Here is a 141,876-nt window from a genome sequence, read left to right as displayed (position 1 = left end):
AGACTTAAATGTCCCTGTCTGACAGTTTTGAAGAGAGCAGTGGTTCTCCCAGTACGCAGCTGGAGATCTGAGAAGGGGCAGACTGCCTCCTCAAGTGGGTGCCTGACCCCTGACCCCCGAGCAGCCTAACTGGGAGGCACCCCCCAACAGGGGCACACTGACACCTCACACTGCAGGGTACTCCAACAGACCTGCAGCTGAGCGTCCTGTCTGTTAGAAGGAAAACTAACAAACAGAAAGGACATCCACACCAAAAACCCATCTGTACATCACCATCATCAAAGACCAAAAGTAGAGAAAACCACAAAGATGGGGATAAAACAGAACAGAAAAACTGGAAACTCTAAAAAGCAGAGCGCCTCTCCTCCTCCAAAGGAACGCAGTTCCTCACCAGCAATGGAACAAAGCTGGACAGAGAATGACTTTGACGAGCTGAGAGAAGAAGGCTTCAGACGATCAAATTACTCTGAGCTACGGGAGGACATTCAAACCAAAGGCAAAGAAGTTGAAAATTTTGAAAAAAATTTAGAAGAATGTATAACTAGAATAACCAATACAGAGAAGTGCTTAAAGGAGCTGATGGAGCTGAAAACCAAGGCTCGAGAACTACGTGAAGAATGCAGAAGCCTCAGGAGCTGATGCGATCAACTGGAAGAAAGGGTATCAGCAATGGAAGATGAAATGAATGAAATGAAGTGAGAAGGGAAGTTTAGAGAAAAAAGAATAAAAAGAAATGAGCAAAGCCTCCAAGAAATATGGGACTATGTGAAAAGACCAAATCTATGTCTGATTGGTGTACCTGAAAGTGATGGGGAGAATGGAACCAAGTTGGAAAACACTCTGCAGGATATTATCCAGGAGAACTTCCCCAATCTAGCAAGGCAGGCCAACGTTCAGATTCAGGAAATACAGAGAATGCCACAAAGATACTCCTCAAGAAGAGCAACTCCAAGACACATAATTGTCAGATTCACCAAAGTTGAAATGAAGGAAAAAATGTTAAGGGCAGCCAGAGAGAAAGGTCGGGTTACCCTCAAAGGGAAGCCCATCAGACTAACAGCGGATCTCTCGGCAGAAACCCTACAAGCCAGAAGAGAGTGGGGGCCAATATTCAACATTCTTAAAGAAAAGAATTTTCAACCCAGAATTGCATATCCAGCCAAACTAAGCTTCATAAGTGAAGGAGAAATAAAATACTTTACAGACAAGCAAATGCTGAGAGATTTTGGCACCACTAGGCCTGCCTTAAAAGAGCTCCTGAAGGAAGCGCTAAACATGGAAAGGAACAACCGGTACCAGCCACTGCAAAATCATGCCAAAATGTAAAGACCATCGAGACTAGGAAGAAACTGCATCAACTAACGAGCAAAATAACCAGCTAACATCATAATGACAGGATCAAATTCACACATAACAATATTAACTTTAAATGTAAATGGACTAAATGCTCCAATTAAAAGACACAGACTGGCAAATTGGATAAAGAGTCAAGACCCATCAGTGTGCTGTATTCAGGAAACCCATCTCACATGCAGAGACACACATAGGCTCAAAATAAAAGGATGGAGGAAGATCTACCAAGCAAATGGAAAACAAAAACAGGCAGGGGTTGCAATCCTAGTCTCTGATAAAACAGACTTTAAACCAACAAAGATCAAAAGTGACAAAGAAGGCCATTACATAATGGTAAAGGGATCAATTCAACAAGAAGAGCTAACTATCCTAAATATATATGCACCCAACACAGGAGCACCCAGATTCATAAAGCAAGTCCTGAGTGACCTACAAAGAGACTTAGACTCCAACACATTAATTATGGGAGACTTTAACACCCCACTGACAACATTAGACAGATCAACGAGACAGAAAGTCAACAAGGATACCCAGGAATTGAACTCAGCTCTGCAACAAGCAGACCTAATAGACATCTACAGAACTCTCCACCCCAAATCAACAGAATATACATTTTTTTCAGCACCACACCACACCTATTCCAAAATTGACCACATACTTGGAAGTAAAGCTCTCCTCAGCAAATGTAAAAGAACAGAGATTATAACAAACTATCTCTCAGACCACAGTGCAATCAAACTAGAACTCAGGATTAAGAATCTCACTCAAAACCACTCAACTACATGGAAACTGAACAACCTGCTCCTGAATGACTACAGGGTACATAACGAAATGAAGGCAGAAATAAAGATGTTCTTTGAAAACAATGAGAACAAAGACACAACATACCAGAATCTCTGGGACGCATTCAAAGCAGTGTGTAGAGGGAAATTTATAGCACTAAATGCCCACAAGGGAAAGCAGGAAAGATCCAAAATTGACACCCTAACATCACAATTAAAAGAACTAGAAAAGCAAGAGCAAACACATTCAAAAGCTGGCAGAAGGCAAGAAATAACTAAAATCAGAGCAGAACTGAAGGAAATAGAGACACAAAAAACCCTTCAAAAAATTAATGAATCCAGGAGCTGGTTTTTTGAAAGGATCAACAAAATAGATAGACCGCTAGCAAGACTAATAAAGAAAAAAAGAGAGAATAATCAAATAGACGCAATAAAAAATGATAAAGGGGATATCACCACCGATCCCACAGAAATTCAAACTACCATCAGAGAATACTACAAACACCTCTATGCAAATAAACTAGAAAATCTAGAAGAAATGGATAAATTCCTCGACACATACACCCTCCCAAGACTAAACCAGGAAGAAGTTGAATCTCTGAATAGACCAATAACAGGATCTGAAATTGTGGCAATAATCAATAGCTTACCAACCAAAAAGAGTCCAGGACCAGACGGATTCACAGCCGAATTCTACCAGAGGTACAAGGAAGAACTGGTACCATTCCTTCTGAAACTATTCCAATCAATAGAAAAAGAGGGAATCCTCCCTAACTCATTTTTATGAGGCCAGCATCATTCTGATACCAAAGCCGGGCAGAGTCACAACCAAAAAAGAGAATTTTAGACCAATATCCTTGATGAACATTGATGCAAAAATCCTCAATAAAATACTGGCAAAACGAATCCAGCAGCACATCAAAAAGCTTATCCACCATGATCAAGTGGGCTTCATCCCTGGGATGCAAAGCTGGTTCAATATACGCAAATCAATAAATGTAATCCAGCATATAAACAGAGCCAAGGACAAAAACCACATGATTATCTCAATAGATGCAGAAAAGGCCTTTGACAAAATTCAACAACCCTTCATGCTAAAAACTCTCAATAAATTAGGTATTGATGGGACGTATCTCAAAATAATAAGAGCTATCTATGACAAACCCACAGCCAATATCATACTGAATGGGCAAAAACTGGAAGCATTCCCTGTGAAAACTGGCACAAGACAGGGATGCCCTCTCTCACCACTCCTATTCAACATAGTGTTGGAAGTTCTGGCCAGGGCAATTAGGCAGGGGAAGGAAATAAAGGGTAGTCAATTAGGAAAAGAGGAAGTCAAATTGTCCCTGTTTGCAGATGACATGATTGTATATCTAGAAAACCCCACTGTCTCAGCCCAAAATCTCCTTAAGCTGATAAGCAACTTCAGCAAAGTCTCAGGATACAAAATCAATGTACAAAAATCACAAGCATTCTTATACACCAACAACAGACAAACAGAGAGCCAAATCATGAGTGAACTCCCATTCACAATTGCCTCAAAGAGAATAAAATACCTAGGAATCCAACTTACAAGGGATGTGAAGGACCTCTTCAAGGAGAACTACAAACCACTGCTCAAGGAAATAAAAGAGGATACAAACAAATGGAAGAACATTCCATGCTCATGGGTAGGAAGAATCAATATCTTGAAAATGGCCATACTGCCCAAGGTAATTTACAGATTCAATGCCATCCCCATCAAGCTACCAATGCCTTTCTTCACAGAATTGGAAAAAACTACTTTAAAGTTCATATGGAACCAAAAAACAGCCCGCATCGCCAAGTCAATCCTAAGGCAAAAGAACAAAGCTGGAGGCATCACACTACCTGACTTCAAACTATACTACAAGGCTACAGTAACCAAAACAGCATGGTACTGATACCAAAACAGAGATATAGGTCAATGGAACAGAACAGAGCCCTCAGAAATAATGCCGCATATCTACAACTATCTGATCTTTGACAAACCTGACAAAAACAAGCAATGGGGAAAGGATTCCCTATTTAATAAATGGTGCTGGGAAAACTGGCTAGCCATATGTAGAAAGCTGAAACTGGATCCCTTCCTCACACCTTATACAAAAATCAATTCAAGATGGATTAAAGACTTAAACGTTAGACCTAAAACCATAAAAACCCTAGAAGAAAACCTAGGCATTACCATTCAGGACATAGGCATGGGCAAGGACTTCATGTCTAAAACACCAAAAGCAATGGCAACAAAAGACAAAATTGACAAATGGGATCTAATTAAACTAAAGAGCTTCTGCACAGCAAAAGAAACTACCATCAGAGTGAACAGGCAACCTACAAAATGGGAGAAAATTTTCACAACCTATTCATCTGACAAAGGGCTAATATCCAGAATCTACAATGAACTCAAACAAATTTACAAGAAAAAAAACAACCCCATCAAAAAGTGGGTGAAGGACATGAACAGACACTTCTCAAAAGAAGACATTTATGCAGCCAAAAAACACATGAAGAAATGCTCATCATCACTGGCCATCAGAGAAATGCAAATCAAAACCACAATGAGATACCATCTCACACCAGTTAGAATGGCAATCATTAAAAAGTCAGGAAACAACAGGTGCTGGAGAGGATGTGGAGAAATAGGAACACTTTTACACTGTTGGTGGGACTGTAAACTAGTTCAACCATTGTGGAAGTCAGTGTGGCGATTCCTCAGCGATCTAGAACTGGAAATACCATTTGACCCAGCCATCCCATTACTAGGTATATACCCAAAGGACTATAAATCATGCTGCTATAAAGACACATGCACACGTATGTTTATTGTGGCATTATTCACAATAGCAAAGACTTGGAACCAACCCAAATGTCCAACAATGATAGACTGGATTAAGAAAATGTGGCACATATACACCATGGAATACTATGCAGCCATAAAAAATGATGAGTTCATGTCCTTTGTAGGGACATGGATGAAATTGGAAATCATCATTCTCAGTAAACTATCGCAAGAACAAAAAACCAAACACTGTATATTCTCACTCATAGGTGGGAATTGAACAATGAGATCACATGGACACAGGAAGGGGAACATCACACTCTGGGGACTGTCATGGGGTGGGGGGAGCGGGGAGGGATAGCATTGGGAGATATACCTAATGCTAGATGACGAGTTAGTGGTTGCAGCGCACCAGCATGGCACATGTATACATATGTAACTAACCGGCACAATGTGCACATGTACCCTAAAACTTAAAGTATAATAATAAAAGAAAAAAAAACTTAAAAAAAATAAAAAAATAAAAATAAACTAATTTATTTTAAGAGTAATAACTCATCATTATTAAAAATAAGAAATAGGGGAAAATATAAATGAATGTAAAAATTACCTGCAATAATCTCTACCTAGTATTATTCTTAAGCTTCTTTGCATATTATTTTATATTTGCATGTATACTTTGAGATTATATTGATTGTTCAATATTGAATCCTGCTTTTTTTTCACCAAATGACAAACATTTCACCCATCATGATAACAGTATGTATCCACTTGACATTTCATGTGGTTTTTTTGTTGCCTGTTAACTGTATTGCATTCATTTCCTTGCTTATTTACTCTTAAAATATTCTTAGCCACTTACAGTGTACCATACATTGTGCTTATGTGTGTTTTCTTTCCCATATTAAATTACCTTCTGATGAGGAGACATTTTTTCAAAAATATATTCTATATCAGTTTTTACTTTCTCTAGAGAGAGAAATTAATTTAAAAAAAAAACTCCCCAAATCTCTGAATATAATCAAATGAGAAATGTTCAGTAATCAACTGAGCATGTTAAACAGTTGAGAAATGAATTTATGAAAATTTCAGTTATCCTCATCTTTTTGGAAATACTCTTTTATATCAAAGTACACTTGAAGTTGTGTACACTAACTACTGATCACCTTTTACTAGGTATAAAGTCCTTAAAAATTTTGTTTCAACTTTCCCTTTTAAGATTGGAATTTTGACCACAGTGTTCCATGGGAACAAAGTGAATCTGTGGCAAAATATGCTAGTCAAGAAGTGAGTTAGAATCTGTGCCAAGCGTTAAGACCTTGTGCACCCAGGTTCTGGGGCAGAGTGAAGAGGCAGGCTCCAAAGACATAGCTGTGTGTTGGACATGAGAGTGTTTGGAGGAATACAGGTAACAGGTGATGCTGGGAAGTCTTGTGAAATGGAAGGAGAACGAAGATGAGGAATCTGGTGGCAGTAATAACCGGGGAACAGATGAGCTGGAGGGCCTCATCAGGAGGGGTGTCCCTTGGTGGAAGGACACCATTCCTGGCCTTAAAAGGAGAGGCTCCAGCACGGCTGGGGAAGCATGTGGATACCTTGTAATAAATCCACTGTCGTAGCTCATTCTTGATTGTAATTAAAAGAGGAGGACATGCTTTCTGAAGCTGACTCCCTCCAAGATGACCAGTTCCTATTTCTGTCCCCTGCTACAACTGTGGTTTAGAACAAGAGACTCAAAAAAATTTCTTCTGTTGTGAGTGACCTGTACGTTTTCTAGAATGGAATGAGGCTCTTTATTTAGTAGCTCAACTCTGAGAACACTTTTTCTTTGGACAAAATTAAAAAAGGAAAAGGTCAAGTTAATCATTAATCTCTCTCTTATCTACTGATGTCTCCATTTACGCCATATTTTCTATGTCCTACATAGCAGTCATCACAGAGGGCAATAAACACTTCTAATGACCTTGTAATTTATATGGAATGCTAGCATCATGATTATCAGCCTGTAAATTCTGGGTAATTCAATTGTGGACCATGCTGTTAATTAAATGAAAACATCCTGTTATTTTAGGGACCTTCCTTGACAAAGTACTATACAAGCTGAAGAACATCTCGAATACAATTTTGGTTGGAAAGGAGCCAATTGATTTCAACAGAATCAGATCCGAGCTTCATAAAGTCTTTGAAGTGACTTCACAGAGACGCAGACATGTGCACTTGAAGATGCTGCCCCTTCCCCGGTACCTAGCAAAGCTCCTCCCTCTTTGTGTGCGTCACTGTGAAACCCCTACCTTCTGCCTTGTGCTAAACGTACACAGTATCTAGTCAGGGGAAAAGACTGCATTTAGGAGATAGAAAATAGTTTGGATTACTTAAAGGAATAAGGTGTTGCCTGGAATTTCTGGTTTGTAAGGTGGTCATTGTTCTTTTTTAAAATATTTGTAATATGGAATGGGCTCAGTAAGGAGAGCTTGGAAAATGCAGAAAGTTATGAAAAATAAGTCACTTATAATTATGCTACCTACTAATAACCACTCCTAATATTTTGATTTTCTGCCTATCTTCTTTCACACGTGTTTTTTTAATATGTACTTTTTCCCCCTTAGTTTCCTTTTATTTTATAGAGCAGAACCCTAGTCTTTTAAACAGTTTAGAGTGAAATATATGCTATATCAGTTTTTACTTTCTCTAGGGAGAAAAATTAATTTACTAGAAAGGCATGAAATGATCATGAGAAGAGCGGTTAAGACTACTCAAGAGAAATATTTGGAAAATAAGCTTTCAATATTTTCTTTCTTTCTTTCTGTTTGAGACGGATTCTTGCTCTGTCGCCCAGGCTGGAGTGCAGTGGCATGATCTCGGCAACCTCCACCTCCCGGGTTCAGGTGATTCTCCTGCCTCAGCCTCCCGAGTAGCTGGAACTACAGGCACCCGCCATCATGCCCGGCTAACTTTTTTGCATTTTTAGTAGAGATGGGGTTTCACCATATTAGCCAGTATGGTCTCAATCTCCTGACCTCATGATCCGCCCGCGTCAGCCTCCCAAAGTGCTGGGATTACAGGCGTGAGCCACTGTGCCTGGCCAGCTTTGGATATTTTCTAAGCTTTATTTCAAAAGCTCTCTGTGCTGTGTTCTCTATAAAAAACATAATGAAATTTGAAATGATTGTTATTATAAAACTAAGTAGCTTTTTATGAATTCAGAATATATGAACTTTTAAAAGCACTTTTAAAATATTTATCAAAATAATAAACATGTTCTGACATTTTTAAAATAAGTGACCTTGTGTTCTTTAACCAGTCTACATCTTTAGAGATCAAAAATTTATGTTATTATGGGCTATGCGAACGACCTCTAAAAAACATCAGAATATTTCTGGCTATTTAATAATAGCTTTATATATGACTACTGCTCATTTCTGTGTAATTCTGTTTAATAGTTGCTTTAAAGGTGAATTCGGCTACATTTACTTTGAGAACGATATAAAGAGATAGACATGAACTTGAATTTCAGTTTAAAATCATGCAAGATAGGAAAAAAAAACCATAAGAAAAATCAACTGATAAACTGCAAGAAAAAAAACATGCAACTTATACCACAAAGGGTAATTGCTTTATTATTTAGAGAGTACTTAAAAATTCAAAGACCAAACTTCTCTCCACCCCACAAAAATAGATAAAGGACATACAGGTAGGTCACCAAGAAAGAAGGGCAAGTAGCCAGTGAATATATATAGAGATACTCGATAGGACTTTTGCTTAGCTGGATCTTTAGCAAATCTCTTTTATTTCTTGGGATTTTGAAGAAGTAACTTTTAAAAGAGGACTTAAAACTAAATGCTTGGGAATTGGCCTTTTTTAGAATTAAAATTTCCCAACACAAGAAAAAAAATCCTGGGTTCTTTATTTTCCAGAATGGAGTAGGTCACTGAGCAATATGATTAATAAATATGCAATGCCTGTGACTTCTGTTTTGTTTTGTTTTGGAGACAGGGTCTTGCCCTGGGGCTGGAGTGCAGTGGTGCAATCTAGGCTCACTGCAACCTCACCTGTGACTTTTTAATTGCAAGAAAGCCAAAAGGTTTGTTTTCGATTACATCATTTATAATGGGAAATACTGTATATACTATGAGTAAAATACTATATTGCCTAACTTGTATTATTAAACAATTCTGCTGACCTTTGACCTTACATTTACATATGAAAAGCAGTGTGATAGGAGTTATTAAGAAATTATTTTAGGCAGATAGAGACGAAAAGGGGTCCTTGGAACGTTTTTGTTTCTTTTAAAGCAGCTCCAGAAATGTTTCTTGTCTAGCAGGAAGGTCCTGGCTCTTACAGCTGGGCCAGCAACCTTTAATAAGCAAATGCCAGCCATTAGAAACTGGGTCCACCCAACATGGTGATTTCCACCGTTTTCCTCTTGCCTTAGCCCTGACGTGTGCCTGACAACATGGCTGCCCCCACATATCTCACCACGTGTAGAACATCTTGGTGTCCTGCATTTGCATATTAAAAGGCTAGGGTGGGAAGGCCAGTTTTTCAGTCTATGTGAATGACATCCCCGGTCAAACCAATCCCCTGAGCCCTATGCAAATCAGACACCGCCTCCTCCAGCCTCTACATATATTTGGCTATTTTCCATCCCATGTGGGGGGTCTCCTCTCTTGGCTTTGGAGCCCCCCTCCCTCTGTCTCTGTAAAGGGGAGCTTCTTCCTTCTTTCTTGCCTACTAAACTCTCTGCTCCTTAAAACCACCCCATGTGTGTCCGTGTCATTTTTCCCAATTCAATATGAGACGAAGAACCAACAGGTTCCTCTGTTACTGGGGGTCCTTGCTTCCAGAGCTCCCAAGATGGTGGCGAGCTGCTTCCAAAATGGCGGCAAGCTTTGTGTTCTCTGACCTGGGGTTCTTGGCCTCATGGATTCCAATGAATGGAATCTTGGGCCATGCGGTGAGTGTTATAGCTCTATTAGAAGCCGTGGGTCCTGGAAGAGAACCGTGGAACCCAGTGACTATTATTCAGCTCGGTTAGGATGAACCCAGGCACTTAGCCGTGCAGGAACAATGGCAAGCCTTTAGCCCGATTGGAAGTGGCAGTAGGTGCCTCGCTGGATCAGGAGCACAGCGGACACCCTGCCGGATCCAGAGGAATGGAAGTCAGCGGTGGGTCTGCGACGGCAGCAAACAGCAGTGGTGGACGGTGAGCGAAAGCTCAGCTCGAGCCGTAACAAACACAGACCAGAAGAGTGCAGCGGCAAGATTTAATAGAGTGAAATAGAGTGAAAACAGAGCTCCCACACAAAGGGAGGGGACCCAAAGGGGGTTGTCGTTGCCAGCTTGAATGCCTGGGTTTATATCCGATCACTGTCCCTCCCGCTGTGCTCTCAGGCAACAGATGATTGGCTATTTCTTTACCTCCTGTTGTTGCCTAATTAGCATTTTAGTGAGCTCTCCTTACTATCTGATTGGTCAAGCGTGAGCTAAGTTCCAAGCCCGTGTTTAAAGGTGAAAGTGGTCACCTTCCCAGCTAGGCTTAGGTATTCTTAGTTGGCCTAGGAAATCCAGCTAGTCCTGTCTCTCACCTCCACTCCTCAGAGCTGTATCATTTTGGTGCATGGGCCAGCAAAAGAAATTCATTCATCAGACTGGTGAGTATGGAGTGGATCTCAACTTTAAATCTGTCCTTTAATCTCAAGGCTCTCTTCCAGCTACCCTGTCGCCAAACTTTCTCTATCTGCGGTCTCTTACCCTCTCTGTGTGTGTCTAATGTGCAGGAATCTTTACAGTTCAGGGAAACAGTTCTGTTAGAAAAGATCACGAATCATGGCAGGCAGTAATTCAATAAATGTCTCTTACTCTCTACGGTTTCTCTGGCAAGCACATGGTATTTCTAAGCCACCTAGTGGAAATAAAAATCCTCTTCATGAGACACATTGCTGGTTCTCTGTGGTAACTTGCAGCTTCGCAACTTTTTCATTTTGTACTTTTCTACTGATACTTCTGTGGACGGGAAAGCTCTGCTTTTAACAGTTAGGAGTAAGATGTCTTTTGTAGCCAAATTTTAGTCTCGATATTGTCGCACTGGCCGAAAAACGAACATTCAGTTCCTTCGTTTCTTTAAGGCATGTATTCTGTCTCCTATTAAGATGGTACTTAATTAGTGAGGGAATTTTAAGTCCAGAAGTTAAACGGAACCATTTTTCTATGGGTAAATGCTTTAGCACGGGCTATAATAGCAGGATATAGAGTTCAATCTAGCACACCCCCTCCCTTACAGGGACCTTGCCCAATTACGTGATTTTTCTTGAAATCCATTTAGGAAGGAACACAGGCCACACAAGTCTAGAACGTCAAAGGGAAATAAAAGGTAGAGGACTAAGACTGCTTGGGGACGGCGTGCCTGAGGTCCAAAAGTTTAGTTCCTCTAGTGCCATGGCTTGGGGGGTGTCACGCCTGCAGTCATGGGTGGCACATTTAAATGAGTGCTGGGAATCCAGGAACCCCAGAGGGAATATAGTTGGGGGGACGCCCTCTACTGTTTTTCTCTCCATCCTGGATCACATACCGAAAGGAAGGAGACTAAAAGGACGCTTTTATTCTCACTTCTCTTTCTAGTTGGGTAACAAATCATCTTTTAACATGCACTCCCCTGGAGTGTATTTTAAAGCACTGGGACTCTTTCAACCCAGAAACTTTGAAGTAAAAGTGGCCTATTTTCTTTTGCACAAGGGCATGGCCTTTTTACTTCCCCAAAATTAAAGAAGCAAGTTCCAGGGGAACCATCTGAGGATCCCCCTTATTTGGGGGCCCTTCAAGTTCCCTTCTCATTGCAGGGCCTCAGACAAGTAAAAGGAGTCTTAGGCTGATTTTCTGACAACACTGATAGGTAGATAGAAGCTTTCCAAAATTTAACTCAGGTATTTGACCTCTCATGGAGGAATGTTATGCTCCTCCTAAGCCAAACTCTAACTACAGCTAAAACAGGAAGCTCTGCAAGCAGAAGAGAATTTTGGAGATGAGCAATATGTCTCCTGTAGTAGGCCAAAAGGGAAAAGAGAAAACAGGGAAGGCAAAGAAATAAGGGAAACACCATTGGCAACCCTAATCGGAACTCCTTTCTAAAGTGTTTTTACTTCTTTTGTGGTTTAAAATGGATTCTCTCTCTTTTATAATGTTCTTCCAACCTAGGAAAGGTTAATTTTCCAAACCTTAAAATGCTTGGCTTAGAGTTGAGCTAGGGGGAAGGGAACCCAGAAGCCTGATATGTTGGCAAAAGGGTAAAAATTTCTTACTAGTCAGGCTTTTGGCTTCTCTCTCCCTGTGCAAACCAGTAAACGGGATAATAAGGATCATAGTTTATATTCTCTGTAAATTTATAATTAATGAAAAAGGATTTGTGAGGTTGGTCTTAAGCTGTAGACAATCTGATGTGCTTTGCATGTCTTTCTGTATGGTTCTGTCAAAGAAAGGGTACCCTTAGGTTAGGATGCAGGCCCAGGACCCCATAAGCCTGCTGTTCAACCCAGCCCAACAAAACTGTCAGTAACAAACTTGGCTACAGGCCTCCATCTTGTTTCATGTCCTTGGGAGCATAACCTATAACTGCATGGCAATACATTGTTTTAGTTTCTGCCGTTTTACAATGGTGGCTGTCTTCTTGTGCTAAGTCAGTTCCTGGGTGAGGGCCACAAAGTCAGATAAGCCAGTTTGTCAATCTGGATGGTGCCAGCTAATCCATCATGAGCAGGGTTTACAAAATATCTTAAGCACTCATCTTGAGAGGGTCAAAATCTTGTAGCCTCCAGCTGCATGACCCCTAAGCCACGGTTTCTAATCTTATGGCTGGTTTCTTGGTCTGGTCCCCCGGCAAGAGGGAAGTATATCTTAACAAGGGGCGGTTATCATCTTTGTTTTAAACTATACACTGTAAACCAGGCTCCTCACAAAGTTGGTTCAGTCTATGCCCAGGGATGGGCAAGGACAGCTTGGGGGCTGGAAAAAAAAATGGAGTTGCTTGGGTTGGATCTCTTTCACTGTCTCAGTCACAATTTTGCAATGACAGTTTCAAAAGCTGCCTATCTTCCCTTAAATAATACCTTGTACACTTGTGGTTAAATCATAACCTACTTAAGCCTTGTCGGTTTAACCTGTGAGGTGACTTTTTGTAAGGTTAAAAAGCCAAAAATCTTAACTGCTTGGTGTGGCTAAAGTCAAGTAACGAGGAATTTAAAAGAATTTTCTTAAAGAGTGCTCAGCTTAATTAAAAGTGGATATTCAAGTTATAGGTATATTTAAAAGTTTTTCTGGAAAAAGGCTCTTTTCTTCTGTCAGCTGAATTATTTTTCTCCATTTTTTGTCTTACCACTCTTAATGCATGCATGAGAGGCCCTAAGATAACTTCCGGTAGCATGGGACTCCTTGGGAAAACTTCTGATAGCATGAGATTCCTTGGGAAAAACCAAAGGCGCCACTTTGCAAAACAACAAAAAAAAAACAACCTGTTTTCCTCACGAGACCCCAGGAGTTAAAAGAAGATAGATCCCTCTCAAAATCAAAGGCTGTGTTCTGTTTTGCATTGTGTTATCTGATGGTTTTGAGTTTTGGGGTATCAAAAATTACTTCCCATTATGAGAGAGCTTTGGTGTGTAGGAACTAGGTAGGAAATATACTTTAAGGGATGGCTAATAGTAGTTATAAATCAGAGAAGCATGCTCTTGGCCACCTGAAAGATATGGAAACATCCCCACCCCACCCCACCCCCAACTAAGAGATGAGACTCCCATGGGGGATGGGCTAATTACAAAATAAGCCGATTGGCTTTGGGGTGCCTTGCAATAAAATACATGATAGAAGCACTACACTGTCTTCTCCCATAGTATCTATATGGTCTTTTCATAAATTGAGCATTGAAATAGAAGTATAGCAAGGAGGTCTTAAAACACTAATCTGCCCTTTAGTAAAAGGGTTATAAAAGGTTTGTAAAGCTTTTACCTCATGGTCAAATTGGTTAAGATTAGATGGAATAATCTATAAGGTTTCATTTAAACAAATTGGCGTTAACATTAACAAACTAATGCAAGGGTAAAATTTGTGTTTGAACAGGATTTCCATGTCATAGTAAAGGCTAATGAAACGTTTTTGCCTTTTGAGTCATCATTTTGGCAAAATAATTTATGGCAATCTGGAATTCTATTTCATAACATCAAGTGTTCAAAACCTCTAACATTTAACAGTCATCTCAAAATCAAACTTCAAGTTTCAAAATTTTCCTTCCTGAGGGCTGGCTTTTTGGATCGTTCAGAGGGCCCCTGAAACATTCAGAAAAGAGGTAAACATGATTATTTGACAAGTTTAGTCACATGAGATTGCCAAAATGATGTCCAATCTTCTTTTAAGCATATTTTGATGAATAATATATGTTCCAAAATTATATAGGATTTCCAAAATTCTAATGTCTAAGTATATGCTATCAGTCATAATTAAGGGTAAAATTATTGGTAGCCATTGAGATAAATAAACTTCTTTTTCAGTCATGTTTTTAACTGTAACTATCATGGAAATTTTGCCATTCACAGACAATTGTTGTCTTGCTTTATTCCTTCTCAAAAAACGGTTCATAACCAAGCTATATTAAGGACTTTAACAGGTGTTCTCAAATGCAGGTTTCTAATAACCTTTAATAGCTTTGAACACTGTAACACTGGAATAGAGAAAGGACGTATGGGACTCATAAAAAACTGACATATTCGCAGATATCAAGCAAAACAAGAGTTAACTAAAGGGACTGTATTCAGAAAGTTAAAGCAAAATTTTTAACTTTTGCTTGGAATATTGCTGATCCTTGTTTTGTTTTTCAGAGTCAAGGAAACTTATTTTAAGCTATTTATGGCCTTTAATAATTGAGTAAGTTTTACTACTGTGAACAAAATTTGGAGCATGTTTATTTTTCTCTGCCTGGTTCCTCCGGAATTTGGAGACTATCTGTCTGTGAGTACTCTTAACTTATGGCAATATAGTTGTTTGCATCAGTGCAATAAGAATCCTTTTTTTTTGTTTTTTTTTTTTTTTTGGCAACAGGACACAATTGGGAAAACTGGTTATTTTACCAAGGCTTTGACTGAAAGGATGTGTTTCCCTTTAAGGAATCAAGCTTGACATGCAGAGCCAATGAAAGGCCCTTGGGGAGAACTGGCCTCATACCTTGTCTACACACAGTCCCTGCACATGGTTCCTAACCTGTGGTCAGTAAAGAATGTCACTTTCTAACAGGTCTGGGAGCTCTGAGTTTATCTTGGGATCTCAAGAGGTGAGGATCACCCAACTCACAGGTATTTGTGGATACAAACCCATGGTGGACTTGGCTCTGAAAGTCTTATCTGAGTCCTTATGGAACAGAGTTTCATCAAAACCAATCCAAAAGGCCTATGTAGAAATAACCATTCTTGCTGCACTTTATGCAAATAATCAGGCCAAGTATAAGACTAAAGTTTATTCTACGAACAACACACACGGTCCTATCATAATTTGTTTTTACCAAAAATGAGGACTGGAGAGAGAAATTGTGCTCCAAAGCTTATCATACATTTGTCATTAAATCCTAGTTTCATTAATTGTTTTTAAGTTTTTTGCCTACATTTTAAACTAACCCTGCTTATTCCTGTAAATCAAGTGATCTCCTGCAGCTTGGAAGAAACAAAAAAGGATGGGTAATGTAAAAATCTGGATCAATATGCTAGTTCTGGGCAATTATCCTGCAAATTCTGCCAGGTAATGAAAGTGAGTAGGGTGCCCATAAACTGGAGGTTTCCTTTTTTGGGGAAATAAAACCAATGAACTTCATAAATCCCAAAGGGAAATTGTGTATCTTAGAAAGTAAAATTTTAGATGGAAATTATCTACTACACCACACTTGTGGGAATTGCTATACTCACTCTACTGTTTGTGATAGGGTTGTACATGGTAGCACCTTCTAACTGAAATATTGGACAGAAAGTTTCCATTGCTGTATATGTTGCTTAATTATTATCCTTATAGGAGGGATAATAGTTACTGACAAAAAAGAAGCATCAAAGTTTTACTGAGTCTGCTAGGACTTTTTATTGGGATTAGTGATGCACTTTTAAATAAAACATGCTGCTTCTGGATTAACACCTCTACTAAAGTATAGGAAAATCTACAGTTACTTAAAGATCAAATCAAAATCATTAACAAGCTCAGGAAAAATGCAGGCTTTAGCCCTGGGTGGCTACAGTCCCTCTTTAATGAATTCCAGTCTTCTTTATGGAATTGGTTAAACCCTTTATTAAGCCCTCTCTTGCTTATATGTCTTGTATTAATACTTGAACCCTGTATACTCAATACTGTAACTCAAATTGTTTCTTCTCCTCTAGAAGCAACCAAATTCCAAATGGGTGTTATAAACTGGATCACGCGTGGACACGCCCTATTTCCAAAACCCTTAGACAGACCCCAGGAAGAGCCCTAGCTGCTGTTCCCCATTCAACGTCCATTTTCAGCAGGAAGTAGCCAGAAAAAGTCGTCACCCAATAACCCCCTAACGGCAATTAGGTTGTCTCCATGGGGGGCTGGGGGGAATGTGATAGGAGTTACTAAGAAATTATTTTAGGCAGATAGAGAGGAAAAGCGGTCCTTGGAAAGTTTTCATTTCTTTTAAAGCAGCTCCAGAAAAGTTTCTTGTCAAGAAGGAAAGCCCAGGCCCTTAGAGCCAGGCAGGCAACCTTAGGTATGCAGATACCGGCCATTAGAAATTGGGTCCACCCAACATGATGATTCCCATGGTTGTCCTCTTGCCCTTGCGCTGACATGTGCCTGGCAACATGGCCCCACCTATCCCCACACGGGTAGAACATCATAGTGCCCTGCATTTGCATATTAATAGACTAGGGTGGCAAGGCCAGTTTTTTCCCGGGCTATGTGAATGACATGCCTACTGAAACCAATCCGCTGAGCCCTATGCAAATCAGGCACCGCCTCCTCCAGCCTATGTATACCTGGCTGGTTTCTGCCCCACTGAGGTCTCCACTCTCAGCTTTGGAGCTCCCCTCTCTGTCTCTGTACAGGGGAGCTTCTTCCTTCTTTCTTCTCCCTTCTTTTTTGCCTACTAAACTCTCCACTCCTTAAAACCACTCCACGTGTGCCCATCTCGTTTTTTTCCAATTCAATGCGAGATGAAGAACCTGGTCTTCCTTCACACATCTGAGCCCTATCAGCAGGGGCTGGACACCAATTGCTCTCTGAAGCTATTCCTAACATTCTTTGTTTTGTTTGCTGTTTTGGCACACTAAGTGTGTAAAGTTTATGAGGCTTAAATGAAATTTTCTGTCTCTACCATTACAATGAGAAAGGAGTAAAATATTTTTATTTTGCAAATCTACTTATGGAATATAGTTTCTAATATACTTATGTTTTAAAAGCCTTCAAAAGCCAAGAGGAAACAAAATACTATCCATTCCTTCTGAGAAATGCACTTCTTTCTGTACCTGATTGTTCTGATAATCCCTGTGTTGATATGTAATGCCACAAAAATGCTCTTGATAGTAACAGGAAAGAGGATCAGACACAGCTAACCATAAAGGTCGGTTGGCTGGCAGGTGCTTAGTAGATGCAAATAGAGGCCCATTCATGCTACTACACCTGCTCCTGAAAAGCATAATGCAAATACAGTATACTAATTTAGGAGGCAAAGAACCATCTAACATCAAACTTTAAAAGAGTTGGCCACAGTTTAATGACATCCCTGCACACCAGCCTCCACCCACACTGCCCTTCATAAGCCCCTAAAAGGAGATTCCATAGTTCTAAACCTGGTCTACAAACACACATATCCTCATTCTCTCCTTTTCTTCTCTTTGGCAGTTTGGCAAAATCTTTAGGGGGAGTTGGAGGAAACATTAGTGTTTAATCTCCTAAATCCACTTCATTCAAAGCTTTGGCTTCAAGTTCTACCCCTGTTAAGGCCTCAGGAAGTTCACTGTCGACACCCTCCCTTTGAACTCAGTCACTAAAATGATCTCAAGGCTAAAGGATAGACCACAGCTCCACTTCACAAGTAAGCTTGCAACACCTGATTTAGGAAAGTTTGCTGTGCAGACAGTTGTAGCTCATCCCTTTTACAGAGCGATCTTGATTTGTTTCCTAGGGTTAAAATTATTTAAATCAAAATCTCTCAGAACTTTGTGGGCATTTGGTAAATTCATGCTGGAGGAGAACTGGCAGAGACATGTTAAATGCACTTGACCACAAGAACCATTTATTTCATCCAATATTTACCAGTTATTCATTGTACACCTACTATAGATTTTGGCACTGTAGATATGAGAAAATGCTATCCCTGACTCACGAAACTTATCCAAAAAGTAGAGAACAAGGCTCAGCCATTCAAATGAAGCCTCAGTTGAATCAAATAAAAATAAGTTTTAAATATTTAATGTGAAAGTCTTCGAGTATGTTAAGAATGGCTTGATTAACTCAGGGATAGAAATTTTACTGATTGAAAGAAAGTTTCAACAAAATACCAATCTTTGAATCTAATTTGACACCCGAAACTAGGCAGTCAAACATTAGCACTATTTTTTCTTCTATAGTTTATAATAAAATTTCTCATGAGAAAAAAGACATTTTTCTTCCAAGCCTGAAAATGGATGGAGAATTTTTAATATTTATTGTTGCGGAGAACAGTAAATAGACTATCCACTTTCACAAATGAAGGCTGGCTTTGAGCCACAGAACATATCTGTTATATCACTCTTTTGACACCATATATTAACAGAAATAATAATTTCCCCACATTGAGTTTCCTATTTACCATCTCTTTAATTATACCCGCTTTAATTGCTGTCATGGAGTGTTGAATTTTATAATCCAAGATACTAAGATGTTTATCTGATATACCACCTCCACACTTAATGTCTTATAATCTCTGCCAAGAATTTAAAAATTTTTGTTGGTCGGACAGGAAGAGGAAATTCCATGGTTTGGTGAACACAGAAATTCTTCAGCACATCTCGGTTATAAAACTGTGTTAAATACACTTAAACTCTATAATTCTATAAGACCCATTTTAGGTTTATATACTGAGCATCCAGTTCCTCACCGTCCTCTCATAGGTTAACCCTGTGTGATACAAGTTCTGCTCCCATAATTCTATGAACAAAACAGCCCTTGATATATAGGTTTGATTTTTTAAATACATTTTCTGTACTTTATTCTAAATGTAACATAAGGTCAACATAGAAAACTGAAAAGCATAAGGAAAGTGAAATATCTGTAATCTTATCAACCATTGTTAATTTTGCCGTATTCCTAGTTTCTTTTTATACATATCAATATGGTACTTTTGTTTTAATGAAAGGACTGCCAAAAGGCACATGCCAATTTGGACTCTGCTTTTTCCACTTACAATGATATCATAGTTTCTCATATTTGGTATTCTTTTGCAATATTTGCTGCATAGAATTCCATCACACAAAGGTAACTGCCAGAAATTCCTCATTACTTTTGCTAGACACTTAGGGTTTACATTTTTTCAAAAATTAATCACATCAGAGTTATGATCACATCAGAGCTTTGATCACATCAGAGCTTTGATCACAGCTCTGATGATTTCTCTGGGAACTGAGAGCCTAACACAAGTCATGTCCACTTTAAGACTTTTAACATTCTGAAAAGTTATGTTACAGAGTGCTGGTCCCCCTGCAACACGTTCACTCACATTGGCTGACGTTTTAATTCTTTGCCAATCTGAGGGGAAGAAATGTCAACTCTTTGTTTGCTCTTTTAATGTCAGTCATGTCCTTTTCCTTTTACCGGTCATTCCGGTTTACTCACAATCCTACAAATCAATCCTGCTCATTCTTAATTTTCCAGTATTGTTCCTCAGATTGTTTCACCAGAAAAGTTCTCCCCCTTATCCACTCTTCACCTAACAATTTCTACCCATCCAAATCCTCCTGCATTTATTGCTTCCAGGAATTTGGCACTTAGGACACCCTTGTCCTTACATTGTTCATGCATATATATTTCGTCTTCAATAAAACATTTAGTTGCTCAAGGGCAAGGGCCCCATAGAGTCTCAATATTCTAATGGCCTGGTGTTGCTTAATAAATTAGATTCGGAAGGGTCCCCTCCAGGGAGGGGAGCAAAGGGCAAATTACCTTGGGGCTGGGAGTGCAGAAGCCAAACCTTTGAGACTGTGAAAACAAGACGGCCCCGAGACGATCCAGTAGCAGACATTCAAGCAAGAAAAACTCAAATATTGTTCCCAATAATGCCTGACTAATGCCAAATACCAAGTAAGGGCCCAGGCAGTCCTGACAGCCTGCAGTGCCCCAGGATAAAACTAACCCTGAGGGGTGCTAGCCCATGGTGACCCCCTGTCTAGACTCTGGATCTCTATTTTTAGGTCGAAGTGCTTTATTCTTGATTCCCGAATTCCCGGAAACTATTACCAAAGCAGCTTAGTTTTCTTTCCACCCTGCCTGGGTCACAAATATGACGGCGAGCCAGTCCTTTCCCGCAGGACGCCTCAGGCTTCCGGGATGGTAGGCCAAGGGTTTATCAAGAAAAAAGGCGGCCTCCGGGAACCTGTTCTGTTAGGTTCCGCCAGGGCCTCCCCCTGTGCCCTCGAAGGCCAAAGCCTGCCCATGAGCGCCGAGGCTCCGCCCCGCGGCCCGCCGATTGGCCCCAGCCGCCCTGGTGACTCGACGCACTTCCGCCCCGGGCGCGGCTCGGGCCACGCCCACCTGTCCTGCAGCACTGGATGCTTTGTGAGTTGGGGATTGTTGCGTCCCATAGCTGGACCCAGAAGGGACTTCCCTGCTCGGCTGGTTCTCGGTTTCTCTGCTTTCCTCCGGAAAAATAACGGCGTCTTCCGCGCCGCGCATGGAGCCTCCCGGCCGCCGCGAGTGTCCCTTTCCTTCCTGGCGCTTTCCTGGGTTGCTTCTGGCGGCCCTGGTGTTGCTGCTGTCCTCCTTCTCCGGTAGGACCCCGGGGCGGGTTCGCGCGTCCGCGGCGAGACTAGAGCTGTCCTCAGTCGGGCAAGAGTCGCGGGGCGGGGCTCACAGCAGGCCGTGCCTGTTTGGGGACAGGGTTCTCTGAGGGGTGCAGTGCTCAGATCCCGGGGGTATGTGGCGGGGAATGCGAGGACCACGCAGAGCCCGAGGTGAAGCTTGTTTGGTGGCGTCGTGTGCGCGGCCGGCATTTACGCAGGATCTGGCTGCGTCCCTAAAAAAAGCGTGAATCGTGTTTTCGGGATTGAGCCAGTCGGCCAGGGGAGTGCGGACTGGGCGCCCTAGGTGAGGGCTTGCTCTGGAGTGCACAGGTGCGTGGGAGTGTTGCTAGGGCCCGTGCTGTGTCCGTGGTGAGAGTTTGCCCTGTGTTCCCTTGGTGCCTTGGTGAGTGGGGTGTTCATTAGGGCTTGGACAGTACCCGCGGTAAGGGTTGCAGTGCGTCTGCTGTGCCCCATGGGCTGGGCTGGGCGAGCAGGGGCCTGGCCAAGTGTTGCTGGGAGCGTGCTGTGCGCAAGTGGCCTGTGTGCAGAGTTCACTGTGGGCAAGACAGCTCACATGGAGTGAGCGTGGACTCTGGGGCTAGGGAGGGCATGTTGAGTGAGAGCAGGCTCTCAATGGCTGGGGTTAGAGAGGTGGTAAGGGCGCGCCATGCTTTTTGTGCCTTCTGTGAACAGTCTCCGTGTTACCTGAGCTCCTATTAGTTTGTAAATGGCTGCTTTTTTGGGGGGTGGGTGGGCCATCGAGTCTTCTTCCTGTTACCAACCAATATAGATAGTATCTGATTCCATTGCCTAATGGCTTTTTGACATTGTTTTCCTTCTTTTCATTACTTTGAGTCATATTTGAGAGATGTGAAGCAACCTAAAAAACACTGGTAGCCAAACCTAGTGAGAAATTAGTATCCTAACAAAGGAAGGCAGGTAATGTTAATCTCGTTTTCCCCTACAGCTCATAAGCTAAAGCTTAAGGCCTATCCCACTAAATTTATTTTGTATTTCATTGAATGGAATCAATACTTTAAAAAATGCATGCTAGGCCAGGCGCAGTGGCTCACGCCTGTGATCCCAGCACTTTGGGAGGCCCAGGCGGGGTGATTGCCTGTGCCCAGGAGTTCAAGATCAACCTGGGCGACATGGCAAAACCTTGTCTCTACAAAAAATACAAAAATTAGCTGGGCATGGTGGTGTATGCCCGTGGTCCCAGCTACTCTGGGGGCTGAGGTAGGAGATTCACTTGAGCCCAGGAGGTGAAGGCTGCAGTGAGCTGTGATCATGCCACTGCACTCCAGCCTGGATGACAGAGTGAGACCCTGTCAAAACAAAACAAACAAACAAACAAAAAACCCGCTAAGAAATACATGCTTATTGTGCGACACGAACAGAATCAAAAGACAACTATTTTTAATATTTTGGTATATTTGTTTCTGACTTCATGTGCGCGTCATGTGTATCTATGTCCAAATTATATTTAGGATCCAATAACATGTATAGTTTCTACGTTGCATTTTTTTCCTTAGGAGCATTCATTCAACGAATATGGGTCTTGTATGTTTGGTGCTATTACGCTGGTAGGCAATAACAAACCATTCCTATTTTCTTGATCCTTTTTTCACTATTTGTTTACACACACATTCATGCAGGAAGATAAGCAGGGACTTTGTTTTGCTCAATGATAAGTGCTCAGTGCCGGGAACACAGTAGATAACCAATAAATTATTTGCTAAAATGTATTGGGATTGGCAGACATTAAAATCCAAAACATAATAGTGACAAATAAATTATGAACCAAGGGAAGTGCTCTGGAGGCAAGCAGTATAATTTTCAGATATAAATCTGACAGCATTTAACAAATGATTGGAGAGAGGGAAGGCTTCTCTGCTCATCAAACAGACTTTGGGGCATCTGTGCTTGCTGTTCCCTCAGCCCAGGAACATTCTCCTCCTGACCTGCTGCAGAAACAGTCTCGCTCTTCTGCAAACTCAGCTGGAATGTTACACCCTCAGAGACCTTCTCTGATCACCCCACCTCGCGACCCCCCCATCTCAGGTTGAACACATACAACCCAGTTCAAGTCCCTCTTCACTTGTAATCACCCTTTTAAAATGACCTTTTCTGTTCTTTGTCTCACCCTGTCAGAAGGCAGGGATCCTGTCTGTCTTGTCGCACTTGTGGTTCCAAAAGCCCGATTTGTTTACCTCTGTATCTGTTAAATACCAGAAAATTAAATATACTATTTGGCTGGGGCTTAGAGCCTAGGAAAAAGTTCCTCCTGCCTTCAAGAGGAAGGTTCTTTAAAGAGCTATGCTCAGGATGGTCTTTCTGCGGTACCTAAAAAGCTAGGGCAGCGGCAGCTGAGAGCCAGAAAGGATCTGTTTCCCCTATTTGTTGACTCTGCAGGGCTTTCAGTACTTCAATCTTGCATCTCACTGATCATTAAAACGTTCATTTTGAAGGAGGGTAATGGGATTAGGGAGTAGTGGTGATAAGAAGAAAACAAAAGGACTTTTTTTTTTTTCTTTTAAGATTAATGTTTAGAATAGGCTTAGTGCTAGAAGTTCAGCCTGGACAGCATAAGCAGACCTCACCTATACAAAACATGTAAAAAAAAAAAAAATTAGCCAGGTGTGATGTTGCACACCTGTGGTCCTAGCTATTTGGGAGACTGAAGGGGGAGGATCACTGGAGCCCCTCATGGTCAAGGCTGCAGTGAGCCCTGATCATACTCCAGCTTGGATAACAGAGCAAGAGACCCTGTCTCAAAACAAAACAAAACACACACACATATACACACAAACAAACAAAAAAAGAAACAAAATAGGAAGCTGAAGAAGATAATGAAAGCGATTTGAAATAGAGGAACATAGAATTATGAAATGAATAGGGTGCAACATGGAAAATAACAAAACTAAGAATGAAGAGAAGGAAAAACAAAGTTAAGTTTGAGGTTCACAAGGGTAAATCAAGACAGGTATGAAACCTAGAGAAAGTAAAAATGAGAAGTCACGATGCTAGGCAGAGAGAATACATGAATTAAAATAAACATTCAATTTTTGGAGCAACTCACTCTCACAAGGAGAAGGTTTCGTAAGCAGACAGTGCTGTGCATGGGAGACCTGCCCTCTCAAAGGTAGTTGCCAAATGGTTCCAGATAGTTGAAGGAAACATGTATCAAATTTCAGGCCAGTCTCATTCCTCCAGAAGAGGAGCTGCTTTTTTGGACAAAACCTGCAATCTCCTGTTGTGCGTGGTCTCTTCTGCCTATTTTAGGTGTTTTCCTTATTTCCAGTGAAAGAAGCCAAGATCAGTAAGCACTTACACAGTAGCGTCTCAGTTTCCTTACTGGGCATACTACAATGCAAAGAGAGCAGTCCATATCTGGTCACCTGCCAGGATACCAGAAGACTGGGAGATAGGCAGCACAAGAAATGGCTAAATCTTCTTTCTCCATTGTTCTGTAGAATGATTATTTTCAATATGAAATTGATTACAATATATTCTTCACATTGTTTTGTGTTTGACAGCAGTGGACTTTGAATACCAAATTTTTTTTGAATAGCTACTCTGAGTGACATATTGTGCTGGGTGTTGTGGCCACATGGATGAATGGAGTCGGCCTTGTTAACTATTAAACACAAAAGCATGTGATAGTTACCTGAGAGATCCATGCAGGGGAGAGTCCAGGGGAGGATGACTGATCACTGCTTCCCAGGGGGAGGCAGAAAATGCTTCCTGGAGGACATGATGGGTGGATTAAGGAAGATGAGTTGAGCAGGAGTTGTAGCTACCAGCCAGGGAGGAAGGGTATTCAGAGCAGAGGAAGCAAGGTGAGCAAAGGCACCAAGATGTGACACTACTGGACTGCCAAGCTATTCAGTGTGGCAGAGTAGGGCAAAGGAGGCAAGAAAGAAGGAAGAGGATTAAATCACAGGGTGAGTAATTCTGAAAAGCAACAGACTCATCAGGAATAAACACTCACCATCATAAATTCAGACTTTCACGTTATTACCTGTCCTTTTAGGGCAACTTGAGCCTTTTGTTTGACTTAGCACAACATGAATCCAAACTAGGGTTGTTTTGATTTTCCCAGGCACGGTAGCAGACAATTTCTTGAATACTTATTTGCAGATAGAGTTTGTCAGTGTCAGCATTTCTTGAGCACCCACAAGGTGAGTATAGTAGAAAAAGAAGAACATGGTTCTTGACCCCCAGGAACTTGCCTTTTAAGAGAAGACACCCTGAAGTGACAAGCTGTTATAAGTTAGTGTTTTAAACTATGGAAGAACAATCTGAGCAGAGTACTCTATACTGTAGAAGACTTCTTAGAGGAGAAGTTACTTTTGAAATGAATTTAGAAAAATGTGGGGAAAGATGCATCCATATATATTTTAAGATCAAAGACATTAATGCTGTCTCTTCAGTTTATTGTCGAATGTTTATTCCCAAACAAACCAAAAGCTAATAGGATGTTACTTAAAACATGCAAGTCCCATTTCCTCCACTACTATGAGCACTCAGGTAAAAGCATGGAACAGTCATTTAAAATCTTGCCAAGGGCCTTTCTGTTTTTTCTGTACTACCTGCTGCCAGACCACAGTCCGTGGCTGATGAAAGTGATATCAGTACTTCATCTTCATGTTCCTATTCTCTTATCCCTAGATGCCTGTGAGGAGCCACCAACATTTGAAGCTATGGAGCTCATTGGTAAACCAAAACCCTACTATGAGATTGGTGAACGAGTAGATTATAAGTGTAAAAAAGGATACTTCTATATACCTCCTCTTGCCACCCATACTATTTGTGATCGGAATCATACATGGCTACCTGTCTCAGATGACGCCTGTTATAGTAAGTAAACAAACCTCTTTTTTTTTTTTCTGCTTGCTCTAGAGATTTGCATACATTTTGGGGTACATATTCCACTATGGTGATGATGATTTTCTTCTTGTAAAATGAGGTTCAAGATAACAATGCATTTTTGCAAGCTTTGAGAAATCAAAATCTCCAAGAAATCATTTTCCTGGCAATAGATTGCCTGGGTGAATATGAATCTTAAGTTTGCCCTTATAATAAGTAAATAATGAAAATCATATTCCCACCCATTCAAAAGAGCACTGCAGAATTTTGATTTTGATTCAGATCTGTTTTATAACTGGATTGAAAACTCTCAAAATTATTTTCTTTTAGGAGAAACATGTCCATATATACGGGATCCTTTAAATGGCCAAGCAATCATTGCAAATGGGACTTACGAGTTTGGTTATCAGATGCACTTTATTTGTAATGAGGGGTAAGTTGCTCCTTAGAGGAAATAAGGGAAGTGTTAGTAATTTTATTTTTGTTTTGCTTCTCTTCTTAAGCATTCCTGTAAACTTAATTTTGCTTTCTATGTGACAAGTTATACTTCTAGCCAAACAACTCTTGGATGTTTTATGGAGATAGGCAAGATATATAGTAAATAGAAAGTAATTGATATTGAAGGAAAGCAAAACTACTTGCTGTTTCTGACAATAAGTCTGTTGTAAGCATTAAGAATGTAGTAATCATGAGAATTTATCCTTCACAACTGAGTGTCCCCTATTTAAATCTGCCAACTCTTAGAGTTGAAGTAGGGCTCACAAAAATGAGAAATAGAATTGCCAACTAAAGATACACTTGTATCCAGATGACTCTGTAAAGTGTTATCAGACCAGAACTGACCCGGTTAGCCTTTACCATCATGTTGATCAAAATCTCTCAGTTGAAAAACCTTATTTTTGAGACTGCTACAATGTGAAGCATCTCAAGAGCAGGTACTGAGACCTCGGTAATAGCCTTTGTTCTGTAGGGTTTTGAAGTCGTATATTGGAGATACTAGACATTTAAGATAAATGTGCATTTAGAGAGTAAATGTAAGTATTCTGCTATAACAGAATACTTGAGGCTAGGCATTTATAAAGAAAAGAAATGTATTTGGCTCATATTTCTGGAGGCTGGAGAGTTCAAGGGGATGGCAGTAGTGTCTGGCAAGGGCTTTTGTGCTGCATCATAACATGCTGGAAAGTGAAAGGGAAATTTAGCATGTGCAAAAAAGACAAAGCACAAGGGAGGGGGTTCTCGCTTTATAACAACGTGCTCTTATGGTAATGAATCCAAGCCTACAAGAATGAGAACTCATTCCCTCAAGAATTAATGAACACCCTCTAGAAAGGCATTATACCTCTTAATGACCTAATCATTTCTTAAAGGCCCCACCACCTCTCAATGCTGTTACACTGGCAATTAAATTTCAATATGAGTTTTGGTAGAGACAAACCAGATTCAAACAATAGCAGTAACACACCATAATATAGAAAAAGTAAGTGAGTCTTGGAGGAAAAATCAGCTGTGACTATGTAAGGCAACTGACAGTTTTTAAAATTTGGTCAAGTAGAAATATTGGAATATTCAGTTGACACATACTGCTTGCTAGGCACACCGAGGGATACCAAAACTTTAAGACAGCGACCTTCCTAAAAGAAATTCTAACCTTATTGAGAAATAATATATACTGAGAGCAATAAAAGCAAAATACTAAATGAGTAATACCAAATAAGTAGAATTATTCATGATAATTACTCTAAGAGTCCAGAAGGAGGAGAGATTCCTGTGAATTTAAATCAGGGAAGATTTCATTGAGTATAGGGGTATACTTAATGAAAGTGTTCTTATACTCAGCTATTCCTAGAAATACACTCTGTTCTAAATAATATTAATAGAAGCTAAAACTCATGTAGCACTATCTATGTGCCAAATGCTAACTTATCTAATCCCCTAAACAACCCCATGTACTGTTATCCCCTTTTAATCAATTAGGAAGCTGAGTGAAGGAACTTTAAGTGACTTACCCAAGCTCAAGAAACTAGATAAGTTGAGAAGCAGGGACTTGAATCTAGCCATTCCAGCTCTAGGGCCTGTTCTCTCTACACAGTCCTTGTCCTTACTGTGCAAAGTGGTGTGAGAAAAGGCACAGAAATGAATGTGTAATGTGATTGCAGGAGGCAGCAAAGAGGCTGGGTGGAAAGGCACAGCAGATTTATTTAGACATCTTTGCTCTTGGCCAATATATATTCAAATGGAGAAACTCTATTTGATTAAATTGCAGATTTATTTAGCACTTTCATTATATAGTATGTTGTTTAAGAAACCACCCGCTCAAACTACTGTAGTGTAGAAAAGAAACCATATAAAAAATTCCTTCATTATTATGTGTGTCTTATTAATTGCTATACAAAACAGTAACCCTTTCTTTTCTCATTTAGTTATTACTTAATTGGTGAAGAAATTCTGTATTGTGAACTTAAAGGATCAGTAGCAATTTGGAGCGGTAAGCCCCCAATATGTGAAAGTAAGTAAATTCTTTTTTTTTAAATTTAGACCAGTAGTCCTCAAAGATTTTTGCCTCTTTTACACCCTTTACACTTTAAGATTAACAAAGATCCCAAAGAGGTTTCTTTTATGTGGGTTATATCTATTGGTATTTATCATATTGGAATTCAAACGGAGAGGTTTTTAAATAATTATTGATTCTTTTTGGTTTTGTTTATGTTTTTCCTAAGACACGGTCTCAGGCTATTTCCCAGGCTGGGGTGCAGTGGCACAATCTCAGCTCACTGCAGCCTCAGCCTCTCCAGTAGCTGGGGCTTCAGGCATGTGCCACTATGCCTGGCTTTTTGTAATTTTTGAAGAGACGGGGTTTTGCCATGATGCCCAGGCTGGTCTTGAAATCCCATGCTCAAGCAGTCTGCCCCCGTGGGCCTCCCAAAGTGCTGGGATTACAAATGTGAGCCACCCCACCTGGCCTGATTAATTTGTAAGAATAAATGCAATACAAATTAACATATGTAACATAATTTTTATGAAAAATAATACTTTTCCAAATCAAAATAAAATTAGTGAGAATGGTGGCATTGTTCACATTTTTTGCACATCTCTTCAACATCTGGCTTAAAGCAAGATTGTATTTGGCCTGTTATGTTATCACACAATATGTAGCCTTTGGAAAAATATCACTATATTCTTATTAGGATCAGAGTGAAAAAAGACAATAATATTTTGGTGGTATTGTGAATCACCAATTTAGAAAATGGATATATTTATAAATTGCAAAGGATTTCTTAACTAGCACCGAGTTAAGCATATTTTCTCATTAATTGTCAGCATTTCTTGTGATGACTAGAACAGAACTTAGCACGGCCTTGCAAATAAATATAGGCGTATTAGGCCGTTTTCGTATTGCTCTAAAGAAATACCTGAGACTGGGTAATTTATAAAGAAAAGAAGTTTAATTTGCTCATGTTTCTACAAGCTGTACAGGAAGCATGGTGCTGGCATCTGCTGGGGGTTTGGGTAGGCCTCGGGAAACTTAACAATCATTGGGAAAGACAGAAGGAGAGCAAGGTGTCTCACATGGCAGGAGCAGGAGCAAGGTGGGGAGGACGGGAGGTGTTGCACACTTTTAAATAACCAGATCTCCTAAGATCTCAGTATCATGAGAATAGCACCAAGGGGATGGTGGCTAAACCATTCATGAGAAATCTACCCCCATGATTCAAACACCTCCCACCAGGCCCCACCTCCAACATTGTGGACTACAATTTGACATGAGATTTGGTGGGAACACAGATCCAAACCATATCAATAGGTATTTACACTTTAAGAAAATGAGATTTGTTCTGAAAGTTAGTTACTCCATTAATGGTTTGAATTTGGGATGATATATTTGCTCATAGAAACCTTCTTTTAAATCCATATTGAATTCACAACCAGCTTGTAGAAACCCTATAAATTTTACTAATGCTGTCTTAATCTTTTACATTTCCTTTCCTCCTTTTCTTCATTTTTAAGAGGTTTTGTGTACACCACCTCCAAAAATAAAAAATGGAAAACACACCTTTAGTGAAGTAGAAGTATTTGAGTATCTTGATGCAGTAACTTATAGTTGTGATCCTGCACCTGGACCAGATCCATTTTCACTTATTGGAGAGAGCACGATTTATTGTGGTGACAATTCAGTATGGAGTCGTGCTGCTCCAGAGTGTAAAGGTAGTGTTTCAATTTATTTCCTTCTTCATTTGTAAATACTATGGAAACATTTTGTAAATAGTTTTATCTACAAATAAACAAAGCAGGTGTATGTGCTTCCTCCTCCTGTATAATTGGTTTCTAATTTATTTTAATTCAGGTCAATTCAAGTCAAAAAATAGTTCTAGCTAGAGTTCCCTATTTCTCACCCCCACATGTTCTTGGCATTTCATTTTATACAGTGTGAACTACTGTGTATCTGCATGAGTTAGAAGTTTTTGTTTGAAAGAACCAAAAAAAAAAAAAAAATACACACTGGCTTAAAGTTTCATCTTGTATTACAAGAAATCTAAGAGTTCTGGCTATGGTAGTGGTAAACTGTGACAGACTAATCATCTCACAAATAAAAATGATAAACTCTGGATAAAAAAAATTTTTTTTTTAAAGACCAAATGTTTAAGGCACTCTGGAGTGACCGAAAGTATGAAGACCATGTAGGGGACTTGCCCATTTAAAGAAAGAAATCACTGAATAACAGTGATTTAAAAGTATATACTCCCCAAGTACACATGAAACATTCTCCAAAGTAGACCATATTCTAGACAATAAGACAACTTCTAACAAACTTCAAAAAATTGAAATCATTCAACATGCATTATCACAATAGAATGAAAGCAGAAATCAATAACAAAGCCAATCCCCAAAGAATTGGAAAGTGTACAGGACACTTCTAAATAACCCATGCATAAAAGAAGTGGTCAGCAGGGAGATTAGAAAGTGTTTTGAATTGAATAAAAACACAACATCTCAAAATATCCAAATATGTAGGATGCAGCTAAAGCATTGCTTACAGGGGAATGTATAGCATAATATACTTGTGTTAGAAAAAAAGAAAAGTCTCAAATCAATGATCTAATTTTCCACCTTAAGAAACTAAAAAAGAGCAAGTTAAATCCCAAACTAGCAGATGTAAGGAAATGATAAAGATAGAGCCAAAATCAATGAAATTGAGAAGAGAAAAAAAAATGGAGGAAATCAGTGAAACCAACAGTTGCTACTTGGAGATCAATAAAGTGTGTAAACCTGTAGCCAGACTGACAAAAAAAGACGCAAATTAACCAATACTGAGAATGAAAGAAGTGGTGGCCAGGCGTGGCACCACAGCCAGCTTGAAGACCCTGCCCTCCTGCAGCCGGCAGGGGCAGTCACTCCCGGACTTGTCCTTTTAGAAGCTCCAGCTTTACCACTTGCTGGTGGAGCCCAACCACTGCCGCAGGGTCCTCATCGCCAACACGCCTGGCAGATCCAAGAGGAGATGGCCCAGGATGAGACGTGGCACACACAGGCACCCGAGAGTGTGGGATTGGCGTTGTTCCACTGCCTGGTTTCTGCAGAGATCCTGTGCCGGTGGCCTGTGCCCGCCATGTGGAAGCCAGAGGGGGTGTGCCATGCCCCTGCTTTGGACACTGCTGCGTGAAGGGGCCAGTTTTCAGACCTTTGCTCTGTCACCTCAGCACTGGCGCCAGGAGCCCTGAAGAGCAGCATCTGGGAGATGGACAGCCCTGGGGAAAATAGAGGAGGCGTTCAGAAGTAGCTAGATGAGATATTTGAAATACTGAAGACCAAAAACCCCAGTTTGCATGGAAGAACTGGCCTCAGATGTGGTCAGTTCCTATGATGACCTGGACACACGGTGCTGACCCACACGATGGGAGGTGGCCCTGCAAAGCATTCAGAGGCTTGGCCCTGCTGCCGTCCGGCCTCCCACCTCCAGCTGCAATTGCGTTCTGACCTGGGCAAGTAGGAACATGTAGTGGAGATCCTGATGGAGACCTGAGCCAGGCGTCCCGGAGTGCTGGCCAGGCATGGAGTACGGGATCCAGCTAAGGGAGTCTGGCCAGCCTATAGCCCCCCAGCCTTGCTGGCTCCTCTGCTAATTCCAGCAGGGTCTGCAGCCCCAGACCCATCCCCTTCCTTCCCATCTGCAGAGGGCAGGCCAGAGGCTGGTCTCAGTGGGAGCTAGGGCTCTCCTCAAAGGCTTTTTGACCTTGGGCCAGTCTTGACATCCCCACAGCCCTGCGCCCCTCATCACTTTTCGTGTCTCTCGGAGGACGGTGAGCTGCAACTGCAGCAATCTTGTTTAAATTTAGGTAGGTGAATTTCTTAGAATTAAGTTTCATATGTTTTGAGCAATAAATTTTCTTAAGATATATATATTTTAATCTTTTTAGTTTTATCTCTGAATATTTTTAATTTTTTTTCAATGTATTTTTTTTCTGGACACATTCTGTGCTGCTACATTAGAGCCTACACAGTTTAGTTGGTACATTTCACTCTTTTAAGGTTCAAATAAGGGATTTTATTTTCCAGTGAGTTTCCCTGCATTGTTAACAAGTCAACAGCGTTAACGTATGATTTTTTGGGTTTTTTTTTTTTTGTATACTTTAAATTTGTGTGCAACCCTTCTCCTTTATGCCCTGTGTTACAGTGAGAGCTTGGTCAAAGTGGGGAAAACACACACAGCTGCTACACTTTTTTTTTTTTTTTTTGTCATTGGAACATTTGTGCCATGTCTTCCTAGACTTAAGTGTAAATTATGGAGGGTTTTATTTGACAATTTATATGTAAATGTCATTGAAGGCTAAGGTTAAATCTTTGGAAATCACAGACACCAGTTGATCTTTAGAGACCTCAGATCCCCTCAGGTGGCGCCTTGTGATAGGCGGTGTTCTGGGAGGCTTCCTGTCAGGTTCCACAGCACAGGCACCTGCTCTGGGCACGGACTGAGCTCCTGGGGTGTGCACGGAGCTGCGGTGCGCCAGTCACATGCGCTTGGAAACAGCGTGTGCTGCTGGATTGGAAATGCCTATGTTGCTCTGTTAAATTGGTGCTGGAGCAAAAACTTAAGGTTAAATTTAAGTCTAGAATGAAAGAAATCTGAATCCATGTAATTAATGGCCGCTCCATCTTGAGAGTCCTTGACGGCCCTGCCTCAGGAAGTGAGGTGGGGGTGCCTACACCTTTCACTTTCCTTCCTCACGTCCACCCCGTATGTGTTTCTCATCCTTTTTCTGACTTCCCCCCATCCCTTAGCCAAAAAGCTTTATATTCTTTTGTGCATATGGCCTTTCTTTAATATCGGTGATGTAAACTTTACTTGATTACTTTACAAAATTATTCAACAGACAAACAAAAGAATGAAAAAGAGAATATCACTAAATATCCTACAGACATTTAAAGGATGATAAGGGAATATTATAAACAACTTTATGCCTACAAATTTGACAACTGAAATGGACAGATTCCTTGAAAGATACAAAATGTCAAAACTCACTTGAAGATATGGATAACCTGAATACTCCTATATCTACCAAAGAAATAAAATTTGTAGTTAATAACCTACTGAAGGCCCAGATGGCTTCACTGGGGAGTTCTACCAACCATCTAAGGAATAAATCATAGCAATTCTACACAAGCGTTTCAAGAAAGTGCAAGAGGAGGGAACACTTCTCAACCCATTTTATGATGATAGCATTGTCCTGATACGAAAACCAGAAAACAAAAACATTATAAGAAAATTACAAATAATATCCTTGATGAACACAGGACCAAAAATCTTCAACAAAATATTAGCAAACCAAATCCTGTGATACATAAAAAGAAAAGTAAATCATGACCAAGTAGGATTTACCCTATGAATGCAAGATTAGTTCAAATGCAAAAATTAATCAATGTAATTTGCCACATCAGGAGACTATTAAGGAGAAAAAAAATCATGTGATTATCTTATTAGATGCAAAAAACAAAGAAAGTGTTTGACAGAATTCATCATCTTATTTTTTCATGATAAAACTTCTCAGCAAACTAGGAACAGAAGGGTACTATCTATCTTACCCTGATAACAGACATCTACAAAAATCTCACAGCTAACATTACACTTAATGGTTCAAAAAAATAATACTTAGTGGTAAAAAGTAACATTGTACTTAGTGGTTAAAAAAACCTTACTTACATTTCTGTCTAATTAATAAAGACCTAATTCTGGAAGGAAAACAGTGAGGATGTCCACTCTTACCACTCCATCCAGCATTGTATTGGAGATCCCACCCAGTACAGTAAGGCAAGAGAAAGCTATTAGGCACACATGTTGGAAAAGAAGAAATAAAAACTGTCTCTACTCACAATGAGATGCCACTAAATACCTATTGGAAAGGCTGAAATGTAAACACACACACCCCAAACTGACAATACCAGGTATTGACAAGGATATGGAGCAGATGAAACTCTCACATACTGATGGTGACAATCAAAGTGCAATGACCACTTTGGGACATTTTTGGCATTTCTTATAAAGTTAAACATACTCTTATCATACAACTCGGCAACCCAAATAAACTGAAAACATTTTCACACAGAAACTTATATGAGGATGTTCACAGCAGCCTTATTCATAATCACCCCAAACTGCAAATCGCCACATGTTCTTGAGTTGGTGAATGCATGAACCACCTGTGCTACCTCTAAAAGATGGACTCATACTCAGCAATAAAAAGGAATGAACTCCTGATTCATGCAGCAACACAAATGAATTTTGAAAGCATCATGCTTAGTGAAATAAGCCATACTAAGAAGACTAATTTCATTTATGTGACATTCTGAAAAAGTCCCACTGTAGGGATAAAAACAGATCAATGGTTAGCTGGTTGTGGAAGTGGGGATGAGGGGGAAGAGAGGTAACTCACAAAAGAGCATGAGGAAATTCTGGAGAGTAATGGAACTTTTCTGTATCTTTACTATGGTGGTAGTTACATGATTATTTGCATTTGTCAAAACTCATACAGCTGTACACTTGAAAGGGTGAATTTTACCGTATATAAATTATATCCAATAAACTAACCTTTACAAATAACATTAGGTACAATTAGACACAACAAAAGGTCAGTGAACCTGAAGACAGGTGAATAGAAATTGAACCTTATTTAAGAAGAAATGTTGACTAAAGAAAGAGAGAGGCTTACAGACCTGTGGGAGAGTATCAAGCAGTGAAACATACATGTAATTGGAGTTTCAGAAAGACAGGAGAGAGAATGGTGTAAAATATTATTTGAAAAAATATTGGCCAAAAATTATCCAAATTAGATCAAAACAACCTCAGATCCAGGAGATTTCAGTGAACCTTCAGCAGGATGAATAAATTATTAAAATTTACCACCACCACCACCCCCCTGCAGTAGTTTGGTAAAAACTACCAAACAAAAGTTTAAAAAGCAGCCAGTGAGTGGGGAAAACAACAAAAAACCATATTACATTTAGGAGGGCAGGGACAAGTAAGAATGACAGCCAGCCAAGTTTTCTTAAGAAAATGTGGTTACAATATGGTTATGTCTGTTAGCGCTGAAAGAAAAATAAAACACCCTAGAATTCTGTATCAAGGAGAATATATTAGTTAACATTTAAAGTCTTTTAAAAAATGTTTTTAACATCTTGCATTCCATTCCTTGTCTCTATTCACACTGGAAATTACTACTTTGTACTACTTTTTCTGTTAAAGCAGATATCCATTAATTTGGAGGTTTCTCTAATTTTCCAGTGGTCAAATGTCGATTTCCAGTAGTCGAAAATGGAAAACAGATATCAGGATTTGGAAAAAAATTTTACTACAAAGCAACAGTTATGTTTGAATGCGATAAGGGTTTTTACCTCGATGGCAGCGACACAATTGTCTGTGACAGTAACAGTACTTGGGATCCCCCAGTTCCAAAGTGTCTTAAAGGTACAAAGGTTATCTTTTTTCCGTCTTGGTTTGTTATTGTTGTTGCTGTTCATTTTAGACTTTATTTCTTTGATATTAACTATCAGTCATACAGAATAACTGAAAAGAAACAATTTTAGTATTTAACTCTGTCTTGTATTCATTTCTGTGCCAGATGTATGACACGAAATTCACATAAAATTCTGCTGTTGTGATTTTTTGTGCTTTTCCAGGGTTCTTAGCATGTTATGTACATTGCATGGGTATATGCTTTTAATATTTTTATGTATAAAAAGTAAATTACAACAACTTTTTGGAATTGAAACATGTGCATTTTTATCTAAGTAAGTCAGCAATGGCATAATTCATATAAATGAAATGAGAGCAATAACTCCCAAGTGGTCGATCTTCTAACATTATTTTGTTTCCTAGTGCTGCCTCCGTCTAGTACAAAACCTCCCGCTTTGAGTCATTCAGGTTTAGTAGCTTCTTCCTTATATGTCTCAAAAATCTTGTAAATTCCTGGAGAAAATGCCAGCAATAACTCCCAAGTGTTTGGTCCAATCTACATTATTATTTTGTTTTCCAGTGTCGACTTCTTCCACTACAAAATCTCCAGCGTCCACTGCCTCAGGTTTAGTAATTTCCTGCTTATATTTTTTCAAAAATCCTTTAAATTCCTGGTGATTTTTTTAAAAATCCTTCAAATTTCTGGTGATGTTCACTTATTTTTAGTAATGAAAGGAGGGAGGACATTTGTATAGCCATTTTAGTTGTTATACATAGTGATTCTAAAATTATTTGCCATAATCTGATATAAACAGGAATATGACCTTGGGAAAGTTGTATAAATTTTGAATGTGTTTATATATATATGTTTACATTATATATAGAGAAATTGATTTAGTACCTTCCTTATTGGGTATTAGTAAGGTATAAGTGGGATGCATTTAAAGCACTTAGCACAGTGCCTGGTGTAGAGAAAGCTCTTAGAGCTAGCTAATATGACTTATCCTACACTTAAATTAATGTTAGGGAAGGGGAAGGTTCATGTATGTTTGTTAGTATGTGTGTGTGTTAATATGTTAATATGTTTGTTTGTTAATATGTGTGTTTTGTGTCGTCAACTTTGCTATTTTATTCTTTTCAGAAGTGATCTGTTGACACCTTTACTGAGTTTGTTCCTATTGCAGGACTCTTTCATTTTCTGGAATGCAACTAGTTTGAGTCTTCTGATGTAAAACATTTAAACAGGGAAATTTCTGCTGTCCTCAGAACAAGATCTGTATTTCTGCCTCTTCCCTACCCACCCCTCTTCCACACATCATAATGTTATTTATTTTTTTTCTCTTTAGTGGGCAGTTTTATCTGGCAATAGCAACTCAATTTTATAGCAACTGAAAGGCAGGAAAAGTCCTTATTTACTGAAATAAAATAGAAGACTTTTGCAGGGACTCCTGGTCAACCACTGTGCTTATGACTGGAGAGATTATTTTGATATGACGGAAGGAATTATCCTGATTTCAGCACTGCCATCTCTGGTTTCACTTTGCTTCCAGCAGAAGCAAGAGACAATAGTAATTGTGGGTAGCACTTTAGTCTGGGCAGACTGTGCTTAGTTAACATCATTTCTGTGGTCTTCAGTTTCCCTTTAGTATAATGTGAGTGTTGAACTGAAATCTCAATCACTGGCTTCTAATTTGGTTATATATTTCCTATCTCCCTAATATTTTAAAGGATCGAAGAGAATTATGCATGTTAACATAGTAATTAAGATACCTTCTTATAGGCTGGGTGGGGTAGCTCACACCTGTAACACCAGAACTTTGGGAGGCCGAGGTGGGTGGATCACGAGGTCAGAAGTTCAAGACCAGCCTGGCTAACTGGCTAAGTTGGTAAAACCCCATCTCTACTAAAAATACAAAAATTAGCGGGGCACGGTGGCAGGCACTTGTAATCCCAGCTACTCGGGAGGCCGAGGCAGGAGAATCACTTGCACCCAGTGGGCAGAGGTTGCAGTGAGCCAAGATCACGCCACTGCACTCCAGCCTGGGTGACAGAGTGAGACTCTGTCTCAAAAAAAAAAAAAAAAAAAAAAAACCTTCTTATAATTCCTGTAAGAGCTTGGTAACTGGTAGCCTCCTGAGTTGAGTGCTGTAGGGTTTGAGGGGCAGGAAGAGATGAGTTTTTTAGTGGACTGATACATGAGCAAAACAAGATTGCATGTGAAATTTATACTCAGTGAGGCATCCAGGCTTAACTCACATGCTCCTAGTGAGTATATGCACTAATACTACGTTTGTTGATACAGTCTTTTGAAAGAGTTGATGATAAGCATTTCATAAAGTATTTATAAAACACTGGTATAGCTTAGTGTTGGAGAGCAGAAGAGAGAATTGCTTGGGATTGTCAATGATTTCTTATCATCTGCTAGAGGAAGACTAAATAACAACATAATGATGTTAAGGTAGATCTAAATGTGTTAACAAGAAGAAATGTCGAGGAAGTCCTAAGTGGAAAAGAGAAAGATATAAATTATGTAGTATCATACTACTTACAGTTTTTAAAAAGATACATATGTTTACCCCAAGCACATTCCTTTTTTTTTTTTTGAGACAGAGTCTTGCTCTGTCACCCAGGATGGTTGCAGTGGTGTGGTCTTGGCTCACTGCAACCTCCGCCTCCCAGGTTCAAGCGGTTCTCCTGCCACCTCAGACTCCCAAGTAGCTGGTGATTACAGGCACCCACCACTATGCCGGCTAGTTTTTTGTATTTTTAGTAGAGATGGGGTTTCTCCATGATGGCCTGGCTAGTCTCGAACTCCTGACCTCAAGTGATTCACCTGCCTTGGCCTCCCACACTGCTGGGATTACAGGCGTGAGCCACCACGTCCATCCTCACATTACTTTCATGATAGTTATCTTCTAAGATTTCCACTATAAAATAGTGTGGTGAGCATTCTTGTACATACATCTTACATACTTGTGCAAATATATATGTAGGTTAAATTCTAAGATGTGGAATTGCAAAGTTTGTAAAGTATGTGTAGTTTTCATTTGATAAACTTAAAAAATCAATATCAAAATTAAAGTCATAATTTTATATTGATAAGGCCCTGGTGAATTTATAAAATCAAACTTATTTTTCTAGGTCCTAGGCCTACTTACAAGCCTCCAGTCTCAAATTATCCAGGTTGGTTAACTCTTTATCCTACTGATATTGTTAAGAATTTATTTATTTATTTTTATTATACTTTAAGTTCTAGGGTATGTGTGCACAGTGTGCAGGTTTGTTACATAGGTATACGTGTGCCATGTTGGTTTGCTGCACCCATCAACTCATCATTTATATTAGGTATTTCTCCTAATGCTATCCCTCCCCCAGCCCCTAACCCCCGACAGGCCCCGGTGTGTGATGTTCCCCACCCTGTGTCCATGTGTTCTCGTTGTTCAACTCCCACCTATGAGTGAGAACATGCGGTGTTTGGTTTTCTGTCCTTGTGATAGTTTGATTAGAATGATGGTTTCCAGCTTCATCCATGTCCCTGCAAAGGACATGAACTCATCCTTTTTTATGGCTGCATAGTATTCCATGGTGTATATGTGCCACATTTTCTTAATCCAGTCTATCATTGATGGACATTCGGGTTGGTTCCAAGTCTTTGCTATTGTGAATAGTGCCACAATAAACATACGTGTGCATGTGTCTTTATAGTAGCATGATTTATAATCCTTTGGGTATATACCCAGTAAGGGATTACTGGGTCAAATGGTATTTCTAGTTGTAGATCCTTCAGGAATCACCACACTGTCTTCCACAATGGTTGAACTAATTTACAGTCCCACCAACAGTGTAAAAGTGTTCCTGTTTCTCCACATCCTCTCCAGCATCTGTTGTTCCTGACTTTTTAATAATCACCAATCTAACTGGCGTGAGTGGTATCTCATTGTGGTTTTGATTTGCATTTCTCTGATGACCAGTGATGATGAGCATTTTTTCATATGTCTGTTGGCTGTATAAATGTCTTCTTTTGAGAAGTGTCTGTTCATATCCTTTGCCCACTTTTTGATGGTGGTGTTTTTTTCTTGTAAATTTATTTAAGTTCTTTGTAGATTCTGGATATTAGCCCTCTGTCAGATGGGCAGATTGCAAAGATTTTCTCCCATTCTGTACGTTGCCTGTTCACTCTGATGATAGTTTCTTTTGCTGTGCAGAAGCTCTTTAGTTTCATTAGATCCCATTTGTCTATTTTGGCTTTTGTTGCCATTGCTTTTGGTGTTTTAGTTATGAAGTATTTGCCCATGCCTATGTCCTGAATGGTATTGCCTAGGTTTTCTTGTCGGGTTTTTATGGTGTTAGGTCTTACATTTAAGTCTTCAATCCATCTTGAGTTAATTTTTGTATAAGGTGTAAGGAAGGGATCCAGTTTCAGCTTTCTACATATGGCTAGTCAGTTTTCCCAGTACCATTTATTAAATAGGGAATCCCTTCCCCATTTCTTGTTTTTGTCAGGTTTGTCAAAGATCAGATGGTTGTAGATGTGAGGTGTTATTTCTAAGGCCTCTATTCTGTTCCATTGATCTATATATCTGTTTTGGTACCAGTACCATGCTGTTTTGGTCACTGTAGCCTTGTAGTATAGTTTATAGTCAGGTAGCTTGATGCCTCCAGCTTTGTTCTTTTTGCTTAGGATTGTCTTGGCTATATGGACTCTTTTTTGGTTCCATATGAACTTTAAAGTAGCTTTTTCCAATTCTGTGAAGAAAGTCAGTGGTAGCTTGATGTGGATAGCATTGAATCTATAAATTACCTTGGGTAGTATGGCCATTTTCCCAATATTGATTCTTCCTATCCATGAGCATGGAATGTTCTTCCATTTGTTTGTGTACTCTTTTATTTTGTTGAGCAGTGGTTTGTAGTTGTCTTTGAAGATGTTCTTCACATCCCTTGTAAGTTGGATTCCTAGGTATTCTCTTTGTAGCAATTGTGAATGGGAATTCACTCATTATTTGGCTCTCTGTCTATTATTGGTGTATGGGAATGCTTGTGATTTTTGCACACTGATTTTGTATCCTGAGACTTCGCTGAAGTTGTTTATCAGCTTGTGGAGATTTTGGGCTGAGACGATGGGGTTTTCTAAATATACAATCATGTCATCTGCAAACAGAGACAATTTGACTTCCTCTTTTCCTAATTGAATACCCTTTATTTCTTTTTCTTGCCTGATCACCCTGGCCAGAACTTCCAACACTATGTTGAATAGGAGTGGTGAGAGAGGGCATCCTTGTCTTGTGCCGGTTTCCAAAGGGAATGTCCAGTTTTTGCCCATTCGGTATGATATTGACTGTGGGTTTGTCTTAAATAGCTCTTATTATTTTGAGATATATTCCATCAATACCTAGTTTATGGAGAGTTTTTAGCATGAAGGGTTGTTGAATTTTGTCAAAGGCCTTTTCTGCATCTATTGAAATAGTCATGTGGTTTTTGTTGTTGGTTCTGTTTTTGTGATGGATTATATTTATTGATTTGTTAACGTTGAACCAGCCTTGCATCCCAGGGATGAAGCCAACTTGATTGTGGTGGATAAGCTTTTTGATGTGCTGCTGGATTCAGTTTGCCAGTATTTTGTTGAGGATTTTCACATCGATGTTCATCAGGGATATTGGCCTAAAATTCTCTCTTTTTGTTGTGCCTGTACCAGGCTTTGGTATCAGGATGATGCTAGCTTCCTAAAATGAGTTAGGGAGGATTCCCTCTTTTTCTGTTGATTGAAATAGTTTCAAAGGAATGGTACCAGCTCCTCTTTGTACATCTGGTTGAATTCGGCTGTGAATCCATCTGGTCCTGGACTTTTTTTGGTTGGTAGGCTATTAATTATTGCCTCAATTTCAGAACCTGTTATTGGTCTATTCAGAGGTTCAACTTTTCCTGGTTTAGTCTTGGGAGCGTGTATGTGTCCAGGAATTTATCCATTGCTTCTAGATTTTCTAGTTTATTTGCGTAGAGGTGTTTATAGTATTCTCTGATGGTAGTTTGTATTTCTGTGGGATCAGTGGTGATATCCCCTTTATCATTTTTTATTGCATCTATTTGATTATTCTCTCTTTACTTCTTTATTAGTCTTGCTAGCGGTCATTTTTGTTGATGTTTTCAAAGAACCAGCTCCTGGATTCATTGAGTTTTTGAAGGGTTTTTTATATCTTTACCTCCTTCAGTTCTGCTCTGATCTTAGTTATTTCTTGCCTTCTGCTAGCTTTTAAATTTGTTTGCTCTTGCTTCTCTAGTTCTTTTAATGGTGATGTTAGGGTGTTGATTTTACATCTTTCCTGCTTTCTCTTGTGGGCATTTAGTGCTATAAATTTCCCTCTACACACTGCTTTAAATGTGTCCCAGAGATTCTGGTACGTTGTGTCTTTGTTCTCGTTGGTTTCAAAGAACAACTTTATTTCAGCCTTCATTTCATTATTTACCCAGTAGTCATTCAAGAGCAGGTTGTTCAGTTTCCATGTAGTTGTGTGGTTTTGAGTGAATTTATTAATCCTGAGTTCTAATTTGATTGCACTGTGGTCTGAGAGACAGTTTGTTGTGATTTCTGTTCTTTTACATTTGCTGAGGAGTGTTTTCTACCAATTATGTGGTCAATTTTAGAATAAGTGCGATGTGGTGCTGAGAAGAATGTATATTCTGTTCATTTGGGGTGTAGAGTTCTGTAGATGATTAGTAGGTCTGCTTGGTCCAGAGCTAGTTCAAGTCCTGGATATCCTTGTTAACTTCCTGTCTCATTGATCTGTCCAATATTGACAGTGGGGTGTTAAAGGCTGCCATTATTATTGTGTGGGAGTCTATGTCTCTTTGTAGGTCTCTAAGGCCTTGGCTTTATGAATCTGGGTGCTTCTGTATTGGGTGCATATATATTTAGGATAGTTAGCTCTTCTTGGTGAATTGATCCCTTTACCATTATGTAGTGGCCTTCTTTGTCTCTTTTGATCTTTGTTGGTTTAATGTCTGTTTTATCAGAAACTAGAATTGCGACCTTTTTTTTTTTTTTTTTGCTTTCCATTTGCTTGGTAGATCTTCCTCCGTCCCTTTATTTTGAGCCTTTGTGCATCTTTGCATGTGAGATAGGTCTCCTGAATATAGCACACCGATGGGTCTTGACTCTATCCAATTTGCCAGTCTGTGTCTTCTAATTGGGGCATTTAGCCCATTTTCATTTAAGGCTCATAGTGTTATGTTTGAATTTGATCCTGTCATTATGATGTTAGCTGGTTATTTTGCCCGTTAACTGATGCAGTTTCTTCATAGCATCGATGGTCTTTACCATTTGGCATGTTTTTGCAGTGGCTGGTACCGGTTGTTCCTTTCCATGTTTAGTGCTTCCTTCAGGAGCTCTTGTAAGGCAGGCCTGGTGGCGACAAAATCTCTCAGCATTTGCTTGTCTATAAACTATTTTATTTCTCCTTCACTTACGAAGCTTAGTTTGGCTGGATATGAGATTCTGGGTTGAAAATTCTTTTCTTTAAGAATGTTGAATATTGGCCCCCATTCTTTTAAGGCTCGTAGGGTTTCTGCTGAGACATCTGCTGATAGTTGGATGGGCTTCCCTTTGTGGGTAACCTGACCTTTTTCTCTGGCTGCCCTTAACATTTTTTTCCTTCATTTCAACCTTGGTGAATCTGACGATTATGTGTCTTGGGGTTGCACTTTTCAAGGAGTATTTTTGTGGTGTTCTCTGTATTTCCTGAATTTGAATGTTGGCCTGTCTTGCTAGTTTAGGGAAGTCCTCCTGGACAATATCCTGAAGAGTGTTTTCTAACTTGATTCCATTCTCCCCATCACTTTCAGGTACACCAATCAAACGTAGATTTGGTGTTTTCACATAGTCCTATATTTCTTGGAGGCTTTGTTTCTTTTCACTTTTTTCTCTAATCTTGTCTTCTCTTTTTATTTCATTAATCTGATCTTCAATCACTGATATCGTTTCTCTCCACTTGATCGAATCAGCTATTGAAGCTTGTGCATGTGTCACGAAGTTCTTGTGCCGTGGTTTTCAGCTCCATCAGGTCATTTAAGGTCTTCTCTACACTGTTTATTCTAGTTAGCCATTCATCTAATCTTTTTTCAAGGTTTTTACCTTCCTTGAGATGGGTTAGAACATCTTAGCTTGGAGAAGTTTGTTATTAACTGACCTTCTGAAACCTACTTCTGTTAACTCATCAAACTCATTCTCTGTCCAGTTTTGTTCCCTTGCTGGCAAGGAGCTGTGATCCTTTGGAGGAGAAGAGGCAGTCTGTTTTTTGGAATTTTCAGCTTTTCTGCTCTGGTTTCTCCCATCTTTGTGGTTTTATCTACCTTTTGTCTTTGATGTTGGTGACCTACAGATGGGGTTTTGGTGTGGATGTCCTTTTTGTGGATGCTGATGCTATTCCTTTCTGTTTGTGTGTTTTCCTTCCAACAGTCAGACCCCTCAGCTGCAGGTGTGTTGGAGTTTGCTGGAGGTCCACTCCAGACCCTGTTTTCCTGAGTATCACCAGCAGAGGCTGCAGAACCACAAATATTGCTGCCTGATCCTTCCTCTGGAAGCTTCGTCCCAGATGGGGCACCCACCACCTGTTTGAGGTGTTTGTCGGCCGCTACTGGGAGGTCTTTCCCAGTCAGGCTACACGGGGGTCAGGGACCCACTTGAGGAGGCAGTCTGTCCAGTCTCGAAGCTCAAATGCCATGTTCAGAGCACCATTGCTCTCTTCAGAGCTGTCAGACAGGGACGTTTAAGTCTGCAGAAGCTGCTGCCTTTTGTTCTACTATGCCCTGCCCCCAGAGGTGGAATCTATAGAGGCAGTAGGCCTTACTGAGCTGCGGTGGGCTCCTCCAGTTTGTGCTTCCAGGTCTCTTTGTTTACACTGTGAGCTACTCAAGCCTCAGCAATGGCAGACATCCCTCCCCCCATCAGGCTGCAGTGTCGCAGGTCAATCTCAGACTGCTGCGCTAGCAGTGAGCAAGGTTCTGTGAGCGTGGGACCTGCCAAGCCATGCACAGGAGGGTATCTCCTGGTCTGCCGGTTGTTAAGACTGTGGGAAAAGTGCAGTATTTGGTCAGGAGTGTACTGTTTCTCCAGGTACAGTCTGTCATGGCTTCCCTTGGCTAGGAAAGGGAAATCCCCCAAGTCCTTGTGCTTCCCGGGTGAGGCGATGCCCCGCCCTCCGTGGGCTACACTCACTGTCCAACCAGTCCCAGTGAGATGAACCAGGTATCTCAGTTGGAAATGCAGAAATCACCTGTCTTCTGCATCTGTCTCGCTGGAGCTGCACACCAGAGCTGTTCCTATTCAGCCATCTTGGACAAGAATTTTTTTTACTTAAAATTTTTTTAAATTAAAAACTTAAGACATATCTAAAAAAAGTTAAGAATTTTTTAATGATGGGTGAAAAATAACATCTTGTTTTAATTTGCATTTCTTGGTTCTTGGTTTTTAGTTGTTTTTGTTTTTGCTTTTTTGAGACAGGGTCTCACTCTGTTGCCCAGGCTGGAGTGCAGTGGTGCAACCACAGCACACTGCAGCCTCAACCTCCTGGGCTCAGGTGATTCTCCCACCTCAGCCTCCCAGGTAGCTGGAACTACAGGCACCTGCCACCACACCCAGCTATTTTTTTGTGTGTGTATTTTTTGTAGAGACAGGGTTTTGCCATGTTGCCAAGTCTTTTCTCCAACTCCTGGGCTTAAGCGATCCTCCTGCCTCAGCTTCCCAAAGTGCTAGGATTACAGGTGTGACCCACCATGCCCAGCCAATTTGCATTTCTTTAATTATCAGTGAATCTGAACTTTTTTTGATCTACATTTATTTATTCATGTGCTTTGTCTATTTTTCTGTTAGGTTTCTAAAGTATTTTTCTTGGTGATTTCTGAGAGCTCATTATGAATTAAAGCCCTTTTAATATGAAGTGAACAGTTTTTTCCAGGTTCTTTTGTTTTTCAGTTTTAAGCTTATTATACTATTGGATATAGATTACTTTTTATAACTTTTAATTACATGAGTAGTGTATGAATATACTTTTGTAGAATTTCAAACATTACAAAAGTATATAGAGTAAAAGATTAGTTTTATTTTTAACTCATTACCCAAGTTAATCACTGTTAATAGTTTAGGGTTTCTTTTTAAATCTATTTTTGTACATCAACATCTTTTTTTAAAAAGTTTTATTTTAGATTTGGGGGTACATGTGAAGGTTTGTTACATAAGTAAACGTGTCACAGGGATTTGTTGTACCTACTATTTCATCACCCAGGTATTAAGCCTAGTACCCAGTAGTTACCTTTTCTGCTCTTCTTCCTACTCCCACCCTCCCCGCGCAAGTATACCCCAGTGTCTGTTGTTTCCTTCTTTGTGTTCATTAGTTCTTACCATTTAGCTCCCACTTATAAGTGAGAACGTGCGGTATTTGGGACGTTCCTGCTGAAGACATGCGCTCGTTCTTTTTTATGGCTACATAGTATTCTATGGTGTATATGTACCACATTTTCTTTATCCAGTCTGTCATTGATGGGCATTTAGGTTGATTCTTTGTCTTTGCTATTGTGAGCAGTGCTGCAGTGAACATTCATGTGCATATATCTTTATGGCAGAATGATTTATATTTCTCTGGGTATATACCCAGTAATGGGATTGCTGGGTTGAATGGTAGTTCTGCTTTTAGGTCTTTGAGGAATTGCCATACTGCTTCCCACAATGGTTGAACTAAATTACACTCCCACGAACAGCATATAAGTGTTCCCTTTTCTCTACCACCTCACCAGCATCTTTTATTTTTTGACTTTTTAATAATAGCCATTCTGACTGGTGTGAAATGGTATCTCACTGCCGTTTTGATATGCATTTCTTTAATGATCAGTGATATTGAGCTTTTCTTCTGTATGTTTGTTGGCCACATATATGTCTTCTTTTGAAAAGTGTCTGTTCATGTGCTTTGCCCACTTTTTAATGGAGTTGTTTGTTTTTCTCTTGTAAATTTTTTAAAGTTCATATAAATGCTAAATATTAGGCCTTTGTCAGATGCATAGTTTGCAAAAATGTTCTCCCATTCTGTAGGTTGTCTGTTTACTCTATTGATAGCTTCTTTTGCTGTGCAGAAGCTCTTCAATTTACTTCAATCATACTTGTCAATTTTTGCTTGTGTTGCAATTGTTTTTGATGTCTTTGTCATGAAATCTTTGTCCGTTATTATGTCCAGAGTGATATTGCCTAGGTTGTCTTCCAGGGTTTTTATAGCTTTGGGTTTTACATGCAAATCTTTAATCCATCTTAAGTTGATTTTTGTGTATGGTGTAAGGAAGGGATCCAGTTTCAATCTTCTGCATATGGCTAGCCAGTTATCCCAGCACCATTTATTTAATAGGGAATCTTTTTCCCATTGCTTGTTTTTGTCAGTTCTGTGGAAGATCAGATGGTCATAGATGTGCGGCCTTATTTCTAGGCTCTCTATTCTGTTCCATTGGTGTATATGCCTGTTTTTGTACCAGTACCATGCTGTTTTGGTTAGCGTAGCCTTGCAGTAGAGTTTGAAGTCAGGTAATGTGATGCCTCCAGCTTTGTTCTTTTTGCGTAAGATTTTCTTGACTATTCAGGCTCTTTTTGGCTCCATATGAATTTTAAAATAGTTTTTTCTAGTTCTGTGAAGAATGTCGTTGGTAGTTTGATAGGAATAGCATTGAATCTGTAAATAGCTTTGGGCAGTGTAGCCATTTTAATGATATTGATTCTTCCATCCATGAGCATGGGATGTTTTTCCATTTGTTTGTGTCTTCTCTGATTTCTTTGAGCAGTGTTTTATAATTCTCATTGCAGAGATGTTTCACCTCCTTGGTTAGCTGTATTCCTAGGTATTTTATTCTTTTTGTAGTAATTTTGACTGGGATTGCCTCTCTGATTTGGCTCTCAGTTTGGCTGTTGTTGGTGTATAGGAATGCTAGTGATTTTTGTATATTGATTTTGTATCCTGCAACTTTGGTGAAGTTGTTTATCATCTGGAGCAGCTTTTAGGCCAAGACTATGGGGTTTTCTAAATATAGAATCATGTTGTCTGTGGACAGAGATAGTTTGACTTCCTCTCTTCCTATTTGGATGCCCTTTGTTTCTTTCTCTTATCTGATTGCTTTGCCTAGGACCGTCAACATACTTTTATGTGTAATTATACATGTAGTTTGGTGTTTTCTCTTTTCTTAAAAATGATGTTATGCTGTACATATTTTTCTGCAACTTTTTCCACTTACACTCTTAGATTGTGGTTGTGTTTAGATTTATTCTCATACTTTCTAATGATGACTTAAGTATATACCACACTTTATTTAACTATTCTCCTATCAGAGGTCATTTATATGTTCAGACGTTTTATATTAATAGGTAGTTGGATGTATTGATCTTTTCCCTAATGGCTATGACTTTGGTGTCTTTCTTACTAAAACTTTAGGTCTTCTGTATGCTGAAATTATATGAAGATTTCAACCATGTGTTCTGACTTTGGTCTTTGCACTTAAATCATTAGTAAATCTGAAATTTATTCTGGTGTATATAATGAGATATATGGTTCCACCTCACCCCACCCCAGCAACCACCATCCAATAGCTAAATAGCACCATTTTTTGAATAAGTTGTCTTCTCCCCAACTGATTTGAAATGCCAATTTGTATCATACATTGCATTCATAGGTGTTCCATCCTCTTTTCTCCTTTGAACTTTGTCCATTCTTCTATTCTTGTACCAAAAGCAAGTCTTTTTTTTTTTTTTTTTTTTTACTGTAGTACTATATGTTTTAATAACTGCCAGAACACTTCCTTTTCAGAAATTTCTAAGGAACTCTATGCTATTTTTTCCAAATAAGCTTTTTATCTTATCATTTTGACCATTTTAAGTTTACAATTCAGTGGCATTCAGTACACTGACATTGTTATGTAACCATCGGTACCATCCATCTCTAGAATATTATAATCATACCACACTGAATCTCTACTCATTAAACAGTAACTCTCCATTCCTCCCTATCCCCATCACCTGATGATAACCACTATCTACTTTTTGTCTCTGTGAATTTGCCTATTCTAGGTAAATTTATATAATTATAATAAGTGGAGTCCACTTATATGGCATCCCACTATTTGTCCTTTTGTGTGTGGCTTATTTTACTTAGCATAATGTTTTTAAGGTTCATCTAGATCTATCTCGTGACATGAATCAGAGCTTCATTCCTTTTTATGGCTGAAGTTCGTTATATGTGTATACTATATTTCATTTATTCATTCATCTGTTGCTAGACACTTGGGTTGGTTTGTTTTTACCTTTTGGCTATTTTGAGTAATGCTGTTATAAACATAGGTGTACACATATCTGTTTGAGTTCCTGTATTCAGTTCTTTTAGGTATATACCTGGGAGTAGAATTGCTAGATCATAAGGGAATTCTATTTTTAATATTTTGAGGAACTGGCATACTGTATTCCACAGTGGCTGCACCATTTTACATTCCCACCAGCAGTGGGAACCTTTAACAAAGGTTCCAGTTTTTCCACATCTCCACCAACACTTATTAAATTGTTTTTTTAGTAATAGCCAAGTGTCTTAGTCTGTTTTGTATGTGATAACAGAATACCACAGACTGAGTAACTTATAATGAACAGAAATTTATTTCTTACAGTTCTGGAGGCTGGGAAGTCTAATATCAAGGTATGGGCATCTGTGAGGGCCCTCTTGCTTTGTCATAATATGATGGAAGGCATCACATGGTGGAAAGGAAAAGAGACGGTGAGAGAGAGAAAGAGGGACAAAACCATGCCCTAAATAACAAACACACCCCTGCAATAACGACATTAGTCCATTCATGAGGACAGAGCCATAATGACCCAAACACCTCTTAAAGGCGCCACCCCAATAACATTACATTGACAATTAAATTTCATCATGAGTTTTGAAGGGGACATTCAAACCATAGACCATCCTAATAGATATGAAGTAGATATGCATACTAGATATGCATTTCCCTGAAAATTAGAAATGTGTTGAGAATCTTTTCATGTGCTTATTGGTCATTTGTATATCTTCTTTAGAGAAACATCTTTTTAAGTCTTTTGCCATTTTCAAGTTGGGTTGACATTTGTTACTGAGTTTTAGGAGTTATTTATATGTTCTGGATATTACTTCCTTATCAAATATATGATTTACAAATATTTCCTCTCATTCTGTGGGTTGCCTTTTCACTCTGTTGATAGTGTCATTTGATGCACAAAATTTGCTTTTAATTGATGAAATATAATTTTTTTCTTGTCTTGCCTGGGCTTTTAGAGTCACATCCAATAAATCATAGCCAGATCCAATGTCAAGAAGCGTTTCCTCTGTTTTCTTCTAAGAGTTTTATAGTTTTACCTCTTATGTTTAGGTCTCTGATCTATTTTGAGTTTATGTTTGTATATGATAAGGGTCCAGCTTCACTTTTTTTGCATGTGGATATCCAGTTTTACTGGCACCATTTGTAGAAGAGACTGCCCTTTCCCCATTTGACTGTTCCTTGTCATGCTTGTTGAAAACCGTTTGACCATATATGCAGGGGTTTATTTCCGAGGTCTCTGTTCTATTCCACTGGTCTGTATGTCTGCCTTTTTGTCATTACCATTGTTTTGATTACTATAGTTTTGGAATCAGAAAGTGTGAGCCTTCTCAACTTTGCTCTTTGTTTCTAGGATTGTTTTGGCTATTTGTGGTCCCTTGAGATTTCATATGTATTTTGGAATGGATTTTTCTATTTCAGAAAAAAACAAACAAAAAATGCCATCATCAGGATTTTCATAGGGGTTGCACTGAATCTGAAGATTGCTTTGTATAGTATTGACAGTTTAAAAATACTAAAATTTTCCAATCCATAAACACAAGTGTCTTTCCATTTATTTTATATCTTTAATTTTTTTTAGCAGTTTTGTAGTTTTCAGTGTACAAGTCTTTCACCTCCTTAGTTTATTCCTAAGTATTTTATTCTTTTTGATGCTATTACAAATGATATTGTTTTCTTAATTTCCTTTTCAGATTATTCATTGTTAATGTATAGAAATACAACTGAGTTTTGTATGTTGATTTTGTAACCTGCCACTTAACTGAATTCATTTATTAGTTCTAAGAGATTTTTGCATGTGTGTGTATATGTGGGATCCTTAGGGTTTTCTAAATAAAAGATCATGTCATCTGCAAACAGAGTGAATTTTATTTCTTCCTTTCTAATTTGAATTTCTTTTTCTTACCTAATTGCTCTGGTTAGAACTTTCAGTCCTGTGTCAGATAGAAGTGGCAAACATGGACACCCTGTCTTGTTCCTGATCTTAGGGAAAAAGCCTTCATTCATTTAACATTGAGTATGATGTTAGCTGTGGGTTTTTAATATATAGCCTTTATTATGTTGAGGAAGTTTCCTTCCATTTCAGGTCAACTCTAAAGCATTTATTTTTATTAATCCCTCTTTTTTTTTTTTTTTTTTTGAGACAGAGTCTCGCTGTGTTGCCAGACTGGAGTGCAGTGGCTGTATCTCGGCTCACTGCAACCTCCGCCTCCGGGGTTCAAGCGATTCTCCTGCCTCAGCCTCCCAAGTAGCTGGGATTACAGGCGCGCACTACCACACCCAGCTAATTTTTGTATTTTTTTTTTTTTAGTAGAGACGGGGTGTCACCATGTTGGCCAGGATGGTCTTGAACTCCTGACTTCGTGATCCGCCTGCCTCGGCCTCCCAAAGTGCTGGGATTACAGGCGTGAGCCACTGTGCCCAGCTAATCCCTCTATCTTTTAATTTTAATTAGAATCACATTGGATTTATAGACTAATTTTGAGAAAATAGTACAGATAAATTTGCATGTTGAACCACAGAATGTTGTCACAGGAAATGTGAGTGGGCAGGAAGAAGAAAGATTATGACATTAAATGTAAGTTTATAAATTTTTATGATACTACTTTGAGAAACATTAATATAGTTTATAAGGAAAATTATATTTTAAGGGATTTTCTACAAAGGTGAAAAAAAATCACCCTATGAATTTAAAGGATTTTAAGCTTTATATTTAATTCTTTCTTTCTTTTATTAATTTAATCTATATTTCTTCTTTTTTTCTAGGATATCCTAAACCTGAGGAAGGAATACTTGACAGTTTGGGTTGGTATAGCTATCATGACAAATATAAGTGGTAGTATGTGTAGAAACGTGTAGGTAATTAGTTTTTATGAGGTGCCCAAACAGGATCCTTGGTAGGGTAAGATAACTTTCTTAAATGCTGTGTTTATATGTAGGTTAAAATATATAAAACACAATTTTCTTTCCACATTATATTGTTATTTTGTGATGATAATCTGTAGATAAATTTTCTTTCTATTCATATCTTATGTACATGAACCTTAAAGCAATCTAAGTTGGGTTTATTTTTTCTGTAACACGCTGATTTAACACACTTGATGTAGGCTTACACAGTTTACACAATGCATGTTAAAAAAATGATGAAGTACAGTTGTGATATAGGCCAATGAAATATAAAGATTTCTTAATAAGTAAAAACAAAAATCTATTACCTTTCATTTCTTAGACTAGTTTGGTAATGGTTAATCATTTTATATAATGCACCTTAGGCTTGTTTTTTAGTATTTGCCTTACCTCCAAAATCTGTGGTCCAAGTGTCATTGTGCCAGTAAATCTGTTGCCATCTTAAACCGTTAAACACTTGATAACTGTTCATGAGATGAGAAGAGCAGAGTTGAACATAGCACTTTATGCTTTGACTTATAGCAGTTTAATAAAAGTAATGGCAGTTTAGAAGCAAAGGTACTAGGGACAGAAACAGTTCTAAAAATTAAGATTTTATAGGATTATTTTGTGTTCTCTAGATAGTCAAAAACGTATGCTCAAATTTCTCTGTATATTTTTTATCCATGTGCCCTGGTGTTTCATTTATTATGGGAATCCTATTGGTATTTAGGACTATGTCTTAATTTTGGGGCAGGGCAGAATATGGAAGTAGAGAGGATGGGAAGGGGATTGATAAGATAAAGTATTGTTTGTGAAGACTTTGTAAATACCATCTGGGAAATCGAATAATAGAAATTTATTTATGACTCACTCTACAGATCACTTTTGGAGGAAAAAATACAAATTAAATGTCTACCAAAATAATGACAGAATGACTATTGAACTAAACCAGCTCTCATGGGATAATACTTTTCAAAAATCATTTTCCTTTACTATAGTGAATTCTAATTACTCTAATAACTTTACCGCTAAATAACCTGATGTGGTAGCTATAGAGAAAAACAGTGAAAAATGAGGTTCCCATTAAGAGTTTCACAAGTGGAACCCTTAACCTGGAAACTGGTTAGAAGGGTTCTATGATCGAAATGACCTGGATGCCCTAGCAGTCATGCTAAAACTATATAAAAAATTTTTTTTTCCTCTGTAGTCTTGTATTAGTCCATTCTCAATGCTGTTGTAAGGAACAGTCTGAGACCGGGTAATTTATAAAGGAAAGAGATTTTACTGACTCACAGTTCTGCAGGGCTGAGGAGGCCCCAGGAAACTTATAATCATGGAGGAAGGGGAAGCAAACACATTCTTCTTCACATGATGGCAGGAAGGAGAAGTATGAGAACCAAGTGAAGGAGGAAGCCGCTTATAAAACCATCAGATCTCGTGAGAACTTACTGTCATGAGAATAGCATGGGGGAAACTGCCTCCATGATTCAATTACCTCTCATGGGGTCCCTCCCACAACACGTGGGGATTATGGGAATTGCGATTCAAGATGAGATTTGGGTGGGGACACAGCCAAACCATATCAAGTGTTTAGATGATCTGATTGAAATAAATGCTATCTGGAGATCCATGTGTTCAACATCTTTGAACTGTTTTCTTTCTCAGATGTTTGGGTCATTGCTGTGATTGTTATTGCCATAGGTAAGTATCACAAATTTTGACACCACTTAAGTCAAAAAATTATTGTGAAGACATGCATTTTAAAAATAGTTTTTCAGTTTCTAGAGTTTTTTCAGCTTGTAAATTGGTTAAACCGATTTAGGAAAACCTGACCTTTTATTTGATATACTTAACTACCTACCTTGTGTTAGTGATTTTATACTCTGTTATATTCTGTATATCTACTTAGTAACAAAGCCTAAGTAATACATATTTTCTCAAGATGATCAGTAATATTAGTTGGCTTCCCAAATGTGCTTTTGATAGTTTTCTAAATTAAGCAAGGACTTTTCTCTGACTTACTATGGACTGTGTAAGTGATTATGGGGAGTTGGATTTAGATAGCAAAGAGTCTGGATGGAATATAAATGTGTAGGTTCTTAAATAACATTTGACCACTGAAATGTAACCAACATTTATTTCTTCTGCTAGATGTTGAATCTTGGTGATTAGTTTTCAGAATTATATGTCATTTGTTTCCTGGTTTCTTATAGTTGTTGGAGTTGCAGTAATTTGTGTTGTCCCATACAGATATCTTCAAAGGAGGAAGAAGAAAGGGTAAATTAAAGCATGTTTCTTTTAACTTCTTGGTCCTTCTTATACTTAACATGCTTTTGTGCAGCTTCAGTTTGTAATCTGTATTGCATGCTATCTTTTTTAAAAAAAAAAATATGCCTGCATTAGTTTGTCCTACCAATTGCATTTCTTTGCTAAAAATATTTTCAGCTACTTCTAACATCACTGCAACATAAAAACATCTGTGCAGAGTTCCTACAGCTATTATGACTTTAAGAAAAATTTCTTTTGGATTTGAGGTTTAAGTTATTTAGCAAATCATGGACCACTCACTATGAGGCCTTCTCTACCCTATTCCCTATTTCCAAAATTGCACTAATGGCCAAAATTAAATTTAAAGTATTTCACTGTGGAGACTTTGACAGTTGTATTTACTGGAATTTTTATAATGAAAGTTTCCACTTGTCTATATAGCTTAGCTACTTGCAAGAAGCTATGTAGGCATATCATTTAAATACCCAATTTGGTGTCTTTTCATTTAAAGTTGTTATTTATACATGTTAAACTGGGGGATTCAAAACAACACTATCCAATTTCCCTCTTATGTTCTCTGAATTTACCAGATTGCAGTAAAACTGATGGGGTTAAAGTTAAAGTTGCTGAGAGGGGTTAGATTTATAAGGTACCTCAATTAACTGTGTCTTTTAATATATAAAAATGTAAAAAGTGAGTGGGTTTAGAATAGAAGAAAAATGTACAAGTACATATCTTCTAAAGAAAATAGGGTTTTTAAACATCAAACTCAAATTTTAGTTAAAGAGCTTACAATTTAACAAAAGACTTAGAATGAATCCTGGAACACAGACTAAGATTAGGTGCTTTGAAATTTCTGAAAGATAATATACATTCATTTTTACTGATTTTTAAAAAATGTTTTCCCCTATAGTTTTAGAAATAGCTTTGAAATCAAACCTAATAATTTTAAGACTTTTGATACTCATGGTTTTATGATATATATTCCTTTTATACTGATCATCAGGTTTGGGCTAAGTCATAAAAGTACATTCTTTACTCATAAGGAACTCAAACTTTTTTCATATTACTTGGTTATCTTTTTAAATACCCATAATCCCTTCACTTGAATCTTAAATCTTGTATTTATGGAACACGATATGCATATTTGATTTATCTATCAGTTGTATATTTTAAAAGTTACATATCTACAACGTGAGTACAAAATATTATCAATGGAATATTTTTACAAATCCATAAGGTTTGTGTAGAAACAAGTTCTAAAGAAAACAAAACAAAGTCGCATTCTGCTTATTTTCCCTCTTTGTTTAAAATATCACTGCATCAGAATTTTTAAAGGTTCATTAACAAGTATTAATCAAACTCTCTCTAGCTAGCAGTTAATGGTTTTTCTGTTGTTGTTGTTTTTTGTTTTTTTGTGATGGAGTCTTGCTCTGTCACCCAGGCTGGAGTGCAATGGCGCAATCTTCGCTCACTGCAACCTTGGCCACCCGGGTTCAAGGGATTCTCTGCCTCACCCTCCCGAGTAGCTGGGATTACAGTCATGCACCACCACCACCGGCTAATTTGTTGTACCTGTACTAGAGATGGGGTTTCACCATGTTGGTCAGGCTGGTCTTGAACTCCTGACCTCAGGTAATCCGCCCACCTCGGCCTCCCAAGGTGCTAGGATTTACAGGCATGAGCCACCGTGCCCGGCCTTAATAGGTCTTTTAAAGCTGAACAGTTATCTGACTGTTACACTCCCAAATGAAAGGTTCAATAGCAGTAGTGAACTGAGATTCCAAAATTAATTTGTCCAGTGATTTTTTTTTAAAGCCCATATTTTACAGCATAGGGTCCAACTGACAGTTGCCATTATTAAAATTTTAAAATATTTTGGGAAGGTATGATATCTTTAGCCAATGCAACATAATTAATCCTGCAAATAGTAGCACAACTTGAGGAAAAATAGTCCAGAAAATGGTGTGAGAGACGAAACTCCTAATTGCCTTTGAACTTTAAAATATAAACTGCGTGGGAATCTTTTAGAATAGATGTTGCCCTTTTTATGACAGGAACATACTCGATTGGAAATTCAGCATATGTAGTGGCTGAATCCAAAGCTAGGCTCTCTTTATGGATCTATTATTTTGTAGTTCCATGCTATTTTGATAGCTGAACTGAATGTGAGGGTGGTTTATCTTTCTTCTTCAGAGTCTAGAGCAATGCTTCTCTGACTTTAACGTGCACATTAGTCACCTGGAAATCTGTTAAAGTACAGATTCTGATTCATTGGGTTTGAGGTGGAGCCTGAGACCCTGCCTGTCTAGTGAGCTCCCAGTGCTGTTGCTGCTGCTGTGCCTGGGCTACACTGCCCAGGGTGTTGGCCACTACTGATGTGCCTATATTGTTGAAGTCTGAAGAAACACTATGAAGCTTATTGGCAAATTTTTCTAATATTTAAGATAATTGAAGTTTTTAAGATTCCTCATCCATGTGTATCCTTAAAAAAAGGCTATGGGGTAATAAATAGTACTTGGCTTTTCTTACCTTCTTTAACTCTTAAAAAACAAAGATTTCCAGCCGGGCCTGGTGGCTCACGCCTGTAATCCCAGCACTTTGGGAGGCCAAGGCGGGCGGATCACGAGGTCAGGAGCTCAAGACCATCCTGGCTAACACGGTGAAACCCCGTCTGTACTAAAAATACAAAAAAAAAAAAAAAAAACAAAACAAAAAATAGTGGCAGGCGCCTGTAGTCCCAGCTACTCGGGAGGCTGAGGCAGGAGAATGGCGTGAACCCCGGAGGCGGAGCTTGCAGTGAGCGAGATTGCGCCACTGCACTCCAGCCTGGGTGACGGAGTGAGACTCCATCTCAAAAACAAAAAACACAAAAAAACCCCAAGGATTTCCATTATTTTCTTTGCACTGTTTAATGTCCATAATCTTGTCCCCCCAGATTGGCTGTTGTGGCCTTAGAAACTTCTTACAAAGACTATAAAATGTCTGGAGGCACTTCTCCACTTCGGGGGTAACTGGAAGCAGGCTAGCAGGCACAAATAATCTCAAATTGTTGTTAAAGCCTGGCACAAAATGTATTTCTTGTAAACTGGTATTTATGGTGATTTGGGAACGTAATTACGCTTCTGCAGCCTTCATCTCAAAATACAAAAATAGTGTAAGGAGTCATTTTAAGATCATCCAACATCATTTACATTACTTGATAAAAAGTGGGCAAAAGGTTAAAGTATTCTGCCACTTTTCTGTTTCATAGCTCTCAGCTGAGAACAGTACAGGATACCAGTGGGTCCGAAACAGGTCCCATCCACATGCTCCCTCCTTTTCCCTTCCCGTTTCCTTTCTTTACTAATTCTTCTACCATACTTTTTAGTCTTGGAAGCCACAGCCCTGTCTTTGCTACTGCTTCAGTCCTGTATTGCATGGCATGACTGTGCTTCTGAACAACAGATGCCTTTTGTTTACATAAATATTTAAGTAATGATTTTTTTTAAATGCATGATTATTTTTTAACTCTAAGCGTCCCTGGATAAGTGACAGTTTGGCTAAGTTAGTGAAAGTTATTTACATAATTTATATATTTATTACCTGTGACAAATAGTTTTTCCTTTTTTCCATTAATGGTATTTATTATTTTGTATAACCTGAACTGACTTTTAATGTTACATTAATATTGACTGACCCAATTACTTTATTAAAAATAGTGGTCAATTCAGGTAATTGGGGCATATAGTGACATGGGGCAAAAAAAGGATCAAATTAACTTAAATGTTTTTCTAGTTGGCCCTTAAGTTCTTGAGCATTTAACCCTTCAAAAATTTTTGAGCAACTACAAAAATGTTTTGTAATTAGTTTAGAAAGCATCCTTACAAAATTAGATCCATCTCAGAAATATGAGACGCCATGTAATACGAAGTTTTGCAACGATGTCTCCTCAGGTTGAAAACAGACGTGCCACAGGAAGACACTTCTTAATGTAAAAGTCCAGAGACATCTGAAAATACATGATGTCATAAAGTTGATTTCTAGATAATATTACATGGATTTGATACATACTCAATGTATTCCCTCAAAATTGAGGGTGTTAGGCCGGGTTTGGTGGCTCACGCCTGTAATCCCGGCAACTTTGTGAGGCCGAGGCAGGCCAATGGCTTGAGCTCAGGAGTTTGAGATCAGCCTGGGCAACATAGTGAGATGCTGTCTCTTGGAAAAAAAAAAAAAAATCAAGAGTGCTAGAGACCAGTACCATTTCTCCCCAACAATCTGTTATTCCTTGAAAACATTTTGACATGAATCACTTCATGCAAAATGGCTTCAAAGATAAACATATTAAACAGGAATTTCCAATCTGTTTATCTGCTGGATGATCTATATGACTTCAAAGTTCAAGTAGCTTCTAGCACAAAATTCATGTTTCCAGTCCTTCAGTGAGAATGAGAAAGTCTTAAGTTATGAACCTAATTCTCAGCTTTCCTGCTATTCTCTTACACTGGATTTTATCCCACTTGTTATGCTACTCTTGTTTCTTTTTGGTTTGAAGTCACTATTTTATTCAGCCCTTTTCTCTTCCTCTGTTCAGCGCATACCTAACTGATGAGACCCACAGAGAAGTAAAATTTACTTCTCTCTGAGAAGCAGAGATGAGAGAAAGGTTTGCTTTTATCATTAAAAGGTATCTGTTTTCTGTTGTTTATTTTCAGATGTCCTTTCTTTTGAAAAATATTCAGTGGATATATAGATATCAATAACCTGAGCAAAGAGATATTGGCAGTAAATATCAAAGAGGAAATTTACATTCCTGTTCCCTTTGCTAAATTATTGATGTTTTCTTATACCATTCCCTTTGAAAACATAATGTGTACTGACAGGCTTTGACGTAGGCTTTAAATAGAGTTATGTTCCCCTAGTCCTTTTATCAGACGATCTCACTTCTACCTTGTAAAAACAGCTGTGAATCCAAAAGTAAGAATTTGTGAGCCAACTGGGAAATAACCACAGAATCAACTCATTTTAAGTGCAAGGAGGAAAAATGCCCTTTTATAGAAACCAAAATATATTTTACTTAGTTTTGTAAATTTATTCAATTCCAACGTATAAATAACTCTGTAAAGACATTTTATCAGTTTCCCTGGGCTGGGATATTTTTAGCATATCAAAGGAAAACAAAAAAGTCCTCAGATTTTGAAAAGTAATGGATTGCATTGCCTTAAACCCTTGGACCCTGTCCGCCTTCTGTCTTTGAACTGAACTGGAATTATTCCTCTGTTTGTGCTAGAATATGTGTCCGCAGAGCTGGGAAGAGACAGAGATACATATCCCACCTCTTATAATGTGAGGCCCTAACCTAGGTTATAATTAAAAGTTTGGGAGCAGGATCTACAAAGGCCAGCTGGAAGGACAGTTTCTTAGTAAAAGCAAAGTGGTGTCTTTGGTTACAGGAGGAAAGGGAAAGACAAAACATACCAACCAGAATTGGCGGTCTGGGCCTACCCAGTCCTATATACAGTAGTTCCTTCTTATCCACGGGGGATACATTCCAAAATCTCTAGTGGTTGCCTGAAACCTGGGAGAGTACTAAACCTTATATATACTGTTTTCTCTTATACATGTATACCTGTGATCATTAAATTTATAAATTAGGCACAGTAGGAGATTAACAGCAATAACTAATAACTAATAATATCAAACAATTATAAAAATATGCCAGCATCACTACTCTTGTGCCCTGAGGCCACTAAGTAAAATAAGGGTTACCTAACCACAGGTACTGTGATACCGTGACAGTCAATCTGATAACCAAGACAGCTATTGAATAACAGGCACATCGTGTCCACAGCGTGGGTATGCTGGACGAAGGGATGATTTATATCCCGGGAGGGATGGAGTGGGACAGTGTGAGATTTCATCATGATACTCAGAATGGCACACAATCTAAAACGTAGTTCTGTAATTTTCCATTTAATATTTTTGACCGTATTTGACTATGGGTAACTGAAACCGTGCAAAGTGAAACCGTGAATAAGGGAAGGCTACTATATCTTCTTAGTCTCTTAGGACACTTTTGAGACTAAAGCCAACTAGGAAAATAGTTTTTAGACTCTCTCTGAGCTTCAGGGTATCTGTAAACATTTGAAGATAATTTAATGAATGCTGTAGTTAATATTTTGCCATCTTCAGAATAGCTTCATTGTTATATCCAATAAATGTTTCTTTAAATTTATGTTAATGCCTTTTATCTTTGGCATAGATTGGATTTTTATTTAAAACTTTATTTAAAGAAAGAGATTCTACTACTATGGGAAAAAAATATTTACTTAGAAAAATATAGTGGTGGCCAGTCCTGGTGGCTCACACCTATAATCCCAGCACTTTGGGAGGCCGAGACGGGCGGATCACTTAAGGTTTGAGACCAGGTTGGCCAAAATGGTGAAACCCTGTTTCTACTAAAAATACAAACATTAGCTGGGCATGGTGGTGCACACCTGTAATCCTAGCTACTCAGGAGGCTGAGGCACAAGAATTGCTTGAACCTGGGAGGAGGAGGTTGCAAGTGAGCCATGATCACACCGCACTGCACTCCAGCCTGGGTGACAGAGCAAGACTCTGTCTCAAAGGAAAAAAAATAAAGAAAAGAAAAGAAAAATATAGTGGTCTTGGAGAATTCAGTGACAGGCCAAACCATTAAGTCTGTCATCACAACAGTCCTTAGGGAACTGCAATATTATAAGTACAGTAATGACGCAGTGGAGAACCATAATGATGGCCTCCCTGGCAAAGAAGAACAAACCCATTTATGCCTGAGGTTGCAATTTTTTGAATTTTTGCAGTCAGACCCTGGCGATGACCTTGAGCAGTAGGAGATAAATTCCACATGCTTAGCGTTCCAATAATGGAACACTAGGCATAAATGGGTTATTAAAGTATCCAGAATTAACATGCTTAGCTGTGACATTGGAAAGGCAATGTGTTTGCTGTGGCACACATACTAGTAAATAATGACTTGTCCGAATTTGGTTTTCGTTTGTCTATTAAAGTCAATTTACTAAGGCAGGGAGGGCCTGGAGCTGTGCTGTCCAATTCAATATTCAATAGCCATGCGTGACTGCTAAGGACTTCCAAAGTGGCTAGTCCAATGTCAGGTATGCTGCAAGTGTCAAACACACACTGGATTTCAAAGACTAAGCCAAAAAAATGTAAAATACATCTCAATATTTTGGTTATACTCGGTTAAAGAAAATAAAATTATTTTTGCCTTTTTATGTTTTTAAAAGTGGCTTCTGGAAAATTTTAAATTACATGTATGACTGGCATCATCTGTCTTTGGCCAGCACTAGACTAGAATAATAGGTTTTACAAAGATGTCTATTGTTATACTAAAAGTATGACGTAAACTTTAGTTATTTAGGAGACTCTTAGTGGAATACATGATTTTCTTGACAGTGAGGGGTAGATGAGGCATCACATACTTGAACAGTTAGAACCACTATCTTTTTAAAGGTTCTGTGTCAGAGCTACAGCTTTAAAATGGAGGGATCAGGAAAGCATGCGTTTGTCTCCAGTCCTTCCCATTGGCCCTACATCAAAATGAGGACATAGTTACTAAGTACTTTGTGTGCTACTGCTCTATTTCTTGTTTTGGAGGGGATCAAAAATATAAGACAGGGATAAAGGAAGGTTTTTTTTACAGTGAGACCAGTTGAACCTTTGAAATTATTTTAAAAGAATAATTTGTTTCCCAGGTTGGTGGCTCATTACTATATTTTTTTAATTGTTTATTTTCTGAATAGGCTTCTGGAATTTAATTTCTGTACTTAATTATATTTATCTTTGACATGATCTTTATACCTTGGTTTGCAGGAAAGCAGATGGTGGAGCTGAATATGCCACTTACCAGACTAAATCAACCACTCCAGCAGAGCAGAGAGGCTGAATGGATTCCACAACCTGGTTTGCCAGTTCATCTTTTGACTCTATTAAAATCTTCAATAGTTGTTATTCTGTAGTTTCACTCTCATGAGTGCAACTGTGGCTTAACTAATATTCCAATGTGGCTTGAATGTAGGTAGCATCCTTTGATGCTTCTTTGAAACTCGTATGAATTTGGGTATGATCAGATTGCCTGTTTTCCCTTAAATAACACTTAGATTTATTGGACCAGTCAGCACAGCATGCCTGGTTGTATTAAAGCAGGGATATGCTGTATTTTATAAAATTGGCAAAATTAGAGAAATATAATTCACAATGAAATTATATTTTCTTTGTAAAGAAGGTGGCTTGAAATCTTTTTTGTTCAAAGATTAATGCCAACTCTTAAGATTATTCTTTCACCAACTATAGAGTGTATTTTATGTATCGTTCATTGTAAAAAGCCCTTAAAAATATGTGTATACTACTTTGGCTCTTGTGCATAAAAACAAGAACACTGAAAATTGGGAATATGCACAAACTTGACTTCCTTAACCAAGAATATTATTGGAAAATTCTCTAAAAGTTAATAGGGTAAATTCTCTATTTTTTGTAATGTGTTCGGTGATTTCAGAAAGCTAGAAAGTGTATGTGTGGCATTTGTTTTCACTTTTTAAAACATCCCTAACTGATCGAATATATCAGTAATTTCAGAATCAGATGCATCCTTTCATAAGAAGTGAGAGGACTCTGACAGCCATAACAGGAGTGCCACTTCATGGTGCGAAGTGAACACTGTAGTCTTGTCGTTTTCCCAAAGAGAACTCCGTATGTTCTCTTAGGTTGAGTAACCCACTCTGAATTCTGGTTACATGTGTTTTTCTCTCCCTCCTTAAATAAAGAGAGGGGTTAAACATGCCCTCTAAAAGTAGGTGGTTTTGAAGAGAATAAATTCATCAGATAACCTCAAGTCACATGAGAATCTTAGTCCATTTACATTGCCTTGGCTAGTAAAAGCCTCTTATCTATCTATGTATGTGTCTTACCTCATCTCCTAAAAGGCAGAGTACAAAGTAAGCCATGTATCTCAGGAAGGTAACTTCACTTTATCTATTTGCTGTTGATTGTACCAAGGGATGGAAGAAGTAAATATAGCTCAGGTAGCACTTTATACTCAGGCAGATCTCAGCCCTCTACTGAGTCCCTTAGCCAAGCAGTTTCTTTCAAAGAAGCCAGCAGGCGAAAAGCAGGGACTGCCACTGCAATTCAAATCACACTGTTAAAAGTTGTGTTTTGAAATTTTATGTTTAGTTGCACAAATTGGGCCAAAGAAACGTTGCCTTGAGGAAGATATGATTGGAAAATCAAGAGTGTAGAAGAATAAATACTGTTTTACTGTCCAAAGACATGTTTATAGTGCTCTGTAAATGTTCCTTTCCTTTGTAATCTCTGGCAAGATGCTTTAGGAAGATAAAAGTTTGAGGAGAACAAACAGGAATTCTGAATTAAGCACAGAGTTGAAGTTTATACCCGTTTCACATGCTTTTCAAGAATGTCGCAATTACTAAGAAGCAGATAATGGTGTTTTTTAGAAACCTAATTGAAGTATATTCAACCAAATACTTTAATGTATAAAATAAATATTATACAATATACTTGTATAGCAGTTTCTGCTTCACATTTTTTTCAAATTTAATATTTATATTAGAGATCTATATATGTATAAATATGTATTTTGTCAAATTTGTTACTTAAATATATAGAGACCAGTTTTCTCTGGAAGTTTGTTTAAATGACAGAAGCGTATATGAATTCAAGAAAATTTAAGCTGCAAAAATGTATTTGCTATAAAATGAGAAGTCTCACTGATAGAGGTTCTTTATTGCTCATTTTTTAAAAAATGACGCTTGAAATCTGTTAAAATTGTACATTTGGGGCCGGGCGCGGTGGCTCACGCCTGTAATCCCAGCACTTTGGGAGGCCGAGGCGGGCGGATCACGAGGTCAGGAGATCGAGACCATCCTGGCGAACACGGTGAAACCCCGTCTCTACTAAAAATACTAAAAATTAGCCGGGCGTGGTGGCAGGCGCCTGTAGTCCCAGCTACTCGGGAGGCTGAGGCAGGAGAATGGCGTGAACCCAGGAGGCGGAGCTTGCAGTGAGCCGAGATCGCGCCACTGCACTCCAGCCTGGGCGACAGAGCGAGACTCCGTCTCAAAAAAAAAAAAAAAAAAATTGTACATTTGGAGATGTTTCATGATGATGTGTTTATTTCTAGTGGGTTTTGTCTCAAATTGAAGTATGTTTCTAATTGGGCCCATCTTCTAACCATTCCACTCCCACAGCCATTCCTCCTGTCCCTCCTAGCTCAGACCCTTAAGTATCCCCAGGCTTCTCCACTCCCAACCCATCACATAGATACTGCACAGAGATATCCAGTGACATCACATTACCTACTGGATGAAGTCCACATTTCTTAGCCTGATACTTGAAGACCTTTTACAATCAAATCCCAACTTTCTTCCCCAAGCATTTTCTATTGCACTTCTTCAAATAACCTACTCTCAGTCAAGCCTGACCATTTCCCCTGTGCTTTCTGCTGTATTCCTAGTTCATTGTTGCTTGAAACACCTACTGTCCTGTTGAGATCCTATGCATCTTCCAAGGCCCAGCTCAGATATTACCCTTCATGAAACTGTGCCTGATTTCTGCCCAGCTCTTATAGTCTTTATTATTACCTAACCTTGGGATAGCCACATTTAAGCATCTATATATCCATGTGTCCAGTAGAAGATATATCTTCTGCATCCTATGAACGCATATGTAGAGCTAAATAAAAACCCAAGTCCTAACAAAGTATAAAATTTATGTAACTAGTAGGATTTGGTTGTTTCTGCAAAAATCATTGTTGCTCTCTCTGCAGATTTGAATTAAGTCGGATTGCTAAATTTCTCAGAGCAGGCTTCAGTGTTTCTCAACCATGGCTGCACACTGCAATCACCGGGGGATATTTACAGACACCTGGGTCCCACCCCTAGAGATTTCTAGCGTAATTGATCTGGGATGTGGTTTGGGTGTAGGGATTTCCAAGCGTCCTAAATGATTCCAATGTGCAGCTAAGGTTGAAAACCCATGCATTAGTAAATCTCAAGCCCCACAGTCAATTTTTCTATATAAACTTGTAAAGATAGAAGTTAAAGGCTTATATTTATAGAAGAAAATTATGGCTTTCTTAATTCAGCCTATTAAATCAGAAAATTTCATTGAAGACTTGAATTAAGGTTTTGTTGTTTGGCTAACTGAACAAGGCTATCTGTGGTTTAGAAATACAGAAGCATTGTCTCAAACAAATACAGAAGCAATCTTTCTGTTTAATAAAACACTAGGTGAAAATTATATATATATACGTATGTGTGTGTATACACACACACACACACACACATATTTTGAGATGGAGTTTCGATCTTGTTGCCCAGGCTGGAGGGCAATGGCACTATCTCGGCTCACCGCAGCCTCCACCTTCTGGGTTCAAGTGATTCTCCTGACTCAGCCTCCTGAGTAGCTGGGATTACAGGCATGCACCACTGCATCTGGCTAATTTTGTATTTTTAGTAGAGATGGGGTTTCTCCATGTTGGTCAGGCTGGTCTCAAACTCCCAACCTCAGGTGATCCGCCCATCTTGGCCTCCCAAAGTGCTGGGATTACAGGCATGAGCCACCACACCCGGCCTGAAAATTATATTGACTATGAATAGAGCATTTTGGAAAATCTTATGTGACCTTGAGACTGTAATGTATTTTTTAAATTGGGATAAAATACATGGGGAGAGTTAGTTACTTTGTAAGGTAACTAACAATAAATCTGTAAGAATGCTGAAGGGACTTGAGATGAGAAGGAATATGAATTTGTGGTGTTCAAGTAGATTTTAGGGTTCGTGGGAAATAGTCACCTCTAAAACTTAGTAATGTCTTTCAGCTAACATTTTAACCAAGAATGAGCTTTTCTGCATATTTTTAAATTTTGCATACTTGTACTTAAGTAGGATTTAACATGGAGTCTAATAACTTCTAGAAATGATTCAAAATTGAGTGATTGTACATACGGATTTTTTTTTTCCTGGACTACACTGTTTTCATCAGAATTTCTAGGCTCACTCAGAAAAGGTTACACTAGTATGACTAATCCTTTGTAAATCGGAGCACTGCTGCCCTCCTGTGGACTGTCACGGCATTTGCCAATCCCTTCCTTACCAGCTCAAACTTAGTCACTACTTAGAAGTTTGAGTCATTGCTGTGATTCCCAGAAGACATTTTCAATTTCATTTGGGATATGGCATAAGACTAGTCCTCTTCTCCTTCTGTGAAATCAAAATTATTTTTTGACACAGGATCTCACTCTGTCACCCAGGCTGGAGCTCAGTGGCTCAATCACAGCTTACTGCAGCCTCAACCTCCTGGGTTCAAGGGATCCTCCCAACTTAGCTTTCCCCAACAGCTGGGACTACAGGTGTGCACAACCATGCCTGGATAATTTTTGTATATATATATATTTTTTGTAGAGACGGGCTTTCGCATGTTGCCCAAGCTAGTCTCGAACTCCTGGCCTCAAGCAATCTGCCTGCCTCAGTGTTCCAAATTACTGGGGTTCCAGGCATGAGCCACTGTGCCCAGCCAAGATTAACATTTTTAAAAGAGTTTTAAATGCTGTCCCTTATTGCTTAAGTATAGGAGAAGTATAATATTGTGGATCTGTGGTCAATAAACAATTTTTCCTTCCCTCTCACATACCAGCAGAACGTTTGAACAAATTGCCAAAAGTATAGATAACATTTGAAAAAGCCGCCCATCCTGATTCCTGATTCGATAGTACATAGCCCAGGGAAACCTGTACAGAGGTGGTAAAACTGATGTTAGGAGACTCCACCTCCATTTATAAGATTTACCTCTCTCATGTAGCTTTTTACAAAACTAAACTATAATAATATGCTGCAGTGGCAAACCCTGTGCTAAACTACTGTAAACAGGAACCCCTGTAAACAGTAATCCTGGTGTTTGGGGCTTGTGGCTTCATTGAGAGAGAATTCAGGAACAAATGCTTAGAGAAGCACTTCAGAATGGTGTTCAGGAAAATTATCTATCGTCTGATTAATCTCCTCCACCTGAAAGCGTTCCTAGGAAAAATACTCTGTAAATTCGTATTTAAGTTGGGACTTGAGAATTCTTTGGTTAGGTTCCCATAGCATCATGCTTCTCAAGTCTTAGTGTGCTAGTGAGTTACATGGTGATCTTCTTAAATTAGAATCAGAAGATTCAAAAGGTATCGGTTGGGGCCTGAGGTTCTGCATTTCTAATGAGTGCCTAAGGACTGCTGTTTGTGGTGGGCTGTATGATGGCCTCTAAAGATATCCAAGTCCTAATACCTGGAACCTGTGAATGTTACTTTATATGGCAAAAGGGTCTTTACAGATGAGATTAAGAAAATTGAAATAGGGAGATTATCCTGGATTATCCAGGTGGGGCCCTAAATGTAACCACAAGGGTCCTTCTAAGAGGGAGGCAGGGGGAGATTTGACTGTGCCAGAAGACAACATGGCCACAGAAGCAAAAGACTGCCCCGCTGGCTTGGAAGATGGAGGAAGGGGGTGCAAGCCAAAGAACGCAGCTCTAGCAGCTGAAGAAGGCAAGAAAACCTGTTCTCTCCCGGGGCTTCTGAGAGGGCAGGTGGCCCTTGCAGTCCAGTGAGCTGATCGCAGGCTTCTGGAATCTGTAACTGTACAAATGTGTGTTGTTTTAAGACACCATGTTTGTGGTAATTTTTTAGGGCAGCCACAGGAAACTAACACACCAGTGCTGGGGGCCCTCAGACCACAGTGAGTAGTAAAGCGTTTTAGGAACAAGACCACAGAAGAGAGGCTCTCAACTTTAAAACAACAGTGATGTCCAGGCCCATTCCCAGACCAGCAAAACCAGAGACTGTAGGGATGGGACCAAGGGAACACTAATTTAAAGGCTCTTTGGGTGAACTGAATAGGAAGATAGGGTAGGGCACCATCATACTAGAATAAACTCAAAAATACAACTTTTGTGTTCAAGGAAGACTCTCAAGCTCCATCGAAGTATGGACACACTAGTCTGCCAGGTACTCTCCTGAAACTACACACCAGCTTCTCAACAAAGTGAAGGTCTGGGCCAGTATGTTACACAAATAATTGTCCAGTTCTAGACTTATTTCTGTTTCACCTAAATTGGCCAAATATTTGACCTGTCTCATCCATATTTATTAAGGACTCATCAGTGTTTTACTTCCACGGGTGGGATTTTCCAGTCCAACTTGCATGAGTCTTGAAGGTGCTGTCAGTCTAATAAGCCTCCCCACTCAATATTTTTTTCATTATCTATTCACCAAGACCCGCTTATAAATTTACAGCTAATCAAATCTGGTAAAATTTAGATAAGCAGGACCCATGTCCTACAAAGCATTTTCTACCTAGGTTGATAGCATGGCTTCATAAACCCGATTCAAGATGCTGTCTCTGGAAGAAACAGTCTACATAATTACCAATTTATTGTGCAAAACCACCTCAGAATGGCAATTTTAGATAAAGAGCTGTCCGCATCCAAATGAATAAAAATAATCCTGTTTGAGAGGCACTGCAGTTACATTTTGCTTCTCATGACTTAGCAGTGTGGCACTATTTAAGCATTCAATGAGAGTGCCATAAACTTCTTTTATAGAAAAGACGTCTCAAATCATTGTTTTTGTGCTTTAATGCTGAACTCAATTTCACACTTACTCGTTTGAGGACTGGAATCAGGGCCTCCTGAGAGCAAAAATCTGTCGTTTGTATTTGCAACACCTAGGCTGGAGCTTTGAACGTGGTAGGTGGATCAAAAACTGTTTAATTGGTAGGTAGTACAACAGACCCCAAAGATGTCTGACCTATAGGTATTTAATACTATTGTAGCCTATCTCAGTGGGAAGTGAACAAAACAATATAACGTAGGGTCTTAACTAACACCACCACTTAGGGTCTTCCCACCACATCCTGGGGATTAGAACATGGGTTCTTCCATCAACAGCCTGAAATAGCACTGCAGCTGCAGTGAGGGGGTGCAACATATGTACTGGCAAGTCTTCCCAGCAAATGCTACTTCCGCCCCCCACTCTCAGCCCACTGGGCAGGGCAGCCATCTAGGGGAAGACTGTGGCAGGGGGTTGGGCTTAGAAATGGCTTCCTAGGTGGCTGATTTGCCATCATTTATTGCAAGCCACTGGCTTAAAAGAGTTCTACTGAGGGTAGTTCATAGTCATGCACCTCCCGTGCAAAAAGCCTGATCAAGGGGCCACAGCCCGCCTTCCTGAAGATCCTACAAGCTTGATCCCCTATCAAATCAAATCTGGCTAATCTCTGAATAGCTTTACAAAACTGGCTCACTGGGCCAGGCGAGGTGGCTCACGCCTGTAATCCCAGCACTTTGGGAGGCTGAGGTGGGTGGATCACGGGGTCAGCAGTTCGAGACAAGCCTGGCCAACATGGTGAAACCCCATCCCTACTAAAAAATACAAAAATTAGCTGGGCGTGGAGGCGCCACGCCTGTAATCCCAGCTACTCGGAAGGCTGAGGCAGAATTGCTTGAACCCGGGAGGCGGAGGTTGCCGTGAGCGGGGACAGTGCCATTGCACTCCAGCCTGGGTGACAGGGTGAGACTCTGTCTAAAACAAACAAAAACGAAAAAAAACTGGCTCATCTTGTTTTCAAGTGTTGACATAAACTAATAGTCAAAAGCACCACTCAATCTTTTATAATGCAAGTGAAATCAGTGCTGTGCCCCTTCAAGGAACCACGTGACAGTATGTTTAGTTGAGCACCAGTTCCTTGCAGGAACAGTTGCTGGCAGAAGGGCTGTGTCTACAGCCCATGTGGAACTAAGGAGTTTTCCCATTCAGTAGGGAGCATCCCTCAGCCTTGATCTTCAACATTTCTTCTCTTCCCTAATCTTTTCTCTCATTTTATTTCTTGGCTCATAGAATTTCACTCTTCTCTTAATGGGCTTCATTTTTAATGTCTGGCTGGCTGTAACCTACTTCAAATTCTTTATGAAGTAGGCGAGATCTGCACAGCCAATTAATTTTTCAGGACCCACTTCTTATCGTCACAGAATTATGAGTGGGAAATAATAGATGAAAAACACAGACATGATAAACTGAACATAGTATTTATTAAGGTCAGGATGCATGAATAGACTCTTCTCAACAGAAAGATAATTCAACAGCAATCAATTTACAGAATTTAGAACAGCACTACATTTCAGCAAAATGCAACTAGAGAACATCAGATATAGTAATTTGTTTTTAAAAATCCATTAAACTATCTCTTACCTCTGCAATAATGTATCATACATGCAGTTAAAGAAGTTAGTAGGGAAAAGCATGATCTTCCTTCCCCATTCTCTGCCCATCCATCTTCCAGGAAACCACAGGCTGCTGCTGCCCAGAGTTGGCATGAGGCTTCGAGGCTGCTGCTTTTCCCCCTACATCATAACCGATTTCAAATGGTGCTAGACAAAAACAGACTCTGAACACCAGGAGAAATCGGTCAGCCTGTGTAAGAGATGGGCCAGTGGTGCTCCCAGGGTCTGCACCTCGACAGTCCAGGTGGCAAGTCTGATTTCGGGTGCCCCGCAATCAACGCCGAATACTCCAGGTCGTCCTCTAAGAGCAGACTGATGGTGTCGATGTGGACAAAATGGTCCTCCAGGTGTACTGCCCTCTCCCCTGCCCCATGACAATCGATACCCAATACATTGTTATCCAACAGAATATGACAATCGCCACACTCAAAGGCCCTACGAACACATTCATGCTGGTGATGGCTGCTAGGAGTCAACAGAAATAGCATCACAACCTCTGCCCCTGCTCAAGCCACTGTGTTTATTTTAAACACAACCCGCTTCTCTACTGTCACCTCTCCCAAAACCCAACAAACTCAAGAGTGTATTTTGCTCTTCAAGTTCTTCCCTGGACTTCTCGAACAGACTCAAGTGGTAAGAGGACAGGAGCCAGTCCCATGAGCAGCAGTTCCTCTGCAGTCCACCCTTGGCTGTGCTGCAATTCTTACTCCTAAAACACTGATTTCAAATGGTGCTAGATACAAAGATGGAAAAATCTAAGCCACCATGTGAAACCAGCTTCCAGAAGAAGAGGATCTCAATGAAGAAAGAAGGGAGATTCAATCGGAAGACCCAGCCTCTGCCCTGAGGAGAAATATCTTCTTGTAGTTCTACTTGTGATATGACACAGTGCTCCATGGGAAAGGCACAGAGGAGGTTACACAGGGCTGCGCAAAGCAACATGAAAGGCACAGCTGATGCTTCAAATAGATGAGAGCAATACAAAACTCATTAATTCTAGGTTAATTCTATTTAACTTCACACCAGTCACTACAAATTATTATATATGATGAAATAAAAGCTAAAATTATTACTAAAATACATTAATATTTACATTTGTACTGCCCTGCATTTGTATAGTATTTCACAGTATACAAAGTGTTTCCAGATATATTCTCTTACTTCATCAGGACACAAGCACCCTATCTGCCTGTGGAATGAAGCTCCAGCTGCTACACAAAGGTGAGTCTCACCTAGGCCAGGACAACTCTTCTATGTGTCTTAACTTGAGAAAAGCATGCATTCCTCCTTCCCACCCCATATGTAAGTATCAGAACATTCAAATATGACCCCATGAATCTGCAATCTTATTTAACCCCTGATGTGACTTCAAAAACTGGTACCCTATAATTGTATTAAGCAGATAATCCTCTAACATAAGAATTGAGTTTTATTTTCAAAATCTGCTTGAAAATAAGATTTGCACACTGTATTCCAAATTAGATTTCCCATCTCCTTACTGCATCATCTTTTGTGGTTGTTTGAAGCTAAGAAAATATGTGTATTTCCTCTGATACCATAACCAAGAGAAAAGAGACAGAGTAGAAACTGTATATTTTAGCTTCCTTTCAGGCCTCTAGATACAGCCTTATAATTTTTATGGTTCCTGGCACTAACAGTATGTGTTGCTAGAAGGAGAAGAAATAGAATTTGAACATCAAAAGTTGTGGTGTTTAATTCTCACAACAGTCGTATGGGGCAGGTATTATTCCAATTTTTGTGAAGAAATTCATCCTTAATGAGGCTAAATAACTTGTCTGCAGTCACACAACCAATAAATGCAGATCCCAGGTCTAACTCCAAAGACTGTGTTTCTGCCCTTGTACCCACTGCAGCCTGCTCCATAACTTGACTATCATCTCATTTTGTTCTTCAACTTCATTAAGAACAAAACAGGGTGGGTGGGGCAGGAAATTCCTAGGCGATATTTCTGCACTGAATGGGATCATACTGACTACATAACACATTATACTTAGGGGGAGACAGGAGCATCATCTGGGTTCTGCGAAGGCCGGGTGGTCTGGGGCAGCTTGCTTTGTTCTCCTGCTCCTCTAGCGCCTTTGCCGTCTTTCCCCAGCATGTGGCTGTGGGAAAGACACTGAAGATGAACCTGCAACAAGCGATTCTGACACCAGCGCTAGGCTCTACAGCCCACGGGGGACTTGCTAGCCTCAGTCACAGGTGGGAGAGCTGGGGCAGATCTGCACACAAGGGCTCTCAGTGATGACACCTGTAGCCAACACCTGGGGCTTGTTAACCAGGTAACAGCCAGGGTTGTAAGGTCAGGAGTGAGTGTTTAAGGACAGTTACTACTGGGAGTCCAAATCCTGTCAAATGAGGGGATTTGATGAGATTCTCACTTTTCTGCTTTTCATTTTAGCCACTCGTCCTTATCAACTTTTAGTTACCAGTACCCCCTCCCTATGAGCTATCACACAGGTGTCCCGTGGTGATCAGAAAGCACCTTCCTCCATGGCAAGGTCCTGCTTAAGCTGTTGTCTCTTCTGGAATACTCTCCTTCACCCTCCCTTAGCTACCACCCCTCAGCTCCGCCCCCACCCACCACCACTCCAGGGAACCTGTCATCCTCCCCACAGCTCAGGAAAGCCTCCCTGAGTCCAGCCCTTGCTAGAAGGTTAAGTGGTCCTCGCCAGCCTCAAGTTCTTTCCTTCAAAAACCACTTATCTCACTTGGTCATCAGTGTGATTATTTAATGTCTCTCCTGCTACCCGTAAGGGACCATTCGGAGTACAGCAGAGGGGCTGTGCATAGCAGGACGCCACTGCCACTGAGGGAGTTAACAGAAGCCACAGTCTGGGTCCCCACTCCTGGATTCTAAAATTTAACTCTTAACTCTCTGGAATAAGAGATAAGAAGCCATTAACAATGCATCACTTTAATTAAACACTCTAAAAGAAGTGGAGAAAAAAATCATGTTAGTATTGAAATCCTTTGCCTTTCCAATTCCACTGGACAAAAGGGGTCCTTCAGGTCTCAGCCCTCCCAACAGAACCAGTTTTCTCCTCTCACAATCAGCTGAGCAATGACTCTTCGCTGAAACAAGCTGGTGGCTGTTCCCTACTAGGAAGCAGCCAGTTAGTTTGGTAAGGGCTGGAAGGGGCTTGCTTTCCCTGGCACCATGCCTGAAGGCCACCTAGACCTGTAAGAAGGCAGCCCATGAAAATCCCAGCCTGCTGAGAGCTCTGCCATCCAAGGAGGGTGATGGGTTTTACCCACCTCAGCCTAATGACTCCAAACAAACTGGCTGAAGGTGAAAGGGTTGGCAGGGCTGTCTGGGGAGGAAAACCACCCATCCAGAAGGGTGGGCATGTCAGTCTTACGAGTGCTGCCACGCAGGGAAAAGGTGTGGGAGCTATACTCCAGCCTGGTCCACTTCTGTCCCCACATTCTACCTGGAGGCTTCTCGACCTCACACCAGGGCATTAATCTGCTTGGGCACACAGTGAATCAGAACACAATGGTTTTAATACCTGCTTGGCCCCAACTTTGAGAACAGGGACCTGCCACTTGCCCTGAATGGGCCTCAGTGTCTTCATGTGTAAAGAGAGGAGGCTGAGGTAGGCTGCTCACAGCACGTTCAAATGCTCGGAGGGCTTGGGCAGGAAACCTGAGACAGAGAAGCAGCAACAGCATGCAGCAGAAATACAGTGAACTGGGGAGGCCATATTTTGTCTAAATGCATGCAAAATCAGATACATTAAAATAACCCTAGCCAGGTGTGGTGGCACGCACCTGTAGTCCCAGCTACTCAGGAGGCTGAGGCATGAGAACTGCTTGAGCCTGGGAGGCAGAGGTTGCAGCAAGCTGATATCGTGCCACTGCACTCCAGCCTGGGCTACAGAGCGAAACCCTGTCTCAAACAAAAACAAAAACCCGTGCAGGCCAAACACATCTGAGGGTTAAATACCATCTATAGGCTGTCGGTTAAAAATAGTTTGGAGACTGCAAAGACAGCTTCTACTTCATTCTATAAATGATGCTTTGTCTTTAAAGCCTAGCATGGTACCTAAAAAATAACATGGGAGGAAAATGGGAAGGTGAGGGAATCCTTCTTTCTGAAATCCATAAGCAAACCCACTGAACAAACAGACACTGGTCCCCAGTTACCTAACCCTGCTTGCTTGTGCTGCGCTACCACAGTGTGTGCAAATCCAGAACGTGGGAAGGTTCTGCCAAGGCAGTGCTGGGTGCTGAGTCACAGCTACTTACGTGACTGATGTGTGTTCCAGCCAGATGGGGGGAGCCGGAAGCCAAGCCCAGATGGCCATCTTCTTTCCTCTGGGAATGCTGATTTCAGGGCTCCTGGCAGCAAGGAAGAGCTCATCTTGGTGAGAGAGGGGCCTGGGGAAGGCTCTTTTGTAAAAGGGGAATGTCTTGCCCTCAAGAGACAGTCCCAGGCCATTGCATGTATAAACTGAAAGGGCAGCCCAGCTTCCTGTCATTCTAGGCAGCAGCCTGGGCATTCTGTCTTTAGCTGTCAGGGTGGGGGCTGTGAATCAGAGAGAAGGGTGATAAAAAGAAGGGTATACACATGAGGGGCCAAGGGTGGAGCAGAGGGAGCATGGAGTTACCGGCTGGCCCAAAGTCCCCAGAAACCTCCATCAGGCTCTTCCTTTCTGGCAGGGTGGCCTTCAAAGGAGGACTCAGAACTCAGGGACCACTGCATTTCCCAGGCCCTGAGCCCCAGTGTGGGAATCACATCCTCCAAACCCACAGTGCCCCTCAAATTCCTATTCAGGTAACAAGGCAAGAAGTAACAGCCTTCCGGCCGGGCGCGGTGGCTCACGCCTGTAATCCCAGCACTTTGGGAGGCCGAGGCGGGCGGATCACGAGGTCAGGAGATCGAGACCATCCTGGCTAACACGGTGAAACCCCGTCTCTACTAAAAATACAAAAAATTAGCCGGGCGTGGTAGTGGGTGCCTGTAGTCCCAGCTACTCGGGAGGCTGAGGCAGGAGAATGGCGTGAACCCGGGAGGTGGAGCTTGCAGTGAGCCGAGATCGCGCCACTGCACTCCAGCCTGGGCGACAAAGCAAGACTCCGTCTCAAAAAAAAAAAAAAAAAAAAGAAGTAACAGCCTTCCAAGCCTACGTGGACCCAGCATCGGTTTTTCTGGTTTCCCCTGGGTCAGAGGTATGGAGGTCTATGTTCCTACGCAGCTGCACTCCTAAAAGTTCAGTTTTCCATCCCTCCCTTAACACTACTGACATAAACCCCAGACTCAGTCCAGGCACGGGGGCCCTGGGTCGGGACTGCTGGCTGGATGGGAGGATGCACCAAGTTTACCCTGCCCCTGGGATGAGCTGGGGGGACAGCAGGAGACAGTGGAGGGCAAAGGGAAGGAGGAGGAGTGGAATGAAGACTGGAGCTCGCGTGTCTCCATGTTCCCCCAGTAGAAGGACTCAGCTCTGGCACAGAAGGATGGGCATGGCCCCGAACTGCTTTCAAGAAAGCTAGTGCTTTCCACAAGAGGAAAAATGAGCATACCAATGGTCTATTACACAAACACAACGCCCACCACAGAGTTCATGGGTCCAAACCAATGCAGATCCAAAGGCAAACCACCAATGCTGCTCCCTGGTCATTCCTAAATCATCTGCTTGACTCAGTGAAGATGGAGTCAAAAGTGAAACCACAGTCTCAGGTGAAACCTAACTCTGGAGGTAGGGAGGGAGACGCCCCAAAGCCCAGCTTCCCCACCTCCCCTAGGCAGAGCTGGTGACCTCCTCCTTCAGCCACCGAGAAGTAACTAACAGATGCAGTATCCTACCAGGCATCACGCTCACAAGACGGCATGGCTGCTCTCGCTGGGAGAAGCACGTTCCTGTTCCCAAGAGCTCCTCCAGAGACATGCCCCAGCCTCTTGCAGCACAGCCTCTGCTCCTCCCTGGAGGGAGAGCACAGCATCTCAAAGGAGAGAGCATTTCAACAAGTCAAACACTCTCCCCAGAGCAAAGCACAGCCCAAGGGGTGCACCAGGAAGCCCAGGGTGCTTCCTGAACTAATCTCTGAGCGGCAGTTCTCCCCAGTACCTGGGCACACACCTGGTCCACACACATGGACTGGGCACACCCTGTGGCGTGATGTGGTTCCACTTCCCTAATAGAATGGAGGGAGGCTGGGCCAGACAGAGGGTAGATTTGAATCCAAAGCCAACTGCGAGCCCACTTTCTCTCCTTCCTCTTTGGCTGGCCCAGCTGGTAGCTGCACCTATGGTGCTATTCCAGCCTCATTCTGCTATCAGGACCTCTGTCTGCCAGGCTCAAGAACAGTGAGTAGCAGGAGGAGAAAGGAGGGAGGAGAGAGGAGGAAGGAGGGTAAGAGGGAGGGAGGGACTCGGGAGAAGAGGTGGAGGAGGAAGTTTCACAGTCTAGTGCATTCCCATCAGATCAGAGGGAGGGGAACATGTGCAACTTCCTTTTTCAAGCGTTTCTCTGCCCCCCCTTTTGTTTCGGTTCCTTCCCCTCTGGCCTGGGGATGGCGCGGCTAGTGGGCTATGCAGGGGCAGGCGCCCAGGTACCCAGCCAACTGGGCTCTCGCCCGGCTCCATCTCAGGCCTGGCACACTCCCTCAGGCCGTTACCCGGCATGCCCTTCTCCTTGTCAGGGAGGCCGCGCCCTCTTGTTTTCAAAGTTTTATAACAGTATTGTTTGTTGTCCAGCAGATTAAATTCTTTGGAGGCTGGGGAGTGGGGGGAGGGTGAGTGAGAGAGAGGAGGGAAAAGAGAGGAGACAAAATACAAATAACTTCTATTAGGCCCAAAATATTAAATGAGTTCGCTTAACACAAAGTTCACCTGTCTTGAGAGAGGCTAGTGGCCAGGAGCCTGCGTTCCCTTCTCTGTGCCTGACCTCTCTGACCCCCTTCTCACCTAGCAAGGGATGTACGGTCTCAAACTTCCAATACCACTCCTCGGGTCAAGCTGAAAAGCAGTACCAGCTAATAAGGCTGGAAGATGCATGTGTGAGCACCACCCTCCAGGCAGGACACATGACATAGCGTTGGGCAGGTCCCTGCAAGAACACCCTTGACTCTCGTCTCAGGTGTCTGGCCGAAACAGTCCAGGGCTATTGAGGGGGAAGGGCATCTGTAGGCAGCTGCTGGAGCCCTTGTCTCAGAGATGGCTCATCCCTGCCGTGAACCAGTGGTTTGTTTACACGTGAAATCAAAGTCACATATTCATTGATGCCAATGACACTGGAAGAACTGTACCCCAAGGAAATAACACAACTGCATAAATAAATATTCACACAGACCTAAGGAATAAGAGTGGGAAATAGGAACGAAAAGAGACAAAAAGTCATTATAAAATAAGCATGATCTTACGGACAGGGCCCATTTCAGCATCCTCAGCCTTTCAGGCCTGTTGATGCTAAATCTGTAGGTGGTGATGACACACAAAAAATATGATTTTCCATATTTAATACAACTCTCATTTAGCCATTAACTGATTTATTTCAGACTGTGGGTTACCGCTAAATAGTATGCCTATTTGAACACATCCCTTTGCCTTTAGTATAGCAGGCAATGTCTGTGGCTCCCAGAGTTGTGGGCCTGCCCTGGGATGTTCCTCTCCCACCTCCTACCTTCTTCCCAGCAAACCATGTCTGGCCTTGCGTCCTCTACACGGCCCTCCTCCCTCCCCACCATAGGATTAGAGCAGCTCAGCACTCTTTCCTGGAAAAGATGAGGGACAACATGCCTTTCTCTTTTTTTATATGCAAATAACACCAGTTCCTATAAGATCAGTGCCAGAAGTTCTCTCTGCAAAGGGAAACAAGGTCAAAGTTCCAGGTTCGATGACCACATTGGTGTACCCTGCCCATGCATCCCCTCAATTGCATCCAGCTTGGGCCTGTCTTGAAGGTAGATGGGAAAGATGGAGAGAAATGCCTGCTCTAGATCCTGGCACCCAAACCTCATGCTGTTCCAGGGACTGTCTCAAAGTGCCACAGACTTGGGACTGGGAGGATCCTGTGGAGGACACCGAGTCTCCTACCTCAAATAAAGAGGCTTCATCTTTCCTCAGGAACCCTCAGCAGAGGTGATGCACAGTTCTCCCAGAAGTCTAGCCCAAATCACTCTCCTTGCTGCAAGTTCTGCCCCCTCTCTTTTCCATCCTTCAAGTGGACAGAATGAACTGGATCCAACATGACAAATCTTCACACATGAAGCTACAGAAGGCTTTATCCACTAAAACAATTCCGCTGTGGATTCCCCATCACAGGGTTTCTGTATGAGCCAAGGATGCATTCAGGAAATACCAAGGGACAGACATTTAGAGACACATATGCATGCTGCCCCTGTCCAACCTCAACTGTCCTAAAGGAATACCCCCAGAAAAAGCCTAAACCATCATGGCTAAATCCGCTGTAAATAAAGATAAACCATTATTTCCTCCTTCATACAAGTTCTGGGTCTATTTAAACAAAGGTCACTCAAGAGGGCTAACTGGCCAAGAAGTCCTGCTGTCCAATACTCTGCCTTACCAGCCCTTATAAAGAGTGGGGGATTATGCTCTGCCTTTAAGGAAAACTGACACCCACGAGTTCTCTTACCCACCTTTCTCTCTGTGGGTAAGCCCTACTTTTTCAAGTCAATCATGAAGCAGACACTCAGAACTAAAGCCAGTGTTTCTAGTCCCTTACTTTACATTGTACATTAGCCAAGGCTTCCAGCAGGCGCTGTACATTAGCCAGCAAACAGGTAGCATACACACAACATGCATGCTGGGCAAGGCTCAGGGCATCTCTTACAAATGTGTTGGAAAAATTTCAAAGACCCTACAGTGGGCCTCATCTCTAAGTGAGCTGCACTCAGCAGAAGCATGCCTGTGTGCACAGGCGTGAGGTGCCATACAGATGTGTCACAGTGGTTTGATGCATCACATATTCCAGAAGCTTCCAAATGCAGGAAACCTCTCCAAGAACACATGGTGAGTGGCTGGCTTCCCAGCCAAGAAGTGCAAGCCAGTTCTCACAAGAGCTCCAAGAAGTCTGAAGAATCAGAGAGTTGGAGAACCTGGACATGCTGAGGTTTCGTTTCCCATTCAACACATAGAAAAGGCATCTCTAGGCCCCCTAAGGCCTTCAGAAATTAAGGAAACTGCCAAAGACTCCACTCCCCTACTCCTGTCCCTGCCCCACTAGTCAGAACCCAGAGAAATAACAGCTGAAGTCAGAGGACCTAGATGGGAGATCCATGAGAAGCGGCTACAAGCAGTTAGATCTTGGCAGGATGGACTCTCAGGTTCAGTTTTACCAACGACAAGGATAAGACCACCTACCCTCTCAGGGTTGTGTGAGGACCAAATGAGCCAGCAAGTATGAAAAGAACTATGTGAGCTGATACGATGGTTATTACTCCATTCCTCTCCTGCCTGAGTCCTAGCCCAGATCGCTGTTTGCTATTCCATACTGGCAGTGGGGTGGCACTCAGCTATTATTAATCCCAGGTAAACATCCCACAAAGCGGCAAGCAGATAGTGTCTTGGAGAAATGTAGCTATTTTAAAACTCTACATTCTGCTTAGCAGATTGCACAATGTGCCCCCTCAGCCCCAGGGGCTCCTACCCACACAGCCTGCAGAAGTGGTGTACGTCTGGGACTAACGCTGCCATGGAGAAGCTAGGCCAGAGTCCCAGCCACTCCTAGCCCCCATCTGGCTGGGCCTGGGACCTTCGGCTTTCCTGCATGTGTTTTATTTTGCTATCTTTTTAAGAGTGACTCAAGACTAAAAAGCCAAAATGGAACCAGTGGCTCTGAGATATTTTTGTTTATTTTTTAATTTTTTCATTGTTATTTTTTAAAATTTAATTTAATTTTTTAGTCGAGGGCCTCAAAAAACACATGAAAAGAGAAGGCTAAATATAAAGGAAAACTTCCTGACAGCAAGGGGCACAGACCCTCCCTCAAACCACAGCTGCATTCTCTCTCCAGGGTTTAGGGCCAGACAGGACGGAGCATCTTTCCTAGAGCAGGGTCCCTTGGGTCAGCCCCTTGCAGGACAGCAGGCACCCCCAGCAGCTCCCACATAAACCCATCTCCAACAAGCCTCCCGGGGGAAGCGCGTAGCCATGTCCCCTACCACCCGGTGGATCCTCATCAACACCTTCACGAAACCTCCAGCCCTCTGCTTCCACTTCTGGGAGGTCTTTAAAAACTACCTCCTCCCACCCACCCACCCTAATTCCAACAGTACCACTTCAGCTGCTCTGAGACAGGTCATCAAGATCCCTCCCCTTCTCTTGTGGAAACCTGGGCCTAGTTTTCCTCATCTTGAATTATTGGCTAAGGAACATCTCCATGAACATTCAGGGAGGCCCCAGTATACAGCTGGAACCTCCAAAGAGATTCTGGTTCCATCCCCTCATTTCATAGATAATGAAACGAAAGGAGGAAAGTGAGTGAGTTTTTACAAACAAGAGCTAGGACCAGAATCGGGGTCGGCTGACTCCTCAACACAGAGCAACACAAACCCCACTTTCCTGACCCTCCTCCTTCCTGAGCACCCCCAACTACACTACCTCATCCCTGTGCAACTTCAGACCCCTGGCAGCAGATGGCAGTGTGTGCAGTCTGGCGGGTCAGCTGTCCATGATCAGCCAAGGAGCGAACAATCACATGGCCTGACTCCGCAGGTCCGCTGCCTCTTCCACCAAGTAAACAAGTCCCGAGCCCTGGAGCTACATGCGCTGAACACATGACACATGCCTGCCCTTTCCCCAGCACCACCAACCTGCCTCTACCTCTCAAGACACAGCTCAACCAAGCATCTGGCACAGGTCACTTCTCTATGCCTGGTGCCCATTCCTTCCCTATCGTGAGACGACTAGCTCCGGGAACGGCTCGTTCTGGCAGGACAGGCTGAGTTCAGAACCAGCCTCCTGCAGGAACATTTGACCAATGGCTCGGCAAAGACCTAACCTGCACGTTTCCCTGTGCTGCATGGACAAGTGTGGGGCACAGTGACCAGGCTGAGGAAAGAAATCAGCTGGTGCCTGGGAGGGTGTGAGGCAGAAGGCCAACAGCAACCATGGCAGACAGGAGAGAACCAGTCTGCTGGAGACCAAAGGCTTGACATCTACTCCACCTTGATCCCTGACTCACGACAAGTTCCTGTAAGCCATGGGGACCTGGGATGGATTTCCCAAGTTATTAGGAAAAAAGAGGGGGTTAGTTTGTGTCAGTCCTAACTCCCTGAAGGAAAGCTCAATTGATGTGGCTTCAGATGGCTGAGGTCCTAAGTCTCTAGATCCCTCTGACCATCATCTGAATTATCCTCCTTATGTGTGTGGGGGGTCCCCCTTTTCATCCCCACACAATCTCCATATATGTCTATCCTGTACATTTTTAAATTCTTTTTAAAAATCATTATTAGCGGTGTCTCTCCACACTAGAATGTATGCCCCATGAAAGTGGAAAGTTGGCTTTGTCGAGTTCTGTATCTCTAGCGCCTGGCACGGTCCCTGGCACATAGCAGAGGCTCCGTACACAGCAGCAGACGCCATGTACTGGCCTTACTCAGCTCTGCCTGTCCATGGCTACCAAAGGGCATTTGGGTCTGCCCTGCCTCCCCCTAAAGGAATGCGGCACAACCGTCCCCAGTGACTGGAAAGTTCCTTCGGGTGTCTGCCTTTTCACTCTGGTTCACCTCAGTCCTCTGAGAATCTTAGTTCACAAAAATGTCTGACTTCAGCCCAAAAGAGTAAAGATAACGTAGAGGCTTTGGAATAAGAAGTGCATGCATTTAAATCTCAACAACCTCACTTACCAAATGCACAACCTTGGGTTAAGTCACTTAATCTGTTTCTTTAACTATAAAAAGGAAGTGATCCCTACGTCATATGGTTGTTCTGAGGATGAAATCAGATAAGGAGAGGAGAGCCCTTAAAAAAGGTCAGTTTCCCTTGGACCAACAACTCTGATGCCCATCTCATACCTTCATGCCTCATTATAGACCCTGATCGGGGCACCATCCTACCTTCAGTACCAGGCACTCAGACACAAATCCTTCATAGGAGATGCACACATCCATCCTAGGCCATGACAGGCAGCCCTGGCTGAGCACTGGACTTGTCCTCCCACACCCTCCTGGACTTGCTCCTGTGATCTAACCACACATACCACCACCCCACGTGGCTCTATCTGCCCCCATGTCCCCAGTCCATCCCTGCAGGCTTGACACTATGGTACCAGGCTCCGCACAGGCCATGGGGCCCTGGAGGTGTTCTCTGGCTTTATCAGCCCATGAGCAGCTCTTGTGGAAGGAGCCAGCAAGAAAGCAAACTCAGTCCATGCTTTCCTCACAGTCACTCCAAGTCTCAGAAAAGCAAAGCAAAATGAGGGCCTCCCACAGACAGCCGGCTGGTGGGAAAGGGTGGTATCTCTTACATATCTCAGAGGGAGGTAACACGCCCAAAAAAAGTGACCAGCACAAGGTACAGATCCTCTCTAAAGCTGTGGCTGCAGCCTTAGGGACACTCGAGCCAGGGGACAGAGCCAAGATATGCATTAAACAATTCACAGAGCTGACCGGACCAGGATTCAATGGAATAGAGAAGGTACTGACCAATCAGGGCCCCTGGCAGGGCCTCTCCCCCACAACTCCCAGCCAAGCCACACCACCTCAGCTCCAGAGCCACCAACTCTGTTAACCTCTGCTGGATCCCGGATGGAGAGGCCCCATGCTGCCTCCTGACTCCCAGACCTCAGAAATTCAAAGGTCAAGAAAAAAGTGCCAGATATGCTGGCCCCTCTCTCAGGAGATACCAACTGTTCTGCTATCCTCATTGGGAAGACACAATGCCCCATGTCATGTGTGTAGAACCCAGGCTGGTGAGCAAGGAGGAAGAGAACCAGATGAGGGACAAAAATAGGAAAATCAGCAGGGAAGCACCAATCCCAATTCTGGAAACACCAGAGGCCAGAGAGATAACTGCATGACCACGAGCAAAACCAACCTCCCCTTTACTTCCCACCCTGGTTTTTCCAATCTAACCAAGGACAGGGCTATTCGTGGGAGTGGGGATCACGAAGAGCTATGCCCAGGGACACACTGCACATATGAGGGCTGAGACTCCCAAGCACAGCCAGCAGCTACGTCTGGCTCCAGCCCTACAGCCAGGGGCTGGCCAGACTCTAGCCAACACTTCTTGAGGGACTTGGCTCACTCCTTTTGTCTCCCCAGCTGCACCCAAGTCGATATCTCTCCACTCCAACACCCCCTGCCATCCCTCACTGCAGTACTGCTGGAGGGCTGAGACCTGTCAGGGTCCTTGAAGGAAGAGACACCAGATTCTTCCAAACAGCCCTGGATTCCTCAGGCTGTTCACAGCCAACCTAGAGACTCATCTCAAATGGATAGAGGAGAAGAAGAAATAACAGGAAGCAGAATTGGCCAATCTTCCCTGGATAGCAACGGGAGCAGCATGGGGAAGAGGAACCCCCCACCCACACCGAAACATGAGCAGAGAGAGGCGACCACTGTGTGGCCAGAGGTAGGATCCCATAGGTACCTCCGAAAATTACCCAGCATAATTCCTTTTATCTTTAGAGCCCAGACCAATCTGCTGTTGGCTAATTCCAACTGGCTTTACTGGCCAAGAATGCTGTAGTCATCTACTCGATAGGAGAGAGACTTCCTAGTGATGTGCGGGCACCGAGAGTCTGCTTTGTGAATCGTATCAATGATGCCACTGACCTCCCTGATTCTGCAGGCCGTCATCATTTTTCATTTTTAATCACCATTGCTATTACTGTGATTGGCAGCAAGTGAGGCAGAAAAAAAGCATTTCTTTGTCAACTTCCTAGAGATGCTTTGCAATGGCTTACTGGACCAGGGATTTTGTTTTTTAAGGCAAAGGTAATGAAGGCCTAGAGGAAGAAAGTGGCTCATTCAAAGAAACCCCAAAATTAGGGAGAGTCCCAAAGTTCACTGCTCAGCCCAGTCCAAACTCCAGACCACCAACCTAGACTAAGCCCCCTCAAGGCAAAATGTATCTAGAGTTAAGACAGGCCATCCACTGAGACTACACAGGGGAGAGAATCCCCAGGCACCAGGAAGGCTCCCAGGATTACCGAGGGGTTAAACCCAGAACCTCTTGCTGGATGCTGGAGCCAAAGAGAGTTTCTATTACTGTGGGAGGCCCAAATGCTCTGCCAACTGCCACACCCAGCAACACTACCCAGCTATCTCCCACACGTCCGCACAGCCCGACCACTTCAGCTGCCCATCCTGCCCCCAACCCTGTGCTGGTTACTAACCCCATTCACAGAAAAGCCAGAAGGAGAAGAATGCAAAAAAGAGAACAATCGTTTGGGAGATTCTGAATGGAGACGTCTGAGGATTCCCCGGCGGAATAAGGAAAATGGTGTTCATGGGAAGGAAGGAGGATGGGGGAAGGCTGGAGGGAGCAGCCCACACTGGACTTACCTGGGAGGCAGAGAGCGGTTAAATCCTATTTCCTAGCTGCATCCAGTTTCCAGTAAGCAGCCTGGTGATGATTCACTGACAAGACTGGGGTCATGTCGCATCAGTCAGCACTTGTGGTCACAAAACCACAAAAATTGGTGGCTCAACAGCACCTATGAAAGAGGGGAATATCCAACCCACCCTGCCCTGAACCAGCCAACACAACATGCTCACCCACCACCAAAACCCCTCCAGAGGACAGCTGAGCCCTCTCTGCCCAACTGGAGCCAGATCTCCAGAAACCCCAAATGGGTAAGGATGAAGAGTAGACACAGACCCGGGATGCCAGTCACTGTGTTTGCCCTCATATATCCTAAAGAAAATCAAACGGAGGAGGAAGTGGTGGAGGAAGGCAGGGAATGCAAGAGGTTCGAAAGAAGGAAGAGAGAGGTCAAAAGACATCCTTAGGCAAAGCATGGCAAACAGGAAACCAGGAAGAGAAAGCGGAGGCAGGGCTCAACTGTACCCTCAGCCATGTCACATGCCCCTAGCTTCTCTCCCTCTAAGCTCAATATCCATCGGAGAGCTAACAGCCCTTCCTGGCCCTCATCCCACATCAGCACCTTCATCTAGCACGACCTTTCAATCTATCAGCATCTGCAATACAGGAGGAAAGTAAGCAGCCCCGAACCAGACAGACACACACACACACACACACACACACCTTCCCAGAATAAAAGGCCCTTGGAGATGGCTCACGCTCTCTAGGTTCTGGTTCTCTGATAGAAGTGCTCCACTCCCACAGGGGAGGGCAGACACGTCTGATAAGAATTGCTTAGCACAATGCTATATATAGTCTAGGTTCCTACCAGCCTGGAGATGTGGAGCTAGAACTTGGCAGAGAACCATGCTAGGTGCTGGCAAGGACCATCCTCCCGCTGCCAGCCAATGGGGAGCCTCACTTCCCGGCTGGGGGCCGTGAGGGCACACAGGGTCCTTCCAGGCAGCCCATTAACACTCCACACTGAGGGACACAGGCTGTTGGCTCCGTTTTAGGGAAAATCAACTTCTCCCAAATGTGAGGGGGATGTGTGGGGGCTGAACAGCAAATTCTAGCTTCTCTGCAGCTATCCAGTAGCATGAGAAAATCAATCTAGTCCTCTCTTCTGGAGGACTAAGGGTGGGGTGTGTGGGAGAAGAATGGAGAAGGCATAGCAGGTGGCTGGGCTCAATAAACATCTATCCATTTCTGATGTTCGAAGAAATAAAGGAATGTAAAAGAATGCAGATGAATACTTACTGCAGAGAGCGGGGCTGCCAGGCATCTCCTTTTTTTGTTCCAAATACATGCAAGTGAGCCACTCTATCCGGCAGTATGACGGCTGTCTCCGGCACACTGGCACCATCCTCAGCTGAGCCTGAGTCGCCAAGAGGTTGTCACCCACTCACAGAGCAAGCTGCACTCTCCTGAGTCCTCTGTGAGGAAGAAGAGAAAGGAAGATAGGTGGGCTCAGCTCACAGAGCCAACCAAGCAATGAATCGAGCAGATCCCAACCAGGGGCCCATCTGGGGTTAGTATGTGGCTCTGGGATGATGACCCTTAGCTGCTGCCCGCCATCCAATGAAAGACGCAAGACAACGTTGGGCAAAATGACATGGGACTGATGTCCTGGAGAAAGGCCAGTAACAGAGGGTACAGGGTCTGATGAAGGAGGGTCTGTTTACTACCTCTTTCAGAAAATGAACCTGAGAGACCACAGAGCTGCCTGAAGCCCGAAATCCAGGCTCTTATCATATACACAGCTTGGGACAAAGAAAATGACACACGAAAGATTCCAACGTCCATATACATACAATCTTTTTAGGTCAAGCTGCTCTCTACTCGGGTGCAAAACATGACATGAAGCGGCTGTGCTGCCTTTGCACTCTGAGTGGGGACGGCTGGCTCCCATCCCCTGCCCTGCTTAACTCTTCTCATGTGACCTCGGTCACATCTCCCTGCCCTGCTCTGGCTCCCAAGGCCCAGGAGCCACTCCTACCAGAGATCCCAAATGAGTCACCCTGGGAGGTCCTTGGAGAGAAGAGGAGGTGCTCAGTGACAAATGTCACTGCTAGCATCATCCGCGGGAAAGCATGAGACTGAAAAATAGTACCCAGTAAAAGGAGGGAGGGGGCTCCGGCCAAGTTGTCCCTCATCCTCATAAGCAATTGTTTGTCCCTCTGCCCCACGCTCCAGCAGAGGGGGTAGAGAAGAGAAAGGGGAGGACGGTTTGTCCGCATTCAGTGGCGGTGGAGGTGCATCTTCTCTCTCGGTCACAAGAAGGTGGGGTGGGGCGGGGTGGGGCGGGGCGGGACGGGACGGGACGGGGCGGGGCGGGGAGGGGCGGGGCGGGGCGGGGCGGGGGGATCACGCGCCTATAGCGCAAGGCTGCGGTATCGAGAAAAGCCTAGAACCCACAGCCGCCATGATGACGCAAACAAAATTAAAAGGGTCAAGAACTCAAGGCCCACTGTTTCACCTAAGAAGAAAATGAAGAAGATGAAGGGGAGAAAAGAAGCTCTGATTTGGGTCAATATGGAAAGGGGAGGCTGACGCAGGCTGCCCAAGAGCCAGCCTTTAGCTTAGTGACGGTGATGCGGATCCGCCATCTTGAAGCGCTGCCCGGCAGAGGACTCTCAAGACGCCACAGCCCCACCACGGCCACTTCTCCCAGGGTACAGGTGCGCCCGCATTCACTGAGGTCGGCCTGGCCCACCCCTACCCCAAGAAGCGAATCGCCCTTCAAGGCAATGACCAGCAAGACTATCACAAAGAGAACCACGGTGAAAAATCCCAAAGGGCTTTCTGGGCCCTGGGAAGATGTCTGTCATCTGGGACTAGTGGGAAGAACTCAAAAAGTGACCCTATTTGCCAAGCTCATCTAATAACACATACAGCTGTTATTTTCTTTTCAGACTCTAAAATGCAAGGGTTCCCAGAGCCCTGCTGAGTTACCTGGTGTCGCTCCCATCCTGATGCCCGGGCGGTGGCCGCCTTCTCTGTCCAGCCCTCCCTGAAAATGACCCCAGGCTAAGGATCAGCTCAGAGCCCCAAGCTGTTTTTGTAGCTTTCATGTTGACAGAACATCCTGGCCACTCTGCTGAGAGCTCCATCTCCCGGCTCCCGATACACTGAGTCATCTTCCAAAGAGGAAAAAAAACAACAAAGCAGCCGTCACCAGGGTCCCCATTGCCGTCGACTGACGACTCACTGGCTGTCGTCACTCTCTGCTTCGCGGCCCCCGAATTGGTAACGAGGGGCTTCAGGGTGCCCAGCTCCCCTCCCATGGGACTCAGCAGTGTCAGGGAAGCAGGCAGCCACTGCTGAGATTCAGAAAGAAGGGAAACTAACCTGGCATCAAAAGGCTCCCAGGAAAGCTCACTGACCCTCCCTCTGCCGTCACCAGCCCCCACCACTCCATGCCACGGCATGTTCCTGATGCAGAAGTAAAGGGGTATTTATGCCAGGTGGGGGACAGTACCACCTTGCAGGCTTGAAGGGCGTAACGCCTAGGTTACCTCCTCTGCGCCCCTGCTGTGATACCACTTAGGGCACAGGAGCTCCTGTCTCCCCCATTTCTTCTCTAGCCCCGTGCTATGCTCCCATTTTAAGTCCCTGATAAACCACTGGGTAGGGATGGGAACCTATTTGCTGCCAATATATTAGGCATTTCTGTATAACAGTTGTAGTAGCTCCATCTCACTGAACGAGGACATGAAAACTTAAATCATATGACTTGTCTAAAGTCACTCAGCTAAGAAGAAGGATCACAATGAAAACCTAGGTCTGTTCAAGTCCAGTGTCTCTGCTCTCTGCTCTCTAATTCTGGAGCTTATTCTGGCTTTGAAGATGCTATATCCCACTCCACCTCTTCCTCCTCTTGTACGAGGAAGGCAACCAGGATAACTGAGTCAGTTAATCCATCAATTTCAGCTACAAGAAAAAAGCCATCATCTTGAGTGAACCTGACCACAAAGGAAGAGGAGAAAGTTAATGACAGTGTCAAGGAACAGCTGAGGGACCCAGACCATGGACACAAGATTGACCACCCAAACTCCCTCAGAGCATTAGGGACTTACAAAATTCCTTAAATAGACAAATTTTGGGGATCTACTTCATAACAGCCATCTTGTAAACACCAGTAATTCAGAGAGGAAAAATGTAAAGGCTTTGGAAGACCAGGGCTCTAGTCATGACCAGGCCACTTACTAGACATGGGATGCTCCCCACAGGGCTGTGGAAAGGAATAAATGAAGTAACTGCAGGGAAAGTGTCTAACATGGTATCTGTCAAACAGAAGGCACCAAATAGGTATTTGTTTTCCTTCTCCTTTCTCTAGCCTCCCTCCTGGAGCTCCCAATCCGATAGGTGACATAAGACTTACACGTAATCATAACACAACAAAAGTACCATAAAAAGGGACAGACTGTATGGAAGTTTGGCTGAAAGGGCAGGGGTGGTTATGAGAACTGCTTCTTGCAAAGGAAATCAGGAGAGGTCCACGGAGAAAGTGAGACTGCCACAGGTGGATGCAGAGGAGAAGAGGCATGGAAAACATCACTGGTGAAAACAGATAGGAAAAGGAAGTTGCCTGGTTTTGTTGGAACCTGTGGTCCACCAAAAGAAACTGAGAGAGGTAAGACTGTACAGGAAACCTAAGGCCAGTTACGGCCAGCACTGAGCATCACGCTAAAGGGAAGGAATTTTACTCTGGGAATTATGAGAAACCATTTTAAGTTTCTGAGCAAGAAAGACAAGATGGCCGCTGCACGCAGAAGGGCCTGGAGAGAGGGGGAACGGGCAGCGGGGAGCCTCACAAGAGGACTACAGCTGGAACCATGGCACTGGCAGGGGGCATGGAGGAGAAAGAGAAGAAAAACAGTAAGCAGGCAGGACCATCCGAACAGATCCTCAAAGCTGCCATGGACCTCACTTCCCTGTCCCCACAGGGAGGCTGCTGGAGACAGAGCCTATTTGGGGAACACAAACCACGGGTCTGACACGTCTGAGATGAGCTGCCGAGCCTCTGCCTCCACTCTCATTCAGACACTCAGCTTTTCCGAACTACTCCAAGCATCAGGCTGATGAGGACATGGGAAACCCACGCTCTGGCAAAGCCGGGCCCAGGTGTTGAACCCCTACCCAGACGCCTTCCACCTGAATCCCCACCCAGGACTGTGTCCAAGGGTGGGACTAGGCGGCTCTGCCCCTGGAGCCACCTTCATTGCGGCAGCCACCACTGTGCCCGCCTCTGCTGTGCTTTTGCCCCCCCTTCCCCTCCTCCGTCATAGCCCCCGCCCCCCGCCCACTCTGCGGAACTGGCACAGCAGGACAGAAAAACCAACGCCACCATGTCGGAGACCAGCAGAAATGGCTCCAAAATGGCAGCTCATCAGAGGAGTCCAGACATAAACCCACCCAGGGAAAAGAAGGGAAGCCAGTGACAAGGGGAGTAAACTGTCAAAACTACCTCCCAACCAAGCCCCCCATAATCATCACATCTTTTCCTTCAGAAACATCCTCTCAAAAATCAGATGGGACATGAGTGAAAGAAGGGTGCCACCCCCTCCACCAGAGAGGCCCTAAGGGCCATAGGTGGTATGGGGCACTCAGAAGGATGTTCTGTAGCCTCTTCCCCAAGATGAGGCTAGAAAACCACCACTTTTGTCCTCAAGCTTGGCCCCTGCCAGTAACTAGACAAGAGTTAGCCCTCCCAGGGATTGCAGTCCTTCACTGCTCCCCAGTCAGACCCTCCCCAGCTCTATGGGCCCTGGGGAGCAAGAAGGTAGGGTTGCAAGGAAGGGCCGAGAAGGCGCGTGCCATGCCCTCAGTTATGTAATAAGAAGGGCGGTGCTCGTCCTAGGCCAGAGACCCAGGGCGCACTGCGCTTCCAGATGCGCAGTCACGGGTGGGGGCCACTGCGCATGGCGCAGGGCTTGGTAAACCCCCTCCCCACAAACGTGAGACCTGCGACAAAGACAGGTTAGAGAGCCGGGACCCTGATTTTTCGAGGCCTCCCTCCCCCAACCAAAGGCGAACAGCCTGCTGCCCTAGTTTTATTCTGATTCTCCTCATTCCCCAGACTGACAAACCTTTCTAACCCGGGGCCTCCAAACCTCCCGTCTCCCACTGACTTTTCTGGAAATCCCACCAGATACGGAGTTTCGAGCAATTTCCTGGGGTCAGTCCCCCATCCTCACCTTTCCAAGCACCACGTAGTAGTAGCTTCCAGAAGGTAGATCTTTCCCATACTGGGCTCAGCTCACAACTGGCTCTTGAGGGCCTCTGGACAGCCCCGGACGTCAATGCAAATCTGTTGTCCCCAGGGAGTAGCCCGGAGTCAGCAGGAAGCCCAGGGTGGTGGCAGTATCAGCAGCAGCAGCTCTGCCCTACCTTGCCCATGCGTTTCCAGGGGAGCCAAGAATTATTTTGCCGCAACACTGAGGTGTGGCTGATTGGAAAATTCCCTTTTCCAACACCAAACTACAGAATAAATATTTTCTTCCAATTTGGTCAACCCTCTGCATACCCATCTCCCTAGCATTCTTCCCTCTAAATAAAAAGTTTTGGGAGCCCTGAGCTCTTCCTCCTTATAGTGCGTGAAATTTTAAAAGGCATAGGAAGAGGCTTCAACTGGGCAGTCAAAAGCAGGCATAGACACAGGAGCCTACGCACACCCCTAAAGAGATTTTAGAAAGCTGCTGGGCTTCTCCCCGCTCCCCTTTAAGCAAGTGAAATGCAAATTCAGATTTGATACCCTGCCCTGAGCCAATCAAAAAAAGCTTTTCACCTGCCATTGGCCCACCCACCAATCAGAGGAAGTGTCTGGAGGGAGAGCCCTCCCCTGGCCAATGGAAGGCCAGCTCAGTCACTTAGTTAATGATGCAGCAGTACAGGGAAGGCCATCACATGTGAACTGGAAGGGAGCCAACATGGAGACACAGAGAGCGCAAGGTAAACAACTTTCCAACGCCAAAAGGATGACATTTAATCTCTAAATGCTAGCTTCCCTTCTTAGCTCATCCTTAACCCCTCTCAGCTGGCCACAGAGACCCCAGGAGCCTCACTACCTGTCCCCATAGAGCTCCTAAGCAGATGCAACAGTGACTGCGTCACCATTCCCCACTTTTCCCAACTACGCAGTGACAAACCTACCAGCTTTACCCCACTTCTCCCAGCCCACACCCCACCCTGGCCACTCGGCTCCCCACCAGCCTCAGAATCCCAGGGCCAGACCTTTCAATAAGGCAACCCCTGGGAAAAAACTGTCCCTCTGTCTTCCTTTCGGCACTTCTCACTCCCTTACCTTCCACATAAGACCTGCACGGACAGACAGATGGACGCTGACACCCAAACAACTTGGAGAACCAGTCTGTCTGTCCACTAGAAGGAAATAGGGTAAAAGCTGGGAGGTCAGGTGGGAAGCAGGGGATGGTTCACTCCTCTCTCCTCTACCCTGGTCAGGCTTGAGCAGCTGACACTAGGGAAAAGAAATTAAAGTGGGAAAAAACCCTCCCTCAGAGAAATAAATAGCAAAAATCGAGAAAGAAGGTGAGAAAGACAGAGCACCCACATACACAGAGACAGCGCCCCTGATCCCAGCAAATACATACGTGGGGGAAGAAGGGGGTTACGCCATCAAGTCCTGAAGCCCGTCGGACCACCCATCGCCGCCTGCGCAGACCCAAATCTTGGTCCCGCCGTAAGGTGCCGCAGTCCCGAATGTTCCAGAATTTGGTCCCATCAAACCCTCCACCGTCGCCCCACAACCTCTTGCTCCCACCCCTGCCCCCCACCACCACCCCACCTCCTCCCCGCGGGAACCGCCCGTGCCACCTTGCGTGTCATCTCCTAGCCTAGGCTACCCAGAGGCCTCTGGCCCTGACAGATCTCTGAACGCTCAGCAAGTGAGCTGGCAGAACCTGGTGCCCGGTGTTGCTATGACTTGTTTCTTGATTTCTCTCTCTCTCTCTGCTGCAGCACGGCTGTTGCTAGCAGACCTATCGACGGAGCTTGCTTGCTCGCTCGCTCTCTCACTCTCACTCTCTCTCTCTCTCTCTCTCAGCTCTGTGACGCAGATCTAAATTCTCCAGTCTGCTCCTTGTGTTGCAAGAGCAGAACTGCAGCTTTTCCCCTGGAGAGCCGGAGGGCAGTGCCAAGGCTGGTCAAACAAGGCAAAAAAAGTTGGGCCTACACTTTGCTTCCTTGGCCACACTTTTCAGCTCACACCCTCCCACCTCACCCCTCCTGCACCTCACTGCTCTGGGGCATAGAGGTCCCTGTCCTTTCAGGCTCACTCCTTCCCTGAGGCCTTCCCAGGCATAAGAGTAGCTTAACTCTTTGAGTGGCAGCCCCCAGTGCCCAGACAGGGCTGCCCTGTACTAAATGTTGCAACATCTTTTCTTGAGCCATATGGGCTTCTCCAGCCCTGAGAAAAAATGTTCCTCACCCTGACCACTGTCCCATTAACTCTTTGTGCCACAGACAAGTCCAGGATTACAGTCATAGCTGATTTCTGTTGTTTTTTTGCCTTTTTGGCCACAAACCAGGACCTTTTTCTCCCTGGAATTTCTTAAGGACAAAAAGCGTAATTAAAACATTGCCTGCCTACCCCACAAATGAGATCCTTCTATCAGGGCAGGAATTTGAAAAACCAAATTGAACTGCAGCCTGAAGAATCCGGAGTAAAACCAGTCTGGATATCCATCCTTCCTGGGCTCAAAATTTTAGGGGCTAGGTAGATATGTTCAATTACTTTTCAAGTAATTGACCACACAGTCTCAGAGATTTGGGTTGCTGAGTCATTTGTTCCCAAGAAGATCTGACAACATGAAAAACAGCAAAACAGAGCAACAACCAAGCCTGGACCTGAAGTGGCCAATGACTGGGTTCTCCTCTCCAGCATGGGCAGTCAAGCAAGATGAGCATCCACTAGCCAACCCCCAACCCCTCCACAATGTTCATGCATGGATGTCCACACTCCTGGAAACTCTTCCAGGAAGGGGCGGTCCATCAATGATCTAGAGATGGAGTGGGGTTGTTTTTGGATACTCACAGGTCTCCACTACAGCAAGCAAAGAGCCCCCAACATTTTCCTGCCCCTCCCCCCAGACGCAAAAATGCTTCCAAGAACAACTGAGATACTAAATCACTAGACCCTACATACTCAGATAGACCAAGGGAGTGTTGGGTTCCCACACTGCTACATCCAAAGAATGCAGAAAGGTTCCTGACAACCAGTTGTACCATATGAGCCTAGACTTGACCAGAAGTGAGTGAGATATTCAGGTCCTGGGTCAGGTAACTTATGAAGTCTATGACATCAAGAACCTTGCAACTTCCAGGAAGATGAATGAGAATGCGAGGCCAGGCAGCTACCTTATCCCATATCTGCTTCCCAGGCAGCCTTCTTCAAGCAACTACTCTGGGCCAAAGTTTCATCCGGCGGAAAGAAGGACCACTTGGAAGACAAGCATGGCACTACACAGTTTTAAAAGAAGACCAGAGTATCTGTGCCAGGCTCCCAGCAGGGGGGAAAGTGCTTCAAATTCACACCTTCTGGGCTCCAAGGTTGAGCATGCCAATAAAGAAGTTACCTACTGGTCTGATGACCAAAGGAATGTGGCCTTGATGGCACTAAAGCAAGTCCCCCAGAAAGGTCCTCTGGTTACTTAAATCCCATTTGCCGTAGTTTCCTTCTCCATGGAAGAAAAACATGCCTAAGTTCATGTCAGGACATTCCTGATTTATCCAAGAGCCCAGGATCAAATAAACAAAGGGCTCTGAGCTCTGCCAGGGAGCCTCCTCCTTCAGGAGGCAGAACTAGAGGGAAGTAGGCTTGGTACAGAGCTGGCCCATCACCCCATGAACTTGGTGAGTGACGTGGCTGCTCACTGCCATGGCGATGGGGATGTTACGGGTGGGTGGAAGTGAGAGAAGAGGCAAATAAGTCATGAGAGACGAAGCGAAAGCGAGGCAGGGTCATAGGAGGAACCTACAAAGCCACAGAATTTGTAGAGAGGCCGACTGTAGTCTATGACCGCAGCAAAACTAAGCTGAGTCCCTGCAAAGATAAGTCCCCATCTCAGGGGTGCGGCATGAACCAACTATGACTCGCAAAAACCTATGACAACACTACGTTCAGCAAGGCTTTGTTTCCTTTCATTTTCCCTCTAAATCTTTTCCTTCCCATGACCCCGTTGGTACGGCTTTGATGACTGGAAGAACACTAGGGTTTTCGGTTTTGCTCCGGTTTGAATAAAATGACACAGACATACGTGGAGTGGTTTTAAGGAGTGGAGAATTTAATAGGCAAGAAAGAAGGAAGAGGCTTTTCCTGTACAGAGACAGAGGGAGGGGGGCTTTAAGCCGAAAGAGGGAACCTTGAGTATGGTGGAAAACAGCCAGTTATATGAGGAGGCTGGAGGAGGCAGGATTAAAACAGTCATTTTAGGTACCTCTGCCGAATTCTAGGTCTTCCTTCTATTAACCTGACTCTACAAGGCACCAAGAACAAAAAAACCCGAATGGGATGACCAGGAAGCAGAAATGAATTCAGTTCCAAAAACATGGGAGGATGTTTACTTAGCAAGCATGCTCGAGCCTACAAGGAAGCAGTTTTACAGGGTGCTGCATGCAGTGTTTGATTTCAGGGGGTAAAGATAACTTCAGAGTGGGGAAAAGGTGCTGGCTCCTTCTACTCACCCTCAGAGGCTTGGGGAGGCCAGGCCAGCGCAAACTTGAAAAGGCAAGGCTTCAGCTCAAGCCCAACAGGTTGCCGGCTCTCTTTGGCTCCTCGGCAGCTACCGGACTCAGGAACTAAACAAACTCTCCAGACTTCATGAGCATTCCGTGGCCTCCGACTGATCTGGGTCAAAACTTCGAAATGCCAAAGACAAAGAATTTTTTTCTTTAAAGGGGAATGAGCTGAACTTTGACCCGCCCTTGTTCAGGGTGTGGAATGCAAGCACTGTGTACCGGCCACAAACTCCAGTTCGGCAGGCAACAGCCAGAAAAGCAGTCTTCATGCCGGCTTCATGCCGGCCTCCCTGTCCTGTTTCCTCTTTAGGGCCAACTCGACGGGGTCTAGGTCTTTACCTCGCTCTCCAGACAGGGAAGCTGTGCAGAGGACACATTCCAATCTCTGTTATCTAGAGCTAGAGTGGATGTTCTAGATAAATCTGGCAGCGATCCGGTCTCAGGTGGAACTGACAGGCCCAGTCCACAGCAAGATGGCATTTCTGTTCACTCCCTGGGAGCTGGTGGACAACAGGCACTTGGTTACCCCCTGAGGTAAATCATTTATTAAGTACCTACTAAGTGCTAAGCCAAGATACAGCACAGGAAAAGCATCAGAAACAGGCCATCATGGAGAACACACACATTCCAGCTGAGGCTAAGTATTCCCAAATTTGCATGGCTGATATTTAAAATATCTGCTTACTTTAAAAGCTGAGATCCACTTTTGCAATGAAATAATATCAAACATACTGCTTGGTTCCCAGGCTAGCTCACAAAAGCCCATTTTATCCACTCCAGGAAATCATCAACTCCAGTGTCTTCAGGGGCCAGGCAGGTAACGAACGAGTACAGTGGCCTGGGGAGGGGATGTGCCCAGTGGAAGGACCGTGCCACTCCTGATGGGCCACCCTCCTGGCTCTGCCTTTTGGGGACCATCTGGGAACAGAGACCCAAAGAGTCCAGATCATCCAGGTTTTCAGGGCAAGGCGGAAAACTAGCTTTATGTTAAACTCCTGATTTTTTTTTAACGCTGTCAAGATATTTTAACGGTCAGAACATACCTATAGAGCTTCCAATTTGTTCTCCTGGTTGTAATGTGTCTAAAATACAATACATTTGTAATAAAAAAAAAAAAAGCTAGCATTGCCAGAGTGAGGAATTAAATAAAATAAAGAACATACCCAAAGAGGAAAACTTTACCTCACACATCTGCCATTTGAGGAAAATAATAAGCATAGAGGAAAATGAGGAAAATTTAAAACTTCCCTGAGGGCTGCAGGTGGAGAGGTGTATCGAAATGACTTCCAAGTATACGTGATTTAACTGAAGTAGTAACAATATGTGTGCATCCTGACCTGCCAGCTAGGCAGAAAAGTCATGCTGATATACTGGCTCTGTCTCCCAGTTGAGAGCGCTTCTCTGGACATCCACAAAAGGTCCATCCAGGGCTTTGGTGATAAGATTGGAAGGGCTTATCATAATCCAGCTGCCCATTCAAGGCACAGTACCCTCCACAAACACCACCGTGACCAAGTCATGGTCTAGCCCCAACTTGATTCAATAACTCCCACCACACCTTTGGAGGGTTCAGACAAGTGGAACACAACTGAGATGAAATCTCTCTGCAGGGAAATATTAGCCTTCAGGTCTCCACTCTGCCTCTGGAGCCCCAGAGAACAAGCCTACTCCCCCAAAGACTTGGAGACACTTTAGGATGGTTTTTACAACCAGAAGTTTTTAGGCTAAACAAGAAGGTACAAAAAGGGAAATTAAAAAGGAAGGGCAGGGGGAAGAAGCCAGAGAGAAATATTCTCGAAATAACTGATCAAAAGTTAACAAGCCAAAGGAAAAGAGGAAGAGACACAGGCATTCATGAGACAGGAGCCTCTTGTGGCCAAACCAATAGCAAGTGAAGAAGCACATGGGAAAGGAAGGGCCCACAGTCCATACACAAAAGAAAATGCCAAGAGCCACCAGATCAGACAGTTCCCAAGGCCAGCCACCAGGCTGTGCCAGTGATCCAGGACATACTGGTTAGAACCTTGCACTGGGAGAAGAAAACTGCATACAACTCACAATTGTTCAGTATGGAACTTTTTTCTGTCCAGTTGGGGGAAAGGTTTCTTTTACTGATGGATTTGTTGGAGTTATTTATATATTCTGGATATGAATCCACTTGCCAGGTATAGGTACTGAGTATATCTTCTCCTCTCTGCTTGCCTTCACTCTCTTTTATTGATGTCATTTGATAATCAGAAGCTCCTCATTTTAATGACATCCAACTTATCAGTCTTCTCCCTTAGAGTTAGTGCTTTCTGTGTCTTCTTTAAGAAATGTATGGCTACCCCAAAGTTATAAAGATATTCTATGTTATCTTGTAGATGAAGTTTTGTTTTAATTTTCACATTTAGATTGATGATCGCTTTGGAATTTATTTTTGTACATGATCAAGATTCATTTCTTTCCTGTGGATATCCAGTTGAACCAGCACTGTTTATTAAAATAACCATCCATTCCCCACTGCCCAGCAGTGCCTTCTTCATCATAAATCAGGTGTCCAGATACATATAGGTCTGTTTCTGAGCTCCCTGTTCCATTTCTTTGGTAGAAATAAGACAAACAAATAGGTCTGTTATTACGGTGTAGATCACTAATTGTAAATCTGGTCATTTTAACATGTTTACAAGTAAGGTTTAGGAAAACATACACTGAGGGGCCAATTGTGAGAAGCCAGCTCGATGTGGACATGCATAGTCTGAGAAGAGAACTCCAGCCTGGGCTTCTCAGAATGAATAGGATGAGCAAGAATTGGTAAAGAAATAGCATCACTAGCTAAGGAAGGGGACAGCAAGAAGAAAAGCACAGAAAAATAAAAATCAGCCTTATTTTTTTGTGGAGAGCAACATAGTGATTAAGAGTACAGATTCACACAGTTTAGGAGACAGCTTGCATCCAAATCCCCTAATACTATTTAGCTGTGTCACCTTGGGCAAGTTACCTTGGCCTTTCTGGCCTCAGTTTCCTAATCAGCAAAATGGGGGTAATCTTCCTCATTGAGCTATAAGATTAAATGGGTTAACTGATGCATATCTTTAGTACAGAGCTTACCAGTGCAAGCATTCATTCAAAAAATGGTGTGTGCTATCATCATCATCATTAGTGACACCATGGAGAACAGCTAGACTGTTAGAGCAATCTTGCCATTCAACCAACATTTATAGAGTACTTAACTACCAAACAAAAATATTACATTTAGTGGTTAAAAACTCTAACTCTAAAATGAGATAGATTTGAATCTGAATTCTAGTGCAGCCTCTTGACTAATTATATAAACTTGAACAACTTACTTAACCTTTCTAAGTTTCTAGTTTCAGCTTCATCTATACTTCATAGGGATTTTCTTGGAGAGGATGTGAGATACAGAAGCAGCACAAGGCCCAACACAGAATAAGTGCTCAATTAATCCCAGCTATCACTATGATGATGAGAATGACAACAATGGCGACATAAAGATTTTGCATTTGGTATAAGAAAAAGCCTACCAACACCTCAAAAGACTTAGAATACCTAGCATTCTCAGATCTTCCATCCAAGTACTAACCAGACACAACCATACCTAGCTTCATATTGACGAGACAAGTAGACAAGATCAAGGGTGTTCAAGTGGTAGGCCCAAGACAGATAAGGAGCTTAGAGAAAAAAACGTTGCAGAAGCCAAGTAAAAGCTAAATTACTGGGATAGTTCAATACCTGGTAAGGAAGAGATGAATTTCTAACATCAAGCAACTTCAAGAAGAAACAAAAATACAGAAATCTAAGTATATATAATCACAAAAAGTATGAGAATGTGCTCGATGTTGGGGTGGGGACAGAAATGGTACTCACAGAGTAGAAGTCTGATGGCATTCATGGGGAAAAGGCTCCTAAGGAGCAGTGCCATTAATAGTTGCAGACCAACAGCAGTGATCATGGTGTAGTCAGACCTCAGCCATGAAGACCACACTGTGCCAGTCTCCTGGAGGAACTACCCCAGAGCCACTGAGGAGCTTTCCCCCAACCCAAGAGACCATGACACTTCCACCCGTGTCACTGAGCTGAAGCGAAACAAGGCCCAGCAGTGACAACGAACACTCCAAGGACACAATGCAGTGCCAGGTGCCAAGTGAAAATCCGAGAGGCAAGGGCTGGGGACAGCCTGTGCTGGAGGGTAGGTGCTGGCAGAGGTGAAATGCAGACACACACTCAGAATGCCGCCACAGACAGGGAGCCGGAGCCAGGCGGCAGAGAGCGAGTGACCTGGCAGACGCTGGCCAAGAACACAGGGCTCCCCGACCCTCAGGGTAAAGGAAGACAAGCAAAGGCCAAGTTGAGTGCTGAATTCACAGCACAAACGGAAGTGAACCCCAGCACCAACAGGGACTCCCGTGTGAAATACGCCCAAGGGCTGCACAGAGAGGGGCATGTTTGCATGGGGGAAGGTCAGGCCTGCAACAGCAGATATTGTGACTAGGATGCCCTGTTTGTAAGTAGATGCTTTTTCCTGGACAGACACAGTCAGTCTGTCTCTCAGGCCAGAAATCCAGGCTCCAAAATGTCCTGCCCAAGCTGGCTCCCATCACCTCTTGGGAAAGTGAAACAGGCCAAAACATCTATCTTGTCTTAGGCCGCTAATCATTAAATCTAAGCTCCCACCCCAGAGGGCTCACAACTCAGCCATAAGCAAAACCCAGACTGGCAATAGCACTGGCACCTGCTATCCTGACTATCGGCTGGGGCTGAGTGAATGTGGCCACTCTGCTAACCACTGGTCACAGCTCCTGCTGCCTAAAATACAGGAGGACAAAGTCTTCTTGGGACTGAGGGAGTAACCCAACGTGCCTCTTGGCTGGCTGCTCAAAATCTTGGCCCTGCCAATGGATGGAAATAATTTCCAGAGAGATAGAGTGTGGTTGGGCCATGTGAGAGGGACTTGAGGAGAACATTACTCCATTCCTCAACAGCGGAACCTGTAGCCTGTGCCACAGGCCAGACATGGCCAGGATTGAGGGGTCTTGGCCAGACTCCCTCCAGGCACAGGTTGGTGCCCTCAGACGCTGCTGCTGCTCTTGTGGGCAGGAGGAGATGTCTCTAGGGTACGAAGAACCTAGGCCTCTGATGATTTATGGGTCTGTGCTGACCTCTGTGTGACCACATGGGTTTAGCACCGTGTGACTTAAAAATGGAGTCGCTTTCCTGCCTCACAACAAACTTCTGCTCTACTTAACTGAGTCAGATCTAGACAGCAGGAATTATAAACACAAGTGGGGCAGGGGATTCCCCAAACACTTCTGACTTGAACTTTCATTTCCATACTGCCTTATCCCCCAAGCAGGGGCACGTCCGTACCTGCAGCCTAGGACAGAGGAGAAAAGAGACCAGGGCCATTATGCATGGCCTGGGCGCAGGTCCGAGCTTTCAGCAAAGTGCCAGCTTTGCCAGGAGCAGGGACAAAACTTCCAGGGCCGAGACTCTCATTCAGGGGTGGGAGAGGAGCTGGGGACTGTCTAAAACATAACAGTTAATATTTGGGATATGTTTTCATATTGTTTTCACAATGTGAAACCATACCAAAAGTAAGGTTCCACAAAACCTTTGATGATGTGAATACTTCCTCTGCACTGGGAGGGGATGTTGACCAGAATCTTTGGGGGTGGGAGGCAGTCCTGTGGTTGATTTATTTACTGAAGGTAGGTGTTGGAATTACACTCTTTTAGAGGGTTCAGCTCTCTGAAACCCCCTGGGACCACTGGACAGCCATTATTCTCAGGCTAGGATTTGACATAGGCCTCCGAGGCCAATGTTCTTTCTCCAAAAGCAGCACAGCAACAACAGCTCTGCCTTAAAAGACAGAAGATTACACTTAGAAGATTTCTCCAACGCCACATACTTTGGAGGTGAGAGGAGTACCCCATCACTCTCCCTCTGAAAACTTCAAAACCTTCAGAGGCCAGGGTGAATATTTAGAAAGCAGGCGGGTCCAACAGAAAGAACGGCCATTGATCTATTCCAAAAAAAAAAAAATGTGTTTGGGGCCCATGTGTCAGGTACAGTGCGAGGCACTTTTTAAGGAGCTCCACCCTTGGCTGGCAGGAACTCCCTCGGTCAGCAGAGGCTGGTAAACTAGGAAAGCAAGATGCTAGGAGGACAGCTGGCTCCTTAATCCCACCCTGGCCCCCCAAACAAGACATCTCAAGTCTTGCCGGCCCTGGAGGCCCAGGCACTTGGACATCACTTGCTCTACGCCTTTCTTGGGAGGCAGAGCTAAGTGGGGGTTGAGGAGAGATCTACAGGCTGAGTGCGCTCATGACACAATCAAGAAGTTTCTGGGGCCAGGTGCGGTGGCTCACGCCTGTAATTCCAGCACTTTGGGAGGCCAAAAGAAGCCAAGGCGGGCAAATCACTTGAGGCCAGGAGTTTAAGACCAGCCTGGCTGACATGGTGAAACCCCATCTCTACTAAAAATACAAAAGTTATCTGAGCATGGTGGCACACGCCTGTAATCCCAGCTACTTGGGAGGTTGAGTCATGAGAATCGCTTGAGCCTGGGAGGTGGAGGTTGCAGTGAGCCGAGATTGTGCCATTGTACTCCAGCCTGGGTAACAGAGCGAGACTCTGTCTCAAAAAATATATATATAAGTTTCTGGGTATGCTGACATGAAAAAATTACCACTGGAGCTTCTGAGAGCCCTAAATCACCATAAGGGTAGAGGAAGGAAGACAGAAGGAACTGAGATGCTGAGATAAGCTGGGATGTCCCAGCCCACTTCCCTAGAGAGGCCCTTTCCTAACAGCCAGCAGGAGAACCCTGTTCACAGAGCCCTATCACTGACCTCAAGGGCAGCACCAGCATCCACAGTCAGGTCATCCCGAGAGTCGTAACCACTGTTCCTGCCCCAAACCCACTGACCCTCTCAACCCCATCCAAATAGCCCAGGATGAGCCACAAGACAGGGCCTTAGAACCCTGGGGGTGTAAGACACCCTCAATGTCATCTGGCCTCACCTTCCACTGAGACAAGAAGATTCCGCCTTGGGTTAGAGTCCAAGGTGTGGGATCCTGGGTGAGTTATTCCATGTCTTGCCTAAATTCTCTCATCTATAAAGTAGGGCTGATAAGCTCATCATACCTCTTCACAGTGTTGCTGTGAAGATTAGAGTCTATTTGAGTAAAGCACTCAGCAACAGTGCCTGGTACCCAACAAGTATTCAGTAAGGAAAGTTATGGCTACTGTTTTCATTATTAGCACCCCTGCATGGCGGACATTCGCTCATGTGTAAACACTACAGGACCCACAGAAGGAGCTGGAGACCTGACAGGGTCACCCATCTTCTCTCCCTCACATCCTTCACAGCCCATAAAGCAAGACAGGAGTCCAGCTCCCAACACCAACATCTGCCTCCCTGTCACAGCTACCCACTGGCCCCAGGGCTGCCCCCTGAGGTAGCACAGGGTAAGTCTGACACCCACATCACCTGACAGTGCTTTAAGCACACAATACTGTACCTAGCAAACCCCCTCTCACCAAAATCTCTACCTCTCTGGGCCACGCAGACTCATGTTTTTAACCACTCTTCACGTGCCAGCAGCTCTGCTCTGTACTTCAACTAGTAGTTTGACATTTTCCCTCCTAATTGAGATCAGGAACTGGAGCGGCCCTCCAAAAGTGGCCTGAGAAGGCCAAAGGGCAGCCGGCTCTGATCTCCCAGAGAACCTTCTTCCTCCCTTAGGAGTCCTCACTCCCTGTCTTGCTTAATCTGCCCCTGCCCCTCAACTCCCAACCCAGCCCTCCCATACACACAATAATTAAAACCTTGCTATGTGCCTTCTTCAGGCCCTCTCAGTCTTGAGCTTAGGAATCTGCCAATAAGCCTTTGTTGAATTATTTCTGTATGACACACACTAAACCATTTCACATATATTATCTCCATTAATCTGCTCAATTTCCCTTAGCTGGGAATCAATCCCAACGCTCACCTGCTCCTTTTTCGAGAGCTAGCTGGATAGATTCTTTCCACGTGGCCAAACTCCAGCAAGGAGAAGGTGCTTTGATACTCTTGATGTTGGACAAGAGTCTGAGACCCATGGACTCTACTAGACTAAGCAATATGTCTACCTGTATCCTTCACTCTTTCCCAGATGAGATAGACAGCAATCCTGCAGGCCCCACGTTTGCCATGATTGTTCTTCCTTCTCCAGATGCCAACAGTTTAACCCCTTGTTACAATTTAGAGCCAAGATAATAGGCTATCATGTCTCATGTCACACGTGGCTCATCTGTAGCCTCCAATTAGAGTCTGAACTTTTCAAAGAAAGGGTCCAGGCAAGCTTCAAAATTCTTTTTTCATTCTTGCCAAAGCGATACTTCTAACAGCACTCAATCAATACTTGCTGATTGCCTGATTGGACTAGATTAGGCCTGTCAACATGATAACCCCTAAATCCCCAACAAACACACTGGAAATGGGCTCACTTGATGTGAATCCCTTCCCTGCCCACCCACACAGGTCCTCTGAGGTTTCTCCTACTCTCTCCTTCCTTTGATCTAAATGTATCAAACAAGAATGTGCTCTTCTAACTGCAGCTTCTGGAAAGGGTCCCCAAGCAAATATCAAAGGGACACTCAACCTGTGGTGTCACAAACACCAGCAATCACCTCACCCCTCTGCCTGACGGATGCCAAGGACAGCTGGCTCTGGACTAAAAACAGTGCAACCCCAAATCTGAGCCCTGGGGATCTTTTATGTGTTTTCCTTTTCCCTGTGACCCCATGTGAGGCTGAGAACAAAGGAGACAGAAATCAGCTGTCCTCATCACACAGGTGGGAAGGCCACTGTCAGACCCACCCTCTCCCAGGGAATCAAAGACCAGAGACTCTAATAGTTCCCCATGGCTACCAACTGTAAATTTCAACTAAGAGTAGAAAGTGGCCTTACCTGATACGGTAACAGAAGAAGAAAGGAAAGGAGCAGAGGAGTGCCACCCAGGGCACTAGGAGGTAGGTGGAGAGGTGGAGCTTTGCATGCCTTCAAGTGCCTCCTGCGGTGGGCTAAAACTCTTACTGTTATTAGGAACATACAGCAACCAAGGAAAAGAGGGGGACAAACCCTCTACTTTATGGCCTAGATCCAGGCATTTCACAGATTCTGATGCACTCCAGACAGAAGCTCAGGGTCCTTTTGAGACATGAAGAGTCTTGACTGCACAAGAGAAGACCAAAAGTTCTTTGGAGATGGTTCTAGGTCCCCACTTTAGTTAACTAACAAGCTTTTACCAAGTACCTCCTAATTCTTCTAAGTACTTCCAACACCTACGACACAGCCAGGCACACAGTGTGGATGCTGCTACTGAATCCAGGACAGGAGGGAAAAGAGAATCAAAATTAAATATAAGATACGGTTCATAACCAAAGGCGTTCCTGAAATAGCTTCCAGAGCTAACATGATTTGGGAACAGTTATAAAACAGCCTCACTGCTAGGAAGCTTCTCGCGGGCCTGGACTGCGTCTTACAGCCCTTTAAGCCACCACATGGTGCACATCCATGTCCAGTAACCATCCACTGGGCAAATAGTCCGATGAACACAGGAAGGAAACACAGCACAACTTCCGTGAGGCCTACTTCTAAACATTCGAAATACCAAGTTTACCCCTCATTTTTGGAATCATACAATGCTGAGATACAACTGACTGGCCACTTCCTGCCTATCTGCAGGCTATCCCCAGAGTCGTCATGTATCACCTTTGTATAAGAAATGTGTCCCAGCAAGCCAATCTCAACATTTAACCTCCTTCCCACACCCATCCCAACACTTGGCTCCCCCACCTCCTTTTTCTCTCTCATATGCAGAACCAAGTAACAAGTTAAAAAATGGCAGGAACTCTTTCTGAGTAAACTTTGCTCCTTGGCCAAGATGATAAAGCTGAGCTTCACCGTGGAATTCGTCCCTCCTCCCGGTGATTGGTAACCTGCTCAGGCACAGAATGGAAGCTGGCCAGCTGACCTCCAGGACTCAGCCATCTCCCTGGGGCCTGCAGAAGGACCAGGGACAGAGGCTACCTCCCTGCAGCCCTTGTTGGGCCCCACGGCCCTGACCACCACCGACCCCCACTTTGGGAGATGAGGAATAGAACTAGATTCTCCATCTGGCTGAGAGCCCGTTTACAGGGCTCTGGCTTCTTCCCAAGGCTGCCCTCAGTCCCACCAGACCTCTATGTTCCCCTTGTCCCCCTCTGGGAGATCCTTCAAATAAGGCCAAGGCCCCCAATTAGCATGCCCCTTGCCTTTTATCTGCCCAAGCAGCATCCTCATCATCACGAACATCAACTTCCACATTCCACAAACCTGCCACGTTGTCAGGCCTGGTGGTTGGCCCCGTGCTGCCTCAAAGCTCATTCAGCATTCCACAACAGCGGGACAAAGCTGGCACTGTTATCACCTCCACTCCACGGATAGGAACTGGGGAGCCTACACGAGGAGGCACAGCTGGTAACTAGACTCAGAGCCCTGTCTCTTAACCGCTGTGCTGTACATGTGGATGACATCCCTTCTCCTCTGATGAGACCTCCTCCCAATGCCTGTCCTTGGCAGATGAACTACTCTCTATTGTCATACTTGACCATCTCTGGCATAAAAGGCGGGGCTAGCCAGGTTTCCTTAGGAAAAGAAAAAGGACCAATACACGTGACTTTTTTGTACATAAGTATTTTTTAATCAAGTTTTTACTACTGACTCATTTAAATGAGGTGAAATGTTTGGTTAACCCCTTCTAGTTTACAAAGTGCTCTTGTAACAAATTAACTTCATTCCCCATCAAAGCCTAGTGAAGTAAATGCAATTATTCCCATTTTACGGAGGAGAACATGAGGAAAGCTAGGAGACTCATCCAGGATCACTTAGCCAATAAGCAGCAGAATAACAAATTGAACCCAGGACTCCCAAAGGCTAAATCCTGTCTTTTGGGTACCTAGCCATTGAGAGAAAACACAGCATTGGCATTCAGAGCGGGAACGTGGGAGTCACAAAGACTCACACTGGCTGTGTGACCTGAGGCAAGTTAATTAACATCATCTTGTATCACTAAAGCAGTGCTACTAACAAGCGTGACACATGGTTACCGTGGGGATTAAATAAGATAATGTATGCAAAGTACTTAGCATGATGCCCAACACATAGTAAACACCCAATAAATGGCCGTGATTTTTATTACTCTCCACTGTCCAGGCAGGGACTATAGCATCTCCTTAACTCTCTGTGTGCCTATTACAGTGGACATGAGATACAAAATTGTATGTAGTAGGTACTTAATACAGGTTGACTAGGAGCAACTTCCGGATATCCCAGCCACTGTACCTCACAAACAGCTGTAGGCAAGAATAACAGGACAAAGCCAAGCTCCCAACCACAGCAACTAGAAGGAAGCAGTGTCCACCCCTGAGGAACACATTCCAGGACTCAAAAGAAAGACAGAAGAAGGCTCGGAGCTGCAGTCTCTAGACACGAATAAAATGGCCACCAGCCCGTGCCCTGTGCCAGCCTGAGCACAGCTGTGGCTCCCAAGGGCAGGGGTCTGTGTTTTCTCCACATCCTGCATCAACCACCACTCCTTCCCAGGGCTCTGGGTCTCTGCTCCCGGGGCTTGGGAACATGCATGTCCTTGGTGAGAAGACCACATAAAAGGGCATGGCCTACTTCCAGGAGCCTCCCTGATTCCCACTTCGAGATAAAAATAATAAACACACACACATACAGAGGGCGGAGAGTGAGGGGGGAATTAAGTGGTGTAGAAGCTAAGGCACAAGGATTTACAAAGCACAGGGCTGCGGTAACCTGGCAACCTACGAAAGGTGTGTCAGAATGAGTAGGATGCAAATAGACAAGCACCAGGGCTGGGAACAGTCAGGGCTGGACGGGGGAAGGTCACAACGTGCTGGCCTGGTTCCTTGTGGCACTGAGCTGAGGAGGGAGGGGGAGAACAGCAGATAGGACGCTGCTGCCCACGCAGCTTGTGACTCCCAGCTGTGTGTTCCCAACAGGCTCCCAACTGGCCACTCTGCTAGCTTCAGGCTCTCTTCTCCAATCCTGTCTAGATATTGCCATCAGTATCTTCTCTGAAATTCTGAACCATCATATGCCTCCCCTGCTCTGAAGCTGCCCATGGCTCCCCAGCACCTAGCCTCAGCATCCTGTGGCATGTGGTTCCAATCTACCCCTTCAACCTCAGGATTCACTAGCCTCCCACGTCCTGTACCTTCTGATCCTGCCTCACTGCCCCTTCTATATGCCTCTTTTCTATGGGCTTCTGCATATGGTGAGTCCTCCCTCTCAGCTCAGTCTAAATCCAGAGGTCACAGCTATTTCAACACATATTTTCTAAATACCTACCATGTACTAGGCACTGGGCTGGGCACTGAGACTACAGAAATACTTAAAATATATCCTGCCCACAATGAGCTTGTGGTCATAGGGCAACTCAAACAAGCCAATGTGAAAGCAATAACAGGAACAACAGATACAGAGCACTTCCTATCAGCAAGACCCTCTTTTCAGCCTTTTACCTGCTCACTTTCATTCTTTAAATAACCCTATCAGGTAAGTATGATTATTATCAGCCCCATTTTATAGATGAGGAAACTGAAGCATAGCAAAGGTCAAGTAAAACTTACTCAGAATCACCCTAAGTAAGTGACAGGCTTCTACGGAGAGTGAACATCTCTGGGAGTGGGTGCTGCGGTCCAGTAGGGCAGTCAGAGGTGGCCACAGCCATGGATGAAGCCAAATCCAGGATGGCCATGGCCAAGGCACCTTCTCTCTATTTCCCCAAGAGGCCATCCTGGAAGCTAATGCTTCCTAGATGGAAGATGTACTTAAAGCAGGAGGTAAATCCCAGAACTCTGGGAGACCAAGGTGGGCGGATGACCTGAGGTCAGGAGTTCAAGACAAGCCTGACCAACATGGTGAAAACCTGTCTCTACTAAAAATACAAAAATTAGCTGGGCATGGTGGCGGGCGCCTGTAATCCCAGCTACTTGGGAGGCTGAGGCAGGAGAATCGCTTGAATCTGGGAGGCAGAGGTTGCAGCGAGCCTACATCATGACACTGTACTCCAGCCTGGGTGACAGAGCGAGACTCTGTCTCAAACAACAACAACAACAACAACAACAACAACAACAACAACAAAACATCACCCAAGGCTGCCCTCTCTCCTTCTAAGAAAGAGACAAGCAGAAGGGGAGACGTACATGAGCAACAGCCAAGTGTCACAGTGTGAGGGGATGGAAACTCAAATTCACAGCAGATCCACTCAACATCTATGTTTCCCCCAGGCCACGTAGTCGGAGGACTTAATTCTATATTATTAAGGGCTCAGCAGCTCCACCATCCTGCCTCTAGCGCAAGCTGAGGAAGGGACCTCTGAGGTGTTTGGAACGGTTTCTTCTTTCTGTCCCTGCATGGCTGTTAAGTGTCGGCATGGCTAGAAGATTCCATGCATCCCTGACAGCCCAGGATGCCTCTATGTCCATGCCAGGCAAGTCTTCACTATACCACGGGGGAACAGGAGCAGGATGCTGGCACATTCACATCGCAAGAGGGCACGGGGCACTGTGACCCAGCCTCTAGACAGGGGCATCTCCACCTAGTGCTGTTCCCCCTTCCCACTGTGGGCGTTGGGATATTGTACAGCTTCAGGGTCAGGCACAGCAATATGGCTCAGAGGAGCTCACTGTCCCTTCAGTCCGACCCAAGGGGCCTTTTCTCTTCATCTCACAGTAGAAACTCTATACTACCCAGGGAGTCCCTGGGCCCCACAGAGGCCACCAGGGGCAGCCTCCAGCCAGGCTGCAGTTCCACCACTGACCAAGCAGAAGGGATTCATTCCTCCTCCTCTTGTTCCAGCAACACTGTGCTGCTCTTCCTGAAAACTGGCTGGAATATAAGCTCCATGAGGACAAGAACTTCTGCCTGTTTTATAAACTACAGAATTCCCAGTACCTAGAATGGTGCCTGGAATATAGCAGGCACCCAATAAATACCTGTGGAATAGATGCATTATCATTTCTACCTTATAAATAAGAAGAATTAAGTATATTTCCTATAGACACAAAGCTAGTATATGGCAGAACTAAAATTCAAATCCAGGACTTCCTGGGAACAAAATAAACCATATTGTACAATCACCTAACACTACTATTTACTGAGTACTGACCTGGCAAAATATGTGGGAGGACAAGGAAGATAATCCCCATGATTAAAAACTTGTATTGTCTGAGCAAGAGCATGTGAGCAAATAAAAATTAAAAAAAAAATCTTTATTAGGGATTTATTATGTACCAGGAAATGGGGGACATACAGACATGGTCTCTCTTTAAAGGATGTGTGTGTATGCATGTGTGGCGTATACATACATACACATATATGTAAATATATAAGTATATGCTAATTTATACACAATATATGTAAATATTATATGTGTTATAAATTTTTTAAGCCCATCACTAGGCAGTATAGGGGAGCCCAATGATTGAAACAGCTAATAAATATGTATAACAGGAACAGAAAGGAGCAGAAGTCACTGCAGGCAGATGCTCCACGAAGGAGATGGAAGCTGAGGGAGGCTGTGAAGAATGTAAAGCCTTCCATGAGAATGAAGGAGCAAAGGCAACCCAAGGGGCAGGAGTGCATATGCAGCAGAACCCTGCAGGCTCTGGGAGGAATTCATAGAGAAGTCTGACTGCCCTAAGGTTGTTTCCCCTTTTTCCATTTTTTGGAAAATATACACTTCTGCTTTTAACTGTTCCACATTCTGTACCTATCCTTAATACCTTGCTTGAAGAAAGTGTTCCACTGCAATTAAAAAAAAAAAAAATATATATATATATATATATTTATTTATTTATTTGGAAACTACTGCTCAAATTCAAGCTTGTTCTCCTACATATGGGAAACTGGAGTAGCCCAAGGTCCCAGAGCTAGCTCAAAGCAGAACTAGGGGAAAGACTGTAGGCCTCCGGGCTTCCCATGAGCAGACTGGGAGACACTATTAAATTTCCCAGGGTGTAGCAGTAGAGCAGAGAAGGCAGGCTGCTGTGGAAACTGGGCATTATGGTGAGCCAGGCCTCAGCATCCTGACTGAAACGAGGGGACCTCAAGGCCCTTCTCAGCAATATATGCCTAAGACCAGGTTGTAACCTGGGACCTTCGGGCCCCTGCAGCTGAGGTCTCCCCTCCTGCTGGAGAGACCGCAGGGTTTTTTCTGCTGCAAGTCATGAGTTGCTTGTTGGTTTTTTTTACTGCTTGGCTTGTTTTGACATGAGGAAGAGGCTAATAATCCTCCTGGCAAACCTAGGTAAAACAACAGGGCCACAGCCCCCTCTCTGAAGCAGCAGGGGCAGCTGGCTCTGACAGGGAGAAACTGGATCTAGGATCCAGAAACTGGATCTAGGATCCAGAAACTGGATCTAGGAGTGTGACTGGTCAGCAGCTCTGGCCTCTGGTGGCTCCTACACATCCCACTGGAGCTGTTTCCCTAAGAATGCAGGCTCTGGAGCAGGACTGGTGCAATTTCTGTCTCTACTTATTACTAGCTGAGTGATCTCAGGAAAGATATTATAGCTCTCTGTGACTCAGTTTCCTCATCTGTCAAATATAACAGTTATCTCAGAGTTACTGTGAGGTTTAAATGAGTGAATACATAGAAAACAGAACAGCACCTAGGACACACTAAACACTTAATAAAGTTAGCATCATCACTACATTATTGCTTATACATAAGGCTCCCTGAAACCTTGTCTCTTAGATGCTAAGACCAGACTAAGCTGGATGCTAAGGTAACCTATTGTGGAACATAGGTAAATAGTGGTGTCAGAGATCTGACAGGCACAAGCCCAGAGACTCAAAGCTTCCTTCAGGGTCCTGGATTCCCTTTTAGCACTCAGAGGTGTAGGCTGGTAGAGTGACACCTCACGCTTCCTAGCTCTGGCAGGGACACCCCATTATTCAGAAGCACGTAGGGTCTCTGGCCTCTCCAGCCCCATGCTCTCTGCCTTCGTTCTGGCACTGGCGGGTGGCATCTGACTGGTTCCCTGTATAGAATACTCATGCTCCACGTGCTTGCATCCTTCATTTACATCCTGTAGGAATACTCTAGGCAATCCCTAGAAGATAAATAGCTTCTAGGGATCCTGAATTTGGGGGAGTTAGCTGGATATTATCTTTCAAAACCATTTCTGAGGATTTCCTTGAGATCTGGGGCCAACCTTGTGGGTGTACCTAAGAAGTTACCAAGCCGCTTTTTCAGAAGTGCGTATGCATGAGAGTACAGACTTTTGCCTGGCCCCAGAGCAGAGCACTGGGAGCCCAGCCGTTGTGTAGGAAGCTGCAGAGAGTAAGATGGGAGCAGACGACGCATCCACTTTCGCAGTCTTCAGCCCAATATCTGTGGAAAGGAAGGTCTCTAAAACTCAGGTAAGTCTAGGTACAGCCCAGGCTCAACTCTTACTTCTTAATCTCACCTTTTTGTCTTTCTATCCCAGCATCTAGTGTTAAGCAGGGCTCTCAGCTGCAGCCCAGTGAATACTGGTTAAATTGACTAGAGGCTCTTGATTTTTCAGCATGTGACTGAGAAATCGCCACACTCATATTTGAGCCAAGTGCATCTGTCACATGCAACCAGGTCTTTACAACTATCACTGTCCATGTTACAATATTCTACCATATATACAGGGCAATAAGCTTGCCTGGGGATTCTTTGGTGTCCAGTAATTTTAAGTAGGAGTTACATTCGATGTAGTGTTTAGATGTAGATTACTTAAGCTTCCCAACTGCCAACTCTTGATCAACTTTAAAGGGAAAGAAACAAAAGAAGTGCCGACCCTGTCTCCCACGTCCCCCGCAGGTCCACTGCCTCATCATTCTGGTCTCCTTTTGTGCCCTGTACCCTCCCATTCTTTCCACCAAGCTCCTTTTCTCAACGCTTTCTCACTTGTGGTGTCCTTCTCCCTCCTCTTCATAGTGCAGAGTCCAACTGTATTTCAAGTCCACACTCAAGTTCAAGACTTCCACTTCCACGAGGCCTTAGAATGATTTGTGCTGATGAATCTTTATGTCTGCCTCACACGTGTTGCTAGTCCTAGTGCCTTGCCTACTGCCTAGCACTTAATGGCTCTGGCTGTACTGGGTACATTTCCCCTGATCTCGTGTTCTGGCCTGTACCACTGTCCTGAGACCACCTTTCCTGCATCTGTCATGACTCTGGTCCCACCTGTGCTAGCCCCAGGCCCCTGCTCCTATTGTTCAACCCCGTCCCTGGGAGCACCTTCACACCACTGTCTTTACCCCCTACCCATGAAGGCGATTCCAACCTTTAGTCCTGAGACATCCAGGAATACCTGTTGGACAGCCCACTTGGGTGTCCCACTATCACCTCCTGTTCAACATAACTAAAATTCATTCAACTATTACCTGCTGAGTTACTTTTAAAGCCAGGATCTGTTCTAGTCACTGGTGAGCAAGCCATGTAAAAGTTCTCACCCCAAGGGTTCATCAATGGATGAAGCGATGAACAAAATACAGTGGAATATTATTCATCCTTGAGAGGGAGGAAATTCTGACACATGCTACAACACGGATGAACCTTGAGGACATTATGCTGAGTGGAATAAACCGGTCCCAAAAAGACAAATACTATATAATTCCACTTACATGCAGTTTTAAAAGTAGTCAAATTCATAAAGACAGAAAATAGAATGGTGGTTGCCAGGGGCTGTGGGGAGAAGAAAAGGCAGTTGAATGGGTACAGAGTTCAGTTATGTAAGATGAATAGAGTCCTGGAGACAGATGGTGGTGATGGTTGCACAACACTACGAAGGAACTTAATACAACTGAATTGTACAATTACAAATGGGTAAGATGATGAATTTTATGCTATGTGTTTTTTAGCACAATAAAAAAATGTTAAGTCCTTGCCTTCTGTGCACTTTTCTGTATGTTATGCTTCAATTAAAATGAAAAAGATTTTGTCATCATGGAATTTATATTCTAGAGTTAGTATCTCAGTCATCATCCAAGCAGTTTCCTTCAAATTCCCATCACCTGTACTGCCAGTCTCCAGGCCTGTGCAGTCCTCCTGGAATTCCTCCTTTTGCCCCATATCCAAGTGCTCTCCATCATTCCTCTCTAAGGCTTGCACCTCAGTGCTTCCTCCTTCCGAGAACCACAATTCCCATCACCTCTTCATTTTTGATAGAAAATACGAGGAAGTGGGAAAAACTCTACAGTGCCTGATTCCAGCGTTGGCTCTACCACTTGCTCAATAACCTCTCATTTAAACTTTGATTTCCTCACTTACCAAATGAAGAGTTTGACAAGACATTCATGAAGGCTCCTTCTGGCTCCGTACCAGGATAAGTCTCCAGTTCACCCTCCCCAGCCTGCCCTGAGGTCTGGTGTATTCCTCTCAGGCACTCTGAGCAGCCTGAGAAGAAAGGCCTCATTCAGGAGGGGAGCCCAGCCCGGGCGACAGCTCCCTCCAGGAGCTCCTTGGCTCTCTCGCCAGCCAGCCTGAACTTTTACTGCTTGCAACCTTGTGACTTTGGATTACCTGACCTTGAATCCTGCCAGCCCTGCACTCCTGCCGGGACCTCTTCTGACCTGACTGCCTGTAACTGGGACAGCCTCGCCTGCTGACACTGGACCCTATTCTGCTACTACAAACTGGGCTGCCTTGTGGCTGTACAACCGGGATGCTGCTAGCCAAACTGTGAATTCTCCCTGGGCCATGACCATGGCCCCAACCATGGCTCTGCCTTGGCCCTGGTTCCTGTAGTGTCCTCTGAGCTCATCCATCTGCTAGACAGGGTCCACAATCTGCCTGTGATTGATTCATTCACTCCAAAATGTTCACTATGACACTTACTCCAAGACAGGCACTGCTCCAGGTAAGAGATACATGAGGATGAAACACAACTGCTTCCAATGTCAACATATCCCATTGCCAGGGCAAATTTTCCCACTTAATGAAGACCTATGTTAACTTACCACTGTCAAATTCTTTCATGTAACAGGTATTTACCATGTGCAATTACTATGTGCCAGCCACTAATCCAGCACTATAATAAAACAGCAGTTTAGGGAAATGCAACTTTCTATGTGGTACAATGGTTAAGAGCATGGCCTCTGCAACTGGAATCTCAGTTGTGTGACCCTGGGCAATTATAAGATTTCTCTGAGTCTCGGTTTCCTCACTCGAAAATGGGAATAATAATAGCACTTAACTGATAAGCTTATATGAGGAATAAATGAGCTAGCCCATGTGAAGTGCTTAGAACACTATATGGCACACAGTAAACACTTGGATATTAGCAGTTTTTATTTTGATATAACCCCAAAGATGCCAGCACTTAATATGCCAGAAACTTCAAGAGTCCCTGCTCCAGCCTGCATAACCAGTATCCCAAGAGTACCTTTGTAGATGAGCAGTGATAGCATGTAGTCCCAACTTCAACATAGCTAACAAAGAATAATATATTCCTGTGCAAAGCACTATATACAATTCTAATATTTTCACATGGGTTAAACTTAGGAATATCACTAAGGAAATGGATACCCAAAGCTACCGAGGAGTGAAAATCTTCATAATACGTATATCCAACAATATATAAAGTGCTTCCTACAAACCATTAAGACAGGCAACCCAATAGAAAAATAAGCAAATGATCTGAAGAGGCATTTTGCAAAGAGGATACACAAATGGCCACTATCCTCAAAACGCACATTCAGACTACAGTACAATATTACTACATACCCACCAGAATAAGTACAATGAAAAAGGAAGATAATATCAAATATTGGCAAAAATTTGGAGCAACCAGAACTTGCCTACTTTGCTAGTGTGAGTATAACTGGTACTACTGCTTTGGCACTACTATTAAAACTATGATCCAGCAACTCCACTTCTAAGTTTATACCCAGCAGAAATATATATGTATATACACAAGTATGTATATGTATGTATACATACATTCAGGCATGTATATGTATGTATACATACATTCAGGCATGTATATGTATGTATACATACATTCAGGCATGTATATGTATGTATACATACATTCAGGCATGTATATGTATGTATACATACATTCAGGCATGTATATGTATGTATACATACATTCAGGCATGTATATGTATGTATACATACATTCAGGCATGTATATGTATGTATACATACATTCAGGCATGTATATGTATGTATACATACATTCAGGCATGTATATGTATGTATACATACATTCAGGCATGTATATGTATGTATACATACATTCAGGCATGTATATGTATGTATACATACATTCAGGCATGTATATGTATGTATACATACATTCAGGCATGTATATGTATGTATACATACATTCAGGCATGTATATGTGTATATATCCATTCACCAAGACATTCATATTTACAGTAGCACTGTTTGTAATAGCCAAAATCTGTACACAGCCCAAATATCCATCAATGGTATACAAATAATAAACTGTGGTCTATTAATATGGAATACTACACAGTCATGAGAATGGAAAACTACAATGGCACAGAACATGGATGAATGCCACAAGCAAAATGATGAGTGAAAGAAACCAGACTCCAAAAGAGAACATACTGTGTGATTTCATTTATATGCAGTTGAAGAGCAGGTGAAACCAATCTGTGATTGTAGCATTCAAAATAGTGGTTACCCTTGGAAGGGTGGTTTGTAACTAGAAAAAAATGCAAAGTATTTTCTGCGGGGTTTGGTTTGGTAGTGTTCTGTTTCTTTTCCTGATCTGGGCACTGGTGACAGGATATGTACGCTTTGTGCTGAACACTTATGATTCATTCACTTTTGTGCATGCATGTTATACATCAATAACAATATTAATTTTTTAAAAAAGGGCCGGGTGCAGTGGCTCTCACCTGTAATCCCAGTGCTCTGGGAGGTCGGGGTGGGAGGATTGCTTGAGGCCACGAGTTCAAGACCAGCCTGGGCAATATAGAGAGATCCCGTCTCTATTTAAAAAAAAAAAAAAAAAACTACCCAGATGCAATGGCGTGTGCCTGTAGTCCCAGCTACTCAGGAGGCTGAAGAAAGAGGATCACTTGAGCCCAGGAGTCGGAGGCTGCAGTGAACTATAACAGCATCATGGCACTCCAGGCTGGGCAGCAGGGCAAGACCCTGTCTCTTTAAAAAAAAAAAAATTAATACTACCAATAAAAAAAAAACGCTAACAAGAAAAAATCTAGGAGAAAATGGACTTTTATCCAATGGGTTGTTTCCCCAACACTAATGAATTTTAGTGCCTACACTCTCTGCTCACAAAATCTGAAGGACACACATATTTCTGAGCATTTTCCTATTGCATTTTAATAAATGGCAGAAATGTTACTCTACAAAGCTTCAATACCATAAAAAATAAACATGTTTTCAAAACTCCAAATTAATTTGTCAAGCTTTATGTTCTGTGAGACCCCATCTGAAAATGTCTTCGGGTTTTATAAATGCATGCTGAAATATAAAGTAACTTTTATAAGAAACAAGATTTGTAATGAGACAGAAGTGGTTGGGCCACGGGTGAAGGGAGTGAAAACCAAGAAGATGGAGGAGACGAGACAATTCCCAATCAGCAAAATCCAAGGCTTAAATTTCCAGTGGCTGCCAGAGCCCTGAAGTAACTCTGGGCCTGGAAGCCAGGAAGTCCAAGCAGAAGCTATGGACTCAAAGACAAGCTCAGGATCTGGGGGCAAGATGGCAGCTGAAGTGTGGAGACTCAGACACAGGCAAAAGAATCCAGAATGCTGCTGGATGATGACTATAAGCTACCAGGAGGTTATGAGAGGAGTGATCTGCACTTCCTGACCCGGCTCAGGAAACAGTGGCTGGGCGTGGGCAGCCTTGGGTACATAAGGAAGTGACTTCAGCCGATCATGGAATAAGAGGATGTAACCTTGGGTGTGCTCTGACCTGCAGCAGGGATGAGCAAGCCGGGCTTACCCAGAGGTTCTTTCTCTACTGGGTGTGAGTTTCTAAATATACACACACTCATCTGTTCAATCCATTCAAATATTTACCCTCATTGAACAGGACTTCTGAGGCTTTTGGTTTCGACTGCCCTAGTTGCCAGCTAAGACAGCAGTAATCTAGAACCTGGCTCCTGAGCCCACAAGTACCATCTCAGTCCCTTGCATGAGAAGGGGAGTAGTGAACCCGAACTCCGAGAACAGCAAGCACTTGCCATATCATCCATTCCCCAGTGACTTCCACTAGCAAAGGGAGACTTTTAAAAACAAAAAAACCCAGGCAACTCCAAAGTCATTTGTAAAATGTTATTTACTCTCCTCCTAAGTAGAATGACCTTCCTAAACTGTCTGGTTTGGGCTTATCAAAAAAAAAAAAAAAAATATATATATATATATATATATATATATATATTTGCCTCCCCAAACACAGGGACTTTGAGTAAGTTTTGTGGCCAGGGGAACAACACTGAGACGCAAACTGGAGGCAAGGATGTCAAATGCGCCCAATGAGAATATCTATCCCTCTCCCAATCTCCTCTCTCACCACTCCCACCACCTCTTCTTTCCCCAAATCATAAAGTGTCACTCACACCTTCACCCTCTGACATGACGATTAGAGAGTCCAGGTAAGTGGGGTCACATGGAGAGAACCTTGAAACTTGTCGTGAATTTTTAAAAGTCAGCACATTCTAGAATTCACACACAGTGACCCTCCCTTCACTATCTAGAGCAAGCAAAGGTCCTCACTTTGGGAGACTTCTCATTTCCCTGTTCTGGCCTTAAAGCAGCCCTGCCAACTACAGAAGAACGGTGCTGGCAGATGAGAGATGCACCAGGCTGTTCAGGCATCTGGCCACAGGTTGAGTCTTTCACCTGGGAAATAACATCACGTTCTCCACGGCAATGAGTATGTGTTTCCTGAGTTTAAGAGAACTTTAGCAAGCAGAACTCAGTTCTGCAAGGCAGAACAAACTTTTAGCTACAGAGAGAAAGAGAAGGAAAACAGCTCCAGGCTAGACTCTGATCATTCCCACATGAAGCCTGCCTGGAATGGCTTCCTGGTTGCCCTTAAAGTTCATCTTAAAGGTACCAACACCTAAATCATAGGCTTATTTAGGTGCACCAGAGACACAGCTGCACAAAGCCACCTGCATGACCTGGGATACGTGTGTGCTTACAGGGGGATTCTATGGGAAACTGTACCACAGGAGCTTTAGCGATGGCTTGGAAACAGCTTCCTGAAGGCAATATTGTTAGATGCCGAAGTATTTCACTACCAAGGTTCCCCATAAATACTGAGGAGAGAGGGGAGCAGTGGATGAACGAAGAAGGCAATGACTCAATAGTTCCTTGTTTCAAGTTATTTCCAACAGATGCAGAGAGCTGGATGAAACAACCATTTCATTTCTACATTGGCCATTTCATGGCCATTTCTAGAAAACTGTCCCCCATACCAAGGTTTCTCAACCTCAGCACAACTGATATTTTGGACCAACAACTCTGTTGTAGGGACAGTTGTTCTGTGCATTGTATAATATTCAGCAGGATACCTGTTTTCTACACACCAGATGCCAGTAACACCCTTCCTGCTCCCCAGTTATGACAACCAAAAAATGTCTCTGGACATTGCCAAATGTCCCCTGGGAGCCAGAGCTAGGGAGTACAGAATTGCCCCTGGTTGAGACCCACTGCCCTATACTAACAAATCATGTTTGATCCCAGTCCTGGGTGAAGGGAGTGAAAACCAAGAAGACCAAGGAGATGGCACAGTTGCCAATCAGCAAAATCCAAGGCTTAAATTTCCAGTGGCTGCCAGAGCCCTGAAGCCTTCACTCCCATAGGCATGATCCCAGTCCTGGCCTCGCAGTGTAATCATCCACTTTGGAAAGAGTTGAGTAAATTTAGCCTGGTCATCATCTCCCAGGGCATTAAGAAAACAGAAGCTCCTCCAGACAAGTCACCACCATCAGATCTGAGGAGTGGGAGAGGGAGCCAGCAGGGGAAGATGTCCTGTCACCCACAGACCTCCACTCTGTAATCCCACAAAACCCACCTCTTCCAAGATACGTCGACACCAGGGCAGAGACTCAGCCAACCAAAGAGAAACTCCCAACTGTCCAAGAGTCTCACAGCCACTGTGTCCCCATCATAATTCACTTCAGTTGTTGGGTATACAAATACCATCTACCTGGCTAAGTTTCTGGGAGGAGGGAAAGTACATCTCAGTCCCTCAACACTTGTTCAACTAACCATCCCAGCTCCTGGCTTTCCTCCATTTGTCCACCTTGACTGAAAGGCGTCCTTGGTGCCAGATACCCTAAAGAAAATCTACCAATGCTAGGGTCTTGCCCTCCAGGGCCTTGGGAGTCAAGGTTGGCAGCATTAGCCAAGAGGCATAAAAGAAGGTGAAGGTACTGAAGTGGAAATTCCAGACACACAAGGGAGAGACAGACAGATGGATGGAAGACTAAGTCCAAGGGACAGCATCAGTGGTGGGGATGGAGCCAAGTCTTCAAGGGGCAGAGTCACGGAGGCCTGTGGGACAGGCTGACAAGCTTCCGGGCTTTGGAAAACGGAAGATCCTGTGTAACCACACACTTTCCCAAGCAGAGATGATGCTCACTGTGTTACTGACTTTAAATCTAGTCCACTCAGGGCTGGGTTTGGCTCACTCTGGGCCGGCCCCCCACCAGCTACAGTTTTGCTAAATTTAGTGCTGTTCCCAGCCACCCAAACGACTCTGCTCTTCGTGTCCATTTCAGGTTCAGTCAGGGACAGACAGAGAGGAATGGGACTTGTCCAGAAGAGATCTGCCCTCATGTGACCCTCTCCCTTCCCCGCTGAAGTCAGGGGCCCCAGGGAGCAGAAGATGTGAGAAACCAGTTCGAGGTCTCCAGGACTCTGAAGCAGGCTCTGCCCTCTAGGTGGCATGCAGAGTGAGAAGGGCCACTGATCCCAGGAAGATCACCCCACACCACCTAGGTTTCACTCTTTGGGGGTCACAGATGCTGTGGGGTGGCAGGGGTCCTACTCCCTCAGATACTATATGGCATGGTGGGTGGACAGACAGACATCCTCAGGGTAGGACTGGAGGAAGGCCCTTCTGCAGTGCTTTGGAGAATCTTGGAGATAAAAAATGTATTCAGTCAAATATTCAGAGGCTGTAAAACAGACAAGGTTAAGGGAGTGGTCCTTAAACCTGGGTGCACATTGGAATCACCTGGGAAGCCTCAAAAACTGATGCCTGTGTCCCAGCACCCCAAGAGACTCTGATGTAATCGACCTGGGCTTTGGAAATTCTGAAAGATTCCAAGGTGATTCTAATATTCAGACGAGTGGGAAGCAGTGGGTTAACAGCATGCCCTGCTGCTGTCACTGAGTTCTGCCTTTCAGGCTGCCCTGCTAGACTCCTCACCCAACCACTGCCTTGCTATGTCACCCACCAAGGGCAAGTTATTTAACCTCTCTACGCCTCAGCTGCACCAACTGTAAGGTGCACATCATGATACAGAACATCTACCTCTAAGGTTGTTGTGAAGCTGTAATGAGACAATCCATGTAAAGCACACACAACATGGTATACAAGATGTGCTCCCTGAAAGCTAGGAATCATTATTATTATCTGTTATAATGAGGAGGAAGAGAAGGAAAAAACAGGGAACCCATAGAGCTGGGTCTACATTGCCCAAGGAATAAAAGTCTCTAGCACTAAGCCACGACCATCTCAGGAAATGGGCAAGAAGAGGCTCCACGGCCATCTCCACAGTCCTCTCAGGAGGACACTCACCCATTCCCCCTGCTGCTGTTCATGCTGTTCCTCCTATCTTCCAAGCCCTCCCCTCTTCCCTTCTTTCTAAATCCCACCACTCAGGGCCCAGCTCTGACCACCCCAGGGCTCTCTCCCTTCTCAGGTGAGAAAACCCTGAGGTCTCTCCAATAATACTTCCCCTCCATGCCTATCTGTCTACAGGATGAATGAATGCTTTGATATGGACTAGCCTTGTAGCCTCAAAAGGAGGCTACAAATAAGCAACTTGGGAGGAGGGCCTGATTCTCATGCTTTTGTGTGTTCCCTATGACACCTAGCACCATGCTGGGCACACAACTCTGGATTAATGAATATCTGTGAAATGAAAACACATGTTGAGCCAGCAAAGCTAACTGCACATTAGCAAGAATCCAGGCTCAGTGTCCAAGAGAAGCAGGCCCAGCACCCAAGTTGCTGGCCCAGCTCCCCATTCCATCATTACAAGGACACACCACCACCCAACTCCATCATAAGAGATCCCACCCACCTAGTCCCAGAGCCTGTGGCTCCTGCCAGAAAGCCACTGACCCCCATGATTCCCTAAACCCCAAAAGAGCCAGGAAAAACCCAGCTCTGCCCACAAGGGAGTCCAGAGCAGCTGGCCACCCAACAAGCTGTAAGCCTCTTACAGATTAAAGGTCCTAATTTAAACCTCTATTTGAGGTACGACAAGTGGGTCAACACTCTGCAGGTCGGTCAGTGCAGCTGGTGGAAGGAGAGGCAACTATGACCCAAGAAAGGCTCTTCTTCTTCGGGGGGAAAGATGGAGCCAGAGAATCACAGATCTAAGTGGAATCACTGAGGTGACAGGAAGTTCATTCTGATGCACCACGAATCCTACCCCCACCCTGCCCCCAGATCGCCGGGACTCCACCCTCCCTAGGCAACGAACCTGAGAAACAGAGAATATAAGGACAAAACCACAGTCGGGATGGCCTTCCTCTTCCTGCCATGGCTTTGGTATGTGGGGAAGAAGGAAATTTGCTGCTAAAAGATAAAATTTGTTTAAAGCAAAGAGACAGTTAATAAAGCCAGGAACCAAGAGAAGAGGGAAGGGGCTGGATATGCTGCTGCATTCTAGGGAATCATACCCTGGTGAGAAGAAAGGGAAGGTGACCTTTGCTCCTAAACCTGGCTGAGGTTTTCCTGATCTTTCTCCCTAGCTCCTCTGCAGCAGGAAACACCAGGCATGGGTGAGCAGCTGCAGACAAGCCTAGGATCACGCTGTCAGAAGCTGACTCTGGCTGCTCTTTAAAAAGAGCCCTCTCGCCACATCTGTCTCCATAGAGATGGCCTCTGGGGAAGTGGCTGGAACCCACTGTCTACACTAAGAGCAGAGAAATCCTTCCAGGACAATGTTTCTCAAATTTTCTGGACCCTGCTTCATAGTAGGAAATCAATGTTATGCAGTAGCCCAGCACAAGCATATATGTGCACTTATCTATATGTATCACTCTCTCTATATATATAACTGAAACAAAGTTTCATGAAATAATACTCATCTTTACTACGTACTACGCAATCTAATATTTTCTATTCTATATATATTTTAAAGGCTGGTCCCAACCCGCTAAATTGATCTCACCCATTATGGCCTCTGGACCTGCAGTTTGAACATTACTCTGCAGGAAATGGAAGAGGCTCTTCTCCTTGAAAGAACTTTTAAAATTCCCTCACAGACTAACCTCCCTACAAAGAAAATTCCTGCTAAGCCAATGAGTGAGGTGAGAAAATTGGAACCTCAGTTGCCCAGTCCTTTCTCTGCAATATGCATAAGCCGTGGCTGCCTCAGAGAGCTCTGGTCTGCCCCACCTCTCTCAAGGTGCAGGAGCTCCCCCCACACCCACAGTGATGCCTCCTGGTACTGGCCTAGCACCTAAGCACAAACCGGTGCAGGGCTGATTGTCACCATCATTCACTGGGATCAAGCATTGCCTCACCACCCCTCAACCTCACCCTCCATCAAAGGAATTTACCTATAACACACAAAGGCAGAAATGCCAACACTGTGCTGCCCACATTGGCTTTTTTCCCCTCCAAACAGCCTATCTATATATCAGATGTGCTACAAAAGCCTGGAGGATGGGAAGTTTTTCATCTTTTTTTTTTTTTTTTTTTTTTTTTTGAGATGGAGTCTCGCTCTGTCACCTAGGCTGGAGTGCAGTGGCGCGATCTTGGCTCACTGCAACCTCCGCCTCCCAGGTTCAAGTGATTCTCCTGCCTCAGCCTCCCGAGTAGCTGGGACTACAGGCATGCTCTGCTAATTTTTTTATTTTTATGTTTTTTAGTAGAGACGAGGTTTCACTATGTTGGCCAAGATGGTCTTGATCTCTTGACTTCGTGATCCGTCCGCCTCGGCCTCCCAAAGTGCTGGGATTACAGGCATGAGCCACCATGCCCGGCCTGTTTTTGTTTTTTTAACTGATGGTACAGAGACACATTTTATGGGAATCTTTTTAATGTCAGGAAAAAAAAAACAATCCAACCTTAAACCTCCCTCAGCCCAGTCTTCCTGCTTTTCCTAGAGGCCTGCGAAATACCTCCTCCTCCAGACAGCCCTCCCTGATGGATGAGGACAGCTAAGGAATTCTACAAACCCTATGCCATGGTAATATAAAACTCTAATGACTCCTTTCCACACTCACCATTCCCACAAATGTAACACGCTGCCTCTCTGAATCCATCATTATGGCCTGGGTGGGTATCTAAGTTGGAAATCATGTTACAGAAAAAAACTTAGCATAAGCATTCAATATTTTGAATCAGTAAGTTGTAAAGGTTAATTTTTTTTTATTTTTTCCAAGTAATAGAACAGGTATTTTTGTCCCCTGCTAAGTGGAGCAAACGCTGGACCTCTCCATTTGTGTCAGTGTGCAGACTCCCATTCCCCACTGCTTTCCCAAGCTCCTCGGGACCACTGTCATGCTTGCTGCTTATCAGCGCCCTCCAAACCCAGAATGCCCACTCAGTGCACTTGGGCAAGTCCCAAAGACTCCAGGAGAAAAAGCATCTTATCACCACCATAAGAGCGCAGTGAGCATTTGACGGCTCACCAGCCTATAGCAGGTTTTTTTTTTGTTTTTGTTGTTGTTGTTGTTTTGTTTTTGAGACGTAGTTTAGCTCTTTTTTGCCCAGGCTAGAGTGCAATGGTGCAATCTCGGCTCACTGCAACCTCCGCCTCCTGGGTTTAAGCAGTTCTCCTGCCTCGGCCTCCCGAGTAGCTGGGATTGCAGGCACACGCCACCACGTCCAGCTAATTTTGTATTTTTAGTAGAGACAGAGTTTCACCATGTTGGCCAGGCTGGTCTTGAACTCCTGACCTCAGGTGATCCACCCACTTTGGCTTCCCAAAGTGCTGGGATTACAGGTGTGAGCCACCGCACCTGGCCCCTATAACAGGTTTTTATAACTTGGGATCTGTGAATCCTCTGACGGTGTATGCCAAATTGGGGCTCTTATTATTTTTTTCTCCTGGAGAGACTATAGCTTCCATGCAATTTCTAATATGAACTGGCAGGAAAATAAGTTAAGAGCCACCAAAACCAAATTCTTAGAAAGTTGATCGAGGGCCTCCCAAGACTGCCTCTACCTCTCCAATACACAGCCCTTCCTCTGCCACTTACACTCTCTCTGAACATCCTAACCTCCTTCTGCCAACAAGCCATTTCCTCCTTCAGTTTTGTGGTGGTCTGGCATGAACTTTCAGGTCAAGTCCTCTCATCCTGGAACACTTACTTATTAACAAACACCTATTTACTGAGCACTTGATGGGGCCAAGCATCATGCTAGGCTCTGAGGATACAGCCATAAACAAGATGGATGAGATCTTCCTTGTGTTTCCAGAGACATCCTCCAGCTCCCAACCCCATTTAAGGCTAATATAACACTTTCTTACACTTCATTTGTGTCACATTTACACACTATTTTAGGTGAAGGTATCTGTCTACCTCACTTATTCCTTCTCCATCCCCACCCCACTCCATCCAAAAAGAGAAACAGACACAGAATCTTTCACAGAGGCCATCCTAAGCAAATGCACATCAATCCATGAATGCTGATGGGCTCACCAGTGGTCCAAGCAGCACGACTAGCATACCAGGGCAAGCCTGACTCAGCAACGCAGGGTCCAGGGGACCTTGGGAGATGTCTCTGTTGCAGCAAAGAGAGCATGGGGCCTCTGTTCCTCAGCCACAGCCTGCAGTTCTCATTCCAGCTGCTGATCTTTCAAATTGTGCATGCAGTCAGGGAAGTTAGAAAAACAACGCCCAAGTAGATGTGTCTGGCTGACCTACCTCCTGGACTATCCAGGTGGAGGAGAAGCATACATCTCAGATATCTGCACCAATACTTTCAGCATGTAAACTGATGGAAGACATCAAACAATGCATCAAAGACATATACCCCTCTCATGAAGAAGAGAGCTGGCTGCTCTAGATACCACGGCCATCTCTTCTAGCAATCTCTGCCAGCTCATTTCCAGAGCATCTGAACACAACCATCTACTTCCTAAATCACAACATGGCAGTGACTAGAGCTGCCACCATCCCTTTCTACCTGTCAGATGCAGAAGGATGCACAGCCAACAGTAACAGGACCACAGAGCTGTTTCTCTAATATCACAAAAGCTTTCAATACTGTTAACGAAATGGCTCTAGCAGCCACCAAAGAAATCTGCTACTGGACTTTGTTGTCCAAGAAATATGACCTTATGGTACTGAGGTCAGAGAACAGGACACTCCTCAGCACTATTCAGTCAACAAATATTAGTGAAACACAGCACTGTCAGGTACTATAAACAACAGAAAAGACAAGACTCAACCTTTATGTCAATCAAAGGTTGTTAGGGAAGCAAGGTTACTATAGAAGAAACAATCAGAGCAATCATCTCTAATGTGGCATGTATAAGGAGATCCACTAGGATGAAGAAGAAAATATTACAATGTTTATACTTTACCAAAATACAAAAAATTAAATTTTACTATTATTTAATATAGGAATTGACACTGACACACTCCTTCAATTTGTGTGTTGGGTGGTTGCTGTCATTTAAGGTACCAGAGGAATCCTTGTGTCTGAGTAGGAGATCCAGATGCAGAAGGGTAGACAGTGACACCCCCAGTTGCCTGTTGATTTAGTACAGTTTACATCTGCCCAGTGAAGCAAAGTTAAAGACACCATCTTCAATACAATAAACAACAGTCCTTTGTAATAAGACGGTGAGACCCGAACGTCATCTGACCACATTGTCACTAATTATCTCGTGGTAAAAATATCTAAAAGAGTTGCTCAGCTTAGAGAAGAATCAGGCCAGGTACGGTGACTCACACCTGTAGTCCCAGTGCTTTGGGAGGCCCAAAACAGAAGGATCTCTTGAGACCAGGAGTTCAAGACCAGCCTGAGAAACACAGCAAGACCCCCGTCTCCACAAAAATTTAAAAATCAGCCAGGCATCATGGAGCACATTTGTAGTTCTCACTACTAGGGTGGCTGAGGATTGCTTGAGCCCAGGAGTTTGAGGCTGCAGTGAGCTATGATTGTGCCACTGCACTCTAGCCTGTGCAACAGAGTAAAACTCTGTCTCAAAAAAAAAAAAAAAAAAAAAGAGGAATTATACTTTTTTTAAACCAGAAAACAAGAGTTCTAAAATGTGCTGACCTCTTCTGTAATGAGTGCCAGTAAGTAGAATGCTACTTAATGGGTATTTTTAAACAAACAAATAAATACTCTGTATCTTTATGGTGAAAGTAGAATTTTTTTAATGGATAAGAAAGCCATTGTTCTTTTAAAACAGGCACTTGGAAATCATTTCTACCATTATGTGATAATGTTACCAATTTCAATGTAAGGATGTCATCTCTAAAATCTCATTATCTGCACACACTCAAAACAGAACATCAAAACTTGTTTTAAAATCTCCCAAAATGAAGTATTTCAGGGGTCTTGAACCCATTTATTAAATTCAACATATAAAAGTATTAAATTTTGCAATGAGTTTGTAAGAACAACTGATTGATATCAAGACTGACTGAAATATATTAGCTGGATTTCAACAAAAACCTTTGCAGAAAACAGTGGATGTGACTAAAAAACAAGTTATCAAGATTTCGTAAGTATAATCCAGGATGCATTTCTGCCATGGGCATCTGCATATCATTGTGAGGTCTCTTTTGAAATATCCTGACTCAAAACAGAACTTCTAGCTGCAAATGACACCAAGCTATTCTGAAATAATAAATTATGCTCAATTGCAATGTTCTTAGTGAAAAAGAATCATTCTTAATAGATAATTTCACTTAATTCTTCAACAAATATCCATCTCTTATATACACATGTCAGGCACTGTTCCATGCTCTGAGATATAGCAGGGGACAAAACTCACAAAAATCCCTTCTCTCATGGAGCACATATTCCAGTGGGGAGAGAGAGAAAATATACTAATATAAATAAATAGTATGCCAACTGGTGAAAAAAACACTACATGAAAGGGATGCAAGGAAGGCTAGAGAATGCTGGGGGCTTGGGGGACCCTCTGAGAAGGTAACATCTGAGCACAGACCCAAAGGTAGTAAGAGGTTTAACCACAGGGCTATCTGGGGAAAAGCATTCCAAACAGAGGGAACTGGAGGTACAAAGGCCCTAAAACAGGAAATGCCTAGTATACCTAAATAACAGCAGGAGGCCAGTGATGCTGGAGCGAAGTGCAAGTTGAAAAGAGTAACAGGAGATAGATACAGAAGTAACGTAATAAAGCCGGGTAAGGTCGTATGGACCTGTATTGTGGAAGATGGCAGCCACTAGCCATGTAAGGCTATGGAGTACCTGAAATGCAACTAGTTCACATGGAGATGTGCTTTGACTATTAGTACAACAAACAAACAAAACAAAAGCAACATAACATATCTCAGAAGTGAAAATACTGTTAACATACTGGGCTAAATAAAATACATTATCAAAATTAACTTCCAGTGGTTCATTTTCCATTCATTTTTCCTTTATCAAAAACTTTTAAATTACATACGTGACCCTCATGTGTAGCTCACATTATATTTCTATTGGGCAGTGATGAGATAAGCTATGAGGTCTTATGGACCACAGTAAGGGTGATTGCTTTTACTGAGAGAGAAGACAAGCCACTGCAGGGTTTGGGCACAGCAGAGCATGATGTGACTTAACATTTCACGGACTGTTTTGGCTGCGGGGAGGACTACAGCCTCTAAGGGGCAATAAAGAAGCAGGTGAGAGAGGATGGTGGCTTGGACCAAGGTGGTGGCAGCGGAAGTAGTTCTGATAGATGAGATTTTGGATATATTTTACAGGTAGAGTCAACAAGACTTACTGATGAACTGGATGAAGGACAGATGAGAAAGAGGGAAATCAAGCATGACCAGAGGTGTTTTCGATAAGCAACTGGAAGAACAGCATTCCCATAAATGGGATGGGGAGACTGCAGGAAGAACATATTGAGGAGGGAAACCAGGAGTTCCATTTTGGACACGTTTAGTGAAATATCTGTTAATATCAAAGCTGAAATACTAAACAGGCAGATGGAGACACAGGTCTACAGTTCAGAAGAGAGTTTGGGCTGCAGACAAATGATTAAGGGTCATCAGCATATAGACTTTTTAACTTTCCATTATAGAAAATTTCTGGGCCGGGCGCGGTGGCTCGCACCTGTAATCCCAGCACTCTGGGAGGCCAAGGTGGGTGGATCACGAGGTCAGGAGATTGAGACCATCCTGGCTAACACGGTGAAACTCCGTCTCTATTAAAAATACAAAAAAATTAGCTGGGCGTGGTGGCAGGCACCTGTAGTCCCAGCTACTCGGGAGGCTGAGGCAGGAGAATGGCGTGAACCTGGGAGGCGGAGCCTGCAGTGAGCCAAGATTGTGCCACCGCACTCCAGCCTGGGCGACAGAACGAGACTCCTCAAAAAAAAAAAAAAAAAGAAAAGAAAAAGAAAGAAAGACAATTTCTAACATAAGTAAAATGAGAGAGAACCGTATAATAAACCCCCAGGTACCCATCACCCAGCTTCAACAATGATCAGCTCATGGTCAATCTTATTGATCTCCCAGGATTACACTGAAGCAAACTCTGGAGATCACTCATATAGATGGTATTAAAAGCCATGCAACAGGAGAGGATCACAGACAGAATGAGAGAAGATAGAGAGGAGATGCCCAGGGCCTTTAATGTTTAGAGGTCAGGGAGATGAGAAGCCGAGAAGGAATGGCCAATTAGGCAGATGGAAAGCCAGAAATACACACCCTGGAAGCCAAGTGAAGAAACAGCGTCAAGGAAAAGGGTATGATCAGCAGTGCCAAACTGAAGAGCTCCTGTGAGGAAGATGAAGAAGTGACCACTAGAGTCAGGATCATGGGAGTTACCATGGACCTTGCCAGGAGCACTTTCATCAGAGTGGTGTGAGTCAACAGAGGATGTGAACACAGCAAGGACTGAAAATATGGAGGGACAGATGATGGGGCAGTAGCTGGGAGAGGTGACCAAAGAAGACTTTTTCAAGATGAGAAAGCCTTCAGAAACGATCGAGCAGAGGGAAAAAGTGGTGATGCAAGGAGGAGGGGACAGGCTGGGGCAATGCCGAATATGTGAGAGGAACTGAAATTTAGGGCAAAGTAGAAGGCTGCCCTTGGACAGAACCATGAAGAGTTCATTTAGGAAGAAGGTAGGGAATACAATATATCCTAGCCATTTGAAGTCTTTTGTTTTGCGTTTTATAATACTATAATGTATTTTAGCACAGCACTACTTTTTATAAATTATAAATACACACACAAACAAGGGGAATTGCTCAAAAGTTTTAACTGATATGGGCACACAATCAAAACGATTAAAGACCACTTAACTGAAAGAAAACAAATCATCAGAGGCTGAACATGTAACCTTCAGTGACAAGGAGATATGTATCATAAGAATACTAGGTTTTATATCTGAAAATATACTTTTATTAACTAAGATTTTTTTAAAGGCTCAGACACTATAATCCAGTAACTACAATACAGTTGCATTTGAACTGAAAATGCAAAAATATAAGAAGAATCATGGACCATTCTCAAAATCAGAGCATCACAGGAGTCAGTCTGATTATTTACTTACATAAAGAAATGTAAATCAGTTAAAAGTTTTATCAGCAAGACAGGTCTGAATTGTATCATCATATTTGGCTACTGAGGCAGACTGGCTAACCAATACACAACGAACAGCAAATCAAGAAAGTGGGCCTGTCATCTGAAAGGCTGGCAGGTAGCCTAATTGGAACAGGCAAAAGCCCCAAACCAACCTGAAGTCCACAAAGCCACAGAAACATCCAATTTGCTCAAACATATTAGCAACACTTGGCTTTTGCCAAGCCCTGTAACAATTCAGAGCCCCCCTCTTTAAACGTGTTCATTTAGCCTCTCCACAATCCACCAATTCAGGAAGCTCTTCATTTTAACTTTCAGAGCTATCCACACTCAAGCCCAAAAGTGTTACATGGATACACACAAGGCCCAAGCAGCACTACAGTTAGAATGCCGGGTCGTGTGGCTATGAGACACAGGCCTGCCACAGAAGCCATGCCTGGCTTCTTGAACATTCTAGGCGCACCTTTGTCAACCACATGAAATGACAGCATGAGAGCATGAACACCAAGCTATAAAACGTGGCAGGTCTGCCTGCACAGAAGTGACGGTTGTGGTCACACTGCTCAGCTGGGGTGAACGCACGGGGAAAACTGCCAAGCAGCAGCTCTCCTGTGGTCAAACTGTAAGCTCCAGGAGTTGGGCCCTGTCTGTCCTTTTCACAGGTGTAGGCCCAGTGTCCAGTACAGCTCCTGAAACAGAGCAGACTCCCAAGAAATATCTACTGAAGGAAGGGAAAATGACTAGCTACATTAAACCATAAAGGCAAGAGGGATCATGAAAAAATGCTCAAAATCATAAAAATCATCTAACAAAACTCAGGAAGCTGTTGATGGCAGCTGACTGGGAAGAATCGTGGGTAGCTAAGTAAATCTAAAAGGTAGAATTGCAAAACATAAATTCTTTTAAGAATGACCATAATCTTTATTAACAGAGCTTGAAGATTTGTCATCAACTAAATGAAACATGAGGATCTTGTTTGGAGCCTGACTCAAACCAACTGGCTGTTTTCAAAAAAAAAAAAAAAAGAAAGAAAGAAAGAAATTAAGACATCGAAGGAAATTTAAACACCATTTGGATATTTGGATGACAGGAGATATTTAGGGATGACTGTGCTTTTTCAAGGTGTAATAATACCACTAGGGTTATGTTTTTAAAAGGTATTATCATTTAGAGATACATTAAAAAGTATTTATAGGTAAAATAATACAGGATCTAGGTCTTGCTGTAAAATAATCCAAGAAGGGAGTAAGAAAAAGGTGGGTGAAGGTATGAAAGAAATGAGAAAAGCCATGTGTTGATTACAAGTCGAAAAACTGGGGGATGGGAACATTGAGGTGTATTACGCTAACTCTATCTTTGTGTACCTGTGAAAATTTCCATTGACAAATTTGAAAAAAAAAAAAAGACTAACCATAATGTCAAACCATAGTTAATTTCCTTGCATTTGCTGCACTGTTGGAAAATAACTGAGAGGCATTTTTAGTCATACATGGACACAGTGGTTTCTGAGGAGACCAGCAGAACAGAGCTGAGAGTCCCATCTTTTCTTTATCCCTGCCATCATGTTCATCTGAGACTCACTTGTGTCATTTCTGCTTTCATCCTAGGCCTGAAGAGGTCTCCATGTTTCCTTTCACAATGGCTCCTACTCTCCTTCCACTCTTCCCTTCTCTGCCGCTGGTTAGTTCTTCACAATTCTGGTGGCCCTCTGCTTTACCCAATGATCCTGACTACCTCTAACCCACCTTTGTAGCCAGGTCATATTCCTTCCTTCTCATGGCCCTAATGCCAGCGGATTCTATCATGCCCACACAGCTTTAACCCTTCTCTTTTCCTTAAAGGCAGTCACTTAAAGGCACTCATCGTCATATATCCAAGTATGTCCATCTTCCCCCAAATTTGTCACACTTGCTGCGTTAAGCACCTCTCTTCCTCCACTTACCCACTCAGATTCCTCCTGCACATTTCCAGGACAGATCAAACAAGGATGGGTCAACCAATAAATATCTGAGGCCTGTTGTGTGCCAAGCTCTGTACTCAGCACTGGGGTGACAGCAAAGGACAAGACAGATACAGACACGCTCTCTTGAAGCATGTGATCCAGTGCAGATGGAATTAAAATTGGTTCAGCTGCCCATAAACCTTCCAGATCAAACTGCGAATCTTTTATTTACCTTTGTATCCTGAGAACTTCACACAGTGCCTGCCATATAATAGATCTTTAATAAATACCTGATAAATGATATTTATTTATCCAAGTCAGTGCAGTTGTCTCAACATAAGTTTAAGACCATATAGTATGGGGTCACCCTAAACCCTACAAATGAAAAGATATTTAAGAGAGAATGTTTTCTTTATAACAGCCTCTGGGGAAACTGTGTCGGGAGGTATGAAGGAATGCTCCTAGAGCCAGAGTTACCATTACCAGCTAAAAGCAGCTCTAGGTGTGCTCGACTTCTGACTTCTTTGCTATTATGGATTGTCTGCTCCCTCCTCCTGCTGCTGGCCTCCTCCCTATCAAGTGCAACGAGAATCAACCTCAGTCACCTCCGTTCCCCCTGCTACTTCCAGCACGTGGTTTCCTCCTGCTACCGACGTGTCTCACTTCCTATCTGAGCAGAACTGCCCCAACTGCTGGGCTGCTGCTGTTCTGCAGCAGCGAGAACTTTAGCCCTGTTCCTAGCTAGGAGTTTCAGCAAGACTCTGGCTTGAGGACCAGGTCAAAAAGGTGGAAACTAGGACACAGAAGGACTCCATAAAGGTTGGCTGCAGGAATAATGAATGCTGATTCCAGTCCCAAGCCAACACAGACACATGTCCCACAAACGCCAAGCCCAGGGCCTTATTCTGACAGAGTGGATGAGTGCCAGGTTCAGACAGACATGCCAGGCTGGGTTGCAGGCTCTCTCTGTGGCAGCATCTCCAGGACCTTGGCACTAAAGGTGCCAGTGAGATCAGAAACAATAGAGATATCAGGGGAAAGATCCTACAGGACAGGCGGAACCAATGAGCCTCCCTTCTCCTCACCCAACACTGGGCTTGGGTCAGTCCAGTATATCCTTGACCCAACACTTGGGTCAGTCCAGTATATCCTCTGCACTGCCCAGGGAAATCAGAATGAGAGGGACAGTATCTTGTCAAACCCAGTCCTGCTGAGGAACTCAGGCCTCCAGGCTCCAGGGAAAAGGCTGAAAATGAAAGAGCTTTCCTAGATACAGAGTGACTATTTTTGAGCTGACTCTAATAATCTACTACTATTTCAACTACCAGATCATCCTCTCATGGGATCACAAAGACAGGCCCAATGCAGAATCTTTAAGAACCCTAGAAATCTGAAATAGCCATCATAAGCATCCTCAGTAAAAGGCCAAGCACTTTTCTGGTAGTCTACAGCAGGGGTTGACAAGTTTTTATCTTTTATCCTAAAGGGCAAGATAGTAAATATTTTAGGCTTATGGGGCATACAGGCTCCCTTGCAGTTACTCAACTATGCCATTGTAGCATGAAACCAGCCTCAGACAATACACAAACAACGGGCGTGTCTCTGTTCCAGTGAAACTTTATTTACAAAAACAGGAATCCGGCCCACGGGCCACAGTTTGCAACCCCTGGTCATTGGGAAAACCTGCTCTTCCAGTATTTCCATGCTCCAAAGAGGAACAGAGGCTCCCATCCACCTGGAGGACTCCTATCCACACTGAAGACAGGGACCCACTCTGGGGACTAGGCCTCCATCCCTACTAGTCCCTCCCACAAGGTACTAAGAAATCTAGGCTACTTGTTCAAAAAGCCTGGTCTGCATCAGAAACCTGGGCAAAGGTAGAAAAAGCTTTCCAGACATCAAATCAGAGGGCTTCAGAACTGGAAGAAGCTAGATCCCTAAGACTAGACACTTAGGCCTGGAAAAGGAAGTGGTGTGTCCAAGATCACGTAGCTAGCAAAAGTCTCCTGACTCTGTCCAGTGCTCTTACTCCTCCAGGGTGATAAACAGCATGCCAGAAGAGGCCAAAGACTTGTGGCACATTTCTACGGCACATCCCCGAGCTATAAGCAAATGGTACAAGACCTTGGGGGAAATAAGTGCATGCGTGTGTGTGTGTGTGTGTGTGTGTGTGTGTGTGTGTGTGTTTCCAGGTATACCTGGACATAGTTACTAGGGAGAGGAAAACTTAAACAAAAATCTTAACTTTAAAAAGGGATATGGTTTGGTAGAAGATGTGGGTTTTTGTTAGCAGAAATGTCCAGGGTCTGGGCAAGCCCTGGGATAATAAACCAGTACAAGGCATACAGCCTCACTCAATTCCAGGTAACGCCCCAGGCCCTAGGATCTACCTCTACCCACCTTCAAGCTTCATAATCCAATATCCTTCAAATCTTTTCCCAGAACTGACTTCCATTGCATATTTTACTTGCCTGACCATAAATATTTTTATTTGGATACCCTGCCATCATCTTGAAGGCTACATGTCTAAAAGAAAATCAAACATGACTCCCCAAAACAAGTTTGAACTCTAATGTTTCTATTTCTATAAATCACTAAGGTTCAAAATTTCAGCACTTTCTCTTCCCCACGTCCTGTCCTCAAGCCAGAGTAGCACTCCAAATTATCTCTTCTTCTTCATTTCCACAGGCTCCACCCTAACCTATCACCTCCAATCTGGTATGTTGCTAGTCTCCTGCTGGGGACCCCAGATTCCAGGCTTGCAACAATGCCAGATCTTCCCCCATATACTCATCCTCCTTCCATTCACCACAGTCTCTTCAAGGTCAAGGTCCAGCGCTACTCACCTTCGGCTTCCCAGTTCCCAGAACCTCACCTAATATGGGGGGCACACAATAAATGCTGAATGAATGAATCACGGTTTTCATCACAAGATGAAAGAAAAAACTTAAACAAAAATCTTAACTTCAAAAAGGGATATGGTTTGGTAGTTTTCATCACAAGATAACTGCACAAGAAACCTCAGGACCTTCCTAGTTCCTACTCCCTGGAACCCAGACTGCTGAACTCTGAAGGCCCACCATCATCTTACCCTGCCCACCTCAGCTCCTACCAGCCCAGAAACAGGCTTTTGGCTCCATCTAGCTCATCAATGCTGGACCCTCCTCATGTGCCAGGCATTCCTGCATCCACATCTCTGCCCACGCTCTGCTCACCCTGCCCTATGATGACGTCCATGCCCTTCCCCCTGCATCTACTCCAACTCCTACGCAACTGCCAACTGCCGAGCTGTGGGGGGAGACAGGGGATGCAGGAAGAGGGGAGATGATAAAGAAGACTGGGGAAAGGGGAGCATGATGAAAACATGCTGGGGTCTCTCTCTGATCCTTGGAAGCATAACCCTCTCAATGGGTCACAGGCGATTTAGAGAAGGAAGAGCCAGGAGGAGGAGCCAGATTTTTCCACTGAACGAAAGGCATGATTTTCATCACTGCTTCTGTTGCCCCGGTAACCAGGGACAGCCCAGTGGAGAGTACAGTAAAAGAACACCATGTTTATCTTTGCTGTCTGATCTACTTCCCTGTACACCCTTCCCTGACCATCCCCTAGCCCCTAGGCCTGCTCCAAATCTCTTATAATGCCACCACCATCCTTCTAGTCACCCTTGCTCCTCAGAGGCAGAGCTAATTTCTCCCTCTCTTTATCCAACCCTAAGTACCATGTGTTCTTCCACTGCAACATTTTGGGGTTCATCTCGCCATGCCACCTGCCATGCCAGGGGTCCCCCAAAACAAAGAGCTGGTCTCAAAGCACAAGGATGGCATCTGCTCTACCAGACAGTGCAAGTGGGACTAGTGGGGCAGGAAGGTGAGGAAAACTGCCCAGCCAACCGTGTTCTCATCCCACACAGCTGGTGTGGAGAGGGACCTGGCTCTCCCAGCCCCCCTCCTATGGCTAAGATCAGGAGAAGGAGCCAGGTTGGGGATCGGGGGAGTAGGTTCACCCACAGGCTTCCACAGATCCTGCCTCCCACACGGACACCGTGTCTGCGTGACCTGAGAGCGGAGACACAGTGCTCGCCCTGGAAGATTATATAAGCGTTATATAACATGGTGGCACCAATAAGCACACAGGAGCAGTTGTCGAGTGCCAGGGACAGGCCAGGGGTGGAACCAAACCCAAGGGGCTGGAGGTTCAGCCCTCCTGCCACCAATGCCAAAGCATCACCAGGCCCTAGCTGCCTCGGCCCTGTCTATACCTGCTCCTTCCAGCCCAGAGGACACAGAGAGAAACTTGCCAGGCTCTGCGCTCTTCTTCCCACACTGGGCAGCAGGGAGGGGCCGCAAAACCGTCACCACCCTGGGCCATGGCAGCCTCTGCCCATCCGGCCTAAGGCAGCTTAGCTGCCCTTCCTGCAGGGGAGCAGCCATGGGGTCCTCGGCAGGGGAGGGGTGTGGACCAGTAGCCCCCTCCTCTCTGTCCTCCTACCAGAATGTAGGAGCACTTGTTTGGGGAACAAGTGCTGCAACAGCAGCTCCAGGATTGGCTGGGCCAGCCGTTCCTCTGTTCTGTCACTTGCTGTTTCTCTAAAAAACAAAACAAACCGAAAGGGAAAGAAAAAAAAATTAGGCACATTTGACAAATGCCGGATCCCAAATTTTGGTCTACGGTTGCAAAGCTGGAAGGAAGGGGTCCTAAGGAAATTACCCTATTTCCCTACAGCCCCCATCTCCCACCATTCCTGGCCAACTCACCATCTATGAACTTGGGCTGTGAGCCTGAAGATTGCTCCGCAGCCCCTATCTCTGGAGCTGCCTCAGTGGCTGTAGCTCCTTCGGGGTAATATTCCCCCTCCCTCTACAGAATGCTCAGAGTCTGCGGCTCCCGGATATACACGCGGGACTAGGCGGCCGGCCTGGGGCAGTTCTGGGCAGTTTGGGCCAGGTCTTCATCAAACTCCTCCACCGTCATCACCACACCCACTTTATTAATTTGGCAGGGGTGGGGGCAGCTGAACAGAGACAGAGCCAAGTGATCTCCCGCAGCACCTGCCCTCTCCTGAGCTATGCCTCTGGCCTTCCCGCCTCCTCCTCCACACGGACCTCCGCGCCCCCTGAAGAAGGGGGGAAAAGAAATACGCATTAATACCTCGAGCCTTGGCGCACCAGCCCTCGCCCCCTCAACCACCTGTCTCTGCGTTCTCCCCCGCAGCCTTCCTCAACTCTGGGCGCCCCCTCTGCAGCAAAGGGGCACCACGCCCACTGCGGAGAGGAGAAATGCAAGGTGGGGAGCGGACAGGGGCTCACTTGAGGGGCCGGGGGCTGCTCACTCACCCCTGCGCGCAGCTGGCCCTGGCCCCAGAGCCTGGGGCCCGCCCGGAGCTACTCCAGGCCGCGACCGCTCCCACCCCCGCGGCGAGGCCAGCAGCGCCCCAAGGCCGCGCTGCAGCCGGGGTGGGGCGCGACCGGAGCGCGGCCGGGGCCCTGGGCATCGTCCCCAGGGAGCCCACCCTACCCCGGGACGCTCGGGGACCGCCCTGCAGGCCCGGCCCAAGGTGCCCACTCCCACCTGGCCGAGTCTCGGCTCTTACCTCGGCGGCCTTCCGCCCTCCGGGGGTACTGCGCAAACAGGCTCTCCCCCGGCCCCCGCCCGCCAAGCGCCCCGCTGCAGGCCCGAGATGCGCAGCCGCTGCGGACGCCGGCTCCGCGGCGGCCGCTTCCCGGGCGTGTGAGCTCAGCCTGCCCGCGCGCCCGCGCTTCCCACGCTCGGCGTCCCGCGCGGCGCCACCCAGCGGCCGCGTCGGGCGCTGCACGCTCGTGTCCGGGAAAATCTGCCGCAGCCGGGCCGGCCAACTGATTCGGAAATTCCCAGAATTTGACCATCGGCTTGCGGCGGGGCGGGAGACCTGTCAGGCCGTGTGGCCGTCGCTAGACTTGGGGCAGAGCAGCTCCCACGCACCCTGTCTCTGAAGGGGACTCCAGAGTCTTTGCAAGATATTCTGATTCCCCCCCTGTTCCTCTGACCTTGCCTCGCCATATTTCTTCCAGGGCAGTGGAGACGGTGGGGATGCTGGTGACTCCTTGTAAAATGGGGGTGGAGAATCGAGGGGTGGGATATGGGTGGGAAGCGCTCGAGGCTGGCATCTCAAGGCCTCCATGGGCCCGTCTAGAGATCCGAGGTGTGCACTGAGTCACTTCCCGAGCTTGTTAGAACACACATGCACAGATGCCCCAGCCTACCTGTAAATTCTAATTCGGAAATTTCGACTACTGTTTTTAACCTTTTCTTGTACCTACACCCTTCAGAGAATTGCAGAAGAGCTATGGACCCTCTCTTCAAAAAATGCACATGCATACAGAAATATAATTTTGCACAATATTTCAGGGAATTCTGAAACTCCTCAAAGCTCCGTGGATCCCAGCTTAAAATCTCACTTTCTGCAGATACCCTAAGCAGAAAGAGCGAGCTGGTGATTACCTGAATACGCTGCCATCTTATCTCATGCTTTTTCCTCCTTCAGGGATATCTCCACTGGACGCCCAATCTCACATTTCCGCCTGTAGAAATTCCACCTGTCCTTTAAGGCCAACTCGAAAACCTCTTCCTCTCTGATTTTCCCAATCAGCAATGTCATTTATGACCTCAGTTTTCTGAGAGTATGTCTTTTATGGCTGTTAACATGTTATAAATACACCTGTATTTATTTCTGTGGTTGGTTTTCTTATCTCCTAGATAGCAAAACTGTTTTAAGACAAGTTTCTCCCTCTGCAACTACTAAGGGCCTTACGTGGTATGCCTTCGACAAACAGTTCTTAAGTAATCAGAGAGATTGGATTGAGAGAATAGGAGGCCCAGGGAGATGAATGCCTTTGCTCTACCTGCACCTTTCCTCCCTTCCTGATGCTCCACCACATGGACCTCTAGGCGTCTGGAAAACAGAATCCTCAAGTTGATAGGCTTATCTCATTCATTCCTGCTCCTCTAGGCAAGGCAGCCATAATTTAGGGGTTCCTGGATGAAGTTGCAAGACAAGTTCATGCAGGACACACATACCAAATGGCAGATATTCTACCACCAGTGTCTCCTAGTCCAGTGAGGGGTGTCCCCACCCACCTGGTGCACAAGCAATGTGGATGTCATCCTTGACTTTTCCATCTCACTTCCCTCCTTTCTTGCACATATGCCAATCAATCACCACATCCTGATTCTACTTCCTAAATCTTAAATCTCTAAGATTGGCCCTCTCTTTATTCCTAGCTCATTCCACCATTATTTCTTGCTGGGATTTCTGCATTTGTCTCTAGCCTAACTTGCCTACCTGCCTCCAGCCTCACTAGGCCCAGATCCTGTCTCCACATCTGCTGTGTACTGAATGTCTGTATCTCCCTAAAGCTTGTTTGTGTGCTCTTTCTCTCTCTCTCCCTCTCTGCTTTCCAACACGGGAGGATACAGTGAGAAGATGGCCAACTGCAAACCAGGAAGCAGACCTTCTCCAGACACAGATCTGCTGATGCCTTGATCTTAGACTACCTTGCCTCCAGAATGGTGAGAAATAAATGTTGTTTAAGCCACTCAGTCTGTGGTATTCTGTTGTAGCAGCTTGGACTAAGACAATATCCCATTTAGAAGGATCTTGCAAATATATCAATCCCTTCCCTATGTAAAACTCTTATGTAGTTTCATTCTGGACTAAGGATGAGGTTCAAACTCCTTTGCCTGGCTCACAAGGCCTCCTAGATCTGGGCCCAACTGACTCTCCAGCCTCCTGTCTTGGCACAGCCTCCACTCTTAGCTATATGCTTCACTTGTACTAAACACCATGTTTCTCTCCACCTTGATAAAAGTCCTCCCCCAGTTTTTTTTTTTTGAGACGGCCTCACTCTGTCACTGTCACTGGCGTGCAGTGGTGTGATCTCAGCTCACTGCAGCCTTGATCTTCCCGGCTCAAGTGATTCTTCAAACTTAGCCCCTTGAGTAGCTGGGACTACAGGCATGCGCTACCATGCCCAGCAAATATTTTTGTATCTTGTAGAGACAGGGTTTTGCCATGTTGCCCAGGCTAGTCTCCAATTCCTGAGCTCAAGCGATTTGCCTGCCTCAGACTCCCATAGTGCTGAGATTACAGGCATGAGTTGCCGCACCTGGCTGTCCCCGACTTTTTGAGACTTTGTTTCACCTATTCCTCAGGTTTCCCGACTGTCTCCTCCTGCACCACCTGGCCCTTCCTCTGCTATCATATGAAAATCACAATATTGTTATTGTTCTTATATGACGTCTGCTTTCCCTGCCACACTAATACCTCTGCGATAGTATCCTCAATGCCTGGCACAATACCTAGTGCCAAATGGGAACACATAAATATTTATTAAATGAATGAAAGCTTTGAACATGGCACATAGCCCAGATGAGAGACTCTGGGGGTAAATGCAGTGGTGCTTCATAATCTAAAAGTCAGATAGGGTGGGACAGGCCTACTGCTTTTTAATAATAGCACTATTCACTGTTTTCAAGTGAATTTCAATCTTTCTGAGTTTTTCATTTCCTTATCTAAAAAATGAAAATAATAATAATTAGGGTTGCTCTGAAGGTGGCCAGAGATATATGTGTAACAAAGTATTTTGTAATTTTAAAGTTCTCTCTCTCTCTCTCTATATATATATATATGTTAGAAGTATTGTATTACTTCACTTGATCCTCACAATAACATTTTGAATAGACAGCTGACATTTCCTACTTTGCATATAAGGAAACTGAAGGTAGACATGGTAAAGCAATTTGCCTAAGGTCACCCAGATGGTTGCCAAGGAACAGAGGCCTGACATGGGATTTCAAGCTCAGACTCTCTCCGCCACATCACCACTGCTCCTCTCTCCATCTCCAAAGTAGGTATTGATGTTGGGACACGTACATGTTGACATCCTGAGGATCATGCAGCTTATAAATGTCACCACTGACCGCTTCTGAAGGGTTTTTATGTGTGTGTGGATGTGTTTGTTGAGGCACAGGGGGCAGAGGTGAGTTGTTGGTAGAAAATGGACTATATATCAACA

At 43.5% G+C, this 141,876-nt stretch overlaps 1 protein-coding gene, 2 long non-coding RNA genes and 2 other non-coding genes across 24 annotated transcripts in view; 2 read left to right on the top strand and 3 right to left on the bottom strand.

Moving 5' to 3' along the window:
- The first annotated feature begins 20,665 nt into the window (after window positions 1–20,665).
- CD46 (CD46 molecule) lies at window positions 20,666–71,671 on the top strand. 17 transcript variants are annotated; one of them, XR_002006588.4, is made up of 14 exons: window positions 20,669–20,936; window positions 25,623–25,811; window positions 26,151–26,253; window positions 28,244–28,329; window positions 29,829–30,026; window positions 35,596–35,778; window positions 36,190–36,234; window positions 36,347–36,391; window positions 38,908–38,949; window positions 51,889–51,927; window positions 53,677–53,712; window positions 54,262–54,288; window positions 58,856–58,948; window positions 62,134–62,223. XR_002006588.4 is itself a non-coding variant. In XM_019030015.4 (14 exons), exons 1-14 carry the CDS (start codon window positions 20,840–20,842, stop codon window positions 70,742–70,744), a joined length of 1,272 nt encoding a protein of 423 aa, XP_018885560.4. In that variant the 5' UTR covers window positions 20,669–20,839; the 3' UTR covers window positions 70,745–71,671. The 17 variants fall into 17 exon arrangements, 14 of the variants coding, with proteins under 14 accessions (XP_004028366.4, XP_004028364.4, XP_018885560.4 ...); XM_019030015.4 differs by lacking the exon at window positions 58,856–58,948 and adding an exon at window positions 70,653–71,671; XM_019030069.4 differs by having other exon boundaries at window positions 54,225–54,288.
- On the bottom strand, window positions 70,380–94,115 carry LOC109027392 (uncharacterized). Of its 4 annotated transcripts, none has more exons than XR_010134834.1 (5): window positions 92,719–94,115; window positions 88,061–91,418; window positions 86,366–86,541; window positions 85,087–85,238; window positions 70,380–74,955 (listed from the first exon to the last, which is right to left on the bottom strand). It is a non-coding gene; the product is annotated as an uncharacterized lncRNA (long non-coding RNA). The 4 variants fall into 4 exon arrangements; XR_010134832.1 differs by having other exon boundaries at window positions 88,061–88,245; window positions 91,306–94,101; XR_010134833.1 differs by having other exon boundaries at window positions 88,061–94,096.
- On the bottom strand, window positions 70,702–70,813 carry MIR29C (microRNA mir-29c). Its single transcript, NR_106297.1, has one exon. It is a non-coding gene; the product is annotated as a microRNA mir-29c (primary transcript).
- MIR29B-2 (microRNA mir-29b-2) lies at window positions 71,300–71,380 on the bottom strand. Its single transcript, NR_106236.1, has one exon. It is a non-coding gene; the product is annotated as a microRNA mir-29b-2 (primary transcript).
- Window positions 94,116–140,278: 46,163 nt separating the features above from the next.
- LOC129528709 (uncharacterized) overlaps window positions 140,279–141,876 on the top strand; it is a 7,438-nt gene continuing 5,840 nt past the window's right edge. The window contains exons 1-2 of the long non-coding RNA XR_008674002.2: window positions 140,279–140,371; window positions 141,573–141,708. This is a non-coding gene — a long non-coding RNA (uncharacterized lncRNA). The remainder of the gene's footprint in view (window positions 140,372–141,572; window positions 141,709–141,876) is intronic.

Source organism: Gorilla gorilla, chromosome 1 (assembly GCF_029281585.2).
Source record: "Gorilla gorilla gorilla isolate KB3781 chromosome 1, NHGRI_mGorGor1-v2.1_pri, whole genome shotgun sequence".
Lineage (NCBI taxonomy): Eukaryota > Metazoa > Chordata > Mammalia > Primates > Hominidae > Gorilla > Gorilla gorilla.
The sequence above is the reverse complement of the archived record's forward strand: the minus strand, read 5'-3'. Positions and strand labels throughout refer to the sequence as shown.

Coding starts and splice junctions, on each gene's coding strand:
- CD46 (XM_019030015.4), top strand. CDS start 20,840: ATGGAGCCTCCCGGCCGCCGCGAGTGTCCCTTTCCTTCCTGGCGCTTT. Junction 36,392..38,907: donor TCCAGCGTCCACTGCCTCAG/GTTTAGTAATTT, acceptor TTATTTTTCTAG/GTCCTAGGCCTACTTACAAG. Junction 38,950..51,888: donor TCCAGTCTCAAATTATCCAG/GTTGGTTAACTC, acceptor CTTTTTTTCTAG/GATATCCTAAACCTGAGGAA.